Source organism: Oncorhynchus keta, chromosome 34, assembly GCF_023373465.1.
Source record: "Oncorhynchus keta strain PuntledgeMale-10-30-2019 chromosome 34, Oket_V2, whole genome shotgun sequence".
Classification (NCBI taxonomy): domain Eukaryota; kingdom Metazoa; phylum Chordata; class Actinopteri; order Salmoniformes; family Salmonidae; genus Oncorhynchus; species Oncorhynchus keta.
In genome coordinates this window covers 33,358,392-33,471,444 of record NC_068454.1, presented here as the reverse complement: position 1 = coordinate 33,471,444, position 113,053 = coordinate 33,358,392, and the positions used below count along the sequence as shown (strand labels likewise).

At 41.4% G+C, this 113,053-nt stretch overlaps 1 protein-coding gene and 1 long non-coding RNA gene across 3 annotated transcripts; one reads left to right on the top strand and one right to left on the bottom strand.

Moving 5' to 3' along the window:
• Positions 1 to 4,223: 4,223 nt before the first annotated feature.
• Positions 4,224 to 8,065, bottom strand: LOC118366483 (uncharacterized). Its single transcript, XR_004821961.2, has 3 exons — positions 6,210 to 8,065; positions 5,658 to 5,712; positions 4,224 to 5,448 (listed from the first exon to the last, which is right to left on the bottom strand). It is a non-coding gene; the product is annotated as an uncharacterized LOC118366483 (long non-coding RNA).
• A 273-nt stretch (positions 8,066 to 8,338) lies between these two features.
• LOC118366481 (transmembrane protein 163-like) lies at positions 8,339 to 92,138 on the top strand. 2 transcript variants are annotated; one of them, XM_052493725.1, is made up of 8 exons: positions 8,339 to 8,998; positions 26,307 to 26,426; positions 73,201 to 73,244; positions 73,936 to 74,027; positions 74,899 to 74,995; positions 89,264 to 89,375; positions 90,324 to 90,465; positions 92,007 to 92,138. In XM_052493725.1, the coding sequence occupies exons 1-8, from the start codon at positions 8,812 to 8,814 to the stop codon at positions 92,065 to 92,067; spliced, it is 855 nt and encodes a 284-aa protein (XP_052349685.1). In that variant the 5' UTR covers positions 8,339 to 8,811; the 3' UTR covers positions 92,068 to 92,138. The 2 variants fall into 2 exon arrangements, with proteins under 2 accessions (XP_052349685.1, XP_052349686.1); XM_052493726.1 differs by having other exon boundaries at positions 8,344 to 8,995.
• Positions 92,139 to 113,053: the final 20,915 nt, after the last annotated feature.

Sequence of the window (113,053 nt, the reverse complement as noted above, 5' to 3'; positions counted from 1 at the left end):
TCAAAGCATAGGCTACTGTACTGACATTACAAGCTTGATTCAGAAGATAGATTTTTAATTAGCTAGATAATGCATGTCACAAGAAGATGCCCAGTGTCTCAAGCCTCCTCAACCCTCTCTAGCTCTCACCCAACCCGCAAAATATCAGTCACATCTTGCACCATAGGCTACACTTTGTCCATCACGCATGTAAATAACTAGCTTGCCTACTCTATCCACACTTGATTGGTGAAGTAATTCAATGAGCTCAATGTAATATATATATCAGTACTTTTTGTTTAAAAGCTTTATGAATGCATGCATAGAAACACCTACAGTAAAGTGTTACCAAATATTTTCTGTTGCAATCTTCAGTTGGCTCCTCTTTTATTAAATGGATAAAAAAAGTATTAGTGTGATACATTCTCATGTAAGCATTATAAGTGCAGTTTACATTCGGCCATAGAATCAATTACCAAAGAAATACATATTTTCAACTTCTGGAATCAACGTTTTCTCAACTTTTTTTCAGAACATAAAATTAACCCGATTTCAATGTCCCCCCCAAAAAACATATTTTCAGCATCCGGTTAATATGTATGGTGAAAATGATGAATCAGACACCTTATCGATAGCAACAGCTCATAGTCCTCCTGGAATCAGAAGGTTTTTTGACTCAATGGAGGAACATAGTCAGAGAAATGCTGATGAACGTCTTGCTCGAGCTATGTATGCAACTGGTTCACCTCTGATGCTCACAGGCAATGTGTAGTATTGGAAGAGATTTCTGAATGTTCTTCGCCCAGCATACACCTCTCCAACCAGACATGCTTTATCTACTCATTTGCTGGATGCAGAGTTCAACAGAGTTCAAATGAAGGTCAAGCAAATCATAGAGAAAGCAGACTGCTTATCTCTGATGGGTGGTCGAATGTTCATGGGCAAGGAATAATTAACTACATCTCCACCCCTCAACCGGTAATCTACAAGAGCACAGACAAGGGATAACAGACACGCCGGTCTCTACATTGGAGATGAGCTGAAGGCTGTCATCAATGACCTTGGACCACAGAAGGTATTTGCACTGGTGTCAGACAATGCTGTGAACATGAAGGCTGCTTGGTCTAAAGTGGAGGAGTCCTACCCTCACATCACACCCATTGGCCGTGTTGCTCATGCAATTGAATCTGCTCCTCAAGGACATCATGGCACTGAAAACAATGGATACACTCTACAAGAGAGCAATGGAAATGGTTAGGTATGTGAAGGGTCATCAAGCTATAGCAGCAATCTACCTCACCAAGCAAAGTGAGAAGAATAAGGGCACCACATTGAAGCTGCCCAGCAATACCCGTTGGGGTGAGGAAGGAGTCTCTCCAAGAAATGGCCATATCACAGTCTGCCGATATGGACAGCCCTATCAAGAGGATCCTCTAGGATTATGTATTTTCCAGCAGCCTGAAACCTATAGCAGTAGCCGTTGCATGGATTGAGGGAGACAATGCCATCGTGTCTGATGTTCAAACTCTGCTTGAACATGTAAGAGAAGAAACCGGTACTGCCCTCCCAACTTCACAGTTGCTCCAAGCAGTGGAAACTACAGTTTTGAAATACATCAAAAAGCGTGAAGACTTCTGCCTGAAGTCCATACACACCACAGCGTACAAATCAAATCAAAAGTATGCCAAGTATGCTGGCAAGAGCATCCTGTCTGGTGCAGAGATCAACAAGGCCTATGGTGTCATCACTACCATGTCTTGCCACCTTGGCCTGGATGAGGGAAAGGCTCTTTGCAGTCTGGCGAAGTACAAGGGCTTTGGGATGGTGATGCAATATGGCAGTTGTGCCAACATATCTCAGCAGCCACCTGGTGGAAGGGACTTTGTGGATCTGAGGCTCTTTCCCCTGTTGCCTCCATCCTCCTCCAAATCCCACCAACATCAGCCGCCTCAGAGCGCAACTGGTTCTTGGACATTGAGGAGGTCCAGGGAGAAGACATGGAGGCCCGAGAGGAAGACAGTCTAGAAAATGAAGCTTTGGTTATCATTTTACAGATGTACTGTATGTTGAAATGTTTTTGGGAGATGCGATGGATCATTGGGGATCATTCAATATTCCCTTTTGTTGTTCAGTGAAAATCATCCCATATGAAGAGTCAGCTTCATAGAACTGTTTGGCCATAATGACCATTGTTATGTTATGTTTGGAGGAAAAAGGGCGAGGCTTGCAAGTCGAAGAACACCATCCCAACCATGAAGCACAGGGCTAGCAGCATCCTGTTGTGAGGGTGCTTTGCTGTAGGAGGGACTGGTGCACTTCACAAAATAGATGGCATCATGAGGGAAGATTATGTGGATATATTGAAGCAACATCAAGACATCAGTTGGGACGTTAAAGCTTGGTCGCAAATGGGTCTTCCAAATGGACAATGACCGCAAGCATACTTCCAAATTTGTGGCAAAATGGCTTAAGGACAACAAAGTCAAGGTATTGGAGTGGCCATCACGAAGCCCTGACCTCATCTATAGACAATTTGTGGGCAGAACTAAAAAAGCATGTGCGAGCAAGGAGGCCTAGAAACCTGACTCAGTTACACCATCTCTGTCAGGAGGAATGGGCCAAAATTCACCCAACTTATTGTGGGAAGCTTGTGGAAGGCTACCTGAAACGTTTGACCCAAGTTAAACAATTTAAAGGCAATGCTACCAAATACTAATTGAGTGTATGTAAACCTCTGACCCACTGGGAATGTGATGAAAGAAATAAAAGCTGAAATAAATAATTCTCTCTACTATTATTCTGATATTTCACATTCTTAAAATAAAGTGGTGTGCCTAACTGACCTTTTTTACTGGGATTCAATGTCAGGAATTGTGAAATTCTGGGTTTAAATGCGTTTGGCTAAGGTGTATGTAAACTTCTGACTTCAACTGAGTTTATATACATATATATATATATGTATATATATATATATATATATATATACATACATGTATATATATATATATATGTATATATATATATATATATATATATATATATATATATATGTATATATATATATATATGTATATATATATGTATATATATATATATATATATATATATATATATATATGTATATATATATGTATATATATATATATATGTATATATATATATATATATATATATATATATGTATATATATATATATATGTATATATATATGTATATATATATATATATGTATATATATATATATATATATATACATGTATATATATATACATATATGTATATATATGTATATATATATATATATGTATATATATATATATATATATATGTATGTATGTATATATATATGTATGTATATATATATATACATATATATATACATACATACATATACATATATATATGTATATATATATATATATATGTATGTATGTATATATATATGTATGTATATATATATATATATATGTATGTATATATATATATATATATATATATATGTATGTATGTATGTATGTATATATATATATATATATATATATGTACAGTAGAATGACTCCATCTACACTGGATGTTTTCTTACATGCTTTTACTGGTCCAGTTATTAGTGTGGATTACATGTACATATTTAGCAGGCTACACTCTATCCCGATTAAAAGAAGGACAAGAAAGCATAGCCAATAAGACTATTAGGATGATCCCCTTGTTTGTTTGTCACCGTTTACTGACTGACTGGAGTTGCACTTACCACAGTGATTTTAGGAATTCCAATGGAATATATCTTTAATAGTGCTAAAAAAGAAGGCAACATACGGGTTATAATTGAGACTAATCAATAAAAAATAACATAATCAAGTGGCACAACGTTAACATAAATATATGTCTGTCGTACCACCTGATGTGATTTTTAGAAGCTTGTCTTGCATATCAGGTGTTGCTGGCAGTTGATAGACAGACACCCATAGGCCCACACCACAGCAGCCTGGTATTCACATGGAAGAAAAACTGAGAAAAAACAACCTATCATGTGATCAAATCCTTTCCCTTTAGAATATACATTATTTGTTCCACAATCTCCCAACATCTTTGATTAGGTAGGTAGAACACATTGAGCAAATGATAGAGGAATTTCTAAATTCCTTATTGTTTTACAGCCAAAACCAAATTCGCACTCGTTTCTAATTAATTAATGAGGTGTAAGTTCATTAATTATGTATGAAGTAGATCGAGACCAGTCTTAAAAGTCAGGTAAGAGCGTTTAATTCCAGAGAGTACTAAATGCATACACACATTTCCACAGGTTATAAACTGAAAATGACGTCAGCGTTTTCCAAACGTTCTATTTCACAAGCAGAGGGGCCCCCTAGCTCTTGAGCCTTCGCGTTATCAGCACGAAGTCAAGGCCAGTCAGTATAAATCAACATTCTCGACAATCTGGAAATGGCCCGTTCCCACCACCTGGAGATTTGTACAACTGAATGAACTAAGGAACAGACCTTCATTGTTACTAAACTCCTGACTACATTATATACAATTGGGAAAGGGAGCAAGAGAGAAAATTCACATGTACAGTACATTATAGCATTTGGACTAGTCAGTTCTGATTGGAATGTATACATAATTAGTCATTTCAACCATAATTTCCATAATTATCAGCAAACGTGGCCATCCTGACTGTGGTCTGTGCTTACCAGACTTCCAGTGAGGCTGCTGCCTACATACAGACTTGTAAGCACTGGCCACTTTAATAAATGGAACACTAGTCACTTTAAAAATGTTTACATATCTTGCATTACTCATCTCATATGTATATACTGTATTATATACTATCTATTGCATCTTAGCCTATGCTGCTCTGATATTGCTCATCCATATAGTTATATATTCTTATTCCATTCCTTACTTAGATGTGTGTATTAGGTATTTGTTAGATATTACTTGTTAGATATTGCTGCACTGTCAGAGCTAGAAGCACAAGCATTTCGCTACACTCACAATAACATCTGCTTACCATGTGTATGTGACCAATAACATTTTATTTGATGCCACCAGAGGTCTCTCTACACAGCCCCCAAGTCTAGAACAGACTATGGGAGGCGCACAGTACTACATAGACAGAGTCATGACTAAACGGAATCAAGTAACTCATCCAAGCAGTAAAATTTGATTTACAAACAGGAAAAAAAGACACCTTATGGTACAGTGGGGACTTTGAAGCAACATCGGCACAGACACATGCATACAAATGTAACAGATGTTAGTCGTACTCTACTTGCGTTGTGTTTTGTCCAAATAAATCATCCCACCCTGTGGTCCAGTTGAGCATTACTTATTATCTGCTGTTGTTAAATAGGAAACAGCACGTTAGTTGTGCAAAATATAATATGTGTAAATAACTGTTATTAAATAGGAAACAGCACGTTAGTTGTGCAGGGCTTGATGATGTTGATGGCTGTCGATGGTAAAAATCTAGCATGAAAACAACTGTGTTAGCAGTGGGCTTATGTGACCAGCATACTAGCTAACACACTTATATACTGCAATCATATACCAAAGCACATCCACCCAAAAAACTCAATCCCTAACAAGTACCATATACCCACATATGTATAAATCAGCAATGTACAGCAAACTTGTACACATAGTAAATACAAAACAGTATTCAGAACGTGACCTACCCCTTGCATCACATTTTCATACTGGGGAGACCTGATGTTCGCAATCTCTCCCTATCTGCAAGTGGGGCCAATCACAACACACCTTATTGTCATCAGAGTTGCCAATAAGAATGCTTGAACATTAAATACACATTTCTTTAGAGGCAAGTGGAAACATAACCAACCCTGTTACACAAACACACAATAACATACACTATACACACGTACACATGGATTTTGTGTTGTAGATATGTGGTAGTAGAGTAGGGTCCTGAGGGCACACACTTAATATGTTGTGAAATCTGTTGTGAATGTATTGTCATGTTTTAAAATGTTTTTTTTATAACTGCCTTCATTTAGCTGGACCCCAGGAAGAGTAGCCAAGGCAGTAGCTAATGGGATCCATAATACATACAAATACAAACGTTACTTTAACAGGCTAGGTTAGCTAATGTTAGCTTGGTATATTATAGCCACGTCAATGTTAGACAACAATACAAACCTAGTACACATACACCAAAGACACAGCTCATAGTGAATGGCAAAATCTTTTGCCTAACTTAAATTCCTTACCATCATCTCTGCTAACCAAGACCATGAAGAAGACTCACTGAATAACAAATCTGCATAACAAATCTGCCCAATTAGCTTATTCGCATGAAATATGCCCACTTCGGTTGATCCGCCCACTTCTGTTGACACATCACTTTCAGAGACACTCCACCCATAACTCAGAAAATGCGGCAAGTCAATAAAATTCAGCCATTGACTAAGTTATGTGCCAAATGTACTGTTTACTGGATGTACACTGCAATGTATACTACAATGAATGAATGTACACTTGTTACGAGTAAATGAGTGAAGAGGTGTGGAGTCAGGCGCAGAGAGCAAAAGATGTGGGAAAAACAACATGCTTTAATGTCCCGGAAACATAACATGAACAAAAGTGGAAACACAAATGAACAGAAATATAAACGGACAGCGTGAAACCCAAATGCCAACAAAAAATACACTCAAACAAGAAAACAGGTAAACAAGCCCGCACGAAACAGAAGCGGGCTGAACAGACTATATATAACCCTATCCTAACAACCAAACAAGAAACAGGTGCTACCAATTAGACAGAACTAAACGAACACAGAACAGCGGATCGGCGATAGCTCGTAGACCGGCGACGACGACCGCCGAGCGCCACCCGAACAAGAAGGGGAGTCACCTTCGGTAATATTCGTGACAACACTACAATACCAAAAGTATGTGGACACCTGCTCATCGAACATTTCATTCCAAAATCATGGGAATTAATATGGAAATGGTTCGTTGCTGCTAAAACTGCCTCCACTGTTCTGGGAAGGCTTTCCACTAGATGCTGGAACATTGCTGCAGGAACTTGCTTCCATTCAGCCACAAGAGCATTAGTGAGGTTGGGCACTAATGTTGGGCGATTAGGCCTGGCTCGCAGTTGGCGTTCCAATTCATCCCAATGGTGTTTGTTGGGGTTGAGGTCAGGGCTCTGTGCAGGCCAGTCAAGTTCTTCCACAATGATCTCGACAAACCATTTCTGTATGGACCTCGCTTTATGCATGGGGGCATTGTCATGCTGAAACAGGAAAGGGCCTTCCCCAAACTGTTGCCAGAATTAGATAGAATGTCATGCTGTAGCGTTAAGATTTCACTTCACTGGAACTAAGGGGCCTAGGCCGAAACATGAAAAACAGCCCCAGACCATTATTCTTGCCAACTTTACAGTTGGCACTATGCATCTCCTGGCATCCGCCAAACCCAGATTTGTCCGTCGGACTGCCAGATGGTGAAGCGTGATTCATTACTCCAGAGAATGCGTTTCCACTGCTCCAGAGTCCAATGGTGCCGACGCTTGGCATTGTGCATGGTGATTGTAGGCTTGTGTGAGGCTGCTCGGCTATGGAATCCCATTTCATGAAGCTCCCGATGAACAGTTATTGTGCTGAAGTTGTTTTCAGAGGCAGTTTGGAACTATATTGTGAGTGTTGCAACTGAGGATAGACGATTTTTACGTGCTACGCACTTTAGCACTCTGCAGTCCAGTTCTGTGATCTTCACTGCTTAGCCATTGCTGCTCTTAGTTGTTTCCACTTCAAAATAACAGCACTTACAGTTGACAGGGGCAGCTCTATCAGGGCAGTAATTTGACGAACTGACTTGTTGGAAAGGTGGCATCCTAAGACAGTGGCACATTGAAAGTCCCTGAGCTCTTCAGCAAGGCCATTCTACTGCCAATGTTTGTCTAGAGATTGCCTAGTGTGCCTGAAAAAGTCGAATCCACTAATTTGAAGGGGAGTCCACATACTACTGTATATATTGTGTACGTTGCAAAACTGAAAACGATGTTTTGGTTGGTAATGTGAACCATAGATTAAGCTATAATACACACATACTTTATGTTTATAACTGTTTATTATAATAAAACAACAGGTGCATCCGGCGTTCTGTTTTCTGCTATGTGCAGTTTGCGCCACCTTGTGGACTCATGCTTTCAAATAGCTGAAAACCCCCACTACCGATTGAGTTGCATTCACTCATACCATTCAATCCATTACTGAAGTTTAATCTATTACTTGTAAAACCAGATCAACTGTAGGCAACGTTGAAAAGTAACCTATTAAAATAATTAATATCAAACTAGAAAATATATTTACAAACCCCAGGTAGCCTATCGATAACACGAAAGGCTATTATTTTCCAGGAAGAAATGAGAGAAATAGTGTATGGAATCCAAACCCAGTGATACTGTATATTGACATTTGTTTTTTTGAGCGGGGTTCTTGCATTTTGCGCATGGTAGCGTGCATGGATTTAGAGGGAGGGGTGAAAAAGTTGCTGTGTCTCAAATCGACAATTGAGCATCACATGACAGTCTTATGTCTAGCAAATGCATGTTCTGATAATCAGATCTCTCCTACACAAGTGAAACAAAACCTTAATTTAGGAATCTGCTCACGTCAGTTGAGAGGGAGGGGTTTGGGGTCTGTTGCTGCTGATGCTGTGGTGTGGATATTGCGTTTATCTTTCTTCTAGTCATCGCTGCCTTCACTTCGTGCTTGTCAACACCGGCGGCATTCGCGCCCTAGATGGCTGCACTTGGCAGTCCTTTGTGAGATTATTTTCCCGAGGATTTTTAACCAATAAGTAAACCATGAGTGACCCAACGACGCAAGATTCCTTCCCCGTCCCGGATCCCACAATCGTGGATCCTTCAGCTGTAAGAAACGGCGGATGCGCTCCGGAGGCGAACCTATCCAAAAGACCGAGTCAGGGCGATCCTTTCAGTATGGACCGGGACCAAGAGATGAAAATCACCGACAGTGTTGAGGGACAAGGTAGTAAGTAAGGCAGGGATTACACATTTTATTGTTGTAAAAGTAAATCCCCACTTCGATGTGATTGGCACTTCTGGACTTTACTTATAGGCCTACCATCTAGAAAGTGTTTTTTAAAATATATAAATTATGAATTTGGTAAATTGTTAATGTGTTCTTCTAATAATTTACAACGTGCATAATAGCCTATCAAATACATGGCAATATGTCACACATCTCTTTGAGAGACAAATAATAGTCAAGCATTTTTCTTGTCATTATATTTATCAAGGTGTTAATTGAGTGTGACATCTATTTTTTCTGGATGAATCACATAAACCCGTATGTGAATGTGTATAGGTTATCAAACAATACACAAATGAATGTACATTCTGAGCCCTAACTCAGTCTGTAACATATATATATATATATATATATATTAACAGAGATAATAAGATACAGTTTACAAAACAGTCCTGCAAGAGAGTAGAGAGTCTTTGGGGATGCAGTGGTTATGAAAATTCACTCAATATTCAGAAGTTTTGTCACTCACTCACTCACTCACTCACTCACTCACTCACTCACTCACTCACTCACTCACACACACACACACACACACACACACACACACACACACACACACACACACACACACACACACACACACACACACACACACACAGGTTAGCACATACTCTTGTTTTAAGTCACGTTTTAAATAATTGGTTAGCACATACTCTTGTTTTAAGTCCCGTTTGAAATAATTGGTTAGCACATACTCATGTTTTAAGTCATGTTTGAAATAATTGGTTAGCACATACTCTTGTTTTAAGTCATGTTTGAAATAATTGGTTAGCACATACTCTTGTTTTAAGTCCCGTTTGAAATAATTGGTTAGCACATACTCTTGTTTTAAGTCCCGTTTGAAATAATTGGTTAGCACATACTCTTGTTTTAAGTCATGTTTGAAATAATTGGTTAGCACATACTCTTGTTTTAAGTCCCGTTTGAAATAATTGGTTAGCACATACTCTTGTTTTAAGTCATGTTTGAAATAATTGGTTAGCACATACTCTTGTTTTAAGTCCCGTTTGAAATAATTGGTTAGCACATACTCTTGTTTTAAGTCCCGTTTGAAATAATTGGTTAGCACATACTCTTGTTTTAAGTCATGTTTGAAATAATTGGTTAGCACATACTCTTGTTTTAAGTCATGTTTGAAATAATTGGTTAGCACATACTCTTGTTTTAAGTCATGTTTGAAATAATTGGTTAGCACATACTCTTGTTTTAAGTCCCTGTTTGAAAGAATTGTGTTCACAACCACAAAATGTGCTATTGTCCTCAGAAAGGTGGTGAGTACATCATTAATCTTTACTTTATGGTCACATGCAACATAGTCATACATGATTACTATAGCTTATTTGAACTCAATAACTGACATAAATTATATACATACCTATGTTATATACACTTATAAAACTGTTTGTTTGGATCCTGGATGCTGATTGGACAAGCAGCGTTCCAAGCCGTGCTGTATTGGCAGTCACAGACACACCTATGCCTGCTAACAGTTCCATCTGAAGATGATCACTACTGTGTTCATTGTTGCTGTCCGAATCATCCAGTGGTGTAGTGGTATACCCACTTATTTTCCCGTGGGTGTTCCGTATACTCACTTCTTAATCCCCATTGATATGTACCAAAGTAGTGTAGTGGAGGTATACGCCGTTTCAATTAAGAAGGCTGATGGAAAAGATCAGCATGTTTAGCTTAAAATGTTGATAAACTATTATTTCTTCCCTTTTTAGTCGTGACAATGTACAGACGGTGGTAGGCCTTCGCTTAAATTTTCCAACATGCAATTTGCTGGAAAACAACGTTCAATAACGTGCACCGCACATGCGAGCGGATTCATTGACAGAGATAGACATATCCGTTAGAAATTTAGAGAGAGGGGGATTTAAACATGCAACAATTATCGTGGGTTGCTAATATAACTAGGATAATGCCTTTGGCTGCTAAACAATGAAAGACAGTTGAAAGAAAACCAATAGAACATTAGAAAGCATATGAGTAAGTCATACAAATAATTGCCTCCACGTTTCTATCGTGGGATTTTGGGTATGCGCTACTTTCAAGTATGGTAGGCCTAAAACATGCCTCATAATATGAAGTAAAACGTCTATATAGCCTATATGTTTTCTAGCGATGCTAATGGTAGGCCTAACCATCTTCTGGTAGATGGAAAAGCTTTCCCAAAACCTTCTATATTAAATGTTAACTACAGTAGCTACAAAGTAGTATACCTGTCAGAATAATATCATGATTATTTACGTCAATCCAATAGCCATTTCTTTTGCAAACTCCAACTCATGTGGTACAGAAACACTGCCAATCAAACAACAGTGCTAGGTGCTTCTACACTTTAATTAAGGGTAACTACACTTAAAAATATAAATTCTTAGATTTTTCCAAGACCTCAAAAATGGTCTCCGGATGTAGTTTAGGCATGGTTATGGACTTAGAACTGTGTTTCCCAACCCTGGCCCTTGTGTACCCCCAGCAGCACACATTTTTGTTGTAGCCCTGGACAACCACACCTCATACAACTTGTTGAGGGCTTGATGATTAGTTGACAAGTTGAATCAGGTGTGCTTGTCCAGGGTCACAATTTTAAAAAAAAAGTGTACTGTTGGAGGTACCCCAGGACCAGATTTGGGAAACACTGACTTAGAACATTCCATTTTCTGTTTGTTTCTGTTTAAAAAACGTGTGACTTTGAGAGTGAAAACCTGAACAAAATGTGCAAAAATCTGAAACCTGTGATTTTGATTTTTACAAGTATCTGTTTCAATGGTAGGATTACTAGTAGCCTACTTGCACAGTACAGCTTGGGTTGGCCTGACTGTGAAAAACCAATATGGGATTTATCATTTTAGGGAATTCAGAGTGTATGTTACTGTTTCTCATAGAATTTTTCACACAGGGCGCCTTTCCTTTCCTTTGAATTAAAAAAGTAAAAATAATTTCAGTATACTCACTTCTCCAGACACCACTATACCACTGGAATCATCTCTTGTATTTATCTTGTATTTATGCTAACTCACACATTATTTCCCCTTGCTTCCAGCCTAGTATTTAGTTTGGTACAGCGGTGATTAATATAACCCTGTCCAGCCTCGGAAACAATGTTTCACTTTTGAATTTCTATTTCTGTAGTACCATACATAGAGTGAACGAGACAACCTCGTTGCTTCATGCATAAGAACAACCTTTAGCCGTGTTATATTGGCCATATACCACACCACCTCGGGCCTTATTGCTTAATTATTCATCATTCATTGTTTTCCATAGAATGCATAGCCCCTCGTTGATTATCCTTTACATGATCTCTTTCACAAGTTTGATCATAATCCCTTTGTTATCCACATGGAGACTTGAAAATTGTAAAAAATATTACTGGATTGTCACGGATCCCTCTGGAACTTTCATTGCGCACACCTGGCCTCTATTCTCACTGATTGTATTTGTGTATATGTGCCCTTTGTTCACCATGGTGGGGTTGATTATTGTTACTAGGTCTGTTGGTGCGGGCGAGTACCTGTGTGCTGCCCTTGTGGATTGCACAGATGATTACGGGTCTCGTCCCGTGTGTTAATCATTGTGAGAGTGTGTGATTTATTCGAGGTACTCGTCTCTCTTTTGTTTGGGTTTCAACTCTGTGTTTTTGTATGGTGTTTGTTTGGTCTTCGTCCCCGTGCCTTTACACGGCATGCCGTAATTTGGGTGCAATAAATACCCCTATTACGCATTCCTGCGTCTGTCTCCCGAATCTCTTTATACCAACATGACATGGATATGACCAAGGATATGACCAAGGCCTCAATTATGCTTATCATAACTCCCACCCCCACTTGGCATTCATCTTTGTAATAGTGTGAGACTACACATGGTGGCCCTTTCCATGCCAAATTATGAGCACATTTCTTTTGTGCTTTATGCTGTAATATTTATATTTATGCTTAATGGAAATCCATTACCAATTGGACCATATGATGACCAGAGCCGTTGTAATGAGATGGTAATATAAACGCCCTAAAAATTATAGTATTTATTTTTAGGGCAATCTCAGTAGAAATTTTACAAATAGAGAGGTTCAAGACCCTCATAAAACATCACAGTAAAATAAAAGGATGTATTGCAAAAATAAACAATACAATGGTAGTGAACTGGGAAAGATGGGTTAGTCTGTGGACATCTGAGGATTGGAATTAAAATGGGAGTGATTGGTTTATTGGGAGATGTGCATGGATTCCAGTGCAATTAGGAAATAAACTTAAATTTCATTTTTATGTTTTCCATTAAGTCCTCCAACCAGGGCAGAGGGGGGTATCGGCATAATAAATAAAACAATACAGTATATATTTTAAAAGAGGGGATTGGAAATTATGCAAGTAATGTTACTTGATAGACTTAAATTCTATCTGCTTATTTCATAGCTGATTTATCCCCCTCCCCCGCCAAGGACCGCCTACTCTAGTACTGTCAGTACCTATCAAAAGTGTCTGTTCAAGACAGACAGGTAAAGTGGTGAAGGAAGTGAAACCCTAACTTCCTTAAAAGGAGCCACTCACCTGTCCTCTGGTTATTCTCAAGCATGCTTCTCTTCCTCACACTCTTGCAAGCAGGGGAATGCGATGATAGATCTCACTCATATTATTAGAGAACAAGAGTTAAGCAAGTAACCTTAAGTTCTCTTTCAAATACTTGACAATTTAAAAAATATTTTTTATATATATAGTCACATAAACCAGATAGGTGTAGTAAAATGTGTTATTTTACAGGGTCAGCCATAGTAGTACGCCACCCCTGGAGCAAATTAATGTTAAGTTCCTTGCTCAAGTGCACATCGACAGATTTTTCACCTTGTTTGCGCATGTATTCAAACCAACAACCTTTGTGTTTCTTGCCCAATGCTCTAAACGCTAGGCTACCTGCCACCCCAATTTCACTGCATCACTATGGGGATATGGCCAACATCTGAATTGCAAAACATACTCCCCGAAGCCAGGGAAGTCCCAACATCAGCAACCCTCAGAGGTCCCGAAACTAAGGGAGTACTGCCCCAAAAAGGTGCAGAGACAACCCATTAAGGAAAAACCTCATAACAAAGTGAGGGGAAGCCCAATACAAGGCGCATACAGTCTCAACAAGAAAATAGCTTCAAGTGTTTTGTCCAAATACTTATGGATTCTAGTTCTAAAAGAATGGACGACCTGACCAGAGAGATCCAGGACCTGAAGAACAGTTTGTGTTTTCTCAGGGTCAGCTCGATGAGTTGGAACAGGAGAACGGCAAGAAGACAGCAATCTGTAAGTCATTGATAAAGGACATCAGTTCTGTGTATGAATCCATGATAGCAATGATTGTCTCGAGGGACAATCAAGGCGGAACAACATGGTTGTGGACGGAATTGCAGCATCTCTACATGAGACCTGGATGGATTCTGAGGACAAAGTGAGGGAAATGATCTCTAAGAAATTGAAGATGGACCACAGGAAGATTGAGGTGGAGCACGCCCACAGGACTGGAAAACCCACCACCGTGATAGGCCCAGGCCGATAGTGGTCAAGTTCCTGAGGTTCAAGGACAAGGTAGCTGTTCTAGAAAGAGCAAAGAACTTGAGAGGAACATATATCTTCCTCAACGAGGACTATCCTGAAGCTGTGCGCCAGAAGAGGAAAGAACTGATCCCAGCCATGAAAGCTGCCGGAGTGCATGGAGACATTGCTTGCATCTGTTATGACAGGCTCATTATCCACCCTCCCTCACAGGAGGGGAGGGAGAGAGCCAAGCCTATGGTTTTGGAGCTTCCAGCGCGCACACACACACACACACACACACACACACACACACACACACACACACACACACACACACACACACACACACACACACACACACACACACACACACACACACACACACACACACACACACACACACACACACACACACACACCAATTGATTAATGGACAGCTGAAGGTGTATGTTTATCTCTTGCTTTGTTTGCTCTTTTCAGTTTTATGTCTATCTCTGATAAGCTACACAGGAAGGTGCTAAAAATAGCCCATATTAATATATGTAGCCTTAGAAATAAGGTTCATGAAATCCATAACTTGTTAACATCAGATAACATTCATATATTAGCCATTTACGAGACTCACTTAGATAATTAATTTGATGATACATCAGTAGCAATACAAGGATATAACATCTATAGAAGAGACAGAAATGATTTTTGGGGAAGTGTTGCTGTATATATTCAGAGCCATATCCCTGTAATGCTTAGAGAATATCTTATGTCAAGTGTTATTGAAGTGTTGTGGTTGCAGGTTCACTTGGCACATCTAAAGCCTTTTCTTTTTCGTTATTGCTATAGGCCACCAAGTGCTAACAGTCAGTATCTAAATAATATGTGTGAAATGCTTAATAGTGTATGTGATGTAAACAGAGAGGTCTACTTTCTTGCGGACCTGAATATTGACTGGTTTTCATCAAGCTGTGCATTTAATTTTGTTAGGGTTATTAATAAACCTACCAGGGTGTTTACAAACACTACAGGAACAAGATCATCTACATGTATCGATCACATTTTTACTAATGCTGTAGAACTTTGTTCTAAAGCTGTATCCGTACCCATTGGATGCAATGATCACAATATAGTGGCTATATCCAGGAAAGCCAAAGTTCCAACAGCTGGGCCTAAAATAGTGTATAAGAGATCATACAAAAGATTTTGTTGTTACTCTTAGGTGGATGATGTTAAAAATATATGTTGGTCTGATGTGATTAATGAGGAGCATCCAGATGCTGCACTTTACACTATTTATGCAATTGCTTCTTCCAATTATTGATAAACATGCACCTGTCAAGAAACTGACTGTTAGAACTGTTAAAGCACCATGGATTGATGAGGAATTGAAAAACTGTATGGTTGGAAGAGATGGGGCAAAAGGAGAGGCTAATAAGTCTGGCTGCACATCTGACTGGCTGACTTACTGAAAATTGAGAAATTATGTGACTAAACTCAACGAAAAGAAGATTAAACTTTATTATGAAGCCAAGATCAATGATGTAAAGAATTCTTTTTTTTTAGTACTTTAAATGATTTTATGGGCAGAAAGACAAATTAAATTCCATCTTTCATCGAATCAGATGGCTTATTCATCACAAAACCATTTGATGTTGCCAATTATAAAAATTAATAAATTGGGCAATGTGGGCAAATTTAGGCAGGAAATGCCAACAACGAACAGTGAGCAATTGTATTCATGCATAAAAAAAATAATAATGAAAGAAAAGCATTGCAAGTTTGAATTTTGTAAAGTTAGTGTGGGAGAGGTGGAAATATTATTGTTATCAATCAATAATGACAAACCTCCTGGCATTTACAACTTAGATGGAAAGCTACTGAGGATGGTAGCTGACTATATAGCCACTCCTATCTGTCATATATTTAATCTGAGCCTAGAGGAAAGTCTTTGTCCTCAGTCCTGGAGGGAAGCCAAAGTAATTCCGCTACCCAAAATTGGTAAAGCAGCCTTTAATGATTCTAACAGCAGACCCTTAAAATTGCTGCCAGCTCTTAGCAAACTTTGACCAAATAGCATTGTATTTCCCTAAAAACAAATTAACAACAGACTTTCAGCATGCTTATAGAGAAGGGCACTCAACATGTAATGCACTGACACAAATGACTGATGATTGGTTGAAAGAAATTGATAATAAGAAGATTGTGGGAGCTGTACTGTTAGATTTCAGTGCAGCCGTTTGATATTATTGACCACAACCTGTTGTTGAAAAAACTTATGTGCTATGGCTTTTCAACCTCTGCCATAATGTGGATTCAGAGATATCTATCTAATAGAACTCAAAGGGTTTTCTTTAATGGAAGCTTCTCTGATGTCAAATATGTAAAGTGTGGTGTACCGCAGGACAGCTGTCTAGGCCCTCTACTCTCTTCTATTTTTTACCAATGACCTGCCACTGGCATTAAAGAAAGCATGTGTGTCAATGTATGCTGATGATTCAACCATATACTCATCAACAACCACAGCTAATGAAGACACTGAAATCCTTAATAAAGAGTTGCAGTTTGTTTTGGAATGGGTGGACAGTAATAAACTGGTCCTGAACATCTCTAAAACTAAGAGCATTTTTATTTGGTACAATTCATTCCTTAAGTGCTAGACCTCAGCTGTATTTTTTAATGAATGGTGTGGCTGTTTAACAAGTTAAGGAGACTAAATTACTTGTGTTACCTTAGATTGTAAACTATCTAGGTCAAAACATATAGATTCAATGGTTGTAATATGTGGAGAGGTGTAGCCGTAATAAAGAGATACTCTGCTTTTTTGACACCACACTTCAAAAAGCAAGTTCTGCAGGCTCTAGTTTTGTCTAATCTTGATTATTGTTCAGTCGTGTGGTCCAGTGCTGCAAGGAAAGACCTAGTTAAGCTGGCCCAGAACAGAGCGGTACATTTTGCTCTTAATTGTAATCAGAGAGCTGATATAAATACTATGGATGTCTATGGAGTCTTTCTTGGCTAAGAGTTGAGTAGAGACTGACTTAATCACTTCTTCATTTTATAAGAAACATGAATGTGTTGAAAATCCCTAATTGTTTGCATTGTCAACTTACACACAGCTCTGACACACACACTTACCCCACCTGACATGCCACCAGGGGTCTTTTCACAGTCCCCACATCCAGAACAAATTCAAGAAAGCGTACAGTATTATATAGAGCCCTTATTGCATGGAACTTCTCATATTGCTCAAATAAACAGCAAACCTGGTTTGAAAACCCCCCAGAAAAAGCAACACCTCGCGACACAACGCCTCTCCCCTATTTGACCTAGATAGTTTGTGAGTTGTTCTGTCCTTACCAATTTATGTTCTGTATTATGTAATTCTGTATTATGTTTCATGTTTTGTGTGGACCCCAGGAAGAGTAGCTGCTGCTTTTGCAACAGCTAATCGGGATCCTAATAAAATACCAAATACCAACTGAGATATGTTCCAAAAACAGTTCCAAATAGGTATACTCATCAGAATATTGTCCCAAGAGAGAAGGGCCCACCCTCTTCTGAGGGTGGTTGCCCAATGAGAGAAGAGCATGCCACCCTTGCCCAAGCTCTCTTACAATCCAAGTAGATGCGAACCGCACGTACTGGACAACGACAGGGACACCTTTCTAGGGAAAACGACAGGTGAAAAGCCATAGTCTCCTAAGGTGCAACAATGGGAGAAGAAAACAATTGACCTGAGCCAAAGATGGGGTTAGGTACATTAACTTGAAAAACCTCTGGGCAGACTGCAGGCGCGAACAGTGGCTGGTAGACCACAGTCCACACATACGCTTAGGGCAGTAGTAAAGCAAAAGTTGGAGGAATATTATATCTCCAAGCTTAAGCACAATAGACATGTCCCAGGACGAGCTAAAAGCTTAGCGACTGGGCGTAAGCAACATGCCCCCCTTAGAGACGACACAACAGTTATGGATGAACTATAACTGTCGAGGCCTTGGCAGGCAGAGAAAGATGAACCTTCTCTCCATCCAAAAGATCCCACAGGGAGTATAGGACCATGGAAAACAGAGTGTAGGAAGGAACAATCTGTATAGTCACACCACTTCTCCACAAAAAATGTAACAACTGTAAAACAGAGCGTGCATAAGGGGCTGGCACTCTTTTCCAAGAGTCTTGGGCCTGGCTCTTTTCCTACCCCCCTTTTCTCTCATTGGCTATCCCCGAAGGCTAAAGTGTCCTAGCCTGACGACTTATACTAAACTCCTCCACTGCTCTATTGCTTGCTAAATATTTTAGTCTGAGACTGGCACTATTGAAGTCATTTATGGTGACGAGGGGCACGGGTGGTGTTGTACAAAACAAAGTCATCAGCGATTGGATTGTCTCTAACAAATCAGAATATCAAAGCCAATGACACATTTTCTAACTACCGCTTTCAAATTAAATCAAACTTTATTAGTCACATGCACCAAATACAACAGGTTACAACGTTACAGTGAAATGCTTACTTACGAGCCTCTAACCAACAGTGCAGTAAAAAAAAAAAAAATGAATAAGAAATAAAAGTAACAAGTAATTAAAGAACAGCAGTGAAATAACAATAGCGACACTATATACAGGGGAGTACCGGTACAGAGTCAATGTGCGGGGGCACCGGTTAGTCGAGGTAATTGAGGTAATATGTACACGTAGGTAGAGTTATTAAAGTGACCATGCATAGATGATAACAACAGAGAGTAGCAGCAGTGTAAAAGAGGGCGGAGGGGGGGCAATGCAAATAGTCTGGGTAGCCATTTGATTAGATGTTCAGGAGTCTTATGGCTTGGGGGTAGAAGCTATTTAAAAGCCTCTTAGACCTAGACTTGGCACTCTGGTACCACTTGTCGTGTCGTAGCAGCCTACCACTGTTGTGTCATCGGCAAACTTAATGATGGTGTTGTAGTCGTGCCTGGTTGTGCAGTCATGAGTGAACAGGGAGGACAGGAAGGGACTGAGCATACACCCCTGAGGGGCCCCTGTGTTGAGGATCAGCGTGGCGGATGTGTTGTTACATTGTTAAAATGTCAGTGAAGACACGTGTCAGTTGGTCAGCACCTGGTAATCCGTCGGGCTCTGCGTCCTTGTGAATGTTAACCTGTTTAAAGGTCTTACTTACATTGGCTGCTTAGAGCATGATCACACAGTCGTCTGGAACAGCTGATGCTCTCATGCATTTTTCAGTGTTATCTGCCTCGAAGCGAGCATAGAAGTTATTCAGCTTGTCTGGTAGACTCGTGTCACTGGGCAGCTCTCGGCTGTGCTTCCCTTTGTAGTCTGTAATGGTTTGCAAGCCCTGCCACATCCGACGAGAATCGGAGCCGGTGTAGTACGATACGATCTTAGTCCTGTATTGACGCTTTGCCTGTTTGGAGGTCATAGCGGGATTTCTTATAAGCTTCCGGGCTAGAGTACTGCTCCTTGAAAGCGGCAGTGCGAATGTTGCCTGTAATCCATGGCTTCTGGTTGGGGTATGTACGTACAGTCACTGTTGGGACGAGGTCCTCAATGCACTTATTGATAAAGCAAGTGACTGATGTGGTGTACTCTTCAATGCCATCGGAGGAATCCCGGAACATATTCCAGTCTGTATTCCAATCTACTATCCCCCAAAGGTGATGTATTATGTTGGTGAACTTGTCCTTCTGTGAAATAAATATATATTTCAAACTCTGCGATAGATCCCAAATGAATACAACCACTCGCATTGTTTTTTTTACCCCCTTTTTCGATCTTGTTTCGTTTCTGCAACTCCCCAACCGTCTTGGGAGGCAAAGGTCGAGTCATGCGTCCTCTGAAACATGACCTGCCATACCACGCTTCTCAACACCCGCCCGCTTAACCTGGAAGTCAGCCGCAATGTGTCAGAGGAAACGCCGTTCACCTGACTGAGTTCAGCTCTACATCGGTTGTAAAGCAGATTAACGTGCTTAATTATAAGAAGTTATTTGGCAACGTCAGTTGTGATACAAACTTTATCAAAACATATAGGCCTATGGTCTAGGCTACATGAGTTGTGCGACTGAGATTTGAAAAAGCCCCCAAAAAAAGTAATGCTCTGTTTCTTGCCGTATTGCACATGCTGGGCATCATTCACAAGTGATAGGCTAATATTGTCTTCCATCAGACTATTCTTAATTTAATCTTGTCTTTACATACGCTAAATAGCGATTGCACAAAAATAGCGAATGGAGGACGCTTTCAATTTCATGCCAGTAGGCTATACTCCTGTTGTAAAACAAAGCAATGTGTTTAATATTGTGCAACATTTTGAAACTATATTAATGTTTTTGGCTCATATCGATGCTGCATAGTGTCACGAGCGTTGGTTGAATTAATGGACCAAGGCGCTCACAGGCAACTATACATAGACAAGATCCCACAAAAACCCAGTGGGAAAAGGCTGCCTAAATATGATCCCCAATAAGAGACAACGATAGACAGCTGCCTCTGATTGGGAACCATACCAGGCCAACATAGAAATTAAAAACTAGACTACCCACCCTAGACACACCTTGACCTAACCAAAATAGAGAATAAAAAGGATATCTAAGGTCAAGGCGTGACACATAGACCATTTTCAAAATGAGAAGTTGCTTTTTAGGGACAGGCACTCTTTAAGGATGTCGTGGTAATTTCCTGTATTACTAAACATTGAGAGAGCAAACCACACACAAGTCAGAGTTATATTATAAAGTCCATCTTTAATTATATATGAGCTTCACCATAGCCCTGTGACTCTCAGATCAATTCAGTGTCTATAAATGAATTCTCTGAGAGTGCTTACAAAACCATTCTTAGTATCATCTATAGCCAAGACACACCCCTCTCAACTCACATGACGAATAACAGATCTTAGGAACATTACAAAGGAAGACTATTAATTGAGAGAGAGAGGAGTATCTCCTAGCTAGACAGCATTAGCTTTAAATTATTGTTCAGTTCTTTAGACGAGATTCTAATCTCCTTCTTGGTACCACTTAGGACCAAAACATTACCTCATCCAATGGCATATATCAATTGTCAATTCTAGATACTCCCATCTCAAATTCACCCTCTCCTGGACAAGATCAGAAAAGACAGTGAGCCTCTTAGGTCATATACTAGGTCAAGATAAGGGCAACCTCAGAAGGGACATACAATGGTTCCAGACACTGCCATACTCCTCCCCCCAATGGGAAAAGTAGGGAGTGACTGGTGTACAGACATTGTGGAGCCCTTCACATGGTTTAACAGATACCCTCACATATGAAGACAATCCTGACCTCTCCCCTCTCTGGGCCCCAAGTGACTTTTCCCTGGAGAAGAGAGAGGAAAATGCAACTGCCAACAGTATTATCCAAAAGAAGACATTCTCATGACAAAAATAAGATAAAACATCTTATTTATCTTTGTTACCTAACTAATTCTGATTCAGCCACGACAAGGAAGTGAGACATATACCGCTCTACCTGTCTGTCTCCAACAGATGATTTTGATAGGTACTTCTAAGAGTAGGTGGTCCTTAGCGAACCCCATTGTGATACATCGAAACCAGTATTTGAAAAAGTCCTAAAGAGGCTCCATGTAGAGATAGAAGTACTGTCGGTGCTGAAGCTCTGGCTGGCCAGGGCTGGGTTTCCCAAAAGCATTGTAGCTCTAAAATACTCTAAATTCCATTTAAACTAAATAGATGAAAGATGATCTTAGTGCTACAGTACAAGTCCAGCATCCCAGAGTCACCTCTTCACTGTTGACATTGAGACTGGTGTTTTGCGGGTATTATTTAATGAAGCTGCCAGTTGAGGACTTGTGAGGCATCTGTTTCTCAAACTAGACACTCTAATGTACTTGTCCTCTTGCTCAGTTGTGCACCAGGGCCTCCCACTGGTTAGAGCCAGTTTGCTCTGTTCTGTGAAGGGAGTAGGACACAGCGTTGCATGAGATCTTCAGTTTCTTGGCAATTTCTCCCATGGAATAGCCTTAATTTCCCAGAACAAGAATATACTGAAGAGTTTCAGAAGAAAGGTCTTTGTTTCTGACCATTTTGAGCCTGTAATCGAACCCACAAATGTTGATGCTCCAGATACTCAACTAGTCTAAAGAAGGCCAGTTTTATTGTTTCTTTAATCAATACAACAGTTTTCAGCTATGCTAACATAATTGCAAAAGGGTTTTCTAATGATCAGTTAGCCTTTTAAAATTATTTCTTGGATTAGCTAACATAACATGCCATTGGAACAAAGGAGTGATGGTTGCTGATAATGGGCCGCTGTACGCCTATATAGATATTCCATAAAAAATATGCTGTTTCCAGCTCCAATAGTCATCTACAACATGAACAATGTCTACACTGTATTTCTGATTAATTTGATGTTATTTTAATGCACAAAAAATGTGCTTTTCTTTCAAAAACATGGACATTTCTAAGTGACCCCAAACTTTTGAATGGTAGTGTACATGTTAGATGTAACATATCTGTGTCTGTGTGTCTACAACTGTGCCTTTCTGCTCCTCATAGATTGAAGTTTCAGAGTCTTCAGACCCCCATCATATGTTACTTGGAATCACCCCAACCAATCAATTCAGTGCGTTGAATCATTTATGAGTGTTTTTAATTGACAGCTGGCAACATGGGAGACTGTGGGGAGGAGTGGAATGTCAGAGTGAATTGACATTCTGTTGGATCTACCTTTTGAAAGGGAGGGTTCCATGGGTTTTATTCATATAATTTATTAATATTCTATGAGAGATTATAATCATAGCCTAGAGTGTCATGGGAATCTAATGACCTATTCATTAGAGGGAAAAAAATGAAATTACTGCCAATATGAGTATGTTGAACATTCTGAATCTATTTAATCCACAAAACCAACATGAATGGAAAATCTATGTATTTCTCTGGGATGAATTAAACACTAGCCACTACAGTGATCTTTACCCTCCATAGTTCTGGGAAAGGGAAAGTGTGAATCATCCAATGTATGCTGTTTATCATCATGACGGCAAATGTAGTGTGTGTGTGTGTGTGTGTGTGTGTGTGTGTGTGTGTGTGTGTGTGTGTGTGTGTGTGTGTGTGTGTGTGTGTGTGTGTGTGTGTGTGTGTGTGTGTGTGTGTGTGTGTGTGTGTGTGTGTGTGTGTGGTGTGCATGTGTCTACAGAGGGGTTTGTTGGGCACATGCTTCCACTGCTGATCCTAGATGTGGATCATGTGAGTTGAACGAGGCTGCATCCTTCCCTGCTGCTCTCTCACTCATTAAACACACACACACACAGCTGATTGCAGGTCAGTGCTCAACAAGTGATAAGATCTGTTGGGTCCTGATGACATTCAAATCAAATCAAGTCAAATCATATTTGTCACACGCACCGAATACAACACCTTACAGTGAAATGGTTACTTACAAGCCCTTAGCTAACAATGCAGTTTGAAGAAAAATAAGTGTTAACTAAAAAATAGATACAAATTAAATGAATACTGATGTGGTGTACTCCTCAATGCCATCAGAAGAATCCCGGAACTTATTCCAGGCTGTGCTAGAAAAATAGTCCTATAGCTTAGCATCTGACCACTTTTTTATTGACCTAGTCACTGGTGCTTCCTGTTTTCGTTTTTGCTTGTAAGTAGGAATCAGGAGGATAGAATTATGGTCAGATTTGCCAAATGGAGGGCGAAAGAGAGATTTGTACGTGTCTCTGTGTGTGGTGTAAAGTTGGTCTTGAGGTTTCTTCCCTCTGGTTGCACATTTTAACATGCTGGTAGAAATGAGGTAGAACTGATTTAAGTTTCCCTGTATTAATGTCCCTGGCCACTAGGAGTGCCACCTCTGGGTGAGCGTTTTTCTGTTTTCTTATGGCAGTATACAGCTCATTTAATGTGGTCCTAGTGCCAGCATCAGTTTGTGGTGGTAAATAGACAGCGAGGAAGAATATAGATTGGTAAATAGTGTGGTCTACTCTACCTCAGGCTAGCAAAACCTCGAGACTCCCTTGGATTTCATGCACCAGCTGTTGTTTACAAATATATACAGACCGCCACCCCTTGTCTTACCCCCTTGTCTTACCAGAGGCAGCTGTTCTATCCTGCCGAAAAAGCTTAAAACCTGCCAGCTGTATGTTATTCATGTTGTCGTTCAGCCATGACTCGGTGAAACATAAGATATTACAGTTTTTAAATATTCAGTTGGTAGGATATACGTGCTCGTAGTTCATCTGTTTTATTATCCAATCATTGTACGTTGGCTAATAGGACCGATGGTAAAGGCAGATTGCACACTCGCCATCGGTTCCTTACAAGGCACCCAGACCTACATCCCCAATATCTCCATCTCTTTCTCCTGCGAATGACGGGGATGAGGGCCTTGTCGGGTGGCTGAAGTAAATCCTTTACATCCAACTGTAAGGGTTTTCCTGTGGTGAAGGAGAAGCGGACCAAAATGCAGCGTGGTGGTTATTCATGTTCTTTAATAAAGGAACTAGACATGAAATAACTAACAAAACAATAAATGTGGAAAACCAAAAACAGTCCTATCTGGTGCAAACACAGAGACAGGAACAATCACCCACAAACACACAGTGAAACCCAGGCTACCTAAGTATGATTCTCAATCAGAGACAACTAATGACACCTGCCTCTGATTGAGAACCATACCAGGCCGAAACATAGAAATACCCCAAAACATAGAAAAACAAACATAGACTGCCCACCCTAACACACGCCCTGACCATACTAAATAATGACAAAACAAAGGAAATAAAGGTTAGAACGTGACACCAACTCGTCAAAGAAAAAAATCTTATTCCAGTACGGGGTGAGTAATCTCTGTCCTGATATCAAGAAGCGCTTTTCGGTCATAAGAGATGGTGGCAGAAACATTATGTGCAAAATAAGTTACAAATAACGCTAAAAAACAGACACAATAAATCCGTAAAATGGCAGCCATCTCCTCCGGCGCCATTATTCCTGCCTCCCACTGAATACAAATCAATGAATGAAGGGACTGGGAGAAGAGCTGTGAATATTCTGTGAATATTCTATCACTATTGTCCTCCCAGGCAATTTCTCAGAGAGAGTGCCCTTGTTCTCTAGCATGGGACTGTTAGGATCAGAATAAAATGAGAGGAGGGGTTCCCATGTTGTTTTCCACCCTTTTGATGTCACTACATGACTTTGCAATCTCCTATCAGTCAGTGTGTATAAAATGTTAAGTCTTAGTGCTCATTCACATGAAGCCACATGACAATGGAGAAGGAAGACATGCCAGATTCACAATCCCAATATCTAGTAATTCTCTCTCTCTGTGCCTTTTCTTTTCAGGAGTCTGTCTTCATGGGTCCATGATCACACCACAACTTGTCAGCACACTATATTTAACTTCAAAACAGCTAACTTAATTAATCCTTTATCAAAAAGAGCAACAAATTATTGAGCCCTGCCGTGTCCTGAGAAACAATTTAGTCAAGCTAATTAAATGTAGCTGTGTTGTACCTTGCTCTCAGTGAGTCATGCATCCTTTACCTCCCTACAACACCCAGCAAATTACATATTCACTGACCCAGTGCTTTCTTTGCTAGCTGGGAAAGGAGGAGAGGGAGAACTACTCAATTGTGGTTTGAAGCAGTGTTAATTAGCTCTTGTTGTAGTGTATTCTTCTCCTGCCTTTGGTTTGACGTGCATGGGTGCAGCCATTAACCACCAGTTTCTCACCTCTCTACAGGCCTGCTGGAAAGCAGCATGCGACTAAAGCCCCACGAGGCTCAAAACTACAGGAAGAAGGCATTGTGGGTGTCTTGGATCTCCATCGTGGTGACACTCATCCTGGCAGTGGCAGCCTTCAGTGAGTACATATCAGACAGATATCAGACAGAACAGAAGACCAAATCTAACTCTTCTTCATAAATATTGTAGAACATAATTATTTTGAAGCCTTCACAATGCACTGTGAAAAAGAAAGCAGGGCTATGAACTACAATTCGGGAAGATACTCTTGCAATGCTGCCATTAATTGCTAGTCGCGTCATGTCAAAAAGTTCACTTCATGATGACTCATTCCGTTTGGTGTCTTTTGGTGTTTAAATTCAAGAGATAAAGAAGAGAGAGATTGTCTCTTCAGGTTCAAAGCACACTAGGGAATTCCATTCCAACTCCCTGTTACAAGTCACTCTAGGGCCCTTGAACTTTCCTGTGACCTTTGACACCATGAAAAGGGGCCAGGATTGTCTTTATGGTGTGGTGCATTCACTTGGCAGGTTTGACTTTTAAATGTCTCTGTGAAAGGCAGCGGTGTCATCATGTAACCTTTTCAAGCTTTCATCCCAGGAGGATGTCTTTTGTCCTCTTTCAGGTGTAACTGTCTCTCACCTCAGTGTTTTAAATTACAGTTGCAGTGCCTTAAATGGCCTTGCGTGACTCAAAGTACAGCTTACTAGCTGCGAACAGCTGTGGCTCAGAATCAACATTTTGTTTCCTTTCATAAACCAGCTTTTGATTGAACGAAGTAGTTGCACAAAGTGGAGCATCTTTAAACTGGCTCAGTCATATCTGTCTGCAAACTCAACAGAAAAATGTAATATAAAGCGTTGGTGGTTTGGAGTAGACAAAATCAAATTGTATTGCTCACATACACATATTTAGCAGATGTTGTGGGTGTTGCGAAATGCTTGTGTACCTAGCTCCAACAGTGAAGTAGTGTCTAAAAATTCCCAACAATACACACCAATCTAAAAGTAAAAGATTGGTATTAAGTGGGGCGGCAGGGTAGCCTGCCTTGCCTAGTTAAATAAAGATAAAATAAAAGTAATATATAAATATTAGGATGATCAATGTCGGAGTTGCATGGACTAAAATACTTCAGAATAGAATACAGTATATACATATGAAAATAGTAAAGCAGTATGTAAACATTATTAAAGCGACTAGTGTGCCATTATTAAAGTGACCCGGGATTCCATGTCTATGTATATAGGTCAGCAGCACTTAATGATGACAGAAGTGAGTGCTACGGAGCGATAGTCATTTAGTTCAGTTAGTTACCTTTGCTTTCTTGTGTACAGGAACAATTGTGGACATCTTGAAGTAAGTGGGGACAGCAGACGATGTGCCCTTGAGCAAGGCCCTTCACTCTAATAGGAAATTCAGATCTATCCAAATAGCTTGATTGTCCACATGGTAATGAGTATCTACAGTGGAATAAACTTAATGTATATTCTAATGTTGCACCTTCCAGAATAGTCGCGTTTTTTTTATTTTATTTTATTTTTTTTATTTCACCTTTATTTAACCAGGTAGGTCAGTTGAGAACAAGTTCTCATTTATAACTGAGACCTGGCCAAGATAAAGCAAAGCAGTGCGACGAAAACAACAACACAGCGTTACACATGGGATAAACAAACAGTCAATAACACAATAGAAGAATCTGTATACAGTGTGTGCAAATGAAGTAAGGAGGTAGGGCAATAAATAGGTCAATAGTGGCGAAGTAATTACAATTTAGCAATTAACACAGAAAATACTGGTGTGCAAAAGAGCAGAAAAACCAAAACAACTATGCGGATGAGGTAGGTAGGTGCGTGGGCTATTTACAGATGAGCTGTGGAGAGTTGCAGCGATCGGTAAGCTGCTCTGACAGCTGATGCCTAAAGTTAGTGAGGGAGATATACGTCTACAACTTCAGTGATTTTTGCAATTCGTTCCAGTCATTGGCAGCAGAAAACTGGAAGGAAAGGCGGCCAAAGGGTGTGTTGGCTTTGGGGATGACCAGTGAAATATATCTGCTGGAGCGCATGCTATGGGTGGGTGTCGCTATGGTGCCCAGTGAACTGAGATAAGGTGGCGCTTTACCTAGCAAAGACTTATAGATGACCTGGAGCCAGTGGGTTTTGCGACGAATATGTAGCGAGGATCAGCCAACAAGAGCATACAGGTCGCAGTGGTGGGTAGTATATGGGGCTTTGGTGACAAAACGGATGGCACTGTGATGGACTGCATCCAATTTGCTGAGTAGAGTGTTGGAGGCTATATCGCCGAAGTCAAGGATCGGTAGGATAGTCAGTTTTACGAGAGTATGTTTGGCAGCATGAGTGAAGGAGACTTTGTTACGAAATAGGAAGACGATTCTAGATTTCATTTTGGATTGGAGATGCTTAATGTGAGTCTGGAGGGAGAGTTTACAGTCTACCCAGACACCTAGGTATTTATAGTTGTCCACATATTCTAAGTCAGAACCGTCCAGAGTAGTGATGCTAGTCGGGCGGGCAGGTGCGGGCAGTGAAGAGCATGCATTTAGTTTTACTAGAATTTAAGAACAGTTGGAGGCCATGGAAGGAATGTTATATGGCATTGAAGCTCGTTTGGAGGTTTGTTAACAGAATGACACTTGACAATTACATGTAAATGAGGCAATGTCTCATCTGTTAGACAAACGGTAGGCAATTTGTGGTTGTTAGTAGTAGTGGTCCTCTGTAGCTCAGTTGGTAGAGCACGGCACTTGCAATGCCAGGATAGTGGCTTTCAGTTCCAGGGACCACCTGTATATGAACTGTATAGTCGCTTTGGAAAAACGTGTCTGCTAAATGGCATGTTTTATACTGAACAAAAATATAAATGCAACAATTTCAAAGATTTTACTCTGTTACAGTTCATATAAGGAAATCAGTCAATTGAAATATTTTTTTAGGCTCTAATCTATGGATTTCACATGACTGGGAATACAGATATGCATCTGTTAGTCACAGATATCTTTACAAAAAAAAGGTAGGGGTGTGGATCACAAAACCAGTCAGTATCTGGTGTGACCATTTGCCTCATGCAGCACGACACATCTTCTTCACATAAAGCTTATGGGAATGTTGTTCCACTCCTCTTCAATGGCTTTGCCAAGTTGTTGGATATTGGCAGGAACTGGAACACGCTGTTGTACACATCGATCCAGAGCAGCCCAAACATGCTCAATGGTAACATGTCTGCTGAGTATGCATGCCATGGAAGAACTGGGACATTTTCAGCTTCCAGGAATTGTATACAGATCCTTGTGACATGGGGCTGTGCATTATCATGCTGAAACATGAGGTGATGGCGACGGATGAATGGCACGACAAAGGGCCTCAGGATCTCGTCACGGTATCTCTGTGCATTGAAATTGCCATTGAAAAAATGCAATTGTGTTCTTTGTCCGTAGCTTATTCCTACCCATACCATAACCCCACCGCCACCATGGGGCACTCTGTTCACAACATTGACATCAGCAAACCGCTTTCCCAGAACAAGGTGCATCTGTTTAATGATCATGCTGTTTAATCAGCTTCTTGATATGCCACACTTGTCAGGTGGATGGATTATTTTGGCAAAGGAGAAATGCTCACTAACTCAGATGTAACCAGATTTGTGCACAACATTTTGGAGAACTAAGGAATCTTTTATTTTAGCTCATGAAACATGGGACCTACACTTTACATGTTGCATTTATATTTTTGTTCAGTGTATATACCGTAATCATATCTCTGTGGGATTGTGTGATGCCTGATGCCTGAATGTGTTTTAATTATTGTGCCTGCTCTATCTACAGTAGTCAATGTCTTCGAAGGTTAAATACGGTGTATTACTGTTCTGCCTGCCTGCTGAGAGAACACTGTATAATAGCAAAGCTGCTTCATATTCAAAGGCGTGTTTCTTCACAACAAGCTGATTTCAGAAAGCCTACAGCCCTGTTAGGGATTGTCTGAAGATTCTGGATGGTGACAAATGGTGTGCTGCTCGATTAATCTGTCCCTCTGTCTGGTTCCATTTGATGCTATGTGAGGAGGGACAGAGAGAGATGGATAGAGAGAGAGAAAGCGGGAGAGATGGGGAGAGAGAGAGGAGGATGAATAAAGCACATCAGTGCAATCTCTGTTATGGGTGGTCCAAATTATTCCCATCTGAATGTGGAGCGAGCTAATTTGGCTGAGAAAACAGTCGCTCCCTCCTCTTAACCGTCTCTCACAGCAGTAATTGGCTTGGTTTTAACCCAGTTATAGTCTGAACACAAGTTAAAAATAAACACTCAATGATTCTGGCTATTGAATCGGGCCAGCATCATACCACCCTGCATCCCACTGCTGACTTTCCTCTGAAGCTAAGCAAGGATGGTCCTGGTCGGCCCCTGGATGGGATACCAGATGCTGCTGGAAGTGGTGTTGGAGAGCCAGTAGGAAGTACACTTTCCTCTGGTCTAAAGAAATAGCCCCTGGGCAGTGATTGGGGACAGAGGGTGTCCCACGTTAGACGGTTGTTCTGACTCTCTGTGGTCACTAAAGATCCCATGACAATTGTCATAAGAGTAGGGGTGTTAACTCCAGTGTCCTGGCTCAATTCCCAATCTGTCCCTCATCATCATGGCCACCTAATCATCCCCAGCTTCCAATTGGCTCATTCATCCCCCCTCCTCTCCCCTGGAACTATTCCTCAGGTCGTTGCTGTAAATATGAATGTTTCCTCAGTCAATTTACCTGGTAAAGTAAGGTTTGAATTAAATTGGCTATCCAGTTCACATTAAACAGATTATCCGGTACTTTTATATACTTTTTAGCCAGTAGTTCTGAAAGTAGCGCCCACAAGCGAAAAGTGGTCTCCTAAAATTGCGTACTACATCACATATGTGCAGATAATGTGCACCAAGTCATTGCTCTCTCTCTCCCTCTGTCTGGAACTTGAATTGCTAGGGGGCTGGCCCATGTAGGGAGAAATGTAGCGGAAATGGTGCAGCACCTCTTCCAGAAAACAGTTGCTTTCAAACTAGGGATGTCTTGGCTAATTGTGGTAAGACAGTAATTCTGCTCATAGATTATGCATGTATGAACTACGCATTGAGACATTCACCCCAAAGTGGTTTAAAAAATACTTAGTAGTCCCCAAATACCAGAGCATGTCTTTAAGATAACTTTGTGCATATAAGGGACATTCTCTTGCAGGTACTAAAACAGTTAAATGTGGTAGCTAGTGCAGGCAAATGTTCACAGGAATCTATATATATTATATATTGTGACATCATATCTGAAGAATTAATTATCTTGTTTGAGACCACTTATGTCGTAGAGGTAGCCCTTTAACTAGAATCATTGGCCTTCGACTTGGTGCTGTGTTTTCCTATGTTGCCCCTAGACCTACAGCTTTCCCCTTGGTTTTAAATAAAACATTAGCTGGCTTTCACAAACCGCTGTGCCGCCAGGCTTAGTACACTTCGCTTCCTCCTTCTCCGTTCCCTCTGTTTTCAAATCAACTTCAAATCTAATAATTTCAGCATCAAAATTGCTTTTAGAGCACAGGAGTATAAGGGAATGAATACATTCACATCTTTAGAAGATACTGTTCATATTCCATTCGTATAAAATGATATTGTCATATAATATTCTGTTCATTGAAGTGGATGAGGCATACAGTGCCTTCAGAAAGTATTCACACCCCTTGACTTTTTCCACATTTTGTTGTGTTACAAAGTGGAATTAAAATGGATTTAATTGTCATTTTTTGTGAACAATCTACACAAAGTACTCTGTCATGTCAAAGTGGAAGAAAAAATCTAACATTTGTATAAAAAAATATAATGTCAAATAAAACAGTCATATATCTTGATTAGATAAGTATTCAATAAAAGTCAATAAATGTTAGAATCACTTTTGAGTCTTTCTGGGTAAGTCTTTAAGAGCTTTCCGCACCTTGATTGTTCAACATTCTCCCATTATTCTTTTCAAAATTCTTCAAGCTCTGTCAAATTGGTTGTTGATCATTGCCAGACAACCATTTTCAGGTCTTGCCAAGGATTTTCAAGCAGAAGTTTAAGTCAAAACTGTAACTCTGCCACTCAGGAACATTCAATGTCTTCTTGGTAAGCAACTCCAGTGTAGATTTGGCCTTGTGTTTTAGGTTATTGTCGTGCGGAAAGGTGAATTCATCTCCCAGTGTCTGGTGGAAAGCAGACTGAACCAGGTTTTCCTCTAGGGTTTTTGCATGTGCTTAACTCCATTCCGTTTCTTTTTTATCCTTGCTGATTACAATAACATGATGCAGCAACCACTATGCTTGAAAATATGGAGAGTGGTACTCAGTAATGTGTTGTATTGGTTTTGCCCCAAACATAACACTTTGTATTCAGGAGAAAAGGTTAATTGCTTTGCCATATTTTTTGCAGTATTACTTTAGTGCCATGTTGCAAACAGGATGCATGTTTTGGAATATTTTTATTCTGTACAGGCGTCCTTCTTTTCACTCTGTTATTTATGTTAGTATTGTGGAGTAACTACAATGTTGTTGATCCATCATCAGGTTTCTCCTATCACAGCCATTAAACTCTGTAACTGTTTTAAGGTCACCTTTCACCTCATGGTGAAATCCCTGAGTGGTGTCCTTCCTCTCTGGAAACTGAGTTAGGGAGGATGCCTGTATTTTTGTAGTGACTGGGTATATTGATACACCACCCAAAGTGTAATTAATAACTTTACTATGTTCAAAGGGATATTTAATGTCTGCTTTAATTGTTTTACCCATATACCAATTGGTTCCCTTCTTTGCGAGGCATTGGAAAACCTCCCTTTTCTTTGTGATTGCATCTGTGTTTGAAATTCACTGCTCGACTGAGGGACCTTACATATAATTCCATGTATGGAGTACAGAGATGAGGTAGTCATTCAAAAATCATGTTAAATTATTATTGCACACAGAGCTAGTCCATGCAACTTATTATGTGACTTGTTCTCAACATTTTTACTCCTGAACTTGTTTTCCAAAACAAAGAGTTTGAATACTTATTGACTCAAGACACTTCAGCTTTTCATTTTTTATTAATATGTACAACATTTGACATGATGGGGTATTGTGTGTAGGCCAGTGACACAAGAGTTCAATTTAATCCATTTGAAATGCAGGCTGTAACTCAACAAAATGTTAAAAAAAGTCGAGGGGTGTGAATGCTTTCTGAAGGTCCTGTATATTTTAATCTAATGTTATTTAGGTTTGTTTCCAACAATAAAGCTGTACATTCCATGGTGAAATTACAATGTGGTGTTGTGAAAAGATTAAACCTTGTTCGAACATAAATGTACCTGAGGTCATTACTCACACAGTATTCAGGAATTTGACAATGACTGGTCCCAGATTCCATGCCAAATACCATAGGAGTTGGTAAAACAGCACAGAGAGATCTGGGACAAGGCGTTGTAATGTGAGTGACACTTGGAAGGAAAGCTTCACTATAGTTGCTGGGCAGCTGAACATGACAGATGGGTGGAAAAGCCATATTACAATGGATGGCAGTCCACCCCCATTCCGTCTGAAAGCTCTGCTAAACTGTTGGTGAATACCTGTGTCCTAAATGGTACCCTTTTCCTATATGGCTCTGGTCAAAAATAGTGCACTATATACAGTACATGTAGGGAATAGGGTCCCTATTGGGACTCACTCAAAATATTTTTTTAGAGAGACAGACAGATGTACAGGAGTCTGGAGGGAATACAATAAATAATTTGTACCTTTGAAAACACCCAGCAAAGGAAAACATTCTCACCGGCTCAGACATTCATCTTGTCGCCTTTTGCTTGGTGGAAAACACGATTATTTATTCATTTGTTTTTCTTTCCTGTTGGTAAATGTCAAAACAACAAGGAGAGATGGACAACAAGGCATGGTGAATAAAAATGGAATCCATTTGTGTCTATAATCAGAGGGGCCAATCAATGTGTGATTTCAGGTTTAACATTTCAAAATGGTTTGATATACATTTAAATATGATTTTCTTGCAGCTTCACATGTGCAGTTACATGAATACAATTCTAGGTAGGCACAATGAGACCATAAATCCACCTAGCAACAACAAAACATCTACATGTCATTCAAAATGTCACAAGAAACATGTTTCTTTGTCATGCCTAGTTGCCAGGTCATTTTGTGCTTTAGTAAACTTCTCTATAATTTATAGCCATGTAAAACATTCCTGAATAATGAAAAAGATAAATAACACCATTTCTATATGTTTTAATAGATTATATAATAATGGAATACAATACAATTATATAATACAATGGGTTTTGTCAACAAAATCATTAACACTTATAACCAATAATTAAATCATTATAATAAGTTAACTCTTCAAGCATTGTGTGTGTGTGAGTCTGTCTGAAAACTAGCCATCAAATGATTTCTTCCTCTGTCCTTCCTCCACTCCTTGTCTCTCCTTGAAAATGCATTGTAGCCTGAGGAGAAGGACCTTCACTCCTCACCCCCAAAGTGCTTTGAGAGGGATGAGGGGAATGGTGAAAAAAAGGGGAGAATCTCAATTGCATTTCCTTGCTGCCTTACATCCTCTCTCCTCACCTCCTTCTCAAAATCCATTGGATAAGAAGGTGAGAGGGGAAGGACCTCTAACATTCTCATCCAATCAGTTTTGAGGAAAGAGGATGTGACGAATCAGGGAAATACAATAAAACATTATACCAAGCACAGAGGAAGTAAGTATTTGACAGCTATTAAAGCCCCCATGCAATCTTTCTAATTGTATTTTGAAATCATCACTGTATGTCTAATAAATCCCTCCAAAATATTGGGCTCTTGAAATGCTCAGTCTGATCGTGTGGGTGTTATTTAACAAATTTGAAGATATTTACATACACAGCCCTGATTTGCTGATAGGAGTTCTAGAGAGCCTACCCACTTACCCAGATGAACAGTCATTGGTGTTTTATAATCAGATCACATTGTGACGTCATGACGTTCCAGAAGGACAACCATCTCTGCAGCACTCCACCAATCAGGCCTTTATGGTAGAGTGGCCAGACAGAAGCATCTCCTCAGTAAAAGGCACATGACAGCCCAGTTGGAGTTTGAAAAAAGGCACTTAAAGGACTCTCAGACCATGAGAAACAAGATTCTCTGGTCTGATGAAACCAAGATTGATCTATTTGGCCTGAATGACAAGTGTCACGTCTGGTGGAAACCAGGCACCATCCCTACGGTGGAACATTTTGGTGGCAGCATCATGCTGTGGGGATGTTTTTCAGCAGCAGGGACTTTGAGACTAGTCAGGATTGAGGGAAAGATGAATGGAGAAAAGTACAAATCAAATCAAATAAAATTTTATTTGTCACACATACACATGGTTAGCAGATGTTAATGCGAGTGTAGCGAATTGCTTGTGCTTCTAGTTCCGACAATGCAGTAATAACCAACAAGTAATCTTAGTAACAATTCCAAAACTACTGTCTTATACACAGTGTAAGGGGATAAAGAATATGTACATAAGGATATATGAATGAGTGATGGTACAGAGCAGCATAGGCAAGATACAGTAGATGGTATCGAGTACAGTATATACATATGAGATGAGTATGTAAACAAAGTGGCATAGTTAAAGTGGCTAGTGATACATGTATTACATAAGGATGCAGTCGATGATATTAGAGTACAGTATATACGTATGCATATGAGATGAATAATGTAGGGTAAGTAACATTATATAAGGTAGCATTGTTTAAAGTGGCTAGTGATATATTTACATCATTTCCCATCCATTCCCATTATTAAAGTGGCTGGAGTTGAGTCAGTGTCAGTGTCAGTGTGTTGGCAGCAGCCACTCAATGTTAGTGGTGGCTGTTTAACAGTCTGATGGCCTTGAGATAGAAGCTGTTTTTCAGTCTTTCGGTCCCAGCTTTGATGCACCTGTACTGACCTCGCCTTCTGGATGATAGCGGGGTGAACAGGCAGTGGCTCGGGTGGTTGATGTCTTTGATGATCTTTATGGCCTTCCTGTAACATCGGGTGGTGTAGGTGTCCTGGAGGGCAGGTAGTTTGCCCCCGGTGATGCGTTGTGCAGACCTCACTACCCTCTGGAGAGCCTTACGGTTGAGGGCTGAGCAGTTGCCGTACCAGGCAGTGATACAGCCCGCCAGGATGCTCTCGATTGTGCATCTGTAGAAGTTTGTGAGTGCTTTTGGTGACAAGCCAAATTTCTTCAGCCTCCTGAGGTTGAAGAGGCGCTGCTGCGCCTTCTTCACGATGCTGTCTGTGTGAGTGGACCAATTCAGTTTGTCTGTGATGTGTATGCTGAGGAACTTAAAACTTGCTACCCTCTCCACTACTGTTCCATCGATGTGGATAGGGGGTGTTCCCTCTGCTGTTTCCTGAAGTCCACAATCATCTCCTTAGTTTTGTTGACGTTGAGTGTGAGGTTATTTTCCTGACACCACACTCCGAGGGCCCTCACCACCTCCCTGTAGGCCGTCTCGTCGTTGTTGGTAATCAAGCCTACCACTGTTGTGTCATTCGCAAACTTGATGATTGAGTTGGAGGCGTGCGTGGCCACGCAGTCGTGGGTGAACAGGGAGTACAGGAGAGGGCTCAGAACGCACCCTTGTGGGGCCCCAGTGTTGAGGATCAGCGGGGAGGAGATGTTCCTGCAGCCCGTCAGAAAGTCCAGTACCCAGTTGCACAGGGCGGGGTCGGGACCCAGGGTCTCGAGCTTGATAACGAGCTTGGAGGGTACTATGGTGTTGAATGCCGAGCTGTAGTCGATGAACAGCATTCTCACATAGGTATTCCTCTTGTCCAGATGGGTTAGGGCAGTGTGCAGTGTGTTTGAGATTGCATCGTCTGTGGACCTATTTGGGCGGTAAGCAAATTGGAGTGGGTCTAGGGTGTCAGGTAGGGTGGAGGTGATATGGTCCTTGACTAGTCTCTCAAAGCACTTCATGATGACGGAAGTGAGTGCTACGGGGCGGTAGTCGTTTAGCTCAGTTACCTTAGCTTTCTTGGGAACAGGAACAATGGTGGCCCTCTTGAAGCATGTGGGAACAGCAGACTGGTATAGGGATTGATTGAATATGTCCGTAAGCACACCGGCCAGCTGGTCTGCGCATGCTCTGAGGGCGCGGCTGGGGATGCCGTCTGGGCCTGCAGCCTTGCGAGGGTTAACACTTTTAAATGTCTTACTCACCTCGGCTGCAGTGAAGGAAAGTCTGCATGTTTTCGTTGCAGGCCGTGTCAGTGGCACTGTATTGTCCTCAACGCGGGCAAAAAGTTATTTAGTCTGCCTGGGAGCAAGACATCCTGGTCCGTGACTGGGCTGGATTTCTTCTTGTAGTCCGTGATTGACTGTAGACCCTGCCACATGCCTCTTGTGTCTGAGCCGTTGAATTGAGATTCTACTTTGTCTCTGTACTGACGCTTAGCTTGTTTGATAGCCTTGCGGAGGGAATAGCTGCACTGTTTGTATTCGGTCATGTTACCAGACACCTTGCCCTGATTAAAAGCAGTGGTTCGCGCTTTCAGTTCCACGCGAATGCTGCCATCAATCCACGGTTTCTGGTTAGGGAATGTTTTAATCGTTGCTATGGGAACGACATATTCATCGCAAGTTCTAATGAACTCGCACACCGAATCAGCGTATTCGTCAATATTGTTATCTGACGCAATATGTCTCGGCCTTAGGCCTATATATCGTGGTGGCAAGGCATATGAACTAATAGGTTATAGCGCAAACAATAGAGTTATCACAACACATACAGTGGGTTGTAATAGGGCTTTTTTTCCAGTCTTCGCTTTCCCATATAAGGGCACAAGGCGAGACCTAGATGCAGACACGGGAGGCAGATGGTTTGAGTCTTTGATATTTATTAATTAATCCAAAAGGGGCAGACAAGAGAATGGTTGTGGACAGGCAAAAGGTCAAAACCAGTTCAGAGTCCAGGAGGTACAGAGTGGCAGGCAGGCTCGAGGTCAGGGCAGGCAGAATGCTCAGGCAGGCGTGTACCTTAGTCCAGAAAACAGGCAAGGGTCAAAATCGTGAGGACTAGCAAAAAGAGAGTAGAAGCAGGAGTACGGGAAAACACGCTGGTTGACTTGAAAGGCATACAAGACGAACTGGCACAGAGAGACAGGAAACACAGGGATAAATGCACCAGGGAAAATAATCGACACCTGGAGGGGGTGGAGATAATCACAAGGACAGGTGAAACAGATCATGGTGTGACACCCCAGTGATTTTACCAAGGCACTGCTACTGGACAGCAATATCCACACATTTTACAGGATCAAACTCATTGTGTAATTAAATGGTGAAATGCTTAGTATGATATAAGGACAAACAGCAACATCATAAATGTAAGAAAAGAAAGGTAGTGTTTTAAGTCACATGATTTTTGCCAAATCTGTGAAAACTCCAAGCATGAGAAAAGGTTTAAACATTAGGTTTTGATTCAACTCATGAATTATATTGAGTGTATTTATGTTCCTCCTCCCTTTATATCTTAATGTATTAACGTTAAAAAAGGTGAATTATTGTGAATGACTTTGTAACAGTTCCAAACAGTTTGTCCACTATAAGAAATAGACTATAGAATGACCCATTTACTGTGGGACATTTACAGATTTTTCTTCAATGTAATTGTGTTTTCCTCCTCCACATAAAGGCAATATACTGTCAGGTACAGTACATTGATTAAAACACTTAGTAAATCAGTGATCTATGGAATGTGTTGTTTGTATGAACTGCTATAGGAAAATAATGTGTTACTGGAAAGCAAGGACCAATGAGTTCAAGGCTGCACAGCTCTTATATCCTCTGGTCTACGGGATCGGTGTCCCTATACCGGGATGGTTGATGCTAACTTGCACCAACGTGACTAGAATGACGTTGTAAGTAACAGCAAACCTACCAGGACATAGACATGTCTTATATGGGCAGAACACTCAAATAATTGTTAATCTAACTGCACTGTCCAATTCACATGAGCTATCACAGTGAAAAAATACCATGCTATTGTTTGAGGAAAGTGCATAACAACAAACTTTTATAACAGCAACTGGTTTGATACATTCACCTCTGAAGGTAAACTATGTACTTACATTCAGTAATCTTGCTCTGATTTGTCATTCTGAGGGCCTCAGAGATAAAATGTAGCATAGTTTTGTTTGATAAAATCTATTTTTATATTCAAATGTAGGGAACTGGGTTTTACAGTTTGAACCCCTGCTGACTCTGGCTCCACACCCATCCCGCCCATCCATCTAGATGTGTGAAAGTTAGTGTATAAGCTATTGATCCATCATGTATGACATTTCTGGGAGTGTGTAAACTTAAATGTTGTATTACCATATAATTTTTGTATTTTCTCTATAGTTATGTACTAGAACATGTATCAATTGACCAATTCCGCACATTTGGGCAGACTTGATACAAAATACTGTTCCGTATTGCAATGCTTCTATCACGCTTTAAGGTATGACCCAGGTGCAGACAGTGTTGAAGGAACAAAAGTTATTTTTTTAAACAGGGGCAGGCATACAACAGGTCAAGGCAGGCAGGGGTCAATAATCCAGAGAGGGTGTAAGGCACCAGAACAGCAGGCGGGCTCAGGGTCAGGTCAGGCAGAGGTCAGTAATCCAGAGTAGTGGGGCAAAGGTACAGGATGACAGGCAGGCTCAGGACAGGCAGAATGGTCAGAACCTGGAAACTAGAAAACAGGAGCAAGGAGTAGGTGGGCGCAGGGAAACAAAACGCTAGTAGGTTCTACGAAACAAAACAAACTGGCCCCAGACAAACAAAGAACACGGGTATAAATACACATGGGATATGGAGATGGGCAACACCTGGAGGGGGGTGGAGACAAGCACAAAGACAGGTGAAACAGATCAGGGTGTGACAGCTTCACTTGATCAATCTGAAACGTTGCACACACACTGAAAAATCAGAATTGCACCTAAACTGCAATATTATATTATGGCCTTTCTCTTAGATTTAAAAACATTTGAAAACGCATGTTTTTTTTGTATTATCTCTTACCAGAACTAATGTGTTATATTTTCCTACATTAATTGATCATACATAAATCACCTTTCCACAAACTTCAAAGTGTTTCATTTCAAAGTATAACAAGAATATGTATATCCTTGCTTCAGGTCCTGAGCTACAGGAGGTTAGATTTGGGTGTGTCATTTTAGGCGAAAATTGGAAAAAAAGGGTCTGATCCTTAAGAGGATATTCTAGTGACTTGTGTTATAACATTGTATTTTTACACCAAGGCTGCCCACATGACTACATGGTCACAACCACTCACTGGATGTGAGACATAAACGCTGCCTGATTACGACCCATCTCTTGCATTGGAGTCATTGGAGTGGACTGCATCTCTCGGAGTCTCTCTTTACTGCGGCAGGTAGTCAGGTGGAGAGATAGAGACACTGGGGTGGTGGACTGAAAGATCTCACAGGGAAGTGTTTGTGTGTGATGATAGATACTTTATTATCTGTTAGGACAATGGCTTTGTATCACAGGCACCATGGTGGCAGCAATAGTGTGTGTTTGTGTGTGTGTGTGTGTGTTGTGTTTTGTTTTGTTTTGTGTGGGACGTGTGTATGTAGGGATCTATCACTGACTATTTGTCTTGTTTATTATCAGGGCCGCCACTTGCCACAGGGTAGAGAATAATTTTGTAATAAAAGTAGCAATGTGCCTCTCCGCTGTCTCCCGAGGTCTGGTGGTATGAATAAATCTTTGTTACGTGTGTCTAGATGGCCGGGCTATGGGCAGATCAGCTGGAGCTGTTTTTAATCATTGATGTAATGGTTACGGTGTGTTGAATGCCTTGGATTCTGGCTTCTGCATGACTTAGTACACAAGCACAGTATCTCATGTTAGGGGTGGTATGTACATGGTTGAGATTTACATTGAATTGGGAATCTATTGTGTGCCGTGAGGTTCATCCAACTATGTTGAATACAGCTTTTTCAATCATCAAGGAATTAATGACACAACATGCCCTGTCTCCTGATACATTCCTTGGCATGCATATTTGCTCCCATTAGGCCTGCATTGTAAACGTTTACAATGCCTGTTGTAAGTAAACTGATAGGGAGTCGATCTGTTAATCAAACAAGGTATGGTAACCCAATTATGTTGAATTAGTTGAAGTAAGTAACAGGAAGCACCCATTGATACCACAACATTTCTCAGTAAATATCAATGGAAACAGTACCGTAAAATAAAGTGATAAAGTGCAACCTAATAGGTAAAATAGCTCAGCAATGGTTTGTAAGTAAGTAGTAAGTAAGTTTGTATTAATTAAACCTATAGCTAAACTCTGTTAATCAAACGAGGTATGGTATAATAATCTTGTTAGAAGCTCAACAATCCAGGACTGATTCTTGGGGTATGCTATGTCATGAATGAGCAGTCTGGTTTAACCAGGCTATAGGAGAATGCTGTATCATTATTAGACAGACAGACTCCCTCTCAACTGGTCATCATTGCACAGCAGTGACTGAGCCCTCCAACAGGAAGTCACATGCCAGATGTAACATTTCACAGTTCCCCCTTTCCTCTCTTCACGCCTAATGACACAATGTTGTGGTCGACTTGTGACTCTCTCCTTCTGATTCTAGATAACACAAACACAGAGGTATTCTCCTCTTTTACATTTTGTTCTTTGACAAATATTCCTTACCCTCAAAATATGTGTTTGTACCTATCATGTGATGTGTTTATGAAATGCGTTCTTTATGGATATTATGAGAGGTTATGATAATTTTGCTTCAGCTGTGGTTATTAAATATTTTATAAGACCATGGAAATGTCAATGTCACACACCTGGTTCCAATTCCATAATTACATGTTGTGTATTTAACCCTCTGTTTCCCCCATGTCCTTGTCCGGAATTGTTTATTGTAAGTGTTTGTGCACATTATGTCTGGTGTGCGAAGGGTTTTTGTCCCATTGTGTATATTTATTGTTTTTGTTCACGGTGTAACACAGTCCGTGCTCTCCTGTGCCTGACTTCTCTGCCGCTAGTGTGCACTATAATATAATCGCTGATTATTCATTATCGGTTTTATAATTCAGTCATTATTATTTATTATAAAACATCCACATACAAACAACAACATACAAACGCACACCAACATCCTCAACATTACCCCTGCCCAGACCCATCTGCTCACACCCCCGTCTCCAGCGCCCGCATCACTCTCTGCTACATGGCCTCAAACTGCACCGTTTTTGTTTCTCTTCGTCGCCCATGGCACTTTCAACATATAGTTAATGAAGCATTTGGCCTTTATAATTCAGTCATTCTGCTGCAACAGTTCACAGTTAGACGTTGTTCAATGAGCTTCGATTTATGCCAAACCCAGACTAAAAGATAGCGTTTTCAGCACAAATTAGATTTATGTTGATACCTTGTGCAGTTTCATTGAATAGAAAGCAGTGTTAGAAAATATTCCATGCAATTGATTAGAGCCAAATTCAGAGAGAATTACAGAAAATAAATACAAAACAACACTTCCAGTTATTGGTCCTTTCCCTAGGGCACAACCAAAATGTCCTCCATAGGATGACATCAGGACATAGAAATTACTGGTGTCATATACAACACAGACCATCTGCTCACTGTAGTGCTACGTGGAATTATTAGGGTACCAGCTCATAGAGACAGTGGCAGAGGGTATGTTTCTGCTTACCTTTTGACAATTCCGTCAGTAAATGTCTATTACTATTAATTGAAATGTGGAGTAAATGTTTGATTTCATTGTGATAGGACCTGCCAGCTCATAGAGACAGACAGTGGGCTAACTAATGGGAGTGTAAAGTTCAGGTCAGGTGGATCTGTATGAATCCTATAGTTTCTGTAAGTCATATAACTCATAGTTTGACCCAATCTGCCTACTGAAGCATGTATGTCGCACTGCAGTCCAAGGTCACTCATGGCAACTGAGTGGACTGAGTGTGCCTGTTAGATACAGCAGTTTGTTTATGGGCTTGAGGGCATTTGCTGTTTATGGGATGCATAGGGGATGGAAAGGGGATGTGTGCTTCAATATGTGCTCCACTGATCCCAGTCCAAAGGGATGTAAGAACGAAAGGGGGATTTTCTGTTTACCAGTCTGACCACAGAGTCTAAAAGACCCTATTCACACTGTGCATTAATATGCAACATACTGTATATAAAATAACCAGTATAGTATATGTCACATTCTTATTGTACTGTGGTTAGATACAAACGCTGATGTGTTGCACCATAGTGTGTATAGCTTGCGCAAATGTTTCCAAGTGCAAGGTAAACATCCCTCAAAGAGAGAGATTAGGGTCACATAGTGCTCACTGCCACACCCTGATCACAGACACTTCTCATGGGACTATGTGTAAAAGCCCACCACAAATCCGACTAATCCAGCCAGGCTGTTGTGCCAAGGGAAAACATCCATACAGGCCCAGTGACCAACCCAGCCAGCTAAAAGGCCTAAAATGTGCCTCTTTATGACCTCCTAGCCTGCCAACTAATGCTAATCTCCCCACGGCACTAAAAATAACACCTTGATATATGTTTTATTCAGAGTTTAAAGCAGATACAAATAGATGTATTCTCTCTCGGCTTGTCAAAACGACAAAGTCGTTATCAGTGCACAAATGTTCACTTGTATTTCCCTCAGATAGGCCTACAACATCCTACAACATCCCCATGTAGTCAGTAGTTCATACACAAGGTATATTCGCTGGTGTGCTAATGCCAGTTAATCTGTGTATGACCGCTTGGAGTGTGTGTTCTGTACATTTAGTCAAAGGCACAGGTGTACATGTCGTTGACCAACCCCTCTTACATCACAGGTACAGGCAGCTGCTGTGAGGTGAGTTGGTCCAGGATTCTGGCTATCCTGATATACTCTCTCTCTCTCTCTCTCTCTCTCTCTCTCTCTCTCTCTCTCTCTCTCTCTCTCTCTCTCTCTCTTTCTCTCTCTCTCTCGATGAGTACTCTGGTCATCCTGTTCTGATAGCAGCTGCAGGGGTAGTCGGGGCTTAAAGGGAGTTGTCAAGGAGATGATAAGCTGTCTATCCCCCAGCATCAGGAATTGGCCTTGTCTGTCCTGTCTGAGTGGATGGAAGCTGTTTGAGCATTACACCAGATTTACCTCTGATCTGGCATGTTGTTTGTTTTATGAGTGGCGAGCTCTGCGACCCCACTCGGCCCTAGTAATGCTCCATCAACAGAAACAGCAGTACTCTTACAACAGCAGCATCAGTCAGTGTCATTTATAGAAATCCCTGTTTAGTGGAGTTCCTTCTTCTGTAGCGGGTTTGGTAAACTAGGTTTGGCCTCGGGCAATTTTTTTATGAGCTAATAATCGGCGGGCCAGAAAATAAGACTTTAAAACAAATAAAAAATATTCATAATTAATTTTGGGGTGCCAAATAATATTGCCAGATTTGGCCCGCCGCAGTTGGTTGGGGAACCCTGTTCTATAGAGACCCCCATTATACCTATACCTTCTGAGACCAGTTTAATGGGTGATGGAAAGTCTAGTTTTGCCATGTTTTTGGTAGTGCACCTAATGGAGGTAATAATAAATAGTGTTATAATGTGTCTAACACATTATAGGATCAGCATAGCATATTTTCCTCCTATCTTCCACAGTCTATATATACGGTATACCACTCCTCTGCTGTCTGAAAGGAGAAAGTGAGACTTCATGGTGTGAGGAAAGAGATCTGGCATAGGGAATGGTAAGGGGGGCTAGTGAGGCCTTTAAGCGTGGTTGTGATGGCCCACGAACCCGAAGAGGAGGTGCAGAATTTCACACTGTCGAGCTGTCTCGATTACTAGGGCTAGAGCTATGACCCTCTCACCTCTCCCACTCCAAACCTGTCAAGTTAATCCGTGCTGCTGTCATTCAGTGAGCAGATGCTACGTATGTGTCACACCCTGACCATAGAGAGCCTTTTTATTCTCTATTTTGGTTAGGTCGGGGTGTGACTAGGGTGGGTGATCTAGTGCATTTATTTCTATGTTGGCCTGGTATGGTTCCCAATCAGAGGCAGCTGTTTATTGTTGTCTCTGATTGGGGATCATATTTAGGCAGCCATTTCACCATGGTGTTTTGTGGGATCTTGTTTTTGTGTAGTTGCTGTTGAGCACTGCATTTACTTCGCACTGCGTTTGTTCTGTATTGTTTTGGTGAGTTTCATTTATTAAACATGTGGAACTCTACGCACGCTGCGACTTGGTCCGTTAATTCTACAAACAATCATGACAGTATGTTCTGTTTGACATGGCTCACCTTTCAACTCCGCAGCCACCTCGTGCATCATGCTATCAGTACGAGACAAGCCCGTGCTACTAAATCAAACCCAGAGGACAGATATAGCTCACTGAAACACCTTTACACAGACACACTTTGTGACACTTTTCAATAATAAATGTCCTCATTTTCTTTACACACATATGAAATGTCCCTCACCCCCTGCTCTTAAAGCATCTCATCATGTGGTAAATATGAAGCGTATTTGAGCTCCCTATGGGAAGAAGCTGAGAGTGCATAGAGCTATCTTTCTTTGCATCAGCATAAAACCTCCTGGAGAAATCAGCACTACATATTGATCAAAGGGAAGTGAGCAGCATATGTTGTTATCCATTACCAAAGGCCTGCTTCAGGCCTTTTATGAGAGGGTTATTTGTTACCAGCAATCGCATTTAGCTGTGCTCCAATTTGGCATCCGGAGTAAACTGTTCCCTATCTGTCTTTAATGTATGTATGTTATATACCCTCCTATATAATTGCTTTCCACAGTCCCACAGTTGTATAGCGGAGGTAATGGAAAACAGAAACCAGGCAGCCAGGGGTAAGGTATATCTTGACTTCATAATGATTCCAACACTCTGCCATCTTTTTCAGAACAAAAATATATTCTCACATGAGATGGCCTTAAGCATAGATGCATCTATTTTTTACCACGTTCTCAGTTCCTTTTGGTGCCAGTCTGTGAGAAAGCTTGTGAGGAAAGGTGTCTTGACAGGAGTCTTTCTTCAAAAGCTGAACAGTGCCTTAGTTTTCAGCCTGCCTCAAGAGCCATGGAGTTGCTTGTCTATTTCTCAAGCTCCGATGTGTGATATTGGGATGAAAAGACAAAGGCTGATTTGAGACAAGTTTCTTGACAGGATGGATTCATTCCTGTACAAATGGAAGGTGGTTTCGGGGGTATCGTTGGTCATCCAAGCAGGGTTACTGTCCTTTACTCAGTGTCCCCTAGCACTGTGTTTCCCAACCCAGGTCCTTGTGTACCCAGGTGCTCGTGTACACCCTACAGTACACATTTTCATTGTAGCCCTGGACAACCACACCTCATTCAACTCATTGAGGGTCTGATGATTAGTTGACAAGTTTAATCAGGGTGCTTGTCCAGGGTTACAATAGAAATGTGTACTGTTGGAGGTACTCGAGGACCAGGGTTGGGAAACATTGCGCCCAGAATATCAATTAAGCTGCTATATTCTTATAGTTGGTTATTTTGTGGCTTGGAAATGTCATTTTCAGAAAAGTGTCCTGCTATGGGTTGAGATAATTAAGAAGAGTTCAGTGCTATGTAGAAACTAGAACCAAGGTGAGAGAATGGAATCAAATGTTTTTCAGAACTAATATAAAATATGCCATTTATCAAACGCTTCTATCCAAAGCAACTTACAGTCATGCTTAAATAAATGTTATATATAGGTGGTCCTGGGAATCAAACTCACCACCCTGGTGTTACAAGGACCATGCTCTAACAACTCAGCTACAAAGGATCACTGTCTGAATCCTTGTCCTTGGTCCTGGGAATCAAACTCACCACCCTGGTGTTACAAGCACCATGCTCTAACAACTCAGCTACAAAGGATCACCATCTGAATTCTTATGACGCTGGCCTTCTCTGACATACAGACAGACTGCTCTCGAGACAGCAGAGTAATTTACACTCAATTTGAAGGCAATCACTGGGCACCTCTCTCCCAGATAGAGTGAAGGGTCCTTCAGTCCTTCAACCAGGGCTGTGACAGATACCTCACTGTCTTGCTTTTTACACAAAGGAAGTGGATATATTCTGTGCATGTACACAGACAATAAGCATAGGTACAATGCCTTATTCACACCCCTTGACTTTTTCCACATTTTGTCGTGTGTTACAGCCTGAATTTAAAATGGATGAAATTGAGATTTTGTGTCACTGGCCTACACACTATAATCCATAATGTCAAAGTGGAATTATGATTTTAGACATTTTAACCAATTAATAAAAAGTGAACAACTGAAATGTCTCAATAAGTATTTAACCCCTTTGTTATGGCAAGCCAAAATATGTTCAGGAGTAAAAATGTGCTTAACAAGTCACATAATAAGTTGCATGGACACATTCTGTGTGCAGTAATAGTGTTTAACATGATTTTGTTTGTTATGACTACCTCATCTATGTAGCCCACACATACAATTATGTGAATTTCAATAACAGATTCAGCCACAAAGACCAGGCGGGTTTTCCAATCCCTCGCAAAGAAGGGTACCTATTGAAATAGCAGACATTGAATATCCCTTTGAGCATGGTGAAGTTATTAATTAAACTTATCAATACATCCAGTCAATTCAAGGATACAGGCGTCCTTCCTAACTCAGTTGCCGGAGAGGAAGGACACTGCTCAGAGATTTCACCATGAGGTCATGGTGATTTTAAAACAGTTACAGAGTTTAATGGCTGTGATAGGAGAAAACTGAGGATGGGTCATCAACATTGTAGTTACTCCACAATACTAACGTAAATGACACAGTGAAAAGAAGGATGCCTATACAGAATAAAACATATTCCAAAACATGCATCCTGTTTGCAATAAGGCATTAAAGTAAAAAGAAACATAATAGAGCTAAGTACAGGTAAAATCCTAGAGGAAAACCCAGTTTATTCTGCTTTCCAAAAGACACTGGGAGATACATTCACCTTTCAGCAGGACAATAAGCAAAAACACAAGGCTAAATATACACTGGAGTTGCTTACCAAGATTACATAGAATCTTAAATCGGCTTGAAAATCTATAGGCAAGACTTGAAAATGGCTATCTAGCAATGGCGAACAACCAATTTGACAGAGCTTGATGAATTAAAAAAATAGTAATGAGCAAATATTGTACAATTCAGGTGTGCAAAGCTCTAAAGAAGTCAGCTTGCTTCAGTTCTGCTGCCACCTAGCCGAACTTGGCTAGCCGAACCAAATGAGTGTGCTCACATACTCCATTGAAAAATGAGAAAAAAGCGGCAATAGTACTATTGGCCCATTTTGAGACGCCATAGCCACCTCAAAATAGTCAGAATTAATCTAACATATCTCAAGAAATCTGTCATTAATATTGACGTTTTGACTCACAATTTTATATCTAACTAAGATATTTGGTGCAGTATTTCTCCCCCCAAAAAATGTCATGAAAACTTGTCGTCTCTTGTTGAATGATAACAAAGACTTTATTAAATAACCCCTATTGTTGACCAATCACCGACGAGGGGGTGTAGACTTTAGAACTTCGGCTTTCCACCATAAGAAATGTTGTGTCCCCAAAACAGCCGAAATAAAACCCCTCACCAAAGTCCAAAATGAAAGAAAAAAAACTACACAAAATGTCATCAAAATAATATGTACGAACTTTTCTGAACTGTTTCGGCTGGGAAGCATGTGGACACCTTTAGAGACTTACCCAGAGGTGATTCTAACCGAAACTGACATAGGGGTGTGAATACTCATGCAAATGAGATATTTCTGTATTTCATTTTTAATAAATTTGCAACAATTTCAGAAAACATGTTTCACTTTATCATTATGGGGTATTGTGTGTAGATGGGTGAAAAAAAAACCTATTTAATCCATTTTGAATTCAGGCTGTAACACAACAAAATGCTTAATAAGTCAAGGGGTGTGAATACTTTCTTGACTCTCATCGTGGGCATATGGGGTCAACCACTGAGTTTGCATGTTACATAGAGAGCCTTTCCAGAAAATAGCATTAGTTGAGCTCTATATTTTTAGTGACGCATGTAGATCATGACAAGCCCATGATCAGATGGATTTCAGATCAACATTAGACCATGACTAGGCAGACGATCATGTGGCTGTCTGTTGTTATGAGGACATTGTTGTGGTGTGATTTATCTGCTCTGTGGTTTCAGTTCATTTTAAATTACCATACTTACTGATTACTCCATGGCTCACCACATGCTGTTGACTGAGATTCTTTGAAATGCAGGGCTTGTGTTGATGATATTTGACAATATTGATTTGTTATTTATTTTACTTCTCTGACCCTGTCTTCTCTTTCTCTCTGAATCTCGCTCTCATCCCTCCCTCCTCGTCTGGGCCTTGTTCTGGGCCTTGTTCAGATCTGAGATCTGCCAGTCAGCAGAGACAAGAAATGGAAAAGGCTACTTTCATTCACTCTGTCTCTCAGTTTTCAACCCAACCAAAATGAAGGGTAGAGTATTGAAAAGTGACAATAGAATTTATGATGAGTTAGACATCATGCATTGTTCAGTGATGAATGTGCAACTGAATGTTTATTTGTGAGACGTTTGTATTAAAGCCTTATGTGTGTGTGGAACACAAGGCTTTGTGATAAAAAAAAAAAACATTTCCTAAACTTGCCAAAGTATCTGAATGGCTGCATAACACCTGTGATTTAGTTGAACAGCCAATCAGTGTTGCTTAGGGAGATAATGAAACTGCCCTGGGCTGACAGGATAGGTGTGGCTCTGGTATCAAAATGGAAGTCCCATCCTCCATCCTCCACTGCAATAATCTTTCACTTTCACCACTTCAGTCCAGTTGTTTTTGGTGGCAGAAAAATGAATAGTTCAGACTCAGCCATTTAGGATATCAGACTCTTTTATGCTCTCTAACATGACTGGATCACATATGGTATATTGCAGATCTGATATTTAGACCACCTAATTACAGCTAGAACTATATGAGGAAGACATTTGGACTCAATGTAACTCTCTTGACAGGCTATATGATATGTGCAATGCCAGGGAAACAACCAAACATCGCTTATCGCTTTGTCATGTGCATATTAGCATTTTCATAGCCTGTCCTCAGCGTTGGATTTAAAGAGACTGAAAAGTATTTCATGACAGTATATTAATTTATCTACTCCCTGTGTGTGTTCTTTACTAAGTGATAAATAGGTGTGTTATAGAATTACTGGTACTATCATCCAAAGGGATATTAAATTGTCATTTCAAACAGTAGGAGGACATTTAGACAGCGATGTTGTGATGTGTGTGCGTGTGATGTACTGTTACTGTATGAGTCACAGTTGCATTGACGTCACAACATTACCTCTGATTAATCACATCTCCTGCCTTATTTGTGCGGTGCTTCATAACATTGAGATATACTTGATCACTTACTGTTGTACAATACAAGTCATTAATAATATCACTGTAGAAATATGGTCTGTGTCCCGAATATTAGCAAGGTGTTCTTTATGTTTTGTACACTCAGTGTATAGGGAATAGGGTGCCATTTGGGACACAGCCATGTTGTCTGTGTCTGCTCAACCAATGAGCCTCTGTCTGCCTGGTACACTCTAAAGCAATAAAAAGTGGTTTAGCCTTGAATTTAGCCCTGATTTGAGGCTGGCACTATTTCATCTTGCGTTAATAACCTCTACTGGATCAGTGTCCCGAAATCAGGAAATGAATGTGTTGCTCAATATGCAATATTTGACAAGAATGTCATTGTAAACAACAGCCAACTTTCTGGGACATAGACATGTCTTATATCGTCAGAAAGGTAAAATGATTGTTAATCTAAATGCAGTGTCCAATTTACAGTTGCTATTACAGCGAATAAAATACCATGCTATTGTTTGAGGATAGTGCACAACAGCAAAACACTTTTATCAAGACAACTGGCTTGATACATTCACCTCTGACGGTAAGTAATGAACTTACATTCACTAATCTTGTTCTGATTTGTCATTCTGAGGGTCCCAGAGATAAAATGTAACGTAGTTTTGTTTGTTAAAATCCATTTTTATATCCTAACACGTTCCATGTTGTTTACAGCATTTTGCATGAATTCCGGCTCTTTCAACTTGCAACAAAACAATTTATGAAATCTAATTAGCAAAACTTTGTTTAACCCGGTCAAGTTTGGTTTCTGTACAATCCTCAGATGCTTTAGAAGGCAACCAAACTTGTTTCGTCATTCTACATTACGTATTGGCTACACAACACTACAATTAGCCGATGAAGGTCAGCCATCATTACGCACAATGAGACGAGCAGTGTTCACTTGATTGTCAGTGTCTTGGTCCAATGAAAACCTATAAATTTGAAACATAGCTAGCTAGATAGCCAATGAGATGGGCTTTACAGTAGTATGTGAATGCCCTTTGTACGACAAACAGCCATCATGCTAGAGCTGTGTGCAACAGTATTCATTCTCAAGGGGAAAGCAAACAGGACGCACAGTGGTTTACATTACGCATCGTTTCGTTCTCTTTTACAAACTCTTCTCAAAACTGAAAAAGTAAAACATAGCCACTAAGAGTGTAAAAACTAAATCTAAGTCCAAGTATACACATTTGGATGAGAGTATTGCAGAAATTGACCGGGACAGTGACATTGAACGAATGGATGAGGACTCTGAGTGAGCGCAGTTTTGATTCCAGCACGGAATACATTTTTTTTGGAAGGAAAATATCCAAGATCCCTTTCCTTTCCCTTAAAATAAGTTTTTGCTTCTCATGCTAATGTAGTTGTTTAAATGGTTGCATACTCATTTGAGATATTTTTATTTATTTCAATATGTACAGTTGGGCAAAAAAATATTTAGTCAGCCACCAATTGTGCAAGTTCTCCCACTTAAAAAGATGAGAGAGGCCTGTAATTTTCATCATAGGTACACTTCAACTATGACAGACAAAATGAGAAAATAAATCCATGAAAATCACATTGTAGGATTTTTAATGAAATTATTTGCAAATAAAACCCACTGAGTCGATGATGGAGTGGGTCTGTGGACTTTTCCATGTGAATATTAAAATCACCAAAAATTATAATATTATCTGCTATGACTACAAGGTCCGATAGGAATTCAGGGACTCAGTGAGGAACACTGTATATGTCCCAGGAGGCCTGTAAACAGTAGCTATAAAAAGTGATTGAGTAGGCTGCATAGATTTCATGACTAGAAGCTCAAAAGACGAAAACGTAATTTTTCTTTTGTAAATTGAAATTTGCTATCGTAAATGTTAGCAACACCTCTGCCTTTGCGGGATGCACGGGGGATATGGTCACTAGTGTAAATAGGAGGTGAGGCCTCATTTAACACAGTACATTCATCAGGCTTCAGTCAGGCCAAGCACATCAAGATTATGATCAGTGATTAGTTCATTGACTATAACTGCCTTTGAAGTGAGGGATCTAACATTAAGTAACCCTATTTTGAGATGTGAGGTATCACGGTCTCTTTCAATAATGGCAGGAATTGAGGAGGTCTTTATCCTAGTGAGATTGCTAAGGTGAACACCGCCATGTTTAGTTTTGCCCAACCTTGGTCGAGGCACAGACAGTCTCGATGGGGATAGTTGAGCTGACTACACTGACTGTGCTAGTGGCAGACTCCACTATCAGCTTGCTGCCTGGCCTGCACCCGATTTCATTGTGGAGCTAGAGGAGTTAGAGCCCTGTCTCGTTGTTGTTAGTAATCAGGCCTACTCACAGACATTATTTTAACATTTTAAGAAACTTTAGAGTGTTTAGGGCAGTGTGCACCATAAATATTCACTTACCTTTGGTGGAACGCCACCAACTCTAAATCCGTAACCATGGGCACCCTCATAGATATCATCCTGACCAACTTGCCCTCTAAATACACCTTTGATGTCTTCAACCAGGATCTCAGTGATCACTGCCTCATTGCCTGCGTCTATAATGGGTCCGCGGTCAAACAAACAACCCCTCATCACTGTCAAATCGACCTGGCCCAGGTATCCTGGAAGGGTATTGACCTCATCCCCTCAGTAGAGGATGCCTGGTTGCTCTTTAAAAGTGCTTTCCTCACCATCTTAAATATGCATGCCCCATTCAAAAAATGTAGAACTAAAAATAGATATAGCCCTTGGTTCACACCAGATTTGACTGCCCTTGACCAGCACAAAAACATCCTGTGGCATACTGCATTAGCATCGAATAGCCCCCGCGATATGCAACTTTTCAGGGAAGTCAGGGACCAATATACACAGTCAGTTAGGAAAGCTAAGGCTAGCTTTTTCAAACAGACATTTGCATCCTGTAGCACTAATTGCAAAAGGTTTTGGTACACTGTAAAGTCCATGGAGAATAAGAGCACCTCCTCCCAGCTGCCCACTGCACTGAGGCTAGGAAACACTGTCACAGTCGATAAATCTACGATAAACTAAAATTTCAATAAGCCTTTCTCTACGGCTGGCCATGCTTTCCACCTGGCTACCCCTAACCCCTGTTTATCCTTCACCCAAATCCAGACAGCTGATGTTCTTAAAGAGCTGCAAAATCTGGATCTCTACAGATCAGCTGGGCTTAACAATCTGGACCCTCTCTTTCTAAAAATGATCCACCAAAATTGTTGCAACCCCTGTTACTAGCATGTTCAACCTATCTTTTGTATCGTCTGAGACCCCCAAAGATTGGAAAGCTGCCCCTGTCATCAGACACTCTAGACCCAAACTGTTATAGACCTATATCCATCCTGCCCTGCCTTTCTAAAATCTTCGAAAGCCAAGTTGACAAACAGATCACCGACCATTTTGAATCCTACTGTACCTTCTCCACTATGCAAACTAGTTTCTGAGCTGGTCATGGGTGCACCTCAGCCATACTCATGGTCCTAAACAATATCATAACCCCCATCAATAAAAGACAGTACTGTGCAGCCGTCTTCATCGACCTGGCCAAGGCTTTCGACTCTGTCAATCACTGCATTCTTACCAGCAGACTCAATAGCCTTGGTTTCTCAAATGACTGCCTCGCCTGATTCACCAACTACTTCTCAGATAGAGTTCAGTGTGTCAAATCAGAGGGCCTGTTGTCTGGACCTCTGGCAGTCTCTATGGGGGTGCCACAGGGTTCAATTCTCAGGCCGACTCTTTTCTCTGCATATGTAAATTATGTCGCTCTTGCTGCTGGTGATTCTCTGATCCACCTCTACGCAGACGACACCATTCTGTATACATCTGGCCCTTCTTTGAACACTGTGTTAACAAACCTCCAAACGAGCTTCAATACCATATAACACTCCTCCATGGCCTCCAACTGCTTTTAAATGCTAGTAAAACTAAATGCATGTTCTTCAACCGATTGCTGCCCGCACCCGCCCGCCTGACTAGCATCACTACTCTGGATGGTTCTGACTTAGAATATGTGGACAACAACAAATACCTAGGTGTCTGGTTAGACTGTAAACTCTCCTTCCAGACGCACATTAAGCAGCTCCAATCCAAAATTAAATCTAGAATTGGCTTCCTATTTCGCAACAAAGCCTCCTTCACACATGCTGCCAAACATACCCTCGTAAAACTGACTATCCTACCGATCCTTGACTTCGGCGATGTCATTTACAAAATAGCCTCCAACACTCTACTCAGCAAATTATATGTAGTCTATCACGGTGCCATACTTTTTGTCACCAAATCCCCATATACTACCCACCCCTGCGACATGTATGCTCTCTTTGGCTGGCCATCGCTTCATATTCGTTGCCAAAACCATCTATAAGGTCATCCTTAAGTCTTCACTAGGTAAAGCCTCGCCTTATCTTAGCTCACTGGTCACCATAGCAACACCGACCCGTAGCACGCGTTCCAGCAGGTATATTTCACTGTTCATCCCCAAAGCCAACACGTCTTTCCAGTTCTCTGCTGCCAACGAGCTGGAACAAATTGTAAAAATCACTGAAGCTGGGGACTTATATCTCCCTCTCTAACTTTAAGCATCAGTTGTGATAGCTGTGTCTGTACACAGCCCATCTGTAAATAGCACACCCAACTACGTCATCCCCATGTCATCACCAATTTATTTTGCTCTTCTGCACCCCAGTATCTCTACTTGCACGTTCATCATCTGCACATCTATCAATCCAGTGTTAATGCTAAATTGTAATTATTTTGCCTCTATGGCCTATTTAAATCCTTACCTTCCTAATCTTACTACAGTTGCACACACTGTACATAGATTTTTATATTGTGTTATTGACTGTATGTTTGTTTATCCCATGTGTAACTCTGTGTTGTTGTTTTTGTCACTCTGCTTTGCTTTATTTTGGCCAGGTCGCAGTTGTAAATGAGAACTTGTTCTCAACTGGCGTACCTGGTTAAATAAAGGTGAGATATTGTCACGTTCTGACCTTTATTTCCTGTGTTTTGTATTTAGTTAGTATGGTCAGGGCGTGAGTTGGGTGGGCAGTCTATGTTTGTTTTTCTAGGTTTTGGGAATTTCTATGTTTCGGCCTAGTATGGTTCTCAATCAGAGGCAGGTGTCATTAGTTGTCTCTGATTGAGAATCATACTTAGGTAGCCTGGGTTTCACTGTGTGTTTGTGGGTGATTGTTCCTGTCTCTGTCTATGCACCAGATAGGACTGTTTTGAGTTTTCACATTTCTTGTTTTTTGTAGTCAGTTGTTCATGTGTACCTTAACGCATTAAAAAGAACCATGGACAATTACCACGCCGCGTATTGGTCCTCTGATCCGTTTCGCCTCTCCTCTTCGGAAGAAGAGGAGGAAATTCATTACAGATATATATATTTTTAAATACATTTTTTTAAAAATAAACGCTTGTATTGGTCAGCCTGTTGCGAACTTTGGTGTGTGTGTTCCCAAACATGGACCAGTTACGCTCTGAGGCGGCTAATGGTGGACTTCGCCAGACTGCCAAGAACCTTGCCATCATCCAGGCCAACGTGGCGAGACACGGTAGTGATGACACCATAGGCCTTGTTGATATCTGCACCAGACAGGATGCTCTTGCCAGCATACTTGGGGTCCAACATGTACGCTGAGGCTTGTATGGGTTTCAGGCAGATGTCTTCATGCTTTTTCATGTATATCAGAACTGCAGTTTCCTCTGCTTGGATTAACAGTGAAGTGGGCAGGGCAGTACAGATTTCTTACATCTGCAAGCAGAGTCTGACTCTGAACATCAGACAGGATTGCATTGTCTCCCTCAATCCGTGCAATGACTACTGCTATAGGTTTCAGGCTGCATACCAGTCTCTCCCAAAATACATCATCCAGGATGATCCTCTTGATGGGGCTGTCCATATCGGCAGACTAAGATATGGCCAGTTCTTGGAGAGACTCCTTCCCCTCCAGGAGACTGTCAAACATGATGACAACACCACCCCAACGGGTGTTGCTGGGCAACTTCAATGTGGTGAGCTTATTCTTCTCACTTTGCTTGGTGAGGTAGATTGCTGCTATAGCTTGATGACCCTTCACATACCTAAACATTTTATTGGCTCTCTTGTAGAGTGTATCCATTGTTTTCAGTGCCATGATGTCCTTGAGTAGCAGATTCAATGCATGAGCAGTGAGGGTAGGACTCCTCAACTTTAGACCAAGCAGCACTTCATAATCACAGCATTGTCTGTCACCAGTGCAAATACCTTCTGTGGTCCAAGGTCATTGATGACTGCCTTCAGCTCATCTGCAATGTAGAGACCAGCATGTCTGTTGTCCCTTGTGTCTGTGCTCTTGCAGAATACTGGTTGAGGGGTGGAGATGTAGTTCATTATTTCTTGCCCATGGACATTTGACCATCCATCAGAGAGGATTGCAATATAGTCTGCTTTCTCTATGATTTGCTTTACCTTCACTTGAACTCTGTGTAACTCTGCATTCAGCAAATGAGTAGATAAAGCATGTCTGGTTGGAGGGGTGTATGCTGGGCGAAGAACATTCAGAAATCTCTTCCAATACACATTGTTTGTGAGCATCAGAGGTGAACCAGTTGCATACACAGCTCGAGCAAGACAGTCATCAGCATTTCTCTGACTATGTTCATCCATTGAGTCAGAAAAACTTCTGATTCCGGGAGGACTATGAGCTGTTGCTATCGATAAGGTATCTGATTCATCATTTTCACCTCGAATAGAAGTAGAGGGACGTTTGTCAAGGTTGCTTGTTTTGAGCACTGAGGGAACTTTATGCACTTGGCCAGATGATTCTGCATCTTCGTTAGCATTCTTCACAAATGATTTTTCACAGTATTGGCAAAAGTATGCAGCTTTTCCTTGAGAAAAAACGGCAGCGCGGCTGGAAGCCCGAGAGGCTGCCTCAAAAATGTATTGGGGGGGGCACACGGGGACTGTGGCTCAGTCAGTTAGGAGACCTGAGCCAACTCCCCGTGCTTACCGTGGAGAGAGAGGGACCGGGCAGGCACCGTGTTATGCCGTGAGGTGCACAGTGTCCCTGGTGCGTGTGCATAGCCCGGTGCAGTACATTGCAGCGCCTCGTATCGGCCGGGCTAGAGTGGGCATCGAGCCAGGTGCCATGAAGCCGGCTCAGCGCATCTGGTCTCCAGTGCATCTCCTTGGGCCGGTGTACATGGCACCAGCCCTACGCATGGTGTCTCCGGTTCGCCAGCACAGCCTAGTGCGGGCTATTCCACCTCGCCACACTGGCCTGGCTACAGGGAGCATTCAGCCAGGTAGGGTTGGGCAGGCTCGGTGCTCAAGAGCTCCAGTGCGCCTTCAGGGTCCGGTGTATCCGGTGCCACCTCCACGCACCAGCCCTCCGGTGGCAGCCCCCCGCACCAGGCTGTCTCTCCGTCTCCTCCCTACAGGTGCTCCCGCCTGTCCAGCGCTGCCAGAGCCTTCCTCCTGCCGAGCGCTGCCAGAGTCTCCCGTTTGTCCTAAGCTGCCAGAGTCTCCCGTCTGTCTTGAGCTACCAGAGTCTCCCGTCTGTCTTGAGCTACCAGAGTCTCCCGTCTGTCTTGAGCTACCAGAGTCTCCCGTCTGTCTTGAGCTACCAGAGTCTCCCGTCTGTCTTGAGCTACCAGAGTCTCCCGTCTGTCCTGAGCTGCCAGAGCCACCAGTCTGTCCTGAGCCGTCAGTCAGTCAGGAGCTGCCAGAGCCGTCAGTCATTCAGGAGCTGCCAGAGCCGTCAGTCAGCCAGGAGCTGCCAGAGCCGTCAATCAGCCAGGAGCTGCCGGAATCGCCCTTTACTCCGGCGATGCCGGAGTCTCCCGCCTGTGGGTGCTGCCAGAATCTCCCGTCCATTCGGGACCCATTGCTAGGGTCCCCAGTCCAAGGTCGGCGGCGAGGACCACCTTTGGGGTGGGGGGTACTGTCACATTCTGATCTTAGTTCCTTTGTTTTGTCTTTTATTTTAGTATGGTCAGGGCATGAGTTTGGTGGGTTGTCTTTGTTAGTTTGTCTATGATTTTCTATTTCTGTGTTTGGCCTGGTATGGTTCTCAATCAGAGGCAGCTGTCAATCGTTGTCCCTGATTGAGAACCATATTTAGGTAGCCTGTTTTCCATTGTGTTTTGTGGGTGGTTATTTTCAGTATGTGTGTGTCTGCACCAGACAGAACTGTTTCGGTTGTTTCTTTGTTGTTTATTATTCAGTGTTCAGTTTTTTCATTAAATAAGATGAACACTTACCACGCTGCACCTTGGTCCTCTCTTTCTCCCGATGACAACCGTTACATGCACAGATAAATAGTTAAGCAGTTAGATTAAACAACTCCTTTGTAAGATAAATGTTTTAAAATGAAACATGTCTGGAAACAGGTGAATTAATACTCCTCAGTTAGCAGGCTCAAGCAAGCTAAAACCCACATGGTAACAAAAGCTAACTAGCAGAAATTGTTAACACGTTAGAAATGATTGAAACACACTTTGCTGTAGGTTGCTATTTACTAGTTAACAAAAAATCATGTGTCAAAAAAATATTTTCACCCCACCCAGTATTGTAATCAAATCTTACCAGAAAGCATGTAGTCCTTGGCTTAGACGGTGTAGTAGTGTGGGCTTAATAGCATCTCATTAGTGTGCAAGATCTTGAGAAAAAGTTGTACTTGTGATGGAAGAGTGTATTGTGCATGCAGAGGGTTGCAATTCCATTGAATTGGGGATAGTTTAACCTTATGCCTGATGTGTATCCTACAAAAAAAGTTCACTGTTATAAGCTAATTTTTTTAAATGAATTTAAGCAAAATTCTCCAAATTACCGGGCTTAACTTCCCATTGAAAATGTCATAAATTTACCGGACATTTCTGACCCCTTTGCAACCCTAATCAAGTGTTGTTCACCAGCATTGGAGTCAACAGGGGCCAGCATCCCTGTGGAACGATTTCAACAGATTGTGGAGTCAATTTCCTGAGAAATTGAGGCTGTTCTGAGAGCAAAAAAAGGAGGGGTGCAACTCAATTTTAATGCTTGGTAACCTCAGTGTATGTTTACCTCAGTAAATGGAAATAAAAGCATAGGTTTATGTCCTTGAAACAGTTGCTTGAAATATATTCTATGTATCTCAACAACTTGAATTCTGTGTTTCGATTTCGTTATGCATTAGTCTAACTGAAACCTCATTTGTTGTCAACATTTCACATTGCTTACAAGCTGATCAATTCAGCCTCTTTGAGATGTGTGTGTGTTATGTGTGTGTGTGAATTGATTTAAAGTGAAACCCAAAACAAAATGCAGATCTCCACCTTCAATTTACACAGGAAGTTAATCCCATATTTTACCCAGTGTAATTCTGAATCAGCATCTCTACAAGGTTGGCTGGACTCGATCAGAATGCAAGACAACAACAATGAGGCCCACACTTTGTATGATTCCAATCATTCTATGAGAGACTCACACTAACTGGGCATAGACGTCAATTTAACATCTATTCCACGTTGGTTCCATGTTGATTTTCTCATTGAAATGACGTGGAAACAACGTTGATTCAACCAGTGTGTGTCCAGTGGGTTGTAAGTACCTCACCATTTAAGAAGTCTCCTTTTGTCTGGTTACCTTAAGACCACCAAGGATATCCATTAAACATACTTTGCTACATGTGATATTAATGAGGTTTGATGGTGGCTGTAGAAAGATAATGTGTGCTATGGATTCTGTCTCTGTGTAGAATTGTGACAACCAGTCAGTATTTTCACAATTGTGTGAGGCTTATAGGTCTGGTGGATGACTGTTTATGGCCCCAGCAGATTGGCCCTTGACCTTTTTCATTACCTATTTCCCCCATCAACAGACCAGCCTGCCCAGAGAGTAACCTGAGCAGGGCTGTCCAGTGCTGTCCACAGAGTTACGTTCCCTTCTGCCCCATTAGAGACAAGTCTAACCATGTTAAGCCACAGTGTTTAACTCAGGTTAATTCCATATATTAACCCATCACTATGGCCAGACTCCCACCACCCAGCACTTCTTTGATTAGAGGGGAAAGTCTGGGAGTTCCAACGATGGCCGCCATTCTATTATCGATTAATCAATCACTCCTCATACAGTTTAGAATCATACCTCCTAATACAGTTTACTTTTCTCACCCTTAGACATGTGTCTCTCTTTTGAATAAATGACACACCTCAATATATCAAATACGGTTGATTTAGCTATGTATGTTACGTCAATATTCCCTCAAAACGCTGGTTGTGGGGTAACAGAGACATGTCGGCGGCCATTTTAGGCTGCACCTTAGAACGAGGCCCTGATGCACGTCAGTAGAGAAACACTGCTGGGTTAGCTGCTATGGAAACACAATGACTGACCACTTTAATGTATTCCCAACGCTGCTTCTTGCCACTAAAAGCCAGAGCAGCAGCCCCTCAGTCTAAAAATAAAAGGATGATGTAGACCAGCGAGTTTGGACCAGTCCAGCTTTCCTCTGCTTCTCAACCAACCCAGACACAGCCCCTCTCAGGAGAGGCTCAGCACTGTCTGCTCCCGTGGCTGGAACGACACTGGCATGCTGAAAAAGGTCTATTAACCCGAAACATTGTTTCTACTGAGAGATTCATTACGTTGCTGGGGACTATTCAGGATTACCAATAGTTATCTTCTTTTTAAAATCGAAAATGTCTGCCAATATCTGCAAATCCTTGATCTTGGAGTGAACTATCACTTTAGAACCTTGGTTTGATCAGTACACAGTCACTTTGGGAATCTACTTCTGGGCTCCCGAGTGGCGCAGCGGTCTAAGACACTGTGTCTCAGTGCTAGAGATGTCACTACAGACCCTGGTTCAATTCCAGGCTGTATCACAACTGGCTGTGATTGGGAGTCGCATAGGGCGGTGCTCAATTGGCCCAGTGTCGTTAGGGTTTGGCTGGGGTAGGCCATCATTGTAAATAAGAATTGTTTTTTAACTGACTTGCCAAGAAGGTTAAATAAAGGTTAAATAAAACATTTTAAAACCATGGACCAGTCAGTCTGACTGTGTCCTGTCAAAAATATTATGTTCTTCAGCAAATCAATGACACTCCTCTTCCCCCACCCTTCCTATCCCCAACGGGTTGGACTGACTGCTCATATCTCCCTAATCGCCCTAAGGAAAGAAATTGTAAGCAGCTTTCTGCTATTCAGTTGTCCAGGGTGATGGATTGCAAAGCACCATTGGCGCGCAGGACATTCTATGGACTTGGACAGAGAATTTGCTGTGTCAATAAACACTGTGCGGAATGTAGCGAGCTGGATGAGGCTATAGAAATCTTGTTCATAGCCTGTCTGGCAGGCAGGATGCATCTCTATCAATTCAGGACTGACCAAGTACTGCTGCTTAGTGATGATTTAGATAGTCTTCTTATTATACTAATACTTTCCGAAAGGCACTGCATGTATCTGACACGGCCTTTGATTCCTACTCACACACAGACCCAGTCAAATCAACCCGGATCAGATGAAAAGACAGGTGTGCACAGCCCTGGTCATCAGGCCATTGGATAGAGAGAGAGAGAGTGAGAGAGAACAGCACACACTGGGCTCTCTGTGAGATGTTCCACAACCTACATGTGTTGTTATATAAATAATAAACTCACTAGAAAGTCTCTGTGTGAAGGGGAGCCCTACTGCAGAGAGCTGGCAGACAGTAACTGTCTAAACTTCTTCAAGGGCCGCTGCCCTCCATGTAACTGCCAGCGGCAGTCAGCCAGCCGGTAACCAGGCGCTGCTATTGACCCTCCAGTGGGTGAGGGAAAGAGAGGTGTCAAACCCAGCAGAAGGTGAAAGATGACTGAGACCAGAACCGTGGCACTGCTGACAGTCATCCACTTGAGACTGAAAAACCCTATAAGAAAGAGGCTTAGAGTGATACTGGTTACAAACAGATCTTTCTCCATCAGATTCATTACCTAATTAAATAAACAGCCTATTGCCAGTTAGCTAGTAGCCCTAATGCATCTGAAGCTGAGCTGAGAGGGAAATTGGTGTTAGTTTCTGTTTGCATTTGTGTATGTGTGTGTGCGCTTGTGTGTGTGTGTGACTGTGTTTGTGTGTGTGTTTGTGTGTGTGTGTTTGTTTGTGTGGCTGTAAAGGGAGGGTTAGGATGGAGCAGGTGCAGTGTGGAGGACTACTGCTGGCCCTGGTGTGTAATCAGAGCCTAGATGAATCATGTTGTTCATGAAAAAGGAGTTCAGGTGAATCCACAGCCAGTCCCAGTTAGTTAGCCTGGTCTCAAGAGGCACTGTGGAACCATGGAACCTTCACGGAGCTGGGAGTAGACAACATTAGGCTGCTGTAGTGACCTCAATAGATCAACCCAGATTAGACATGCCAAGGTAGCACTGGATACAAAGTGTACCTTTTCATATCAGCCACAACAAGGCAGGCACCAGGCAGCTGCCAGACTCTGCACTCAATGGCCTCAACATAGGAACCAAACAGATTTAGCCTGTTCTCACACTGTCTAGTCTTCAGAGGTGTACATCACTCATGCTTTTCTCTATCTCCATAATGTTTAATTACTCTACAGTTATCCAGGATAATGAATCATAAGCTGTTTAAGATCAGGCTGTGGCAGTGTCAATTCTTGCCACTGGCGAATAAGAGTCCTTAAGGATTTGAAAGCTGATAATGAATTGATTTATTAAACACTAATGTTGTTTGTATACATTAGTAAACACTAATGTTGTTTGGCCTCTAATGTGTTGGTGGATAAGTTGAGTTAGCCCCAAGAGAAATGTGTTTTTGTGTGTGTGTGTGTGTGTGTGTGTGTGTGTGTGTGTGTGTGTGTGTGTGTGTGTGTGTGTGTGTGTGTGTGTGTGTGTGTGTCCACGTGAAATTACTCTAAATTACATCATAGACTTTCTATGGCTCTGTAAGCCTCTACAAATCACTTTAACAAACCGTCCAGTTTTTCAAGTTTTGTATAAAATAGGATCTAATTATTTACAGTGCGAGTAAAATAGTTTTCCTTGATGATATGGGCGTACCTCAACAACAGAATATTCTGGGTATATACGGGCCATTAAAAATATTCAGGAGAGTAGACTGCTGATTGGCCAGCTACTCCTCTATGAGGAAATAACAAGAATGTTTTGTTGGAGATCAAAGTTCGAGGTGGGGTGTTTGAAGTGTTTTTTTCTCTCCAATTAATGTTTTGGGCACAAATACACTAGACGACCAAAAGTATGTGGACACCTGCTCGACAAAGCTCTCATTCCAAAATCATGGGCATTAATATAGAGTTGGTCCTCCCTTTGCTGCTATAACAGCCTCCACCCTTCTGGGAAGCCTTTCCATAAGATGTTGGAACATTACTGCGGAGACTTGCTTCCATTCAGCCACAACAGCATTAGTGAGTTTGGGTACTGATGTTAGGCGACTAGGTCTGGCTCGCAGTTGGTGTTCCAATTCATCCTAAAGGTGTACGATGGGGTTGTCAGGGCTCTGTGCAAGCCAGTCAAATTCTTCCACACCGATCTCGACAGACCATTTCTGTATGGACCTCACTTTATGCACGGGGTATTGTCATGCTGAAAAAGAAAAAGGGCCTTCCCCATACTTTTTCCACAAAATTGGAAGCACAGAATTGTCTAGAACGTCATTGTATGCTGTAGCGTTAATATTTCCCTTCACTGGAACTAAGGGACCTAGCCCAAACCATTAAAAACAGCACCAGACCATTATTCTTCCACCATTAAACTTTACAGTTGGCAGTATGCATTGGAGACAGGTAGCGTTCTCCTGGCATCTGCCAAACCCAGATGCTCGGACATGGAAAGCCATTGCATGAAGCTCCCGATGAACAGTTCTTGTGCTGACGTTGCTTCATTTTAATATGGTGAAAGTATTCATTTAAATATGAATATACACTACCGGTCAAAAGTTTTAGAACACCTACTCATTCAAGGGTTTTTCTTTATTTTTACTATTTTCTATATTGTAGAATAATAGTGAAGACATCAGAATTTTGAAATAACACTTGGAATTATGTAGTAACCAAAAAACTGTTAAACAAATCTAAATATATTTTATATTTGAGATTCTTCAAGTAGCCTCCCTTTACCACCTGGAATGCATTTCAATTAACAGGTGTGCCTTCTTAAAAGTTAATTCATGGAATTTCTTTCCTTCTTAATGCGTTTGAGCCAATCAGTTGTGTTGTGGGGGGTATTTGGTAAAAGACCAAGTCCATATTATGGCAAGAGCAGCTCAAATGAGCAAAGAGAAATGACAGTCCATCATTACTTTAAGACATGAAGGTCAGTCAATCAGGAACATTTCAAGAACTTCAAGTGCAGTCAAGTGCAGTTTATTCAAGTGCAGTTGCAAAAACCATCAAGCACTATGATGAAATTGGCTCTCATGAGGACAGCCACAGGAATGGAAGACCCAGAGTTCCCTCTGCTACAGAGGATAAGTTCATTAGAGTTACCAGTCTCCGAAATTGCTGTCCAATAAATGCTTTATAGAGTTCAAGTAACAGACACATCAACTGTTCAGAGGAGACTATGTGAATCAGGCCTTCATGGTTGAATTTCTTGAAGGAATTCCCACATATGCTGAGCACTTGTTGATTGCTTTTCCTTCACTCTGTGGTCCAACTCATCCCAAACCATCTCAATTGGGTTGAGGTCGGGTGATTGTTGAGGCCAGGTCATCTGATGCAGCACTCCATCACTCTCCTTCTTGATCAAATAGCCCTTACACACCCTGGAGGTGTGTTCTAGGTCATTGTCCTGTTGAAAAAGAAATTATACTCCCACGAAGCGCAAACCAGATGGGATGGTATATCGCTGCAGAATGCTGTGGTAGCCATGCTGGTTAAGTGTGCCTTGAATTCTAAATAAATCACTGACAGTCTCACCAGCAAAGCACCCCCACACCATCACACCTCCTCCTCAGTGCTTCATGGTGGGAACCACACATCAAGAGATCATCCTACTCTGCGTCTCATAAACCAAAAATCTCAAATTTGGATTTATCACACCAAAAGACAGATTTCCACCGGTCTAATGTTCACTGCTTGCGTTTCTTGGCCCAAGCAAGTCTCTTCTTCTTATCGGTGTCCGTTAGTAGTGGTTTCTTTGCAGAAATTCGACCACAACGGCCTGATTCATACAGTCTCCTCTGAACAGTTGATGTTGAGATATGTCTTTGCAATCTGAGGTGCAGTTAATTGCCAATTTCTGAGGCTGGTAACTCTAACGAATTTATCCTCTGTAGCAGAGGTAACTCTGGGTCTTACTTTCCAGTTTCTTCATAGCGCATGATGGTCTTTGCAACTGCACTTGAAGAAACTTTGAAAGTTCTTGAACTTTTCCGCATTGACTGACCTTCATGTGTTAAAGTAATGATGGACTGTCATTTCTCTTTGCTTATTTGAGCTGTTCTTGCCATAATATGGACTTGTTTTTTTACCATCCAAGGCTATATTCTGTATACCACCCTTACCTAATTACAACACAACTGATTGGGTCAAACACATTAAGAAGGAAAGAAATTCCACAAATTAACTTTTAACAAGTCACACCTGTTAATTGAAATGCATTCCAGGTGACTACCTCCTGAAGCTGGTTGAGAGAATGCCACAAGTATGCAAAGCTGTCATCAAGGCAAAGTGTGGTTACTTTGACACATTTTTTATCACTTTTTTGGTTACTACATGATTCCATATGTGTTATTTCATAGTTTTGATGTCTTCTACAATGTAGCAAATAGTAAACAATAAAGAAAAACCCTTGAATGAGTAGGTGTGTCCAAACTTTAGACTGGTATTGTATAGATATTGTTTAAGGAAACATTGCACATCTAATTGTCAAATCATAGCAGGTGAGCTGGTTCTACTATTTTGGACATTTCTGGTGTTTTGTGGTGGAAAATTGGTGGGTCGAGCACAACATGTTAAAACCAGTCTGAGAAAACACACATACATTATTTATCTCCATTATATTTGTCCTGAATTCTCCCAATTAAGCTGTTCCTCTGTTGGCTTCTCGCTGCGCCCTCCCACGGCTCAACATAAATCAGATCAGTCAGATTCTGTAGAGTGGCCTCAGTTCTTCACCAGCAAATCATCAGTAGTGCAAATATGCTTTTCAAAGGTGTATAATTGTAATTTGCCAGCTTACTCCATGGATTTGCAGTAAGAGAAAACAAAGCAGTTATTTTCAGTTAGCCAAAATTAAATCTAATACTGTAAAATGTACGTAGTATATGCAGTAGACTACAGTTGGCAGATGCAGTTCCACAGGATTTAATATCAACGGCGAGTGTTTTTTAAATGTATTGTCATTTTGGTGCAGTAAGCCTTTGCAGACAGTTAGTGAACAAACATCCTGGTGGACCTTGAAAAGTGATGCCGTTTTTTGGTGCTACTATGCTGTGTTTTCACACTCAGCTGGTGTTTTGTGAGAGAATGTGCTGAGATGTCCTTCAGCAGCACACAGAACGATGTGTCTCAGAGCTGTGAATAACATGAATATACTGACACACTGGAGACTGTTTTTCCTCAAAATATAAAATTTTTAACACTTTCCATGTCTATTTTGTTGTTGTGGGTCAATGTTGATACCACTGAGGACTTTCTCCTGTAATGTGTATTTGTGCCATGCTTTAGTCCAGGCGCCTGCACCCCACTTTTTTTGACACAAACTCTCATCATAACAACAGAAGCCTCAGTGGCAGGCAGGCAGCCGAATCCCAGGTGGCACTTCCCTTACTGAAGGAATCGATCGTTTGCATTGAAATCAATTTGGGAGAGGGCCTGAGAGGTGCTGCAGACAAAGGGGAGGCTGGGGGAGCCAGTGTGGACTGGAGCGAGAGGGAGGGGGAGGAAGGGGGAGAGAGGGATGTGGGTTCCACCCCTGGCTCTGCAGGGGAGCTGTGGACTGGAGCCGTCCTCTCAGCCAGAGTGGAGGGGGCCAGTGCTGTAGGTCCTGAATTATTAAACACAACATATTGCAGCTGAGCAGCGGGGTAAAGCCATGTCGGATGTGTCTACTTTTCAACTGGGCCGCTGCTCTGAGGCTCTGTGAAGGACATAGGGGGGTGTTTTGGGAAGAAGCGGAGGACAGAGGGGGGTGATTTGGGAGGAAAGGGAGAGGTCTGAGTGGTCTTGCAGGGGGAGGCTGAAGCCCCTCAGAGGTCTTATTGTATAAGCGCCTGTTAATTAAGAAGAAAAGATCCGGGAGCCAAGGGCTGAGAGACAGTTAGCTAACGGACCAAGATAAAGTACTAAACCATTTCTAACCTCTCTCAACAACACTGTTCTCAACTTCACTCTTACAGTATGTACAGTACATGCAGACACACACACACACACACACACACGCACACTCACACGCACACACACACCCTGCAGTGATCTGCCAGTGATTTCTAGAGCATCCCATTTCCACAAAGGTTTGAAAGTCTGCCTCTGAAGAAGATGATAGTCTGTTTCCCCTTCTTATTATTTCAAAGGACACACTGAGTTTTCTTGGGATCAGAATTGCACTCACGGTGGTGAAGCTTGTTACATTCTGAGTGGTATAACTCTAATATCCAGTCTCCTTTGAACGTTTTCTCTTAATCACGAAGAGGACTGGCTTCAAATTCCTTGAATTTCCATAGTTAATCAATAGCAACCTATGGACCATTTAAACTAGATTAAAGTGAAGTACACTGTATCTCATCAGTGAGATACAGTGTAATAGGACTATACTATAGTAATCAGCCTCAGAGCATCATCATTAGTCTGAGTGATGGAACAACCATGCTAGCTAACAGTCTCTGCATGGCAAAGTGAAGGAATTCATGGAAGCAGTGCTCGTGTTTTCCACTCTATGACAACCAGTGGAACAGCCACTTGCATCTAAATCTTGTTTGGGGGGGGGGAAGGGGGGTGAGAAGGATTACTTACCCTTACTTACCCTATCCTAGGTATTCCTTGAAGAGGTGGGGTTTCAGGTGTCTCCGGGAAGGTGGTGATTGACTCCGCTGTCCTGGCGTCGTGAGGGAGTTTGTTCCACCATTGGGGGGCCAGAGCAGCGAACAGTTTTGACTGGGCTGAGCGGGAACTGTACTCCTCAGTGGTAGGGAGGCGAGCAGGCCAGAGGTGGATGAACGCAGTGCCCTTGTTTGGGTGTAGGGCCTGATCAGGGCCTGGAGGTACTGAGGTGCCGCCCCCTCACAGTGTAATATCTCTGGCACAGAGGCTTTCCAAGCAGATTATTTTATTTTAATGAACAAGCAGTGGTAGGGAGGCCGAGCAGGCCAGAGGATGAACGCAGTGCCCTTGTTTGGGTGTAGGGCCTGATCAGGGCCTGATTATTTTATTTTAATGGTTAACACTGCATCCTTCTAATATAAGAGATGCTATATGATTGCAGGTGACCGTCCCCAATTAATTTGGATTCTCCCAAGATCATTGACTACTCCCGGAATCTGGGTCTCGCCCCTAAGAAGAGGGAAGAGGGAACATAATTACATTTCTCGTTAGCCGCAAATGATTCCTGCGAGTCTGTCAGAGCTATTTGTCATAGCAGGGTGAATGATGGGTTTTTTAATGAAGAGGAGTGGAGTTGGAGTTGAAAGGGGCGTGAATCACAGTTCATGGCGAGGTGTGATGCTTGTCCCCTGGGACAAGGCTGACAGCAATTTATTTTGTTCAAGTAGATTTTGTATTGATCCTCTGAAGGGATTTAGCCAGAATCTGAGGTTAATTTAAAGTACTAGGACTGGGTTCCAAACCAGAAACACTCTCTAAAAAGCAGAGCACTGTCAATTTTTATTTTATTTAATTTTTTATTTATTGAACCTTTATTTAATTAGTCAGTTAAGAACAAATTCTATTTACAATGACGGCCTACACCGGCCAAACCCTTACCCGGATGACGCTGGGCCAATTGTGCGCCGTCATATGGGACTCCCAATCACGGCCTGTTGTGATACAGCCTGGAATCGAACTGAGGGTCTGTAGTGACGCCTCTAGCACTGAGATGTTCCTTAGATCCTGTGGTTGGGCCACTTGGGAGCCCAACCAGCTCCTAATAGGAGGAGCATGGTTATCTTTCCTCCAAGAAAGAAAGAGGATAGCTACACACTATATTGCTCAGATACAATACATTTGACAGCAAGCTGCCTTTATGAGGGCATCTTTCTACCAAGCTACTTCCTTTCAGCTCTACAGCTCCTCTCCCTGCTTTAATGTCTTGAAGTAAGAGGTGGGGACTGATGTGAGATCAGTTGCTGTAGTGTAGTGTAGCATCTTTTGAAACTGGACTCAGCAGTGCCACTCCTGCCAACTAAACGACCCTGCTTTGCTTTGGCGTTCACCCAGTCCTTATATAACAGGCTCAGCATTAGGACATTACTGCTGTAGTTAAAACCCTGCCAAGTTCATTAGTATCTCTACCTCAGATAATTTAGGATCTTTGCCGGTGTTTAGGGTCCCAAATCAATTTCTTAGCAAAGGTAGCCATTTTAGTACTAAAATGAGAGTCGATATGCAGTAATATATCTGAAAAAGCTGACTGATTCTTGAGTATGCGCTGTGTGTGTGTGTGGGTGTGTGTGCGGTATATCACCAGATTTCTAGTTATGGCACATTACTGTATGTGTGTCTGACATGTTGAGAAATGAGGTAGAAAAATGAGATGTGTTTAGTTGCCACTGAGAGCTCTGCTGCGATTTGTCTTACTTATGGAAATACCCAGTCTCACTTTTATGATCAGTGATGAAGATAGAGAGAGAGACGAGAAGGCTGTCTGTGAGTTAGAGAGGGGACAGTTGATGCTGAGGAGACGGAGAAGAAAGGGACATTAAGGTGAGGAGTCACAGTCCAATTAAACTTAGCCCTGTGAAAATACTGTTGTTACAAGATTCATAGAACAGAACAAAAGAGCAAATGAGATGCAAAACCCTGTATACAGTACATCATATTCTGTTTTCCACAGAAGATTATATACTGTATTGTGTGTAAGAGTAGTTCATCAGATGTGAATATGTCAATTGTCAAGCCAACAACGGAAGCATCCTATATCTTCAATAACAACATCTTCATCTGTGTCTGTATACTATCTATGTTCTCCCCAGCTAAAGTGCTGCTTGTCAGGCATGTTTGGCTCCCTGATAAATGTGTGGTATCAGCCAAGTGCTGAGTGCTCCTCCATGCGCCTCCTTTCATAAATCACAAAGAGATCTTCTTCACCAAAGCTTTGTAGCACTGCCGTCTCTCTTTGTTTTGACACGGAACGGGTACATTTTCAGACACGCCAATCGCCTCTGAAAGCAAAGCTGGGTAAACTAATCACTAGCATTAATACCAACAACAGATCTATCTACCTTGTGTTTTCATGAGTCTGTCAAGTGAGACTTTTTTTGCCTTTTATCCAGCTCAAGTTTTTGCTTATACTTTCGCAATAAATACTGAGGTATTTTTCTTTGACTCCTTGGCTGGATAAAAGGATACACTTATTAGCGTGATTCAATACTTTTTCGCCCCATCACCCAACACACTAGCCCCATCCCTCCCTCACCCGTGGTCATTGCTCTGGAATCTAGACAGGCACATTTCCAGGCTTACCATGGTCCCTGACCCATTTCACCAGCATGGAAGCGACTCTTGTCTCTGTATCCCTGTTGCCCCTCCTCATTACCCCACACAGTGTGTTCTCTGTGGAAATGAATGCATGGATTAATGATCCCACTTTGTGCTGAAACAAATATACCATTGTTTTTTTATAGGCTAACTGCTGTGCTGGTTAGTGCCCAGGCTAATGATAAGCATCACTGTAGTGACCTGCTGTATTGCTTGTCTTGTTCTGGGTTCTGTATCTGCACTCACTCTGAATGAGTGCATTTATGTATGTGGCTGCATGGTTCAGTGCCAATAGTAGTGAGTCTGTCTGTTAGTGTGGGTGCTGTGCTTGCAGGGCAGACTAACATTTGGGGGCACTATGTAGGGAATAGGGTGCCATTTGGGATGCATCCCTGGTCGGGGAGAAGAGAGTGCGGAGCTTTGGCAGCCCTTGGCAGGCTGTGTTGGCTGTCGTCCTGGTGCCTTGATCCAGCCTCCAGACGGCTTAGCAAGAGAACAACCTAAGGACTCCCTGTACAGGACTGGATGCTGACAGTACGGCCAGCAGATCCACTCATCCTGCTTCACGCTGTACTGCTGCCGCAGCTAGCAGACCAGCTGTCACCAGGAGTGAGCCTGTTTGTTCCTCTCTCTCACTTGACTGTTGGACTGTCAGACTGTCCTGCAGATCCCTTTTTTGTTTGTGTTATTTGCATCGACCCGGCCTACGGTGTTGACTGAGTGGATAAAAGGAAGTTGGTAGTTCTAATATGGTGCCAGTCTGCCAGAGCATCTTAGCATCACGCGTCATGGGTCTGTCTGTCACCATGGTCCCCTACGCCACAAACCCTTTTTAAGCCTTTTAAGACCTAGACCAGAGAGGTCACACCATAGCCTCCATGGCAGCCATTGATTGGTGGATCAAAGATAGAGAGACTGAGATAAAAGCCCTGTTGAAACTCTCCTCCAGCTCAGCTCGCACTCAGATTGCTTGTCTCCATGGTGATCTGCCTAGCGACAGGGCGCCCCGTGGAACTGTTACCGCCCTGAAAAGGAACGCATCACATAGGAAACTTAAAAGCCCCCAGCTTCACAAGGACGGAATGAACAGAAACGGATGGAGAGAATATGGAGAATTTGGGCCAGAATCAGATGAATCAAGCTTGTTATTATAACCATTAGTGCCTGATGAGTCAAATGCTACAAATGTATAAGATGCTTTGATGGATAATCTTCTGTTACATTCTCAACTCTAACAATCCAGTATTGAGGAGAAATCAAATGGAACGTGTTAACAGATCTTTATCCTCTATGCCTTTCAAACCTTCCCTGTGTAGGATTATAGCTGTTTAAATCCATACCATTTTTGCTCAGAGATTATTACAGTATAGTGCTAATCTCAGAATAATTCTCCTCAAATTCAAGCTACACTTTAAAAGGTGTGCTGATAAAATTAATTATGTACAAACAGAATAGGTTATCAGTGTTTTGATCTTTGAACCTGAAAAATCCTAAACTATTACATAACAAAAATGATTTGTGTGTGTGTGTGTGTGTGTGTGTGTGTGCGCGTGTGTGTGTGTGTGTGTGTGTGTGTGTGTGTGTGTGTGTGTGTGTGTGTGTGTGTGTGTGTGTGTGTGTGTGTGTGTGTGTGTGTGTGTGTGTGTGTACGTGTGTTTGTCTGTGTTTGAAATAGCAATCTTTACATGGATGTTGCTGTTATCATTACTTTTGCTGTTAGAATCCTTTGTATTTTGTTCCTCAGGCATTCATTTATTCTCTCTCTCCCTCTCTCTCTCTCTCTTTCTCTCTCTCTTCTCTCTAGCTGTTTCGTTCATGAGACACAGCGCATCAGCATTTGGATTTGCAGTGAGTTCCATTTATACTTATTAATTAGTCATAAAGTCATGGTGTTAATTTATTAACTCTGGTGGAGATCAGATGCAAGTTGTCTGCCATTGTTTCCTTGGTAACAGCACATCAGAACACTGTGTGATAACATAAATATCCCCACAGATACTGTGGGAAGCTCTAGGATGTTATAAAAGAAGCTATCATGTTATGTCAGGTAAACGAGAATAGGTTACTAGAGAGAGTCTGCATATTAGACATGGATGATAATGGATGATAATGAGGAGCTGGATGATGGAGGATAATGAGGAGCTGTTAAGGCCATGTCTATAGAGGGGTCATAATAGTTTGTAGGCCAAACCGTTCGGACACTCCGGACAATTTTGTGAGAAGACCGATTTTCTGCTTGTCTCAGGGTCTGCCATACACCGCTCTAGCTCTGTCACTTTTCACCACAGGTGTGGAAGTGCGACTTTGGCGGATGGGTTTATTTAAGGCAGATATCTCTATTTTAAATTGACAGATTTGAATGGGGATTTGTATCCTACTGTCCAGTAACCAGCCTAGTCTATTAGTAGAGCATATGGAGTTTAAGTAGGGGGGAATGGGAGGTGGGACTAGAGTTGAGTGTTTTCCTGAATGTACTATATACTTTGTTATTTGATGTATCCTCACTGGAGGCCTAATCGCAGGTTGTCTGTCTTTGCAGTTTGACGCCACGTTGGACGTGCTATCTTCAATTATCGTGCTGTGGCGCTATAGCAATGCCGCAGCCGTCCACTCCGCCCATAGGGAGTACATGTGAGTGAAACGGACACAACATTCATATTCATCTCATTGAACATACAAGTTGCATGGTGTTCCCTATTAGAACATTCCATGTCCACCACCGTAGCAACAGTTCTCCCTCCTCTAGTAGCCTACTGGGTTATTATCTTCAGAAACCTGCCTTGTACATTGCCTTTGGCTCGACTCTATATCAGTGTGTCTCATACGTTACATTATTGAGCTGTTGAGACATTAAATGTATTTCTAATCCAGGCAGCCACATCCAGGCACAGTATATCTCTCCCAGTGTACAATGATAAAGGACATCTTCCACAGTTTTACAGGGGTTCGTCCCAGTTTACATCTTGTTCCAGATTGACGGACTTGTTCTGGCATGTCACAGCTACTTCCTCAGCACTGCAGGCGCAATGCTGCCCATCTACCATCCATCTTATGCCTGCCTGCTGTAAGGGGGGATGGAGGTGGAGGGAGGGAGGGATGGATGGAGACATTCTCATTCCTCCTTTGCGGAAGTGTCAAAATGAGAGATAAATGGGGAAGAAATGGCAGAGGAAGCAAACATCTTTCTCTGGCGCCAAAGTACTGAGCTGTGAAGCTGCTGCTGTGACCGTAGCCAGGAACCCAGAGAACAGACATGTTTCACTTTTATTTAATTGGAAGAGATCTCCTCTGCCTCTCTATGCCTGATTACACCTGTGTTAAAGTAACATTCACAATCAGTTATGGCTCCCTGGAGAACCAATAATCTACAGGATTTAAGTGTACCACGGTGAGGTGCTGCAAAAAAATGTAAAAATATGTTTTTGTGAATATTATTGCTTCCAATTTTACTGGAGGATGACAATTGAAGAAGCCCTAAGACTTGATTTCTGTCTTTCCACAGAGCGTGCGTGGTCCTTGGGGTGGTCTTCATCTTGTCCTCCCTGTGTATTCTAGGAAAAGCAATCCATGACCTGGCCACCAAGCTGCTTCCAGAAGTGGTGAGAGACCCCCTCTCACATACACAGATGTGCACGCAAGCAAACACACACACACACACACACACACACACACACACACACACACACACACACACACACACACACACACACACACACACACACACACACACACACACACACACACACACACACACACACACACACACACACACACACACACACACACACACACAATCATAGGGCGAATCATAACCTGTATTTTCAGAAGCTTTTCTCAAAGTCTTCCCAGTGTTTTATACTGTATGTACTGGCAGGTGGCTTTTTATAGCCCCAGTTTGTGCCTGTGACGTCAACAAATGCCGCCGGTTCCTCTGTCTCTCTCTGTTTCACCTGCCCATGTGATGGAGTGCAAGAGCTGCCGAAGTAAAGGCGAGGAAAAGGAAGCAGTGAAAATAGTGACTAGTTTATGACACTAATCCCGGAATAGTCTCATTTCGCTGTTGCCAGGCAATGCAACCTTTCCTACACCTCTGTAGATTGATGCTGCAGTAAACATCAAAAACATCAACAGGACTAAAGTTACCGAATCAAAACAACTGTTCAGAGATTTCCATTCTAGGTAGACAACTAGATACACTATGCACTAGCAGCTATGAGAGCAGAATTAGCACTTTTTCAGATTTAGCACTTACAATTTCTTTCTTTATATATTAAGTCCACAATTTGCACATATCCTATGTGTTACTGCAATGTTTGAATGAATGCAAATATACTTCCACTCTCTCTCTCTTTTCCTTATTTGCTGTATTGGTTTGTAAATTAGTGGCTTCTCTCTCTGATTTGGAGCCGACACCTGTAATCTGTGGAGCAGAAGGACTGATAAGTCTTTTAAGTCTGCTCCATGGCAACAAAGTGCCAACAGCTGCTGTGCGATGTACCCACTGGTCTGAAAACGACCAATTAGCTGCACATTACCACGTCAGGAAGTACCGACCTACAGCCCAGCCTAGCCTTGATCTCTGTTGTAAGGACAGAGATGGAGAGAGGGAAATGGGTCGAGAGAGAGTGGGTGGATAGGAATAGAGGGAGGGAGAGTGAATTGGGGAATAGAGGAAATCGTGTGCGAAGGGGGGTAGGGAAGGAGTGAGAAAATGAGAGGTAGAGAGAGACAGAATCAGAGCGAGGGGAGGAGTGATAGTTTGAGATGAGTGCCTGTGAGGGGATATCTGTTTGAACCAGCAGCTCTGCTATGTTAATCAAGCCAGTGAGTCTTGTGCTCAGGAGGATATGCAAGTCCGGGGAGGGCCCATTACTGGCTCTTCTTCTGGCGCATGCAAGCACAATCTAAAAATATCTGCAGTATTTCAGCTCTCTCTCTCTCTCCAATTCGATTCAATTCAATTCAATTGGCTTTATTGGCAAGGGAAACACACACGTTTTGACATTGCCAAAGCAAGTGAAAAATCAACTGTACACATATCCTGTTCATTCTGGCCCTTCTTTGGACAATGTGTTAACAAACCTCCAAACAAGCTTCAACGCCATACAACATTCCTTCCGTGGCCTCCAACTGCTCTTAAATAATAGTAAGATGAAATGCTCTTCAACCGATCACTGCCCGCACAACTAGCATCTCTACTCTGGACAGTTCTGACTTTATTTTTTTTATTTTTACCTTTATTTTACTAGGCAGGTCAGTTAAGAACACATTCTTATTTTCAATGACAGCCTAGGAACAGTGGGTTAACTGCCTGTTCAGGGGCAGAATGACAGATTTGTACCTTGTCAGCTCTGAGATTTGAACTTGCAACCTTTCGGTTACTTGTCCAACGCTCTAACCACTAGGCTACCCTGCCACTTAAAATATGTTGACAACTATAAATACTTGTAAAATAATGTATTTATATAGCCCTTCGTACATCAGCTGATATCTCAAAGTTCTGTACAGAAACCCAGCCTAAAACCACAAACAGCAAGCAATGCAGTTGTAGAAGCACGGTGGCTAGGAAAAACTCCCTAGAAAGGCAAAAACCTAGGAAGAAACCTAGAGAGCAACCAGGCTATGTTCAAATGTTCATAAATGACCAGCATGGTCAAATAATAATAATCACAGTAGTTGTCGAGGGTGCAGCAAGTCAGTACCTCAGGAGTAAATGTCTGTTGGCTTTTCATAGCCAATCATTAAGAGTATCTCTACCACTCCTGCTGTCTCTAGAGATTTGAAAACAGCAGGTCTGGGACAGGTAGCATGTCCCGTGAACAGGTCAGGATTCCATAGCCGCAGGCAGAACAGTTGAAACTGGAGCAGCAGCACGGCCAGGTGGACTGGGGACAGCAAGGAGTCATCATGCCAGGTAGTCCTGAGGCATGGTTCTAGGGCTCAGGTCCTCCGAGAGAGAGAGAAAGAAAGAGAGAAAGAGAGAATTCGAGAGAGCATACTTAAATTCACACAGGACACCGGATAAAACCGGAGAAGTACTCCAGATATAACAATCTGACCCTAGCCACCCAACACATAAACTACTGCAGCATAAATACTGGAGGCTGAGACAGGAGGGGTCAGGAGACACTGTGGCCCCATCCGATGATATCCCCGGACAGGGCCAAGCAGGAAGGATATAACCCCACCCACTTTGCCAAAGCACAGCCCCCACACCACGAGAGGGATATTTTCAACCACCAACTTACCATCATGAGACAAGGCCGAGTATAGCCCACAAGCATCTCCGCCACGGGCACAACCCAAAGGAGGGGGGCAGGAAGATCACATCAGTAACTCAACCCACTCAAGTGATGCACCCCTCCTAGGGACGGCATGAAAGAGCACCAGTAAGCCAGTGACTCAGCCCCTGTAATAGGGTTAGAGGCAGAGAAACCCAGTAGAAAGAGGGGAACCGCCCAGGCAGAGGCAGCAAGGGCGGTTCGTTGCTCCAGAGCCTTTCCGTTCACCTTCACACTCCTGGGCCAGACTACACTCAATCATATGACCCACTGAAGAGAGGAGTCTTCAGTAAAGACCTATGAGACCGAGTCTGTGTCTCTCACATGGGTAGGCAGACCATTCCATAAAAATGGAGCTCTATAGGAGAAAGCCCTGCCTCCAGCTGTTTGCTTAGAAATTCTAAGGACAATTAGGAGGCCTGCGTCTTGTGACCGTAGCGTACGTGTAGGTATGTACGGAAGGACCAAATCAGAGAGATAGGTAGGAGCAAGCCCATGTAATGCTTTGTAGGTTAGCAGTAAAACCTTGAAATCAGCCCTTGCCTTAACAGGAAGCCAGTGTAGGGAGGCTAGCACTGGAGTAATATGATACATTTTTTTTGTTCTAGTCAGGATTCTAGCAGCCGTATTTAACACTAACTGAAGTTTATTTAGTGCTTTTCCGGGTAGCCGGAAAGTAGAGCATTGCAGTAGTCTAATCTAGAAGTAACAAAAGCATGGATTAATTTTTCTGCATCATTTTTGGACAGAAAGTTTCTGATTTTTGCAATGTTACGTAGATGGGAAAATGCTGTCCTTGAAACAGTCTTGATATGTTCGTCAAAAGAGAGATCATGGTCCAGAGTAACGCCGAGGTCCTTCACAGTTTTATTTGAGACGACTGTACAACTATTAAGATTAATTGTCAGATTCAACAGAAGATCTCTTTGTTTCTTGGGACCTAGAACAAGCATCCCTGTTTTGTCCGAGATTAAAAGTAGAAAGTTTGCAGCTATCCACTTCCTTATGTCTGAAACACAGGCTTCTAGCGAGGGCAATTTTGGGGCTTCACCATGTTTCATTGAAATTTACAGCTGTGTGTCATCCGCATAGCAGTGAAAGTTAAAATTATGTTTTCGAATGACATCCCCAAGAGGTAAAATATATAGTGAAAACAATAGTGGTCCTAAAACGGAACCTTGGGGAACACCAGAATTTACAGTTGATTTGTCAGAGGACAAACCATTCACAGAGACAAACTGATGTCTTTCCGACAGATAAGATCTAAACCAGGCCAGAACTTGTCCGTGTAGACCAATTTGGGTTTCCAATCTCTCCAAAAGAATGTGGTGATCGATGGTATCAAAAGCAGCACTAAGGTCTAGGAACACGAGGACAGATGCAGAGCCTCGGTCTGATGCCATTAAAAGGTAATTTACCACATCTACAAGTGCAGTCTCAATGCTATGATGGGGTCTAAAACCAGACGGAAGCATTTCGTATACATTGTTTGTCTTCAAGAAGGCAGTGAGTTGCAACAGCTTTTTGTAAAATTTTTGAGAGGAATGGAAGATTCAATATAGGCCGATAGTTTTTTATATTTTCTGGGTCAAGGTTTGGCTTTTTCAAGAGAGGTTTTATTACTGCCACTTTTAGTGAGTTTGGTACACATCCGGTGTAAAGAGAGCTGTTTATTATGTTCAACATAGGAGGGCCAGCACAGGAAGCAGCTCTTTCAGTAGTTTAGTTGGAATAGGATCCAGTTTCCAGCTTGAAGGTTTAGAGGCCATGATTATTTTCATCATTGTGTCAAGAAATATAGTACTAAAACACTTGACGGTCTCTCTTGATCCTAGGTCCTGGCAGAGTTGTGCAGACTCAGGACAACTGAGCTTTGATGGAATACGCAGATTTAAAAAGGAGTCCGTAATTTGCTTTCTAATAATCATGATCTTTTCCTCAAAGAAGTTCATGAATTTATTACTGCTGAAGTGAAAGCCATCCTCACTTGGGGAATGCTGCTTTTTAGTTAGCTTTGCGACAGTATCAAAAAGAAATGTCAGATTGTTCTTATTTTCCTCAATTAAGTTGGAAAAATAAGATGATCGAGCAGCAGTGAGGGCTCTTCGATACTGCATGGTACTGTCTTTCCAAGCTAGTCGGAAGACTTCCCGTTTGGTGTGGCGCCATTTCCGTTTAAATTTTCTGGAAGCTTGCTTCAGAGCTCGGGTATTTTCTGTATACCACGGAGCTAGTTTCTTATGATAAATATTTTTAGTTTTTAACCTGTAGTGACACCCCATCCCGTGAACGGGACCATTGTCATCATCTGACACTAATTAGCATAACGCAACGGACATAAATCTTCCTAGAAAATATTCCTATTCATGAAAATCACAAGTGAAATATATTGGAACACAGCTTAGCCTTTTGTTAATCACCCTGTCATCTCAGATTTTCAAAATATGCTTTACAGCCAATGCTAGACAAGCATTTCTGTAAGTTTATCATAGCCTAGCATAGCATTATGCCTTGCTAGCAGCAGGCAACCTTGTCACGGAAACCAGAAAATCAATCAAATTAAATAGTTTACCTTTGATGAACTTCGGATGGTTTCACTCACGAGACTCCCAGGTAGACAGCCAAAGTTCATTTTTTTCCCAAAAGATTATTTTTGTAGGCGAAATAGCTCTGTTTGTTCTTCACGTTTGGCTGAGAAATTGCCCGGAAATTGTGGTCACCACAACGCCGAAATATATTCCAAATTAGCTCCATAATATCGACAGAAACATGGCAAACGTTGTTTAGAATCTATCCTCAAGGTGTTTTTCTAATATCTATTCGATAATATATCCGTCGGGACAATTCGTTTTTCACTAGGAACGATTGGAGTAATGGCTAACTCTGTATTTTACACAAGAATCTCTCTCGGAGCCACCATGTGACCACTTACGCAATGTGGCCGCCTACGGCTATTCTTCAACAGAAATGCGTAAAACTACGTCACAATGCTGTAGACATCTTGGGGAATACGTAGAAAGCGTAAGCTCGTTGATGGTACATTCACAGCTGAATAGGGGGTCATTGGAACGCAGCGCTTTCAAAACCTGGGGCACTTCCGGATTGGATTTTTCTCAGGCTTTCGCCTGCAACATCAGTTCTGTTATATTCACAGACAATATGTTTACAGTTTTGGAAACGTTAGTGTTTTCTATCCAAAGCTGTCAATTATATGCATATTCTAGCATCTTCCTGACAAAATATCCTGTTTAAAACGGGAACGTTTTTTTTCTCCAAAAATAAAAATACTGCCCCCTAACACCAAGAGGTTAACTGATTTTTGTCTTCTGACGTCCTTGGATAGGCAGAGGGATTCTGGAAGGGCATCAAGGAATCTTTGTGTTGTCTAGGAATTTATAGCACAACTTTTGATGCTCCTTGGTTGGGGTCTGAGCAGATTATTTGTTGCAATTGCAAATGTAATAAAATGGTGGTCCGATAGTCCAGGATTATGAGGAAAAACATTAAGATCCACAACATTTATTCCATGGGACAAAACTAGGTCCAAAGTATGACTGTGACAGTGAGTAGGTCCAGAGACGTGTTGGACCAAACCCACTGAGTCGATGATGACTCCGAAAGCCTTTTGGAGTTTGTCTGTGGACTTTTCCATGTGAATATTAAAGTCACCAAAAATGTGAATATTATCTGCTATGACTACAAGGTCCGATAGGAATTCAGGGAACTCAATGAGGAGCGCTGTATATGGCCCAGGAGGCCTTTAAACAGTAGCTATAAAAAGTGATTGAGTAGGCTGCATAGATTTCATGACAAGAAGCTCAAAAGACGAAAACATATATTTTTTTGTAAATTGAAATTTGCTATTGTAAATGTTAGCAACACCTCCACCTTTGCGGGATGCACGGGGGATATGGTCACCAGTGTAACCAGGAGATGAGGCCTCATTTAACAAAGTAAATTCATCAGGCTTAAGCCATGTTTCAGTCAGGCCAATTACATCAAGATTATGATCAGTGATTAGTTCATTGACTATAACTGCCTTTGAAGTAAGGGATCTAGCATTAAGTAGCCCTATTTTGAGATGTGAGGTATCACGATCTTTTCAATAATGGCAGGAATGGAGGAGGTCTTTATCCTAGTGAGATTGCTAAGGCGAACACCAATGTCTGGTTAGACTGTAAACTCTCCCTCCAGACTCACATTAAGCATCTCCAATCCAAAGTTAAATCTAGAATTGCCTTCCTATTTCGCAACAAAGCCTCCTTCACTCATGCTGCCAAACATACCCTCATAAAACTGACTATCCTACCGATCCTTGACTTTGGCGATGTCATTTACAAAATAGCCTCCAACATTCTACTCAGCAAATTGGATGCAGTCTATCACAGTGCCATCCGTTTTGTCACCAAAGCCCAATATTCTACCCACCACTGCGACCTATATGCTCCCGTTGGCTGGTCCTCGCTACATATTCGTCGCCAAACCCACTGGCTCCAGGTCATCCTTAAGTCTTTGCTAAGTAAAGATCCGCCTTATCTCAGCTCGCTGGTCACCATAGCAACACCCACCCGTAGCACACGCTCCAGCAGGTATATTTCACTGGTCATCCCCAAAGCCAACACCTCGTTTGGCCGCCTTTCCTTCCAGTTCCCTGCTGTCAATGACTGGAACGAATTGCAAAAATCACTGAAGTTGGAGACTTATATCTCCCTCACTAACTTTAAGTGTCAGCTGTCAGAGCAGCTTACCGATCGCTGCAGCTGTTCACAGCCCATCTGTAAAAAGCCCATTCAACCAACTACCTACCTCATCCCCATATATATATATTTTTTTTTGCACACCAGGATTTCTACTTGCACATCCTCATCTGCACATATATCACTCCAGTGCCAATTGTTAAATTGAAATTACTTTGCCACTATTGGCTGATTTATAGCCTTACCTCCTTACTTCATTTGCACACACTGTATACAGATTCTTCTATTGTGTTATTGACTGTTTGTTTATCCCATGTGTAACGCTGTGTTGTTTTTGTCGCACTGCTTTGCTTTATCTTGGCCAGGTCGCAGTTGTAAATGAGAACTTGTTCTCAACTGACCTACCTGGTTAAATAAAGGTGAAATAAAATTTAATATAAATATATTTTTAAATAGATACACAAAATTGAAAAAAACAATAAAGAATGAAGAGTAAACATTACACTCACCTATTTCCAAAGGAATAGAGACATTTCAAATGTCATATTATGGCTATATACAGTGTTGTAACGATGTGCAAATAGTTAAAGTACAAAAAGGAAAATAATTAAACATAAATATGGGTTGTATTTACAATGGTGTTTCTTCTTCACTGGTTGTCGTTTTCTTGTGGCAACAGGTCACAAATCTTGCTGCTGTGATGGCACACTGTGGTATTTCACCCAATAGACATGGGAATTTATACAAATTGTCAGGATGTTAGGAAGTGCAACTCAGTTTCCACCTAATTTTGTGGGCAGTGTGCAGATAGCCTGTCTTCTCTTGAGGGCCAGGTTTGCCTACGGCGTCCTCTCTCAATAGCAAGGCTATGCTCACTGTGTCACGATTTTTTTAAGCATACTTGGACCAAGGCGCAGCGTGAATGGAGTTCCACATCTTTATTATGTGAAACTCAAAACAAGATACAAACAATGACCGTGCAGTACTGAGGTGCAACATGCACTGACTCAAAAACAAGATCCCACAAAAAAACAGTAGAGAAATGGCTGCCTAAATATAATCCCCAATCAGAGACAACGATAAACAGCTGCCTCTGATTGGGAACCATACCAGGCCAATATAGACGTAAAACAACCTAGATAAACATCCCCTAGTCACACCCTGACCTAACCAACATAGAGAATAAAAGGCTCTCTATGGTCAGGGCGTGACACACTGAGTCTGTACATACAGTGCCTTGCGAAAGTATTCGGCCCCCTTGAACTTTGCGACCTTTTGCCACATTTCCTTAACTTAAGGGGGCTGAATAATTTTGCACGCCCAGTTTTTGATTTGTTAAAAAAGTTTGAAATATCCAATAAATGTCGTTCCACTTCATGATTGTGTCCCACTTGTTGTTGATTCTTCACAAAAAAATACAGTTTTATATCTTTATGTTTGAAGCCTGAAATATGGCAAAAGGTCGCAAAGTTCAAGGGGGCCGAATACTTTCGCAAGGCACTGTAGTCAAAGATTTCCTTAATTTTGGGTCCGTCACAGTGGTCAGGTGTTCTGCCACTGTGTACTCTATGTTTAGGGCCAAATCGCATTCTAGTGTGCTTTGTTTTTTTGTTAATGCTTTGCAATGTGTCAAGTAATTATTTATGTGTTTTCTCATGATTTGGTTGGGTCTAATTGTGTTGCTGTCCTGGGTCTCTGCAGGGTCTTTTTGTGTTTGTGAACAGAGCCCCAGTACCAGCTTGCTTAGGGGACTCTTCTCCAGGTTTATCTCTCTGTAGGTGTTTGCTTGGTTTTGGAAGGTTTGGGAATCGCTTCTTTTTAGGTGGTTGAAGAATTTAACGTCTCTTTTCTGGATTTGGATAATTAGCGGGTATCAGCCTAACTGCTCTGCATGCATTATTTGGGGTTTTGGGTTGTAAACTGAAGATATTTTTGCAGAATTCTGCTTGCAGTCTCAATTAGGTGTTTTTCCCGTTTTGAGAAGTCTTGGTTTGGGAGTGGACCCCAGACCTCACAACCATAAAGGTCTCTATATCTCTCTCTGTTCAGCCTCTTGTTAATAAGCCCCCAGAATACTCTTGGTTCCTGTTTAGGTAGCTGATGGTAGGCTGGTTGTTTCAGTAGAAGAGGGCCTGTGTGGTCTAAGCTTTGTAAGCCTCAGCTGTCTGGTTAGATATGTTACTCAGGGCATAGCTTCCGGCAGAGTGTAAGAGAAGTAGAAGAAATAATGTGAGTTAATTTGGTGCTGTATAATACAATTTAGTGACTGAACTGATCCATAAGATCTGTCCTTACACAGACATCCACCATCACACCAACTATTTTTAAAGATATCTATCTATCTATCTATCTATCTATCTATCTATCTATCTATCTATCTATCTATCTATCTATCTATCTATCTATCTATCTATCTATCTATCTATCTATCTATCTATCTATCTATCTATGAGTGTGATGGGAGCGAGTTTAACAAGCTTCGATTCATTCAATGTCTTGGCCTTATTGGTCCAAAGACTAATTTAGCTGCCTCTCCTCAGTAGGCTCATCAATACTGTACTATACTATACTATACCAGGGCCTGTTGCCAAATCAAACCTACACCTGGGGTCTCCATCAAGCCACACACATACATCTGCCTTGGCGCCTCATTTATCAAAGGGGTATGTGCACAAAAAAGACTCTAAACTCTGAAGGTTGGTATTTATACATCTTGAAGAGAAAGTGTGTGCATCTCCATGCAAATCTCAGACCATGCGTACATACAACTTCCAGTGGTTGATCAAGCAAATATAGTTATTTTGGGGGAAATCGAGATGTTTGATGCACAGGAATTATAATGATGGTAGGCTAATAAAAACATTAAAACGTAGGCCTAATGATAAAACAGATGCATTTGCCTTTGGTAAGAAGATCACATAGCAGCATGTTAACTAATATATTTATTTTACTTTTATTATATGGGCCTAAATCATGATCATATTGCAGGGCATGTCTCTCCTCTGCTACACAATAAATATTAGGCTACCATTTATCCATTGTTCATTCAATAGCCAACCATGCCTGAAAGTAAATAGACCGGTAGCCTATGACAGTATGGGTAGTCTACAGTATTGCTGGGTGATCGGAGCGCGACATTATAGACTATTTAATCCCAGGCGAGGTTAAAATCCCAGGCGGGGTTGTAACATGGCTCTTGTTTATCAATGAAAACATGCGTATATGTTGAAAGTTTGATTAATCCTAATAATTTGGAACATGCAAATCCTACAATCTCCACGTACGCCTGAATTTTGTAAGAAATGTACATGAGAGGTTATCCATCAACCGGACAGGATTAACTGGCCTGGGTCCTAGTTAGACACCAAGTATGGTGGATAGGGGTCATTGCTCCCAATTCAGACTGGGGAGGACTGGGGGTAGAGAGTGATCAGGCAGATGGCCTCATTTGGTGTGTATATATATATATGTACATGTGTGTGTGTGTGTGTGTGTGTGTGTGTGTGTGTGTGTGTGTGTGTGTGTGTGTGTGTGTGTGTGTGTGTGTGTGTGTGTGTGTGTGTGTGTGTGTGTGTGGCAGTGTATGGATGTGATTCCTATCATGTCCACCCTACTGCTCCCTCAGAGTGCCCAGTGAGTTTGAAGCCTCATTAAAAATGGAGGAGGGATATTGGTTTCCCAGCTGCTGTGTGGGAGAGGACCTTTAATTTGAACCAGGGGAAAACAACAGAAAGAAAGAAAGCGAACGAAAGACACCTTCTGTATTTCCTCTCTCTCTCTATCCCTTTCTCTCTCTTTCCCTCCCTCTCTCTTTCCCTCCCTCACTCTTTCCCTCTCTCCCCCTCTCTCTCTCACACACACACACACACACACACACACACACACACACACACACACACACACACACACACACACACACACACACACACACACACACACACACACACACACACACACACACACACACACACAACAGTCTCGCAGCCAGTAGGTGTTTAAGTCTGAACACGTCAAGGGAAGACAAGATATCTACACATTAGAGGGAGGAACCAAAATACGTGTTGTTCAGTTTTGATGCCAGACTGCAGTTTGACCTTATACTGTAAAGGCTTGTGATGTAAAGAAGGACGCTTTAACAAAACAAGGATCTAAAAAACAAGATTGACACTATTGAGTTTTACAGAGAATAAACATTTATATCTAATAAAAAAGAAATCCTACTCCATGTACAAGGCACTGAAATTGACCATCCTATTACAGTTTTTTTCGATTGCTAAACGACAGTGGACACAACTGGAGTCACATGTGCAAAACTCTAACTACAGTCTGCACAGCAGCAGTTCATGTGGACCAAACTCTAGTTCGTTTTTCATTAATTGAACACAGTTTTCAAAACTCTACACACTTATCCCATGACTTTAACCTGCACAACACTGTGGATTTACAGCACTTTGTTCAAATGCTAACACACTGCTGTCAAAACTGTGAACCACACATTCAAAACGGAATAGATTTCAGCCTTGTGCCTTTCAAACACTGCTGATTGCAATTTCAGCTGAAAGGCTAAGCAGGTGTCTTGTTTTAGACTTGTTAGTGAACACACACATATATTACAGTATATATAGGTTAGGTAGAGCTCAGAAAGATGCATTTTGGAAATGGACCAAGGAAGATGGGTTCGTGGAGGGAGAAGGGTGGCAGGGAGAGGGCGGATCCGTGGAGGAAGACAAAGAAGACAAAGAGTTGTTATTTCAGATGAAATAAGGGCTACACTTATAGACCATGTCGTGAACCATGGTTTCTCATTGAGAGAGGCAGGGTTGAGGATGCAACCCAATCTGCAAAGATCCACAGTGGCATCTGTAATGCAAATTTTCCATCATGCAAACAGGTGAGAGTTACATCCTTACAGTAAATGAAAACATTACAGGAATCTATTTTGTATTGCAATTATAGAATATTTACACAGATATATATTACAGTAAGTTTGACTGTAAAATATATTTTTACAACAGGACCCAAAGGCTGCCCTCAACAGGGGGAAGAGGAAAAATATTTTCAGATGCGCAGGAAAATGCTATTGTTGACATGGTTGTTGTCAACAATGCAATAAAACTGCGGGAGATTCAAGATAGAGTGCTGGCTGATAATGATATACTTGAAAATGTTAATTCTGTCAGCACAACAACTATTGCTCGAGTCCTAAAGAAACACCAAGTTACAATGAAACAGTTATACACTGTACCGTTTGAGAGAAACAGTGAACGGGTAAAAGAGCAAAGATACCAATATGTCCAGGTAAGACGTCTGAGGATACGTACACAGCTATACAAAATATTTACAGTAAAAAAAAACACTAGCATTTCTACAGTAAAACTGTGCACTTACTGTTTTTCAGAGAGTAATGGAGGTGGAAGCACTGGAAAGACCACATTCATTTGTATTTATCGATGAAGCTGGATTTAACCTTGCCAAAACACGGCGCAGAGGAAGGAATGTTATAGGTCAAAGGGCCACTGTGGAGGTTCCAGGCCAAAGGGGGGGAAATATCACCATGTGTGCTGCAATGGCCAATGATGGTTTGCTTCTCAACACACCACTCATTGGCCCAGATAACACAGAAAGGCTTATAGCTTTCCTAGAACAGCTCTATGCTCAGCTAGTGCCAGCAGAACAGGGGGAGCCAGTAAGAAACCCCCAAGTTTTTGTCATAGTTTGCGATAACGTTGCTTTTCACCACTCTGCAGCTGTCACAGATTGGTTTGCAGCACATCACAGATTTATGGTTTTGTACCTGCCTGCATATTCACCCTTCCTCAACCCAATAGAGGAGGTTTTCTCTGCCTGGAGGTGGAAAGTGTTTGGTCACCACCCACATGACCAAATGTCTCTTTTGGAAGCCATGCGTGCCGGATGTGAGGACACGAGTCCAGAGGACTGCCAGGGATGGATAAGGCACTCCAGAAGGTTCTTCCCCAGGTGCATGGCAAGAGAAAACATTAGATATGATGTTGAAGAAAACCTGTGGCCTGATGCTAGAGAGAGGCAAGATTAGCCCCTCAATTATTTGTTCGAATTACAGTATGTACTTTTAGTTTCTACCTTTTTTTTCTCATTACTGTAATTCCGTAAATTACTACAAACTATTGAAGCAAACTGCTAATTTTCATTTACCTTAAAGAATTGTTATGTTCTAAAAAAAAATAATAAATCATGTGAAAGAATGTCACTCTTTTCTTTGAAGAAAATATGACTTTGTATGAAGTCACTGAAATTGTTCAAACTGTAAAGATGAAAAGTTTGTATTTTCTCTATTGGTATATGATTCTAGTGTTTTTACTGTCAGTGTGTTCTGAGTGACAGTGTGTGTTATCTCAGTGAGGGTTGTGCATAGTGTTTGGCTGCACTGAGCGTGTTTTGAGCCATGTGTTAAGTGTTGTGTTGCTTGGAATGAGTTTTGCAGGTGATGTGAACTGTTTAGCTCAGGTGACTGTTGGTAGTGCAGACTAGTTAGAGTTTTGCACATGTGACTCCAGTTGTGCCCACTGTCATTTAGCAATCGAAAAAAATGTAACAGTAACAAGATATGTGGCATATTGCATCAAGACAACATGTCTACACTAAGCTGATTGTCATCTCTTTGTTTTACTAATACTCTAATACTGTATCATGTGTTTGTAAAGCAGTGTGTTATTACCAGGCTCCTCACAAACGGAATGACCTTGTGGAGAGGAGAGGCACCTGATCAGGCCTCTGATCCTGGCTGTGCAATATTAATGATACTGCTGAGGACAAGAGCACCCTTTGACTCATCACTCTATATTTACTACTTTTTCCCTTTTTTAATTCTCTCCCCTCTCTCTCCCCTCTCTCACTTTCTCTCTCTCAGGATGACTTCCTCTTCAGTGTGTCTATTGTCAGTGGGATTGTATGTATCATCCTGGCTGTGTTCAAGTTCCTGCTGGGGAGAGTGCTGACCAGTAGAGCCCTCATCACTGACGGTAGGCTGGGAAAGACTGACTCACATGTCCAAATTCCAAACACACATGCACACACACACACACACACACACACACACACACACACACACACACACACACACACACACACACACACACACACACACACACACACACACACACACACACACAAATACTGAGGGCTTGCACAGCATGCCTTGTTGAACTGAAGCCAATTAAAGTAGAGATATAAGGCCTGGTGCCAGAGAGGTGAGAGAAATGGAAGAGAGGCGGAAAAACAAATGATGGTAATAAATAAGAGCTGGAGGCGACTGGTGTACGCGGTTCAGCTGTAGACGCTCCGCCCCTTCCCTCCATCCCCCTCCCCTTCTAGACTCCTTCCTCTCTTTATCTGTCTTTATTGTTTTTTGTCTCTGTCTCTGTCTCATGCTCTCCACCCTGTCTCTCCCGCAGGCTTCACAACACACACAGCAACAATCCAATAAACCTGATGTTGCTGTTCTGCTTTCAGACCGTCCACTTATCTCCCACTAGACACATATGGAGGCAGGTGCTAGATCGAAGCACATGACTGACTGGTTAGAAAAGGGTCTCTGTCTTTCACTCTGTTTCGGGGGTGCAGGGGAGCTCACCTGCACTGTTACCACAGGCATTGGAATAATCAATGATGTTTGACTCTGACTGACTGGCTTTGCATGTCAGATATTCAGAATAGAGTAGCTTCGTATATTTTAGTTCTAAAAGAGTGAAAGAAAAGGGAACGTCATTGTACAGATTTGTATGATAGCCAGGTAAATGCACATGCACATAAACTCAGACTGCTGAATGAGAACACACCTGGTTTGTTTTATCAGATGTGAAAAGGTAGATGTTGTTATTTATTATAGCCCATCTCCTTTACTTTGCCTAATCAACATGTTCCATTTTCCCTCTTGTGGTTATTGGTGTGGTTCTTCTCTGTGGCTGTAGCTTTTAACTCCATGGTGGGGGGCATCATGGGTTTCTCCATCCTCATCAGTGCTGAGGTGTTCAGACACCACCCTGACGTCTGGTACCTGGACGGATCCATCGGCGTCATCATCGGACTCATCATCCTCGCTTACGGTGTCAAGTAAGAGACATGTAGCCTACAAACACACATACAAATGCAAACAGACGCACAGACACGCTCACAAATGTAAACAGACAATCACATGTCAGACAGTCACATGACACACCTGTACACACACACATATTATGCACTCATATTATGCACAGACACCCACATACCCATTATATACTCTATTATATTCTATTGTATATCCATTATATACTGTATTCTATTATATTCTATTATATACCCATTATTTACTGTATTCTATTCTATTATATTATATACCCATTATATGCTGTATTCTATTCTATTATATACCCATTATATACTATATTCTATTCTATTATATTATATACCCATTATATACTATATTCTATTCTATTCTATTATATACCCATTATAAACTGTATTCTATTATATTATATACCCGTTATATACTGTATTCTATTATATTCTATTATATACCCATTATATACTGTACTCTATTATATTACATTATATACCCATTATATACTGTATTCTATTATATTCTATTATATACCCGTTATATACTGTATTTTATTATATTCTATTATATACCCTTTATATATTGTATTCTATTATATACCCATTATATACTGTATTCTATTCTATTACATTATATACCCATTATATACTGTATTCTATTCTATTATATTATATACCCATTATATGCTGTATTCTATTCTATTATATACCCATTATATACTATATTCTATTATATTATATTATATACCCATTATATACTATATTCTATTCTATTCTATTATATACCCATTAAAAACTGTATTCTATTATATTCTATTATATACCCATTATATACTGTATTCTATTCTATTATATACCCATTATATACTGTATTCTATTATATTCTATTATATACCCATTATATACTGTATTCTATTATGTTATATACCCATTATATACTGTATTCTATTATATTATATACCCATTATAAACTGTATTCTATTATATTCTATGATATACCCATTATATACTGTATTCTATTATATTATATATCCATTATATACTGTATTTTATTATATTCTGTTATATACCCATTATAAACTGTATTCTATTCTATTATATACCCGTTATATACTCTATTCTATTCTATTCTATTCTATTCTATTCTATTCATTTTAAACTGTATTCTATTCTATTCTACTGTATCTTAGTCTATGCCGCACTGACATTGCTCATCCATATTTGTATATATTCTTAATTCCATTCCTTTACTTAAATGTGTGTGTATTGTGTGTATTGTTGTGAAATTGTTAGATATTACTGCACTGTCGGAGCTAGAAACATAAGCATTTTGCGACACCCGCTAAACACGTGTACATGACCAATAAAATTTGATTTGATTAGCCATAAATAGGAACACATATTGACACGTGCACATATGCACACACATTCCCCCATGGGGAAAATAAAGTATTTATCTTATCTTACATTATACACAGTCAATCATCTAATGTCTTATGACACATCTTGTCTGCTCTTGTATCCCACAATATATCTGTCTTCTCTCCCTTCAGACTGCTTCTGGACATGGTACCCCGGGTGAGACAAACCAGGAACTACGAACGCTTTGAGTGAACGCTCCTAGGACCAGGGTTACACCTGATGCACCCCCTTCCCCTTCCCCATTATGATGTTGTTGGCGTGTTGGCCAACCTCTCAATTAAGGTTTTCCCACCAAGCCACCCCCTTCTAACTATTTGTCTTTACCTCCTGTCCATCATTATTACTATCCAGAAAGAGGGAATGAAGAGGTGAGAAAAAGGATTACGAAGAGGCTGGCATTAACGGCTGGTCCAGAGAGATCAGCATTTGTTTGCCATGTGTATCTGAACCCACTGCTGTTGCTAAGCGACCTAGAACCCCTGGCATTTTGAGAGGCACAAGATCCTTTTCATATTGCCCAAACCTTTTTTATGTTCCAACCCTGATTAGTATAAACTTCTGTGACTTTAAAAATCCCTATGCATTGTTAGAATCTGAATCATTTATAATGGTGGAATCATGCCACTACTTTCTGCCCTTGTCTGTTTTCACAGATCTCTATGGTTCTGTGTGTGAGTCTCCATTGCTCTTTGAGATTAGAAGCTACAGTTGAAGTCCTAAATTTACATACACTTAGGTTGGAGTCATTGAAACTCGTTTTTCAACCACTCCACAAATTTCTTGCTAACAAACTATAGTTTTGGCAAATCGGTTAGGACATCTACTTTGTGCATGACACAAGTAATTTTTCCAACAATTGTTTACAGACAGATTATTTCACTTATAATTCACTGTATCACAATTCCAGTGGGTCAGAAGTGTACATACACTAAGTTGATTGTGCCTTTAAACAGCTTGGAAAATTCCAGAAAATTATGTCATGGCTTTAGATGCTTCTGATAGGCTAATTGACATCATTTGAGGCAATTGGAGGTGTACCTGTGGATGTATTTCAAGGCCTACCTTCAAACCCAGTGCCTCTTTGCTTGACATCATGAGAAAATCAAAATAAATCAGCCAAGACCTCAGAAAAAAAACTGTACACCTCCACAAGTCTGGTTCATCCTTGGGAGCAATTTCCAAAAGCCTGAAGGTACCACATTCATCTGTACAAACAATAGTGTGCAAGTATAAACACCGTGGGACCACGCAGCCGTCATACCGCTCAGGAAGGAGACATGGTCTGTCTTCTAGAGATGAACGTACTTTGGTGTGAAAAGTGCAAATCAATCCCAGAACTACAGCAAAGGACCTTGTGAAGATGCTGGAGGAAACAGGTACAAAAGTATCTATATCCACAGAAAAACGAGTCCTATATCGACATTGTAACGTCGTTCTTCGTTTGTAGAAAGAGAGTCGGACCGAAATGCAGCGTGGTGGTTACTCATGACTTTAATGGAAAAAGTGACACATGAAATAACTATACAAAATACAAAAACACCAAACGGAACGTGAAACCTAATTACAGCCTATCTGGTGAAACTCAGGCAGCCAAGCCTATACTAGACACACCCCTAATCAACCACAATCCCAATGCCTACAAAAAACCCAATACGACAATACAATAACCCCATGTCACACCCTGGCCTGAACAAATATATAACGAAAACACAAAATACAATGACCAAGGCGTGACAGAACCCCCCCCTAAGGTGCGGACTCCCGGACGCACCTCAAAACCATAGGGAGGGTCCGGGTGGGCGTCTGTCCATGGTGGCGGTTCCGGCTTGGGACGTGGACCCCACTCCATTAATGTCCTAGTTCCTCCCCTTCGCGTCCTGGGATAATCCACCCTCGCCACCGACCATGGCCTAATAGTCCTCACCCAGAACCCCACAGAACTGAGGAGCAGCTCGTGACTGAGGGGCATCTCGGGACTGAGGGACAGCTCGGGACTGAGGGGCAGCTCGGGACTGAGGGGCAGCTCGGGACTGAGGGGCAGCTCGGGACTGAGGGGCAGCTCGGGACTGAGGCAGCTCGGGACTGAGGGGAAGCTCGGGACTGAGGGGAAGCTCGGGACTGAGGGGAAGCTCGGGACTGAGGGGAAGCTAGGGACTGAGGGGCAGCCCGGAACTGAGGGGAAGCCCAGTACTGAGAGGAAGCCCAGTACTGAGAGGAAGCCCAGTACTGAGAGGAAGCCCAGTACTGAGATGAAGCTCAGGTAGGTAGTAGGCTCCGGTAGATCCTGGCTGGCTGGCGGATCTGGAAGATTCAGGTTGACTAGCAGATCTGGAAGATTCTGGTTGACTGGCAGATCTGGTAGAATCTGGTTGACTGGCAGATCTATAAGATCGTGGCTGACTGGCAGATCTAGCTGCTCTATGCAGACTGGCAGATCTGGAAGAGACTGGTTGACTGGCAGATCTGGAAGAATCTGGTTGACTGGCAGATCTAGAAGATCGTGGCTGACTGGCAGATCTAGCTGCTCTATGCAGGCTGACAGCTCCTTGCAGACTGACAGCTCTTTGCAGACTGGCAGCTCTGGCTGCTTTATGCAGACTGACAGCTCTGGCTGCTTCATACAGACTGACAGCTCTGACTGCTCCATGCAGGCTGACAGCACCCTGCAGACTGGCAGCTCCTTGCAGACTGACAGCTCCTTGCAGACTGACAGCTCCTTGCAGACTGGCAGCTCTTTGCAGACTGACAGCTCTGGCTGCTTCATGCAGACTGACAGCTCTGACTGCTCCATGCAGGCTGACAGCACCCTGCAGACTGGCAGCTCCTTGCAGACTGACAGCTCCTTGCAGACTGACAGCTCTTTGCAGACTGACAGCTCTGGTTGCTTCATGCAGACTGACAGCACCTTGCAGACTGACAGCTCCCTGCAGACTGACAGCTCTGGTTGCTTCATGCAGACTGACAGCACCTTGCAGACTGACAGCTCCCTGCAGACTGGCAGCTCAGGCTGCTCCGAACAGGCAGGAGGCTCTGGCAGCGCTGTAGAGGAGGAAGGCTCTGATAGCGCTGAACAGGCGGGAGACTCCGACAGCGCAGGAGGGAAGGAAGGTCCTGATAGCGCTGAACAGACAGGAGACTCCGGTAGCTCAGGAGAGGAGAAAGGCTCCGACAGCGCTGGAGAGGCGGGAGACTCCGACAGCATAGGAGAGGCGAGGCGCACTGTAGGCCTGATGCGTGGTGCTGGCACTGGTGATACTGGAGCGAGGACACGCACAGGAAGCCTGGTGCGGAGAGCTGCTACCGGAGGACTGGTGTGTGGAGGTGGCTCTGGATAGACCGGACCATGCAGGCGCACTGGTTGAGCACCGAGCCTGCCCAAGCTTACCTGGCTCGATGCCCACTCTAGCCCGGCCAATACGAAGGGCTGGTATGAACCGCACCGGGCTATGCACCCGCACTGGAAACACTGTGCGCTCCATAGCATAACACGGTGTCTGCCCGGTCTCTCTAGCCCACCGGTAAGCACAGGGAGTTTGCGCAGATCTCCTACCTGGCATAGCCATACTCCCTTTAAGCCCCCCCCAATAATTTTTTTGGGCTGCTTTTCGGGCTTCCATCCGCGTCGCCGTGCTGCCTCCTCATACCAGCGCCTCTCCGCTCTAGCCGCCTCTAGTTCTTCCTTGGGACGGCGATATTCTCCAGGCTGAGCCCAGGGTCCTTTTCCGTGTAATATCTCCTCCCAAGACCAGAAGTCCTTATATCGCTGCTCCTCACGATTAACAGGGAGAGTAGGCTCAGGTCTGACTCCTGACTCTGCTACTCTCTCCCTGAGCCCTCCCCCAATAAATATTTGGGGGTGACTTTCGGGTTTCGCTCTGCGCCGCTGTGTCTTTCTTTTCGACTCCATTCGCCTATAGCCCTCTTCACACTGCTCCAGCGAATCCCAGGCGGGCACCGGCACTCTCTCTGGGTCTGCCGCCCACCTGTCTATTTCTTCCCACGTCGTATACTCCAAGCCTCTGCTGTCCATAACGTCCTCCCTTCGCTGCTGCCTGTTAACACGCTGCTCGATCCGAGTGTGGTGGGTGATTCTGTAACGTCGTTCTTCGTTTGTAGAAAGAGTCGGACCGAAATGCAGCGTGGTGGTTACTCATGACTTTAATGGAAAAAGTGACACATGAAATAACTATACAAAATACAAAAACAACAAACGGAACATGAAACCTAATTACAGCCTATCTGGTGAAACTACACAGAGACAGGAACAATCACCCACGAAATACACAGTGAAACCCAGGCTACCTAAATACGGTTCCCTATCAGAGACAACAAGAATCACCTGACTCTGATTGAGAACCGCCTCAGGCAGCCAAGCCTATACTAGACACACCCCTAATCAACCACAATCCCAATGCCTACAAAACGCCCAATACGACAATACAATAACCCCATGTCACACCCTGGCCTGAACAAATATATAACGAAAACACAAAATACAATGACCAAGGCGTGACAGACATAACCTGAAAGGCCGCTCAGCAAGAAAGAAGCCACTGCTCCAAAACCTCCATAAAAAAGCCAGACTACGGTTTGCAACTGCACATGAGGACAAAGATCGTACTTTTTGGAGAAATGTCCTCTGGTCTGATGAAACAAAAATAGAACCGTTTGGCCATAATGACCGTCGTTATGTTTGGAAAAAGGGGGAAGCTTGCAAGCTGAAGAACACCATCCCGACCGTGAAGCAGGAGGGTGGCAGCATCATGTTGTGGGGACAATTATGTGGATATATTGAAGCAACATCTCAAGAAATCAGTAAGGAAGTTCATGCAAGGTCGCAAATGGGTCTTCCAAATGGACAATGACAACAAGTATAATTCCAAATTTGTGGCAAAATGGCTTAAGGACAACAAAGTCAAGGTATTGGAGTGGCCATCACAAAGCCCTGACCCTCAATCCCATTAAAAATGTGTGGGTAGAACTGAAAAAGCAGGTGCGAGCAAGGAGGCTTACAAACCTGACTCGGTTACACCAGCTCTGTCAGGAGGAATGGGCCAAAATTCACCCAACTTATTGTGGGAAGCTTCTGGAAGGCTACCCGAAATGTTTGACTCAAGTAAAACATTTGAAGGCAATGCTACCAAATACTATTTGAGTGTATGTAAACTTCTGACCCACTGGGAATGTGATGAAAGAAATAAAAGCTGAAATAAATAATTCTCTGACATTTCACTTTCTTAAAATAAAGTGGTGATCCTATCTGACATAAAACAGGGATTTTTTACTAGAATTAAATGTCAGGAATTGTGAAAAACTGAGTTTAAATGTATTTGCTAAGGTGTATGTAAACTTCAGACTTCAACTGTATGTAGCTATAGTACATAAGCAAGATATACAAAGTGGAAGTCTTGGTAGGTCTGTGAGCAGGTCACACAGCTGGAGTCATATATTGTAAATGAATGTGCCCTCTGCAGTGCTTCTCCTTGCTTCTTCACTGACACGACCCAAGTGGGAGTAGAGGGCACAGAGATAAATCACACATGTATCTATCCCTATGGTAGAGGACTATGTCTAGTCAGTCCCCTGCAGTCATCCACTCTCTGGCTTGACAGAGAAACAAAAGAGAGAGAAGCCCAAACCGCAAGGCCAGGCCAGTATCTGGAGAAGTGTGGCTGCCCATAGAGCAGTGGTAAGATAGAGAGTACTGTATTGTACATGCACAAAGCAAAGCAAAGCACACCAGAGCAGACCAGACCTTGACTGTCAAGCAAGGGAGTGACTAGTTCACAATCAAGGCTGACTTCAGGGTTGAGTGCAAAAAGCAAACTGTTGGTACAGTGTCAGTAAAAAAAAAAATGACATTACAGTGTCACACTGAAAAGCTGAAAACAAATTGCACATGTTTTTCAATCACTATCCAGATGGGAGCACTAATTATTGTTCCACTGTGATCTAAACTAGAGAATGGTTAGGGAGCTACAGTGATAACGCTTGTCCCAGATAGGCTTACCACACTGTTTTGTTCTAACAGTGTTCAATCTTGTCATAATAATGACTATATCCCCCCCACTACCTTGTCTGGGATGACCATGACGATATAATTGATAGTCATATGTTTCAGTGCCATACTTGCTCAAATTCCTAAACTAAGACAACATTATTAGCCAGCTTATTTGCTTGGCATGCCATATTTGTGTTTACAATTATAGATATTTATCTGTCGGTAGAAGTTGAGAGAAAGACTGAGGGCAAGGTGTTTTCTCTTATTTGTGAGACAGAAGTAACTGGTTCAGGTAGTGTAGTGTACGTATGTAGTGAATTATGAATTGCAAAATTGTACTCATAATTTTTTAAGCAAAATTAGAATTATTAACGTTAATGTCATGTGGTAGCCAATAGATGTGATTATGTGCCATGTTTTACAATTACACTTAATTCTATGGGGATACATTCGAGTTCTTTTGCAAAAATGTAAACATCCCCTTCATCTGCCTGTCCTGACAGTATGGACAATTACCAACATAGAGATTCAATATTATGTGACGCCATAGATCTTTATACACATCAGTGATCTGCTTCACAGCATATTGGATCATCATTAAAGGCAATGTCTTTTCTCTTACTGTTTACCTTCGCTTAAACCTCATAGCAGTAATGCCAGCACGTTTCGTGTATACTGTACGTAAATGATTGTAAATACAAAACATGAAATGTGTACAAATGTTTAATACACTATTTAGATAGAGGCTTCTAGCTGTAGCAAACCAATAGGAATAGCCAGACTTGACAGATGAATGGTTCTAGTGCTATTTGTTATTTTCTAAATGGTATATTATTATTAGATTATATTTACACTGTAATTCTGCTCCGCTTTGAGTTGATACACTGTAAACTTGTAAAGTGATCATTTTCTTTATGTCTACAGTACCATTCAAAAATTTGGACACACCTACTAATTCCATTTAATTTATTTTTTTAAACTATTTTCTACATTGTGGAATAATAGTGAAGACATCAAAACTATGAAATAACACATGGAATCATGTTGTAACCAAAAAGGTTCCCACATATGCTGAGCACTTGTTGGCTGCTTTTCCTTCACTCTGTGGTCCAACACATCCCAAACCATCTCTATTGGTTTGAGGTCGGGTGATTGTGGAGGCCAGGTCATCTGATGCAGCACTCTATCACTCTCCTTCTTGGTAAAATAGCTCTTACACAGCCTGGAGGTGTGTTGGGTCATTGTCTTGTTGAAAAACAAATGTTAGTCCCACTAAGCGCAAACCAGATGGGATGGCGTATCGCAGCAGAATGCTGTGGTAGCCATGCGGGTTAAGTGTGCCTTGAATTCTAAATAAATCACTGACAGTGTCACCAGCAAAGCACCCCCACACCATCAAACCTCCTCCTCCATGCTTCTCGGTGGGAAACACAAATGCGGGGATCATCCGTTCACCTACTCTGCGTCTCACAAAGACACATCTGGCCGTGATTGGGAATCCCATAGGGCGGCGCACAATTGACCCAGCATCGCCAGGGTTTGGCCGGGGTAGGCCGTCATCGTAAATAGGAATTTGGTCTTAACTGACTTGCCTTTTTTTTAACCTCTGGGTCTTCCTTTCCTGTGGTGGTCCTCTTTAGAGCCAGTTTCATCATAGCGCTTGATGGTTTTTGCGACTGCACTTGAAGAAATGTTCAAAGTTCTTCAAATTTTGCGGCTTGACTGACCTTCTTGTCTTAAAGTAATGATGGACATTTTTTTCTCTTTGCTTATTTGAGCTGTTCTTGCCATAATATGGTATTTTACTAAGTAGGGCCATCTTCTGAATACCACCCCTAACCTGTCACAACATAACTGATTGGGTCAAACCCATTAAGATGGAAAGAAATTCCACAAATTAACTTTGAACAAGGCACACCTGTTAATTGAAATGACTACCTCGTGAAGCTGTTTGAGAGAATGCCAAAGCTGTTATCAACGCAAAGGGTGGCTAGTTTGAAGAATCTCAAATATAAAATATATTTTTGATTTGTTTAACACTTTTTTGGTTACTACATGATTCCATATGTGCTATTTCATAGTTTCGATGTATTCACAATTATTCTACAATGTAGAAAATAGTACAAATAAAGAAAAACCCTTGATTGAGTAGGTGTGTCCAAACTTTTGACTGGTACTGTAGATCAAGGATTGAGAGTGATCTGTTCACAGCTCATCTTTTCAACTCACCAACAGCACAGACATTTGTATGGTCCCTTCCCCCACAAGATGACAGTCTCATAAGTCTTTAATGACTCAAAATGACAAAAGCACAGACCATCCAAATAAGCACATAAATAGGTGTTTCGTATTATTTGTAATAGACAAAGAAATTGTGTACTTACTAGATTGTGCTCTGATAATGTATAATACTACTAGTATCATTCCTGGTCTTACATTGTTACATTTTGTCCGTGTTTACTGCTTAGAAGTGTAGTATAACACTCACAAACTGTCTCATCAGCTGAATTTATAGATGGTGAAAAGGATTGGAAAATCAAAACGGTACGTATACTCTTATGCCAGTCAGTGTATTAATTCCAGTGTATGATGTCATACAACTGAGTTGTGCTGTGTATATTGTAAGGTGAACATACTGTAGATGTGATAGATTGACTGATGCTATAGGAGCAATATTGATTTTGTATTGACTTCACTGTATGGATGTGTATTCTCCTAAATGTTGCCAGATGATGTCTCGTAAAGCTGAATTCTTGCTAATCATCTCTGTTACAGTAAGTCCTGATTCAAAGCTGTGAAATAATTTCTAGATATGTGTTTAAGGATGTAAATGGCAGCAATTCTCTTTGAATGAATTGGCCCATGCGTTTGACTTCATAATAAGACAGACACAGGTATACAAATAAACACACTGGTAAGGTGGGGAAGCAGACACAAACACAAAAGCACAGTTTCACAGACAGTGTGCAATCATAGTGATGCCTTCTACTAATCATTTAATGAAGTTATATTATACTATAGCAATACAAGCCACTGCTTAGCTTTGCTTGGACTGACACAAACCTCATCTTTAAAAGTAACATGCTTTTCAGCTTTTCTAAGACACACACACACACACACACACACACACACACTCTCTCTCTCTCTCTCTCTTCTTGACACATCTTAATGCAAAATACGCCTGTGAAGAGTTTGAGGGTAGAATTGTGTCTGATTGTAAATATTTCAATGGTATTACATATGATGTAAACACTATGTATATTTATGTAGGACACATACATTATATATATGACAATGTGGACCTCTGTCACAGAGGAAACGTTTTATTGAAAAATAAAGTTTTATCCTGCTCATTCATTAAAAATGTTGAGTCACTCCTTTCTTCTTACCTTTGCATACTTTACATTATAATTAAATAATACAATAAAACAAATGAAATGATAAATACATATACAAATAATTAAATAATACAAAACAAATATGGAAATTATCTCCGGTGTTAGAAAAAGCTAAAGCATTACCTGGAGTATAATAATAATAACAATACAAATTCTTCTCCCCATGAACAATTGAGAAGACTCCGGGCAATGAGGTCATGCAGATGAGTTTGTGCTGCCTGTACTTCCATTGTAAACCACACAGGGGGCAGCAGAGACAAGCTGATACAATTATTGGGCTGCAAGTCTTCTAAAAGCAGCTTTTGTAGATTAGCTTTTTTTCTTGAAGTTAGGGTTGGGGTTATGGATCAAATTTGAGTTATGGCTAGAGTTAGGGTTTAGCCTGGGTGTGGGCATAAAGCTAGGGTTAGGGTTGAACCAAGGTGTGGACAGGAAGCTAGGGTTATGGTCAGAGTTGTGGTTGAGTCTAGAGTTAGGGTTGAACCAGGGTGTGGACATGAAGTTAGGTCTAGGGCTGTGGTTGAGGGTTAGGGTTGAGGACATGTAGCAGAGGAGGCTGGTGGGAGGAGGTATATGAGGAAAGGCGTATTGTAATGGCTGGAATGGAATAAATGGAACAGAGTCAAACGTTTGGTTTCCATATGTCTGATGTGTTTGATACCATTATATTTATTCCATTCCAGTCTTAACAATGAGCCCCATAGTTGTCTCATTACCGAAATGTTTGCTGTTTGGACAACCTTTATTGCACACAGAGTGAATCCATGCAACTTATTATGTGATTTGTTAAGTAAACATTTACTCCTGAACTTGCCATAACAAAGGGGTCTATACTTATGCAACCAATATATTTTAGTTACTTATTTGTTATTAATTTGTAAAAAAAAATTGTACATTCTTTTTTACGTTGACATTCTATGGAGTATTTTGTGTAGATCAGTGACACACACAAAAAAAAAATCACAATTAAATCAATTTCAATACCACTTTGTAACACAACAAAATGTGAAAGAATCCAATGGGGAGTGAATACTTATATGATGGGCAGTGTATCGCCCCAGACCCAATTATTCACACAAAGCCAGAATACATTCATATTGTGAACAGCCTCATTGCTCTACCTTAATTGCTGTTCTGCATTACATTCAAATCCAAACCCGCAGATACGATGGTGTGACTTCACAACCAACACATCATCACACAATGTTGACACAGTGTTCTCATGGAAACCAATGATTCTTGCCATACAGTTCAAAACCAGTAAAACCATTAAAACTTTGTTCAAAGTTTAGCATATACCACTTAATGATTAAAGTTGGATACAGTGCACAGTACTTTAAGAGTGAGTGTGTTACCTTTGATGACGCAAATCTGGCCATTCCATATCCTTTTTTATTTATGTCGAAGTCTTATGGTCTTACTTACCTTCCTAAACGCTTGAATAAATCACCTGGAATCTCTGACTCATTCAAGTTATTACCCAAAGGAAAACATTTTGATATTGAACAACAATCATTGAAAACATACTGTGTGCAAATCACTTAATTACCGAAACTGGTGGTCTGCCGTACCTACTGTATACTTGACAAAGCCACAAAATGTCAATTGGTTAAAAAATTATCCTCAAAGGTCGATGATTCACATTCAGATTCACTTAAATGAAACATTTACTGCCGGATATGTACAGTGGCTCCTTTGTTTTCTCACACAATCACCTTGTTGTCCCTGTGATTTTTGTATCTGCTCACCTTTTATCCCCATCGCCATCCTTTCAGCCCTAATTGTTGGTAGATTATGTTAGTGTAATCACTGGTATGCTATGTGATTAGGCCATGAGTTGCACCCTGGATCTGAGGGGGGAGTTGGAACCAAGAGAGATGTACAGTGCCTTCATAAAGTACTCACATCCCTTGAGTTTTTTTAATGCGAGGCACTGGAAATCTCCCTGGTCTTTGTGATTAAATCTGTTTGAAATGCACTTCTCGACTGAGCAACCTTACAGATCATTGTGTGGGGTACAGAGATGAGGTAGTCATTCAAAAATCATGTGAAACACGATCGTTGCACACATAGTGAGTCCATGCAATTTAAGCTTTTTAGGAATTTGTGAACTTCGCTTTTGACATCATGGAGTATTGTGTGTAGCCAGTGACCATTTATTAAATCAATTTTAAATTCAAGCTGTAACACAACTAAATGTGGAAAAAGTCAAGGGGTGTGAATACTTTTTGAAGGCGCTGTAAGACGGAGAGAGAGAGAGAGAGAACACTAGACACTATGGAACAAAAAGCTTTTACTACAGTATCTCATCCTGGAATATACAAGATCTGAGGTCACTTGACTTTGGCCTATAGAGCAGGAACCCAGATTTCATCAAAGAAATTGGAAATACAAACATTGTCATTCTACAAGAACATTATAAGGAGATGGACCCACTGGTTGCCCTCTTGTCACGATTCCCGCTTCCTGAGTCTGTGTTTGCCTGTGTTTCTGTCCTGGAGTGTGTTTCTGGTGTCCTGGAACGCACCCTGTCTGGTTGCCGGGCGAATTAGCTTGTGGGGAGATCGATGTTCACCCGCACCTGTATCCCATCAGTAATCTGCACACCTGTCCTGATCATCACCTCTCACCTTCAAAAGCTCTGACCTGACATCCATTCCCTGCCGGATCGTTAGCCATGAACAGTATGTTGTGCCATAGTATCAGCCTCAAGTTGGATAGAATTTGTTTTGTTGTTTTTTTACGTATTGCTTGCCTTAAACTTACCTCCGTTTGTTCTGTCTTCAGTTACTCACCCGGATCATTTACCCCATTCCCGCCTGGTCGTCAGAGGATTCCGCTACCCCATTGGATCCACCTATTTACTCCCATCAACTCACCACTGCTGCCCGCTACGCCACCTGGATATATCTACCCATTCACATTCACTTGTAAATAAATACTCACCTTCTTCCTTACTCTCCTTGTCCTGGTCTGCTTCTGGGTCCAATTCTGGTAAACCCTGACACCTCTAGGTTACAGAGGGCTGGTAGTCCCATCCACCAAACTACCAGGTGTGAAACAGGGAAGAGACTCAGGGGGGTATACCAAAACAGGAACATTTTACATCTGGCTAGAAATGAATAAGGAAATTCTCAACAGAGAAAAATGTCCTCATGTGTGCTACCTATATCCCCCCAATAGAATCCTCGTACTTTAATGATGACAGCTTCTCCATCCTAGAGGGGGAGATCAACAATTTCCAGACTCAGGGTCATGTACTAGTTTGTGGCGACCTAAATGCCAGAACTGGACAAGAACCCGACACCCTCAGCACACAGGGGGACAAACACCTACCTCTGTGACAGCATTCCCTCCCACATACGCCCCACCAGACACAATTACATCAACATAACCAACAAAAACGGGTCACAACTCCAGCAGCTCTGTCGGACACTGGGTATGTACATAGTCAATGGTAGGCTTCGAGGGGACTCCTATGATAGGCACACCTATAGCTCACTAACCTCAACCCAGAGTATCTTAAAAGCATTCACAGTCAGCCCACTGACACCTCTATCAGATCACAGCAAAATCACACTCTACTTGAACAGAGCTATGCTCCATTATGAGGCATCAAAGCCAAAGGAACTGAATAATATTAACAAACGCTATAGCTCAAAGAAAAGTAGGGTGGAAATCTACCAAAAATCAATTAGGCAACAACAAATTCAGTTCCTTCTAGACAATTTCCTGTACAAAAGGTTTCACTGTAATAGTGAAGGTGGAAACGTGGCAGTAGAAAACCTAAACAGTATATCTAAAAATGTCAAGCAGACAACTTAAAAATTTAACAACAATGACAAATGGTTTGATGAAGAATGCAAAAACCTAAGAAAGAAATTGAGAAACATGTCCAACCAAACATATAGAACCAGAAAACCCGAGTCTACACTTTCACTATAGTGAATCACTAAAACAATACAGAAATACACTCCGGTAAAAGAAATCAGCTCAATGTAATTGAATAATCCATAGAATCTAACCCCTTCTGGGAAAATTGGAAAACAAACAACAACACAAAGAGTTATCGATCCAAAACGGAGATGTATGGATAAAAAACTTCTCCAATATTTTTGGCTCTATAACAAAGAACAAAGAATGAACAGCAAAAACATATACATGATCAAATACAAATCTTAGAATAAACTGTTAAAGACTACCAGAACCCACTGGATTCTCCAATTACATTGTCACATCCTGACCATAGAAAGCCTGTATTTTCTATGGTAGAGTAGGTTAGGGCATGACTAGGGGTTTTAGTCTAGTTTATTATTTATATGTGAGGTTCTAGGGTTATTTTCTATTTTGGGGTTTGTGTATGATTCCCAATTAGAGGCAGCTGGTAATCGTTGTCTCTAATTGGGGATCATACTTAAGTTGCATTTTTCCACCTGTGGGTTATGGGATATTATTTATGTTTAGTTGCCTGTTCGCACTGCATTGTTAGTCACGTTTTGTTTATTCTTTATTGTTTTGTTTTTTCTAAGTTTCACTGTCTAATAAATATGTGGAACTCTACGTACGCTGCGCCTTGGTCCGGTTATGCAAACGATCGTGACATACATTGAATAAACTACAGGACAAAATACAAACCCTCCAACCCAAAAAGGCCGGTGGGGTTGATGGTGCCTTAAATGAAATGATAAAATATACAGACCACAAACTCCAATTGGCTATACTTAAACTCTTTAACATCATCTTCATTTCTGGCATCTTCCCCAATATTTGGAACCAAGGACTGAAAAGTGGAGACAAATTTGACCCCAATAACTACCGGGGGATATAGTAACCTTGGGAAAATCTTCTGCATTATCATTAACAGCAGACTTAACAGCCAAAACAATGTACTGAGCAAATATCAAATTGGATTTTTACCAAATTACAGTACGACTTACACTTCACCCTGAACACCCTAATTTACAAACAAACCAACCAAAACAAGGGCAAAGATTACCACAGGTAGCCTAGTGGTTAGAGTGTTGGACTAGTAACCAAAAGGTTGCAAGATTGAATCCCCGAGCTGACAAGGTTAAAAAAAATCTGTTGTTCTGCCCCTGAACAAGGCAGTTAATCCACTGTTCCTAGGCTGTCATTGAAAATAAGAACTTAACTCTTAACTGACTTGCCTAGTTAAATAAAGGTAAAATAAGATAAAAAGAAAATACACATACCAATAGGTGCCCTTCTTTGCGAGGCACTGAAAAACCTCCCTGGTCTTTGTGGTTGAATCCGTGCATAGAATTCACTGCTAGACTGAGGGACCTTACAAATAATTATGTGGTATACAGGAATGGGGTAGTCATTCAAAAATCATGTTTAAAACTATTATTGCACACAGAGTGAGTCCATGCAACTTATGTGACTTGTTAGGATTTCTTTTTTTACTCCTGGCTTGCCATAACAAAGGGGTTGAATGCTTATTGACTCAAGACATTTAAGCTTTTCATTTTTTATAAATTTGCAAAACAACTTTCAATAAACATAATTCCTTTTTGACATCATGGAGTAATATGTGTAAGCCAATGACAAAATAAAATCACAATTGAATCAATTTGAATTTCAAGCTGTAGCACAACAAAATGTGGATAAAGTCAAGGTGTCACGGTCGTCCTCTTCATCTGAAGAGGAGAGGCGAGAAGGATCGGAGGACCAAAATGCAGCGTGATATGTGTTAATGTTTAATTAAAGAAAGAACTGAAACACTATACAAAAACAGTAAACAAAATAACAACCGTGAAGCTAATGCGAGCTGCGCTGAAACAAGCCATCAACATAGACAATCACCCACAAACAAACAGTGCAACCCAGGCTACCTAAGTATGATTCTCAATCAGAGACAACTAACGACACCTGCCTCTGATTGAGAACCATACTAGGCCGAAACATAGAAATACCCCAAAACATAGGAAAACAAACATAGACTGCCCACCCAACTCACACCCTGACCATACGAAATAAATACAAAACAAAGGAAATAAAAGGTCAGAACGTGACACAAGGGGTATGAATAATTTTTGAAGGCACTGTAAGAGAGAGAGAGAGGGAGAGAGAGAGAGAGAGAGCACATACTATAAAATAATAGAAGATAATAAAACACCTGATAGAATGTGCAAGCAAATACTCAAAAAAGTTATGATTACAGCTGTTCAGTGCACAGGACGTACCAGACTATTAAATCTGGTCTCTGAGTATTTCGTATTATTTGGTAAGTAAATCTAAGACACTCCATATGTTATGTTTCCTATGGTACACCATGTATTAATTTGTGGATGTCCAACAACCATTCTGTATAATATTTTACAAATAAAAATTAGTATGATATGTTACAAATTTGCTAAATGTATGATATGTTACAAATTCCAATGCTAATGTTAGCTAGGTGGCTAATGCTAGGAGTTTTGGATCGGGTTAAGGTTAGGTTTAAGGTTAGGAGTTAGGTTAAAGGGTTAGGGTTAGGGGAAGGGTTCGCTTCAATGCTTTGTAGTTGCAGCAAAGTAGCTAAAAGGTAGTAAGTAGTTGCAAAGTTGCAAATGAGAAAAAATGCTAAAGTTGTCCGTGATGAGATTAGAACACACAACCTCTGGGTTGCTAGACGTTCACGTTATACACCTCTCCAGCCACCCCGATCAACAACCCATACTTCGTTTTAGCCTTAATTAAGTAACCTTCTGTCTTATGTAAGCATAACAAACATAACACAAAAGAGCTGATTTGTGAGTCCTGGACTTAAATGTACTATGTTATGTCTAGTCTATGAGACCAGGCTGGACTATTGTAAACTGTAGGCTGTTTCATATGAAAACAAACAAATGAAAGTGTGATATAATATCTTATTACAGTGGGTAAAATGGATGCCCGATACTTCATTCAGATGCAAAACCACAAAAAAACATGACTCTACTGCTGTGTTCAATAGAGTACATCTACAGGCTACACATCTACGGTAATCATTATACAGAATTCTTTAGAGAGCGCGTATGCAGCGGCATACCAAGGATCACTTTGCTATTTCATTTTGAATTTGAAGACCCCTTGATGTATCAAAAACAAACATTACATTTTTTAAAATGAATTAAACATTTTATTTGGCCTTACTGCTATTAGCCTATACAAACGTAGAATAACATTCCCCAACATTTTGTAATGGACGTTTGTTCTGAAGTATCTGCAATATATTTGCGAGATATAAGATAGATCAGGAAACATTGTTTTTCTTTTTTCATTTTAACCCCTTATTTTTGGTACTAAACTGTCTAAGCCCTGTCTAAGCCTGGATAGGAAATCGTTTTACTAAGGATAATTTCGTTATTTCATTTAGAATTTTAAGACACCTTGAAGTGTAAAATACTAATATGAAAATGATTGAATGAAACGTTTAATTTGGCCTTACTGCTATCAGCTCTTACAAACACATTGAATAACAGATTCATTACACAGAACAAAGACCAGCCACCAATAATACATCTGTGGTATTATCTTTCAAATGTTATCACTTGAGAAAACGAGTGCTATATTTAGGAACAAGGAAGGAGATGTCCATACATTATGTGACCCCTTTTTGCTATCTCTTCCCCCAAATCTTGCACATACCTTAAGAAGTGCCAATATATAAATGTAATTAATTTATGGGTCAACTTGAACCCGGTCGCTTGCTTGTAGAAAATACATATATTGTTGTGTAGGCCTCGATACTCTGTTATGGGTATTTAACACACTACAGCCATGCTTTTTGTGACAGTCGAATGATTAAAGGTATGTAAGGAAAATAAATAATAACAATGTTAGTGAAATTCATGAGAGAAAAATATTTAAGTAATGAAAAATGAAGAGCAGAACACTGAAAGGGAATGTATAACTTCTACAGTGCCTTCCAAAAGTATTCATCCCCCTTGGCATTTTTCCTATCTTGTTGCATTACAACTTGTAATTTAAATGTATTTTTATTTGGCTTTCATGTAATGGACATACACAAAATAGTCCAAATTGGTGAAGTGAAATTTAAAAAATTCTAAAAAATAAAAACGGAAAAGTGGTGTGTGCGTTTGTATTCACCCCCTTTGCTATGAAGCTCCCAAATAAGATCTGGTGCAATCAATTACCTCCAGAAGTCACATAATTAGTTAAATAAAGTCCACCTGTGTGCAATCTAAGTGTCTAACAACACTAGCAACACCACTAAGCAAGGGGCAACACCACTAAGCAAGGGGCACCACCAAGCAAGCTGCACCACCAAGCAAGCTGCACCATGAAGACCAAGGAGCTCTCCAAACAGGTCAGGGACAAATTTGTGGAGAAGTACAGATCAGGGTTGGGTTATAAAAAATACCCAAAACGTTGAACATCCCACGGAGTAGAGGTCGACCGATTAATCGGAATGGCCAATTTCAAGTTTTCATAACAATCGGAAATCGATATTTTTGGATGCCAATTTTGCCAATGTTTTTGATTTATTTAAAAAATGTTTTAACACCTTTATTTAACTAGGCAAGTCAGTTAAGAACACATTCTTATTTTCAATGACGGCCTAGGAACAGTGGGTTAACTGCCTGTTCAGGGGCAGAACGACAGATTTTGTACCTTGTCAGCTCGGGGATTTTAACTTGCAACCTTTCAGTTAACTAGTCCAATGCTCTAACCACTAGGCTACCCTGCCGCCCCGGCAGGTATCGGCTTTTTTTGGTCCTCCAATAATCGGTATCGGCGTTGAAAAAAATCATAATCGGTCGACCTCTACCGCGGAGCACTATTAAATCAAATTTTTTTTTTTTTAAGAATATGACACCACAGCAAACCTGCCAAGAGAGGGCCCCCACCAAAACTCATGGACCAGGCAAGGAGGACATTAATCAGAGAGGCAACAAAGAGTCCAAAGATAACCTTGAAGGAGCTGCAAAGCTCCACAGCGGAGATTGGAGTATCTGTCCATAGAATCACTTTAAGCTGTACACTCCACAGAGCTGGGCTTTATGGAGGAGTGGCCAGAAAAAAATGCCATTGCTTAAAGAAAAACATTTTGGTGTTCGGAGTTCGCCAAAAGCATGTGGGAGACTCCCCAAACATATGGAATAATGTACAGTAGTTCCTCCTTTAAAAGTTACGTCATACTGCGGCACACCCTGCGTGCTGCTGCAGCATTCTGTGGCAAGTCATTTAATTCTCAGCCATTTCTACTGTTACTGCAAGTTATTGCTAGTTTGACCACCAGAGGGTATCTTTGAGAAACATTTTATAGACTGTTTCACTCTTGGAGCGCACACTGGATGTTCGGTACGAGGAGTAGGTTTGATTTGAGCGTCCTGGCCTTACAATGGCAGTCAAGCACCCAAGCTAACGTTGGCTAGCTACTTCCAGACAAAATGAGACCACTCTGACCATTTTACTCATCCTAGCAGAACTGGCAGTTTTCGTGTTAACCAGACCGTTGGTGACTGCAAATGTGCTCCTGGAAACAATTTAAGTACGTTTTTTTTCTGACATTTACTGACACCAGCCTTACTGACACCAGCCATATTCAACCGGTGTTGGGCGCTCGTAAAGTAATTATTCTGTACTCTGGTACACTCAGACGAGAGTGCTCTGAAATCCGTGTAGATCATAGGCTGGACACATACATTTTTTAACAACGTTTCATAATATGACCATATTTCCCAGCTTCTTGCTGTCGTTTTGAAGTAATCATGTAAAAACAGGCCTTATTTTAGTGCATTTTTCACCCTGCCAGCTCCTATTAGTTCTATTGAGCACCGTGGCACCAACACGCCTTCCGACCGTTCTATTCCCAGCGTATTGTTCAATGTCACAATGCCTGCTTTGCTATTGTTGGCAATGAGACCTGCTCACATAGTTGTTATAGTTAAAATGTAAAAAAAACTAAATGCAAAAAACTAAAATAATATTGGACTGCGGTCTTCCGATTGTTTCCTATGGGGGAAATATAGGCAGTCTATTTCGCCAAATATCTCGCAATGTGTATATTTAGATTTTTTTTTTTACATCGGGTGTAACCGGTGTGAAATGGCTAGCTAGTTAGTAGGGTGCACAGTAATAGCGTTTCAGTTGGGGGCGTCACTCGCTCTTAGACCTTGAAGTAGTTGTTCCCCTTGCTTTGCAATGGCCGTGGCTTTTGTGGAGTGATGGGTAATAATGCTTCGAGGGTGGCTGTTGTCTGTGTGCAGAGGGTCCCTGGTTCAAGCCCAGGTAGGGGTGAGGAGAGGGATAGAGGAAAAACTGTAACAAGGGCACCATTTTAAACTGGAGAATCTCCTCTTTGTAATTATGTAAGTTTACGCAGCGAGCTCGTTTGTCATCAATTACTAGACCAGAAATAGTCCGCTTTTATTTTTTCCATACTTTTTCATTACGCAGACATAAGCAGAGTTGACAGCATCGAGTTGCGGATGTTCACTTCCTACACAAGTTTTCTTCCAGTTTTGTCTGACAGAATGTAGTGGTAAAATAAAAAGGGATACATTTTAAGGAATTCTAGGCATCACTCCAGTCAAAATAGGCTCTGCGAGCATTCGATTCCATTAATTTTCTATGGGCTCGCGCTAGTATTCCAGTTTAGCCAACGTTCTTAAGCCGTTTTTCAGCCTTGGGTGAATTTTGACTAGTTCTATTGTCCAGCCTATAGATAGCCAGAGGTAATTTACAAAAGCACCCAAATGTCCATTGAGAAAGCACAGAAACTATACCATTTAGCCAAGCTAAGAATGATGAGAATAATCAAGTCAATAAACGTTGGGTAGTTATCCTATAGTTAACATACTGGCAAGTTTGATGTATAACTACTAACGTTAGGTAGCTAGCTAACATACCGGTACATACTGCTGTAATGATATACTATGTGGTTCGTAAGGACAGCGTAGTTAACAAATTGTCAGCCAACATAACGTATAAGTTAACTTATTAGAAAAGTTATTACATTGAGTTGCAAGCTACCCCTTGGTAGTTAGGGCAAATCTGGTCTGTGATAGGAGGGGGGCAGGGGTTCACACCTAGCTCAGCTATTAGACTATTCTTTAGCAAAGGTTGAATAGTCTATTCAGCTATTAGCCCTCCTCCCCAACTTGCAATAAATTGCTTTTCCCTTCTCATTGATTTCCCCCTTCCATGCGTCATTCTGCTCTTGAGTGGCTCGCTTGTGGGCGTGCTGGCAGGATATGGCAGCATCTTCGGTTGTGCGTCAACAATTCTGCATACAGTAGCACGTTTGTATGAAGGTGTGGTTATTCACAGGCAAATTGTTATATGCTATAGAGGTACATTTGTGTCTTTTTGTCGAGAGCAAAACCTTTTTTATTTTCAATCAAAAAGAATTGTTCTGAAAGCAACTTTTTTTCCGACAAAGGAAGTCAAATCTGACACCTACGAAGATGGCATCTCAGGTGAGCAGCACTGGGCTGTATTGACGTATCCTAAAAATTACATCTGCTGCTTTAGATTGAACACAGTGGCAAAAAAAACAACTTTTTGGTCTAAACTCCGCTCACCATGTTTGGAGGAAGAAGAAGGATGAGTACAACCCCAAGAATACCATCCCAACCGTGAAGCATGGTGGAAACATCACTCTTTGGGGTTACTTTTCTGCAAAGGGGACAGGACAGTTATTGTTTTCATATCTATAAAAAATAAGCTGTTCTTTACTCTCAGAGCGAGCTGACCAAGGGGTCGAAAATGTAGATATTGCCAGACATTTATTGTCTGAGGAACAGGTCGTGGAAGCTTTATTGTTGGC

Bases quoted from the DNA above. Each gene is read 5' to 3' on its own strand.
- LOC118366481 (XM_052493725.1), top strand. From the start codon at position 8,812: ATGAGTGACCCAACGACGCAAGATTCCTTCCCCGTCCCGGATCCCACA. The intron at 8,999-26,306 runs GTAAGTAAGGCA...ACCTCTCTACAG, and splicing joins CAGTGTTGAGGGACAAGGTA to GCCTGCTGGAAAGCAGCATG. The intron at 89,376-90,323 runs GTAGGCTGGGAA...CTGTGGCTGTAG, and splicing joins TAGAGCCCTCATCACTGACG to CTTTTAACTCCATGGTGGGG.